This window comes from Sphaeramia orbicularis, chromosome 12 (assembly GCF_902148855.1).
Source record: "Sphaeramia orbicularis chromosome 12, fSphaOr1.1, whole genome shotgun sequence".
NCBI lineage: Eukaryota > Metazoa > Chordata > Actinopteri > Kurtiformes > Apogonidae > Sphaeramia > Sphaeramia orbicularis.
In genome coordinates this window covers 47,105,820-47,228,358 of record NC_043968.1, presented here as the reverse complement: position 1 = coordinate 47,228,358, position 122,539 = coordinate 47,105,820, and the positions used below count along the sequence as shown (strand labels likewise).

At 38.0% G+C, this 122,539-nt stretch overlaps 3 protein-coding genes across 5 annotated transcripts in view; all 3 read left to right on the top strand.

Moving 5' to 3' along the window:
* The first annotated feature begins 32,173 nt into the window (after positions 1 to 32,173).
* Positions 32,174 to 72,731, top strand: drd4-rs (dopamine receptor D4 related sequence). The gene is made up of 6 exons (XM_030150947.1): positions 32,174 to 32,413; positions 55,545 to 55,683; positions 55,778 to 56,058; positions 57,551 to 57,663; positions 58,139 to 58,815; positions 72,437 to 72,731. Exons 3-6 carry the CDS (start codon positions 55,819 to 55,821, stop codon positions 72,637 to 72,639), a joined length of 1,233 nt encoding a protein of 410 aa, XP_030006807.1. The 5' UTR covers positions 32,174 to 32,413; positions 55,545 to 55,683; positions 55,778 to 55,818; the 3' UTR covers positions 72,640 to 72,731.
* A 10,715-nt stretch (positions 72,732 to 83,446) lies between these two features.
* On the top strand, positions 83,447 to 109,347 carry cdhr5-rs (cadherin-related family member 5, related sequence). 3 transcript variants are annotated; one of them, XM_030148818.1, is made up of 16 exons: positions 83,447 to 83,603; positions 88,918 to 88,928; positions 89,313 to 89,411; positions 89,495 to 89,703; positions 89,774 to 89,830; positions 89,905 to 89,997; positions 91,616 to 91,702; positions 92,159 to 92,269; positions 92,646 to 92,810; positions 94,183 to 94,273; positions 94,359 to 94,465; positions 96,761 to 96,961; positions 97,054 to 97,176; positions 99,359 to 99,437; positions 100,208 to 100,401; positions 106,725 to 109,347. In XM_030148818.1, the coding sequence occupies exons 3-16, from the start codon at positions 89,345 to 89,347 to the stop codon at positions 107,058 to 107,060; spliced, it is 1,920 nt and encodes a 639-aa protein (XP_030004678.1). In that variant the 5' UTR covers positions 83,447 to 83,603; positions 88,918 to 88,928; positions 89,313 to 89,344; the 3' UTR covers positions 107,061 to 109,347. The 3 variants fall into 3 exon arrangements, with proteins under 3 accessions (XP_030004678.1, XP_030004676.1, XP_030004675.1); XM_030148816.1 differs by lacking the exon at positions 88,918 to 88,928 and having other exon boundaries at positions 83,447 to 83,610; positions 89,315 to 89,411; XM_030148815.1 differs by lacking the exons at positions 83,447 to 83,603; positions 88,918 to 88,928 and adding an exon at positions 89,154 to 89,219 and having other exon boundaries at positions 89,315 to 89,411; positions 89,499 to 89,703.
* A 7,025-nt stretch (positions 109,348 to 116,372) lies between these two features.
* Positions 116,373 to 122,539, top strand: part of irf5 (interferon regulatory factor 5) — a 17,420-nt gene continuing 11,253 nt past the window's right edge. The window contains exons 1-5 of the mRNA XM_030149583.1: positions 116,373 to 116,570; positions 119,822 to 120,027; positions 121,559 to 121,745; positions 121,886 to 121,914; positions 122,003 to 122,030. Of these exons, the coding sequence (XP_030005443.1) occupies positions 119,851 to 120,027; positions 121,559 to 121,745; positions 121,886 to 121,914; positions 122,003 to 122,030 (421 nt within the window). The 5' untranslated portion in view covers positions 116,373 to 116,570; positions 119,822 to 119,850. The remainder of the gene's footprint in view (positions 116,571 to 119,821; positions 120,028 to 121,558; positions 121,746 to 121,885; positions 121,915 to 122,002; positions 122,031 to 122,539) is intronic.

The following is a 122,539-nucleotide window of genomic DNA, read 5'->3' as shown; positions in this document are numbered from 1 at the left end:
ACGTTAGAAGAGTCTCAGATGGTGCATGTGACAGAAGACAAGACGTGTGACTCACTAAAGCAATTTACAGACAGAGAGGAAGGACAAATAAAGGACTGACAGGCAGACAGACAAACAGACGGTCTGACTCAAGGGCAAGTACAGCAGCGAGGACAAAAAGATCAGAGGACATTCATGACAGAAAACAACAACTACTCTGCATACGATTACAATAACTGGTAATAATTTAATGAAGGTGTGAATGCAGGTCAACTGGCATTCAGGTAACATGGTATTTCATTTGCTTCCAGTGCTCACAGGGTGTTTTATCTTAAACACAACGACACAATTTGCTTCTATCACTCAATGTCATTTCAATGTTACAAAAAAAATATCATACTGAAGTCGTGTGATGTCATGAGTTGTCAATAGGAGGTATATTTGGACCAGATATCCAAACATTCTATCAAAACATTTAATGGCGTTTCACTTTGTCAATCATAATGGATACTGATAGACAAACTTTTGAAAAGATACATAGATGTGTGTGAAAGGTCATTTTGGGGTCAGGTCAAGTTTGCATCCAGAACATGTCAAATCTAATAACTAGTATATGTGAAAGAACGTCCTAGAAAACAGATGTAAACATATAAATAGACATGAAAATAGCACTTTGTGTTACTGTTTTACATAAACGATACAAATTTTGACCCCTGAATACCATGATCTAGTGATTATATAAAGGTAATATGCTGTTCGGATGACCCTAGAGATCATGAAAAAGCTTGAAATATTATTAGGCTATTGATATTTTTTCTGCCTCAGACTGACTGGATGAAAAGAAAGGATCTCGGGTTATTACCAGTTACTAAAGTAATAAACAATGAAGTATAATGTAGTATAATTAATTTAATCGACCAAATTTTCCTCTTTGTCTTTATCTGTATCAGTCTCACTCCTTCTCTCAGGAGAATGATAATGTCTGAGTGCTCAATGAAGAGAACAGTCTAGGATGAGAAAACCTTGCATCTTTTTCAAGTGGACCAGTCGCTCTATGTGACTGAGAAAATTGAAGCTTCCCTTTCTCCAAATATAAAAAAAACCAAAACAAAACAAATGATTGACAAGGAAAATCACAGGTGAAGGAGAAGAGAATAGCTCTTAGAAAAAGCTGAGAGAAAAAGATGAAGATGAGCCAGGCATGAATCTGGACTTCCTGAGGTATATTGTAAGGTTCCTTCAAGAGTTGAACAGCTGGAAAGGCAACTGAGCTGGTGTGTGCTGAAACTAAGAAGGTATGTGACAAGCTGACAGGCATTGAGGAGTTCATGAAAAAAAAAGAAAAGAAAAGAAAAGAGTAGGCAGAGGAACTGACCCTGACTCAATGGAAGGCTGCATCTGTATCTACAAAATCTAAGTTTGAGGAGCTGTGAAAATAAAAGTTGCACTGCAAACTCAGGTAACAATCTGAAATCAGCGGTCAGAGCTGAAAATGAGTGTAGACTAAAAGCAGAAGACAAGTGTGGGATGAAACTTGTCAGACTGAGACTGCATTTGTCCAACAAAAACAATGCACTGTTTCAGGCTTAGTGCAAAGCAGATCAGCTCTACAAGGATTTGGAGTTGGAGTGGGCTGATCCTACAAGAAAGATGCTCGGCTGAGAGAGATGAGGAAATCTCTGCACAAACAGAAGAAAGAGGCAGAGAAAAGAAATGGCCTCCGTCTCTAACAGGTCAAAAGCAGGATGGAGATGATGAGGCTTATGAAATCAGAGATGATTGCAAAAGCCTCTCACCAGCTGAAAAAATAGACCAAAATCCTCATGGCTGTGCTGGAAATGGCTGGGAAGGACCTCCAGCTTGGATCTGTGGGAGAGAGAAGTTTCATCACTCCTCAGACACATGGAAAACTTGAAAAACTCACATCAGATGCAAGTCGTACAAAAAGACAATGCATTGTTTCATCTTCTGTCCAGATCTACAAGGGTGCAGGATTGATTCAAGGAGACAGATGTCGAGCAGGGGTAGATGAATAAATCTGTATACACAAAATGTGGAGGCACAGGAAGAACTGGCCTCCCTTCTCAAACACACTCAACCCAAGAAGGAGATGATGATCAGAAATCAGAGATGATTGCAATGAAGTATGGGAAAGGCTCTCACAAGGAGCAGCTGCAAATATCATAAGCTGCCTATAAGGCTCCTTCAGAGCAATAAATATATAAATAAATCACTGAAGCTGTACAGCTGCACTGGAGATACCTTCTGAGGACCTGGACCTCAGCTCTGGTGAATGGAAGGAAGAACGTTCATCGCTCCTGAAAGATCTGGAAATCCTGAAAACATCAAGTCAGGTCCAGGTCAAAGAGTGGACACATGACAAAGACAAACTCATAAGTGTTTTAAGACAAGCTGAACAGGAGCTGAGTTTATCAGTAGAGCGACAAAATGCATCTTCTTACCTCATCTTTAAATCCCAACCCCATGTCTTTAGCCTCCATTTTTGAAAGGTTATGGGCAGCTTGTATGACCCATCACCTCAATCACATCCCCAAGTTAATGATTTTTTTCCTTGCATTTTCTTGAACAGTATAAACAGCATTTTAAAAAATAAAGAAAAAAATATACTGGCAATGGAATCTATTTGCTGTGTGCTTAGTGGCAGTTTTTCGGACATGCTGCAAGAGAGAAAACATACTTTAACTGAGGAAGTTTAACAGGCTGGATTATGTTCTACATCAGCGTAATGAAGAATTGTTGACATTTTTTCTAGTACTGCTTCAGGGCAATGCAGTACAATCAAGAATTACATGTGATTTCCCTGAAGTCTCAACTCCCATTTATGTCGTCAGCATTTCAGCTAATGAGGTGAGTGGGCTCAGTAAATGGAGTGAAATCCTGTCCATCTTGGTTAGGGAAGCTGAAAACCTTTGCCAGCCCTTTTATTTAAGGAAAAACATGTATGGGAGTTTTAGAATGAAATATGGAGGGTAGAGTCACTAGACAACAAGCACCTTTACAGAGTTTTTCAATGGTTGTTCACAAAAAGATAATCACAGACTGGAAAAGTGTTTATCCTGCAGCTGTTTCATTGTGCACCTCAGCAAGATACTTAAAATTAACCTGCTGGAGGGGCATATATATGTATATATATATATATATATATATATATATATAAAAGCAGTTACGCCCATTAACTCTTATTCTTATACTGTAATGATGCAGGAATGTTACATTCCCAATAGGGCTGCAACTAACAATTTTAATAATTGATAAATCTGTGGATTATTTTAATAATTGATTTATTGGATGAACACAAAAGACTCAATTCTCAAAGATTGGTATTTAACCCAAAGCAATATAGGCTGCAGACTAGTCACTAATGATTACATCTCCACAATGCCTTGGCCATTTTTTTCCTCTGTATTCAAGTTTTGTTACATTAACAACGAACTACGTTTTGGGCAAACAGGGCTTTTGTGGCCACCGGGAACATAATGTAAAGCTTTAAAAATCTGGCCCAGCATCCAAAGCCTCAGCCATGCTGCTCAGTGTTTTCCTCTGTTACACTACACAGCGTGTGGGCATGCCTCAATACTAACATGCTCAAGACCCAACGAATTGACTGCCGAATTTGTTGCCAACTCTTTTAAGAATTGATTTGGATCGATTTAATCGATTCGTTGTTGCAGCACTAATTCCCAAATTATAAAACATGTAAATCTGAAGACAGTTTAGGAAAGCTATATGTTTAGAACCATTCTAAAAAGTACAAACACCAACAGTGATCCTTGAAACACTATCTCAATTTCACTCCATTCATTTTAGCATCATAAATAAAAATGATGTAGTTTCATATATATCAAACAATGTGGTTTTGTAAGAAGTCCGGCTATTTTCCTCAGATGCACTACTCTTTTCATACCAAAACACAAATAAAGTGGTGTTTTGCTCTATTTTTTTTTTCTAATCTGTGTTTCTGCCAGTAATGTTTTCCTCCTGTACTTTTGTTGTTTGAGGAAGGAGGATCAATTGTCCACTTATTTGTATGATAATATGATACGTGTGATACTTACATGTTTGTTTATAAGACACATTGCATGCAAACGAGTTTTTCCTTCTCACAGACAATACTGAGACCACAGACGGTTTTCATTTGTAGTCTTAGGCTACATTCAGACTGCAGGCAAATGTGGCCCAAATCCGATTTTTTTTTTTTTTCCCATATGTGACCTGTATCCGATCTGTTAAAGACACTTTGAACAGCACAAATTTGATTTTGTCAAATCCGACCTAGGCCACTTTCATTTGTGGTCCTAAATCTGATACATATCTGATATTTTGCAATGTGACTTCAGTCTAAACAGCAATAATCTGACCTTTTACAACACTGAAATGCAATAAATGTCACAATTCTTCATCCCTCCATATTTACTTCCATAAACACCTGCGTGGTCATGTATTACGTCAGGACTTCTTTTGTGTATTTGGGTCACTTCAGGGTCACCTTCTGTTCATACTCAAAACTGATATAAGTCACATTTAATATGCAATATGAATGAGCACACAAAAAAATTAGATTTCACAAAAAAAAAAAAAAATCTGAATTGTACATTGAGACTTGCTGTCTGAACGTAGCCTTAGTGTGTCTTAAGTTTTTCATATGCTTTAAATCTGATTTTAAAATTATGGAAATATTTGTCATTCTGCAGTATTTTTATACTAGGTTTGGGGAATAAATCAAAATATCATGTGGACAGATAATTCAGTACAAACAATTAAAAATTTCTGTAATATCATAGCAAATACAAAGGAGTAGAGTTGGCTTGTTTAGCACACTGTTTGCCAATAAAGACACATATAAAATCACTATAAAATCATATTAAATTTATCTTTGGTGGTCGTGTATCATTTGAGGCTGAATAAGTACTGTATTAGTGTCTCACAGCAACTGAAAATCTTTTTATTGATATTCATTGGGACTGGATTATAAAAGTCACTTTCAAATGCATATTATGACCCTTGCTGATGCATGCAGTATACAGTTCCCATGAAGTTGGAATAAAATATTTTTTTTACCTCTTCTCGTGACATGATTATGACAATGTGATATATTCTTGATAGATAAAGTGTAACTGGGACTAAGTATGTAATCACTGAACCTGGTCAAAGGTGATTACTGATGTGAATAAATAGGAATAAAAAGAGGAATGTGTCTGAAAACAAAATTATTTCAACTTTATGGGCAAACAGTGTATATTAACATTACACAAAGTTAACTGCACTGTATGTGTTGACATTTAACAACTATCTCAAATTTATAAGTGCTATTTAACATGACTTGAAGAATTTTACCATTACTCTTCTTCAACCGTTTTTAACGAATAATTTTAATCATAGTTTAACATTTTTTCCACAGATAAAAAAGGAAGTGGCTACTACATAAAAATGAATTTACAATGACAAAAATCTCAACGAAAACAGTAAGATTTTCGTCAACAAATAAAATGTGATAAAATTAAAATAAGCAAATATTTAACACAGGTAGACATACACATCTGAATCTGCTTTCACTAAAGTTCCTTAAAAAGCATTGTGTTGACATTTGAGAAAAAGAGAATAACAGACAAATTTGTGTTGAGTGTTGTGTTGAAATTCCTACAGATAAGCTCAATAAACAGACCTTCCAACAAGCACATAATGAGTTTCAGTTACACAGCTGATCCTTTTCACAGCGTAGGAATGTCCATTTTTAATTCAATGAAATGGCATTCATAACTGCTAATATGACAGGCTAGTATTATGACAGCACTGCACTTATGACGCCATGATGTCCTTCACTGTGTCCAGGTCCACTTCTGTTTATTCCTCTGTATTCAATCTCCTGCTGTAACTGTGTCCCTGAGTCCTCAAAACACACTCAGTTGTCATTCTATTACTTTCCATGTGATGATTAAGAGTGGAGAGAGTGGGTGGGAGCCACGCCGCTAAGGATGCAGTTGCTTTCCACCACAGCTCCGCAGCTGTGCTCTACCTATGCTCCATCTCAGTTTGAGCCAGATTTTCCCCCAACCTAACTTAAGTTTAATTACAACTTAATGACTTCTCACTCATCGGTCAATCTACGTTCCTACCCTCACCTATGGTCATGAGCTTTGGGTCGTGACTGAAAGGACAAGATCCCGGATACAAGCGGCTGAAATTTTCCTCCGTAGGGTGGCTGGGCGCACCTTTAGGGATAGGGTGAGGAGCTCAGTCACCAAGGAGGAGCTCGGAGTAGAGCTGCTGCTCCTCCACATCGAGAGGGGCCAGCTGAGGTGGCTTAGGCATCTGTTTCGGATGCCTCCTGGATGCCTCCCTGGGGAGGCGTTCCGGGCATGTCCTACCGGGAGGAGGCCTCAGGGAAGACGTAGGACACGTTGGAGAGACTATGTCTCTCGGCTGGCCCGGGAACGCCTTGGGATCCCCCCGGAAGAGCTGGAGGAGGTGTCTAGGGAGAGGGAAATATGGGCGTCCCTGCTTAGACTGTTACCCCCGTGACCCGGCCCCGGATAAGCTTAAGACAATGGATGGACTTCTCACTCATTATAAGTGCAGATATGAATGCTTGTCTTAACTTAGTGTTGGACAGATCTGCTCAACATCCCACCTCCACACAATTACATGCATCAAAAGACCTTCTATCAGCTGTCAGCTTGGTAGACCTATACCGCATCATTAACCCCACCTTAAAATAGTTTATCTTCTACTCAGGTAGACATCAGACCTTCTCTAGGATAGATCATATTTTAGTATCTCCTACTTCTTTTCCCAAACTACATGATGTTGTTATAATACCTTGCTCATTATCAGATCACAGTATTGTTTCAGCTCATCTTACACCTATGGACTATCCTCCCAGAGCATCATGTTGGCGTTTCAATACATCTCTTTTCAACGATGAAGAGTTTCATGCCTTCTTTAGTAATGCCTTGACAACCTTTATAGAGATTAACAAGGGTTCAGCTGAAGACCCCAGATTCTTGCGGAATGCCATTAACAGGTTAGAGACTCATCTATCTCTTTTTCATCTTACCTTAAAAAAACAGACTTTGTAAAATAAGTGAACTTAAAAACATTCTTTCCCAACTTGAGGCAGAATGACAAAGTAGTGAGACTGACACTCCTTCCACTTTTCCATATGGTAGGGTACTCATCAGGGTTGTCCCCTCTCTCCACAACTCTTTGCTCTCTCTCGTGCCACTGGCTCAGAAAACTAGACCACACCCCTCTGTACTCCCTATCTCTTTCAACAATACTGAACATCATATATCATTGTACGCAGTGATTTCTTTCTTTATGTTAGTAATGCAGGGTCTGCTCTTCCACATTTATTATCCACCTTTGATCTATTTAGCTCACTATCTGGATATAAAATAAATTGGACTAAATATTCTTTAATGCATCTAGATTCGGTTGTATCAGCTACGTCCTTACCTTCTGATATCCCAATAGTAACACAGTTCAGATACCGTGGTATTGATATTTCCCCCTCCATATTTCACATAGCATCACACATCCAAATTTGCATGATACATCCAAAAATCCTGATCATAATTTAATACACTTTAAATTTATACACAGGATGTATCTAACTCCCAGGAAACATCATGCCATGAAAATCATTTCATCTCCTAATTGTGACTTACGTACACTCAATAGTGTAGGATCGTTTATACACATGTATTGGGAAGCCCTTGTGTGTATGCATTTTGGAGACAAATCTCTGTCACTTTAAGCGATATGCTTGACCTCAATATCCCATTGTCACCATCTTTATCGCTGCTTAATCATGACTCCACCCTAGAACTTTCTCTTCAGCAAAGGTGCTTATTATGGGTTGGCCTTAATACAGCTGCTGGCAACGAGATGGCAGCCACCTCATACTTTGTCATGGCAACAATGGAGCAGCTCTTTTCTAGACATAGTCATGATGGAGAGATCAGTGGTCTGAATGCATTCAGTCAGTCGGAAAACCCTTAGGACATGGGATACAGGTTACACTATGGTTAAGGAAAGAGTACCGTATAATTGTTTATGACTGTCTTGATCACTTCTCTGTATGTGCTTGTATGTTACATTCATATTCATCTAGTTACATATATGTATTTTCCTTTCCCGTACTTTTGAAGATACACAATAAAAAAATGGATTAAAAAAAAAAGAGTGGAGGAAGTGGCTGGTGTTGATAAATAAAGTTAGAATTCTCAAAAAAACTTTAAAAAGTGAATGTTACTGTTAGCTAATCAATATTAGTATGTGTCAGACTGTATCTGATATAAAATATGTCTTATATGGTGTTTTCACATTTTCGTGATTTGGTCATTATCCCTTTATTTGTGCTTTCAGAGTTGCTGAAGATGTCTCAGCAGCTTTAACATGATCAGTCTGTTGTGATATTCACCTCTTTCAATACTTTTTCACCTCACACTCAATGATTAAGGTACATGTGTGAGGGCAGTAGCTGTTTTGGTGTTGGTATCGTGCGTCACATGTTACAAAAGATGAAAAAAACTAGATGTTTCTCTGCTTCAAAATCAGGCACCATCCGAACCCTAAATGATGTCTCACAGTATAAAGAAGTTGAATTAGACACATACACAGCCAGCTTCTATTCCAATCTCATTCATCATTCTATTCTTCCATTTTATTTAGTTGACTAAAATCATTATGACATTGGACGACTAAGATTAAAAAACATTCCTGATTAAAACATTTTACATTGTGTTTAATCATTAATATGCAGATCAGATGATGCTGTGTGAGCATTAGAAAACAAATTAAATGTGTAAGTGGGTTTCTGTGTGTGTCATAAGCATTTTCATGTCTGAAGTATAATTAGGGAGTCTGTTTCTGTTATTTAAATTAACTCACCGGGCCTTACTACTGAGGAACATTGTTTTAATGCTCAAATAAAATGTTCTAAATGTAAAAGGCTAAAAGTGGTTTCATGCCATTGAAATTGTACATATATGCAGAGCACTGATGAATAATGAATTGAACATACATTCAGCAGCAGCATCACTTCAATGTGCTCATGAATGAGAATAAAAGGACATTTCTGCTGCTTCCTCTCACAAATGTTAATGACACACTGCTCATTTCCATCATCAGAATTAAAAAACATCTCTCAGACTCATAATGAACCAAAGTGGAGGACACACAATGTCTGACTCACAATCCTAAGAGGATGAATAACACACCGCACAAGCTAAAAGTCAGAAAACAGAAAAGTGAATAGTACAACTCAAAAATGAAAACCAAAAGTAACCAAAGCATACAGATAATGACACAAATCAGCACATGAAAGATAATAAAGGGACAAAAGAAGAGGAATAAAAAAACAGACTTGGAATCTTCTGAGCACAAACTAGATAATCTGTTATTATAAACTACAATTATGGACTCACGCCATCGGGTGAAAGGCGAGAATATTATTGTCACAACTGAGATGATGACAAGGCTTCAACATTAGGCGTCAGGTGAGAAAACACACAATGCATCTAAAAATAAGAAAGTCATGAGCTGAGCATCATGTGGCCACACATTCACACGCAAAACATGGATGAGGAGAAGACAAAAATAAGAAGCTCACATTGCCTCAGAGGCTCACGTCTCCATGGCAACTGCACGTCCAGGTTGCGGGTAGGCGTGGCGAAGGCTCTGGCTGCTTCTACGCCTTACAGGTGGAGCAGAGACACGAATGGTCACAACAGGGACAGAGCACAGTGGGCTGTTTGGACAGGTGAGAACAGCAGCATTTTCATGTCTGTGCGTCTAGTGGACATACATATTTCTACTGTTGGTTTATTCAAGTATACAGATTTAGTACTCTTATATAATAATAGGATGTGAGTAAAAAAGTCAAAAAAAGTAACACTCAGAACAGAACAACCAATGTCAGTCTGACAGGTTATCCAAAATAATCACCTGCAAAAATCACAGTTAATATGAGATAATAGGTGTAAACAGTGTATCATGTTTTAATCATAGTGACGCAAGCACAAGTTTTAGTAAAGATTTAACAAAGACATTAATCTGACTCACAGGATGTAGTCTGTTGAAATAATTCTGGCATAGACATAGAAAATAGCATGTTTTGGCACAAGATAACAACAATTATAATAAACTCATTGTCTATAAAGTTCTCTATAAAGTTCACATTTGAGCTCTCATGGGTGTGCTCAAATGGGTTTTTTGTAGTGCTTTTCTATGAACGCATACTCAAAGCACGTACAGTGGATCCATTACACTGGTCAACAACAAATTTATTGTTTAAATTTTTTGAGCTGATTTAGGATAATTTTGGTGTGCTGAATCCAAAAATCACATGAATTTTGCTCAATCAGGTCAACTTTCTGAACTATGCTACATATTGGCTTTTTAACATTTTTGCTTACATTTATGGGCATTTTCACATCATATGATACAAAATTCTTTCATATTTCTTGCAATAAACGAGTTCTGAAGATTTTACTTTTGCCAATTTATGATTAATGGTTTTTTTAATATTACAGGTGAATGAAATGGCTTCGACAAGAAGATCTTGCAAAAATAAGCCTGACGTATTCTGCTACATCTGCGGTGAAAACACCATTGTACCTAACAGGAATCCTGTTAGAAAATGATTTTTTTTCTCTTAAAACCTATTTTGGGTGAGAACCATATAAAAAAAATCAACTGATAAAGTCACAAAAATGTAATCAATTTTGTGAGAAGATCAAATTTTTCAAAATCAAATTAGCAAAAAAACCTGACCTGATTGAGAAAAACAGATGTCATTTTTGGATTTAGCGTTGCAAAATGGTCCTAATTCAGTTGAAAAAACCTAGACAACTTGCAAAAAACATTTTTTTGTAACCCAGTGTTATTCATTCACTCACACATTCTCCCTCTGGTGGTGGTAAACCACATTTTGTAGCCACAGCTGCCCTGGGGCAGACTGACAGAAGCGTGGTTGCCAATCCTACCACCAGTGTGAGTAGCAGCACTGGAGGCAAGGAGAGTGAAGTGCCTTGTCTTGGGCAAGGACACAACAGCACATGACTGGGACAGAGTGGGATTTGAACCGCCAACCCTTCGGTTACAGGATGACCCGCTCTACCATCTGAGCCATGGTCGCCCCATTTTAGGATGTTATGAAGACAAACTAATGTTAATAAACATCTTATGAGAACTTATAAAGCCCTTATTATCACCTATTATCCATTTACTAACATTTATTACATGGACCATATAAACCATATAGACCTTTATGATATCTATATTATGAAAGCCAAGAGGCCTCTGCATGTGTCTGTGTGTGTGTCTCGGGAATCACACAAAATCCGGAAAGAGCAGACTGCTGCAATCTGGCATATTTATGTATATTTGGTCAAGGAAGAGACTAGCGAAAACAGCAAGTTGAAAGGACCAATATTTTGGGAGATATTAGTAATTTTGGAATACAATAGCCTTATAATCCCGTTGCTATGCCCAGAATGCCTGGCAATGACTGCTGGACAAATGGGGTTACAGCATGCACGAATACACAACTGCATAAAAACTACCATATCTAGAACCTGTGGATCCCCATCGGTCAACATGCTAGTGATTAGTATTAGTATTAGTCGTAGTAGTAGTGGTATAGTAGCAGTAAACCATGTTTATTTGTTTGTCATTATACATCAAATGACAGCACATCCAGTGCCATTTAGAATGCATGCTGATTATGCTGTGGAGACATGAATGCAAATCACTGCCACATTTTCGAAACCTTGAGTGATGCGCAAGAGGAAATGACAGGAAGTTACAAGAAAATACTCACTGCAGCAGCGAAACAAGCAATCACTATTAAATGAATTGAGACTGACACAACTTCAGTGGATAAGTGGATTAAACTTATTAAAGACATTTGTGAAAATACCAACTTGTCAGCTAAGATTGAAGGTATTTTCACACCTAGATTGACTGGAGTTGTTCCGAAACAAGTCTTTGGCTCATTTCGATTGGGCATATGTGAAAGCAGTAATCGTGCTCCATTTCTGAACAAAACAACCGAGCTGACACTGTAGACTATATCACTGGGGCGTAGAATTGCGTAGGGATGCTAGGGACACGTCCCTACCAATATCCAGCCACTACTGTGTAGTCACCATCAATACAACCGCTGTCTGTAGTGTTTAGTCAAGGATCATGGCACACAAAGGGTTAATAGTCGATCTCTGCTAGAAGTCCCGCCTCTAACGTAAATCTCGCTCTCCGATTGGCTGTCACTCCATCTACTTGTAAAAGGAATCTGCTAGTTGGACCACTAACGTACGTTTTCAATATGTTAGGCATTTGTTCTGTCTGGGTCACGTCAGCAGGATGGACTTGAATATCAGTGGTGTCATTTACATGTACATATGTACATGTGTCTGTTTGCATGTGTGTGCATGCCCATGCATGTGTGCTCGGTAATTAGGATGTAAAGGATGTCAAAGAAAAGAAAACTGGTCATAAGACACTTCTTTAGGAGTCGAAGTGTAAGTTACTTCAAGGGTATAGAACTGCAGAGGCTCAAAACAGATATATCAAAACAGATAGACTTTACTTATTATTTTAGTGCATTTCTATGGAAGAGCAACTGTTTAAAAAACACACATGAAGAAAATTTGTGGGGAAAACACAATAAAATCTCAGATACTAAATGTGATTCTAGATGTGATTTTATCCATATTTTTGGGGAATTAATTACGTGTAATAATTGAAACTAAAGGCCTTTTTTGCTCAGGCAGAAACTGTACCATCAAACTCTACGCTCATTGTATCCCTAATCTGTTCACATGTCATGCATCAACATGTTTTTGTCAGGTGACAGAGAGTAGAGAGGCAGGAGGAGGTAGAGAAGGAGGTAGAGGAGGAGAGGCTAGAAATTCCCTGGTAGGGTTCAATAATAATGGGTATGTTAAGCATGAGAATAACACTGCAGAATGCATTAAATTCTTCTATTGTCCTTAGATATTCAGATATGCATTATAAACATGTCAATTACTGATTTTTTTTTTTTTGTGACTATGATTGTTTGCTTGTTTGATCAGCTCTATATGATGTGAAATTATGATCACAAATGCAAAAAAATTTCAACTTTCCGGAGTGCTGCCTTGGAGCACTTTTGTGTCCCCACCAATGTCAAAATCAAACCTACTCCCTTGCTATGTCATGTAAAAAACTGACCTGAGACTGATGAATTTTTCATGTGTACAATAATAGAAAAATACAGAAAATAATAGAATAGTACAGAAAACAGAAATAAACAGGCTTCATAATTACTATAACATGTTATGAATGTTACATTGTGATTTTGTAACTAATTTTGAATAGGTTACAGATCAAGTGGGTCCATGTTTCAACAGTAGCTCAGAATAGACTCCCTCTTTTTCTTTTTTCTTTCTTTTTTTTTTTTTTTTTTTTTAAATAATTAATTCAATATGATATTCAGTGTTAATTTGTATTACTGCCACCTACAGTGTGTCAGTAAATGTGTGGATCAAAATAGAACCAGCACTATTTGCATCATTGGATCATCACGTTCAACGATGGACCTGTCCATCATATGGGAGGGTGAGGGGATTTATCAAGTTCACTACAATCACTGCTAGATATCCCTAAATGTTACTCACTGAATCTTTACCTCATAATTCAACTGCAAAAATCATGTTGTCACCTTTGATACCTCTTTGTGTTTTGATGCTTATCAGTATTACTGAAAATGTCTTTCATGTAGTCATGCCAAGTTTCAATCTTTTCTTTCTTTGGCAGACACAGAGCATCTTATTCATTCTTTTGTTACTTACATACTTGATTATTGTACTATTTTATATTTCTGACTGCCAAACACAGGCGACTTCAAATGATTCAATGTGCAGTGGCTAGAATCTTAATTTAAAAAAAAAAAACTACAACATTTTGGCCACTTATTCTTCACTTCATTGGCTGCCCATTCCAGTTACATAACATTTCAGAATACTTTTGATGTAGTATTTAATTCTAAATGGCTATATACTTTCACGCCTGTCATATCTTATTGAGCTTTTTATTCCATCCAGTCCCTTCTGTCTTCAAAATTCAAGCCTTCTGTCTGCACCAAGAATCCAAAAGACGTCAGCGGGTGACAGAGCATTTTGCTAATGTGCACCTTTTCTATGAAATAATGTCCCCTTAAACAAAAAGACATTTTGTTGAAGCTTTTCAACCTGAACATCTCACTCATTTGACACAATATTGAGCTAAATTCCTAAGACGTGTAGTGAACTGGGCTCCGTCTTATTGTCTTCATTAGTCGTTATCGCAGTTAGAGATCATCACCTGTTAATTTTCAATCCAGTGCATCATTCGGATCCCCTTTCTTTGTCTACCAGCACATTCTCTCTGAGCCATGTGCCTTTTCCCCTCCCTCTGCCTCCTCCTCTGCTTTTTCCAGCATGCCTTTTTCAGGATTATCGGCCGTCCTCGATGTCCTGTCTTCCTCCCATGTCAGATCAGACACAGCCTCTCTTTTTTCTCTCTTGTCTTTGTCCTCTGTGTGTGTGTGTGTGTGTGTGTGTGTGTGTATCTCCAATACGTGAATAACGTGCTGTGTTGTATGTCCTCTGGAGCGTATGGATATCTTGTCCTTTTTACCCTCCCTAAAACAAGGGCATTGCAATCAGGTTTGCCTGTGTGTCTGTCTGCCCATACCTGTAAGTCACTACAGAATAGTAGAAGGTAGGTTTCTGCTAATTTGCAGCCCACCTTAAAGAGTGTCCACATCTGGATCTACAGTACTGTGCATAAGTCTCAGGCCGCCTCAGTTTGTTGTTTTTGCAGGACTGAAAACAGCATACATATTTATTTCTCATCCTCTTTTCTTCATATGCAACATTAAAATACAGGAAATATTTGCACAGGTTTAAAAGACTCACAAAAAACTGAACTATATGGGTTTTAAAGGTTAAAATGACTATTTGTTGTGACCCCAGACCCCATGACAAGAGGCAGCACAAACAGAAACATTTGTTGAAATGTGTTGAATTAAACATGGTATAAAAAACAGAAAATGAATGCCATGAATGTCATATTGTCTAAAGGGTTAAAGACATGTTAAGTGCAAGGGAAGGTCACACTCAATACTACCACTGGTTTATAGAAGCTGGTTTCTCCCTGAAATTTAGTTTTTAATGCTGTACACACATCCAGAATGGACTGTAATACAGAGACTGAGAAATGCCTGTGTGTGGTCATTAGAACTTTTTCTAAACCAGTGTCCTTTAACCATGGGGTCTCCTGGAAATTATATGGGGTTGCCTGAAATTTCTGGTAATTCACACACACACACACACACACACACACACACACACACTCACAAAAATACTAATAATTGCTTTTTTTTTTTTTTTTTAATGATTCACTATGTATTTCATTATAATTAAAACACCACATACTTTTCCTAATAAAAATCAAGTTCAAATAAAATGCAGTATATAATATCTGAGAGGGCATATCTTGATTGACCTGATCATGTGGCCGTGTGCGTTACTATACTTCAACCTGTCTGGACACAGTCGCAGTCAGAAAACTGGACCAAACAGAGAATGGAAAGATTTCTTTGCCCACATGGCTCCACTAAGACATCTCCAAGAGAAACTGAGAAGCAGACACCAAAAAGGTGCATTATATACATTATGTAGGATAAATGTCATCTAAAATTAATGTTTATTTGTAACATAGTATAGCAGACAATTACATGATCAAATATAAATTAATTTTAGCAAAAAAAAAAAAAAAGTCTCAGTTTTGAATGTCTAGGGTCGCCAGAAATTTGCGATGTTAAAATGGGGTCACCAGCCAAAAAAGGCTGGGAACCACTATTCTAAACTAACAAACCCAACGTCGTCAGATGTTTGCTCATTAAGGATTCTTCACCACTGGAAGCTGGATCAGACATTTTTTCACAAACATGCTGCCTGATAACATCTATCAAATGGTCAACATCTTGCTGAACCAGAGGGCGATCCAGAACATGTTTTCATTTCTACATTTTTGTTTCCTTAAGGGTATATTCACAATACAACAACGATTTTCAGCATGGTAGATGTTATCTAAAGGTGGGAAGGTCTACAAGTCTTGTCCTGGTCCTCATTCTGTCCACGCGCAAAGGCTGAATTCTCCTCAAAATCCTTTAATTTTCCTGCTATTATCTCCATATTTATAACTGTATAAAATACTGTATAAGCAGAAAAAAAAAAGTCACACAGTATTTTGTCAGGCTGCCATTAGCTTTGATTGCAGGTGGCATTGTTAAGTCACGCAGTGCTTATGCAATTTCACAATAAATGTCACAACATTTTTTTTCTGTCTAGAGCTGCATTAATCTTTGTCCTCGATCTTGTACTGTTGATGGAAATTATGATTTGGCTCCAGGTCTGGACTCTGTGGTCACCAATCCATGTGTGAAAATGATGTCTCATGCTTCCTGAACCACTCTTTCACAGTTTGAGCCTGATTAATCCTGGTATCGTCATCATGGAATATGTCTGTGTCATCAGGGAAGGAAAAAAATCTATCCATGTATATATTCAAGTTCAGCCGATCTCATTTTATGGACACATAATGTTGCTGAACCCAGACCTGACCAATTGAATCAACCCCAGATCAGAACACTGACTCCACAAACTTGTACTCTAGGCACTAGGCATGATGGGTAATCACTTCATCTGCCTCTCTTCTCACCTGATGCGTCTATCACTCTGGAGCAGGGTCAATTTGAATCAGACCATAAGACCTTTATCCATTGAAACAAAGTTCAATCTTTATGCCCTTTACCAAATTGATGGTTATTTAAGAAATGAGAAGCTACTCAATGCATCAGCTAGAGTTAAAGAACCTTCAGCTGAAACATATTATTCACTGCTGTAGTTATTCATTGGAAAGTTCTGAGCTATCTGTACAGTTGAATCCAGGTGGTGAATTTCCTTACTTGGCCAGACATGGTATTCATAGATATCTATATATGTCTGTCCTGGAAGTGAGACCTGTCCTTTGTGGTTCTTCCTGAGGACTTGAGTTGACATTGCCCCTTTGACTTCACCAACTGAAGGATCTGATCAGAATCCATTCTGGTGCTATTTACAGACAATACAGTGATGATGCTGGAGACACTTCAGTTTCACACAACAATGTAGTCATTAAGAGGTGTTAATGAAGAGAGAAGGTGATGACATCACCGTCAACAACTGAGGTGAGATAAGGAGCATCATTTTTAAAACCAGGCAATGATATAAAGCTGTCGTCATCACCATGATTATTTCATCAGTTTACACCTGCACATTCTGTCTTAAAATGCTGCCAACTGTAGAGGTCGCAGAGCCAGTGTGATATGACAACAGAGTCTTCTACATACACCCCCATCCAAAAGTATTGGATCATAAGACCAGATCCTTTATTTTTGCTGTAGACTGAAAATATTTGGATTTGAGACAAGAGGTCAACATTTCAGCGTTTGTCTCCAGATATTTACATCTGGATTTGATACATAACTTAGAAGTAGTGCTGTCAAATGATTAAAATTTTAAATCAGATTCATCACAGGGTTGCTGTGAATTAATTTCGATGAATCACAGTTAAATGTCATTAATTTTTAAACTATATTAATTGCATTTGATTTTGCATGAGCAAATAGATTCAAGATAGAAGGGAATATATATGCACTGAACATGTTTGTCACAAGCTAGGCGATGTGTTAGCCAAAGTGCTAGCAGAATCCCAGACTAACGTATGCTTTGCATTAATATGGCATTTAAAGATGGAAGAGCTTCACTGAAAAGAAAACTCCTTCCTGCAGAGTGTGCATAATACTTTATATCGGTTGACTGTTCTGTCTTGGGTTTTTTTGTCCTCATATTTCCATCTTGGGGCCAACGCGCTGTTTAGCATCCTCCATCTTTATGGGTTGGATCAACTGCCCAATTACACATATGTGACACTAACTCTACTTGGACAAACTGACCCAAATGCATTGGCAGAGATGTTCAGAGTCATTCTGCACTGCAGAGGGGTTAATTGCATAAAAATTTTTAATCAGATTAATCATGATGATGGATTAATCTGCATGAACACATTAAATTTGACAGCCCTACTTAGAAGATAGCATTGCTTGTAACGTATGACTAAATTTTTAGGTGAGTAAAAGTATTGGGACAGATAGACTTAAAATACATTAGAGTGAATAAGACTTAATATTTAGTTGCAAATCCTTTGCTTGCAATTCCTGCATCAAGCCTGTGACCCACTGACATTACCAAATGTTTGCTCATGATGCTTTTCCTGGCTTTCACTGTGGGCTTTTTGTTGTTTGTTTTGGGGGGTTACTCCCTTCAGTCTCCACTTCAGCAGGTAAAATGCATTCTCTAAGGGCACTTTCACACAGCGTACCTGAGTCCGTACCGTACTTGAATACATTCATACCTTTCCAGATGTTGCATTCACAAGCAGACACTGCAGCACGTGCCCAAATACGAGTGGGTGTTACAGACCTGAAACAGTAGGTGGCGGTGTGGAAGGAATTTTGCCACTATTCAACAAACGTAGAAGTCAGAAGTAGACAAACCCTTATGTCATCAACCAAGCAATTGTTTTGTTCACAAGTAGTACTTTTCTATCTGTTAGCCTGTTTGAGGCAAAGTGAAGAAGAGCGACCTTTGTTGTCTCTGATATTTCACAGAGCGTTTCGGTCAATAAGGCGAGTCCATACCGCACGGGTCCGAGGCTTTTTCAGGAGACAACAGGAGCACCGTCTATGGTCTCATGTTGATTAACTCACTTCCGTTGTCAGAATGGTGATTAGGTCATGTCTGATCTCGGGTATGGATCGCATTCACATGACAATGTACCATGCCAGAGTCTGGGCAGTCCGTACCCAGGACTACCTTCTCAACTGGACTAGGGCACGGTACTCGAGCACGGAATGGTTGCATTCACATGGATAAAATTAAGTGGACTTTGGGGTCCAGCGTACTTGGATACGGACTCGAGTACGCTGTGTGAAAATGCCCTAAAGGTTTTTGTCACATCCCTGTCTGCTCTGCTGTCTCTCTCTCTCTTTCTCTCTCTCTCTCTCACTCACCACACCTCCCAGTCAGTTAACTCCACTCATCTGTGAGCACAGCTGAACCTCATCAGGCTGGGTGTATGTATTCACCCCTCTGCTCTCTGTTCTTTACCAGATTGTTCTCTACCTTTGTGTGTGACTATCCAGCATTTTCTCCTGCCTGAACCTTTGATCTTGTCTGTCTCCGACCTGCCCCGCTTGCTGCCTGGATATCTGCCTGTCTGACCACGTCTCCCTGCCTGCTCCCCTGGTTGACCGACTTGCCTTCCATCCCCGACTACATCTCCTGTCTGTGCTCCACTGGCTTTCCCATTTACTGACCCATTGCCTGTCCCCGACTCATCTGCTGCCTGTCATTTGTCTGTTGCTTGTCTGCCTGTGAGTAAAGACTGTTCATATAGAGCTCCTGGTTCTGCACTTGGGTCCTCTGTTGTACTCGTTACAGTTTTAGTTCTGGAGACTGACTTGGCCAGTCTAAAACCTTCCATTTCCTGTCCAGGATGAATTCTTTTGTTGTTTTTGAAGTGTGTTATGAGTCATTGTCTCCCAGTCAGTTTGGTTGGCCTTCTTTAAATTGGCAGACACAATGTTTCTTTAGACTTGTGGGATTATTTTGCTGCTACCATCAAAAGAAGCTATGTAAGGCCATACCAGGAAATTTCCTCGACTATGTATTGTGTATAGTGTAGTACAAGTTACTTCCAAATAGTAATACATTACAAATTACTTGTTACTGTTATTTAAAAGAAATTCCTTACCTTACAATATTAATGACTCATAATTGTTATGTGTTACATGACTCCTGTATTACTTTTGAGTTACAGACAGACTCTCATCAAAAATGGCATGTGCGCCATAGACCCCACCCACCCAAAGTCAATATAATAATACCCCCCAATACAAGAGATAAGAGAGCCTTGGGACGCATAAAGTTGCTCCCCGAAGTACATGTGGACTGATAGCTCAGTAAGTAATGATGCTTGAATCCCAGCAGGAATTCTTTCACTTTTTTCAACATTTTACATTTTCAAATGGGGTGTGGCCACTGGTAGATGAATCCACAATTGATATAGAATTCTAACTAGTCATGGAAACATAAGCTTACCTTGTCATTGCTGATCACAGGGATCATGCTAACCAGCTTCTTGAAAGCAGCGTTAGGGTTAGTAATGAATGTACGTCCATGTGCCCAGTGTACTGTCTTCTGCCGTCTGAACACCAACAGGAAACAGAACTTTCCTGATACATTTTTCATTCCTTAAGGTCTCACGGTCTTGCAGTTTTGTTTTGTTTTGTTTTCATTTGATCAAATAAATTATGGGCTAAAAGTGTGTTGTAATGCAAGCACTATTGAACATGTACAGAGTAACATATTAAGGAAAATAGATTAGTAATGCCTTACACTACTGCATTGCAGCAAAAAGTAATCCTCTATTGTAATGCATTTCTTTTGTAATGCGTTACTTCCAACACTGATTGTGTGTACTTGTTTGTTTGGGAGCATGAGCAGATCCTTTGTTTCTCCAAAGTTGTGCCTTTCCATCACTTTGGTAGAAGTCAATCTTTATCTCATCAGTCCATAAAACTAGAGTGGTTTACATTTTCCAGTGTAGCCTCTGTCCTTCTGTTCATGAAGTCTTCTGTGAACAGCAGGTTGTGATACCTTCACTTGTGTGTTTGAAGGCTGTTTGTGATGTCACTAACAACTGTCTCAGGGTCTTTCTTTTCAGCTCTCACATTCTCTCTGTTTCTTTCTATCAACAGCTGATATTTTCTTTGGTCTACCTGTTCATTGTGTGTTACTTCACACACCAGTGGTTTCTTTCTTCCTCAGGACATTCCAAATAGTTGTACTGGCTATGGCCAATGTTTGTGCAAGTCTCTGATTGATTTTCCATCTTCTTTCAGCTTCACAATTGCTTGTTTTTCCACCCATAGACAGCACTCAGGTATTCATGTTGGTTCCATGCAACCTGCACAGGCAAAACCCAAATCTGAAACTGAATGCAGACATTCAGTGCCGTGCACTGTTTGAATAATCAATGTAATAGGACACAAAAGGGAAACAAAACACACCTGTCAGTCACATGTTGAAATACTTTTGCTCACATGAACAATGGGTTCAAACAAAAGCGCTACCTTGTAAGACGTGTATGAGATCCAGATGTAAATACCTGGAAATAAAAGCTGAAATGTTGATCTCTCATCTCATATTCGTCTTTTGATGTCAAATCCAAATGTTTTCAGTCTACAGCAAAAATAAAGGAATCAACCTCACTGTTCTAATGCTGTTGGAGAGTGTAGCTTCTTTATCTGGATAAAACAGAGCTTTAACCTCCTAAGATCCAGCTATGGGTTTTCTGTCCATATTTGTGGACAAGTTTCACAACTTTATAAAAAAAAAACAAAACTGCACCACAAAGGACATTCCATTAAAATTTTAAAAACTGCATCTGAAAACACTGTTGCATCATGATGTTTCCAATATAGGCACTTATTTAATAAAAAATGAAAAAACCTTGTACTTTGCTGACATTTCCTAGGTCTCAGGAGCTTAAAGTGATGGAGTCAACTGAATGTACCCACTGTTGCTGTTTCTTTCAGTTTGTTTTATATTATTCCTCTCTCCACTCCACATTTCTGGTTCATTTTCTATCCCTTCAGAGAAATGCTGCAGGGTAATCTATGAGCACTAAGAGGCTGATGGCTCCTATGGATGGACAAAATCTCTGATAATGATCCGCTGGTGAGCATCAGGTGGTGTTGATGCTGCTGACAACTTTAATCGATGCAGCTTAAGATATTGTGTCTGTTCACTGATTGATGCTGAGAACTGGAAGTTTATCATCTCCATGGATCTGGATTCTGACGCCACAGTAATATGTGAACTGCATTATGTTAATGTTATCTCCTGATCAGTTAATTAACCATTATCAACATCTTTATGTTGTAGAGCATTCATGATTTGATGAAATCTGAAAGATTAAATGACATCCAGAGCAGAGGTCAGATTTTACACTCTTCGATTTTCATGACATGAAGACTTATATGTGCTTTAAGATCTCCATCCAGTAAATGTCTGTGGAAACAATCAGCCCAATAAATAGCAGGAAGATGAAGGATAATTTTACTATTATTTCCAAACATATATATGTGAAGCTTTTCATGCCATTAATATCTATGGGGACTTTATGGATGATGTTAATACAGTGGCCATTTTCCTTAGAAGTCACAATCATGATGGGAAACAAGATGGTGTTATCTAATGGATAATGTTGTGCTGCTGTATTTTATGTTGCACATTGTATAGATGCAGAGAATCGTATGAGGTATTAGAATTGCACCCCTTTATGGTTGGTTTGAGCAGCTGAAAAGACAAATGATGATGAAATGATGGATATTGCATCATATTTCAAAGCAAAATATTACTGTATGGTATACCATTCATATGACCTCTTAAATGTATAATTTTTTTTAGTTTTTTTAAAAATAATTTTTCTCATACATTCATAAATGTACATGAAACAAATCAAAACTCCCTGGATGTTATGAAGCTTGCAATGTAAATTTAACTGTTTTATTGGAGGCTGTTTGTGAGAACATTACACAGAAATATGTGATCAAATTTGCATAATGTCACATCCTGTTTCTGATGTAAAGCTTGATAGTTTTTTGGTGTCACTGGACAAACAAAAACCATAAATACCTTTCACCATCATAGATGGAATAAAATAGTGGATAAACCTCACTTGCTGGTTTATGAACTGCAATTCTGAAGAAAAAATAAAAAGGGGGAACATGACTGTCGCTATGATGGTCTTACGGAAGCTAGTGTGTAGAGATGGAGAAGAGTGAGGGAGGAAACTGGAATGTACTGAAATACCAACTTCATCTGTTAACAGTGCCTTCAAGGAATTCTACCTACTTCAGTAATGTGTTTGATAAATATAATGTGAAGTCATGAAATGTACAAACACACTTATAACGCATACTTGAGCTAATTAGCAGGGCATATAATTCAATACATATTAATGCCAACATCCCCTACAGCAGCTAATTTACACTGATAATAATTAAGTTCCAGTAAGCATCATGCCAAAATCCTCTGATGGCCTTGTTAATATCACTCCCTAACCACAAGGCAGAGCTGCCTGTCAGGGAGAAGTATAACTCAATAAACAAGAGCTCTGAATGACCAACTGATGCTGGTAAAGCCCAAAAACAATAGGAGACACAGATATCACTCACCTGTCAACCATAACAGTCACCTATAATCAGGTAAATTATCAAAAAAGGGTGAAATATACTAAAAACTTTTCTTGCACTAGGTAGTAAACATGACTTAAGCTGTAAAATAGGCCATTTTAATGTGTATGTTTACAGGGACTGATTTCCTTCTGGAGCTGGCCCCCCCTGGACATTCAATTTACTACAGATTTTGACACTTCAGCAGTCGCTTCACTTTTCAGCCCCAGACAGTACCAGTTGTTCACTATAACTATAATTCAATATGAACAGAAACAGAACTTGGACTTCTGTCATTGGCTTTATTTTTCCTCTCTTTTTACCTCCCTTTAGACAAGACATGTTTTGCAAGATTATGCCATGAGTTCACTGCAGTGTCACAGAACAATTTAACATTGGCTTAATTACTTGTAAGCTTTATAAGTAGTAGGCACTGCTATGGTTAGGGATGGGAATCGATAAGAATTTAACGATTCCAATTCCATTATTGATTTTGCTTATCATTCCGATTCCCTATTGATTCTCTTATCAATTCTCATTGGGTGAGGGAATAAAAGAGTACAAACAAGTGTGTTTGCATTAACTGTCTTTTATATTTCCATCTCTGCACAGAAAATATAACATATACAGTATGCACAAATAATAATAACAGGTGATTTGAGACCCGGTTCGGGTTGGGGGGGGCATACTGTGAAAGTGAAACTAAAGACGCTTTACTAATTCCTCTATTGCTACATTTCCACTACATGGAACCAGTTTCACTCTGCCCGTCTCCCATTGTTGTGCACCTCATTTCCTTTACCCTACCTTTGGAAACTTGTATTTGAGGGGGTACAACGTTTGTTGCCCGCACTGGAACCGGGACTGGCCCTGGATGACAGCCTGGTGTTCACTCTGCCGCTAGATTCACAAGCGCCGCCAAGTAGCGTATCAAATGAATCACATGCTGTGGACAAATGTTTGAGCATATTGGAGGGATTCCACCCTTTTGAATACATGGAAGCTTTGACAGTGTCCCAGTGGACCTGGTATTGTCTTTTTAGACCGTTTCTGTCTCAACACCATGTTGGCTACATTCTGACCAAAACAATGCAGCGTACATGTGATGTCATAGCACATGCGCAACGAAGGCAGAATCGATAAGCAGAATCGTTAAGCAGGCAGGCAAACGATTCCAAGGAATCAAGCTACGGGGATCTAGTTCTCAAAAAGAACCAGTTCTCAATTCCCATCTCCAGCTATGGTGATGTGAAGTGCCTACAGTGCTCTTCATTTTGCATTGTTAATAGTATGCATTTGCAGCGCTGAGTTTCTAACAGGTAAGGCACTGTTCAGCCTACAGCTTACACTCATGTTGTCACTAAAATGCAGGTAACTATTGTCACACACGCACATTCACCGAAACTCTCACAAACTCAATAACCCCTCTATCACAGAACACGGTCCACAAAATGTCCAACACCAACAATGCAATGCAGCAAGATACTCGCAGCACGCCACAGTATCAGAATGTTCAGAGGCTACTAGTGAAAAATGCTTCCAATTTTTTGTGTGTCCAGGTCACTCTGGGGTGAAAGAATTGGTCAAAATCTGTAAATCACATTGTCCTCTCCCATTGGAATAAAGGGAACAGGATAAATGGGACATCATCCAGTCTGTTAAAGGAGCAGAAGAGTCTTCACTATTCTGCACATATGACGATGGAACAGGAAGTCATTCTCCATTAAACCATCTTGTTCTTTCACAGATCACTCTTCCACCCTTTTGTCCACAAATCAGTCCCACTGTCACAGGGTTTGAGTTTTAAAACGTATTTCTACTGATTGCAAATTGAATGTAAACTAGTGTTTAGATATACATTTTTAAGTCCACTTCCTTTATGCCTCTAATCAATAAAATACTTTTAAAATATGTTTTACCGATATTTTTCTGTCAACCCATGGTTTAGACATGACATGAAGCACTGTGATTGTGATGTACCGTCATCCCAAAGTGTCATTAGTCCTTGTCTGATAAATCCTGAAGAACTGAGTTTAGGTCTTCTTCTGTCTGCAGGCTGATAAACAGCAGAGCAGGAGGTCACCTCCAGGTGTCACAGGTGACATTTCACCACAAGCTAGCAGCAGCTTTTTCACTCAATACAATCTGACAGGCGCTGCTGAGGAGCTTTATCCTAGATTTCCTTTAAAGGTGGAATTAGCTTGATGTGACACTGTTCATCCATCAGGCTGAAGAAAAGGTCAGACTGGTTTTAATGGATTTGTTGGGAGTTTCATTGGGAGAAATGCTTCTTATGTGAGGATGCCTCTAATGGTTGAGTTTTTTTTTGACAGGAGTAGGAAAGAAATAACACGTATGCTTTGTATGTATGTTTTATTACCTCCACCAGGAGGTATTGTGATCATTTTGCTTTGTGTGCGTGCGTGTTTGTTTGTTTGTTAGCAAGATAACTCAAAAAGTTGTGGATGGATTTTCATGAAATTTTCAGGAAATGTTGATACTGGCACAAGGAAGAAATGGATAAATTTTGGTGGTGATCGGGGAGGCAGATCTGTCTTGGTGGAGGTCTGCGCTCTCCGAGTGTTTTTCTTGTTTATTCATTTATTTACCTTTATTAACTAGGTGGTCCCATTGAAATTACAAATCTCTTTTGCAACAGACCTGGCCAAGGTAGCAGTCGTCCAAAGTCAAAATTATATAAAATACATACATGATATACAATAAACAATAAATCAGAATAACAGACTTCCCGGATGCAGCTGCAAAGATGGCAGTTTAAAAACTTTATCCTCCCTGACAATTAGAGCCAAATTGCCCTTTAAACTTACCAAACCCGATATGAACAAACTGGAAAAGATGGATAAGGGAAAGATGTGCATGTGGGATGGGCAGACTAAAATAAAACCCAAGAAAAGCATACAGAATGTTGACCAACATGACAGCGATACCCAAGAAGACTCTTGAGCCAACGCTAGCTGTAGGTCACTGGCTAGTAGGACTGGGTAAAAAAATCGATTTAATCGATCTTAGATCAATCTCATTTTAATTTTGCATAATCAATTAATAGTGGATGAGATCGATTTTTCAGAGCAGGACTGGGAGTACGCAGAACCGTGGGTGGCTCCGTCTTGCGAACCCCTGGGGAAGACTTGGTCTCACTTTCGAAAAAGATGCGGAGGGGAAACCCCCTCCACTGGAGGTCCTCCAGCCTCAAACTGGAACCTGCAGTGTGAAGGAACTGGCCGTCCGGCGAGTCATGGAAGCCGGTCGTTCTTGGAATAATGACTTGCATCCATACCATCACCTATGGCTGAGTATGGAGTTAGAGGAAGAGTAGAGCGACAATGTCCGACCGCTACGCTACCCTCCCCACCCCCCGCGGAGTGTACGCGCTCTGCGACCAACATTCACGGAGCGCGCACACCCCCCAAATGTGTCGAAGCCTCCAGCCATAAAACAGAATAAAGATGACGAAGTCTGTTCTGATCCACTGTAAAAACCTGGACATGTTTGTGTCCTGTTCATTATTTCAGAGCAGATTCAGCTACTTCCTGCTGAAATGTCAGATTTATTTCCTTTCTAGTATCAATATTGGTCCCAGTATTGATGTGTTGCCTGACTGTGGTAGTCAAATAATCAGGTTACAACTCAAAATTGTACTATGGTATCACTAAATTAATCTGAATCGATCAATTAATACTGAATCAAATCGATATTGAATCGAATCGAATCGTGATTAATTGATTCAGAACCTTGTGAATTGAAAATCGAATCGATTATCGAAATTGGCCATGATACCCAGCCCTACTGGCTAGTGGTGACATAGGAGAGGTAGACGTGGAGGTCAGTCTGAAAACCATCATTGTAGAAATAAAAAGACAGCAAGACAACAAGTAGCAACATGGGGAAATTAAGGAAGAGATCAGTAAAGCAAAACTGAGACCTGATGAGGCGGAGGAGCAGATTTTGAATATGGAAGAGAGGCACTAATCGATGGAAGAAGTGATGTAGGAGTTAGTGCAACTACAGACTCACATAGAAGCTAAGCAATCCGACCAAGAGGGGAGATCCAGGCAAAATAATATCAGGATCTCTTCCATAGCAGAAGGGTCTGAGAATGAGTCTCCTTCGATGATACAGTTTGTTGAGGAGCTACTGAAACATAACCTCTCCTGGCAGACAATATGGAAATCCAGATCAAACGGGCACACCGGGAGCCAGGACTAATACCGCGACAAGGGACTTCCCCAAAATCCATTACTGTTGCATTTCAAAGCTACAGAATGAAAGAGGAAATCCTACAATCAGCGTGGCAGAAGAAAGGGTTTGTTTGGAAGAATACGCAATTTAAACTAAACTTGCCCCCTGCCCTAACTGAACAGTATGGCCTCCTCCCGGTACCTCAGCAGAGCAAACAACATCATCAAGGACTTCTCACACCCAGGACATGAACTCTTTCAGTTACTCCCCTCAGGGAGGTGATACAGGCAGATCAGAACCCACACATTCAGATTCAGAGACAGTTTCTTTCCAACAGCCATCAGGACACTTCACACACACGTGACTAGCCACTTCCACTTATATATTTATTAATGCATATGCACTTTATACTGCTTGCACTTTTTTAAAAGTATTTCCTACTGCTGTGGTGTTGTTTTGTGTATTGTGTTTTTAATCATTTGAATATATATTTTTATTCATTGTGCTTACACTGAAGGAGTAGCAACCCACAATTTCGTTGTTACTTGTTTTACAATGATGAATAAATAAACTCAATCTGGTTAATGATAATGCACCAAGCAAACTTAAGAAAAGACAGGAACACACAGAGGCAAAGAAAGTTTTGAAAGAAAATGGGATTTGTTCTCAGACACCCTCCCCAGCCAAACTTCGAGTTTTCTACCCAGATGGCACACGTCCGTACAATACAGCAGAAGAAGCGATGAAGGAGGTGGCAGAGATGCTACATATTACTGTGCTTGCACCACATGAGACACTTCTGGAGTGGATCAGAAGGCTGTCATGGACAGTCAGCAGAGGACGGAGACAGATTCAGAGTCCCGGACAACGAGGGTCAACATTTAAGGACAGGCTCCAGATGTTCATCTGGGATCCATCACAGAGATCAGCATAAGCTGAATTGCTGTGTTTCCAGTACGTGGTACTGACTCAGCCTTTTTGCGTTACCATTATGTAAAACAACCTGGAATCTGGTACCCGGTACTAGTTTTTTGGTATCTGCTTCACTGAGGTTCCAAAACGGTGGGAAAAAATACAAAAACGTGACATGTAAACACTGTGACGTGGATTCCCTGTCTGTCAAAGTTGGATCAGACCACTGTTATTCTAACACTAACTTACTGTAGTTTAATACTAAGTACTGAACCTAATCAATCCTCCCAAATATTCTGGTATTCCATCACAACAGCAATTATGGATAATACTATAAAAGTTATCTCCTACAATGTTAACAGTGACCTGAATCCGATTATGAGAAGTAAAATATTTTCAAAATTAAGAAAGGACCTGGATCCACGGAACCGCCGGGACACGACGGGAGAACAAGGTTGGTCTGGTTCTTATGGATCTGGATCTGGAGTGGATCCAGACACAGAACGGCAGTGAGTCACAATAAACCGTCATGTTCAGTCCTGTGTAAAAGTCTTACGCTGCCTTCACGTGCTACCAGGAATATTAGAATTCACAAACCATCATGTCCAGTCCTGTGTCGAAGTACTGCTTCGACAGACCATTCTACGCAGACTCAGATCACATGGACTGCAGTTCAGTGGATCCGGACACAAGACGCCAGTGAGTGGCAATAAACTGTCATGTTCAGTCCTGTGTAAGTCTGTGGTCCATGTTGATGTCAATATGAAACAAAATGAGGGCCATTCTCTTTCTTCCTAATCTGTGAGTTACACCACTAAGCTTAGTCAAGTCATCAAGTAATGTCAATGTGATGAAGTCATTCAGTAATGATGTAAAGCCCTTTCAAAGACATATATAAGGAAACTATGAATGCATTCTTTTCTGTTACTTTTGATTTCAGTACAAAACACAATGAGAGCCATTCCATTTTTTCCCTAATCTGTGTGTTACACCAGTAAGCTTAGTTTAGCTCCCCATTTTATCTACTCTACTGCTTCTAGAACCCATGGATTCCCACGGGTCAGCGTGCTAGTTATCATATATGCTGAAGCTGCCCGAAACTCATATCTTTTTGGTGAGAATTCCAAAGTGTTTGGAAACTGTTTTTCAAATTTTGAAATCACTACTTCATTTGATGTTCTGACAATGTACTTAAGGGTTGGAGCACTGAATGTTCAATCTAAAGCAGGTGAATATCTAATGAGAATATTACTTTTTGGAGGGAAGAAGGCCCTGACTAAGAAAAGGTTACAACCAGATGCTCCAACATTAAATGATTGGTATAAAATTGTATATGATGTTTACATTATGGAAAGACTGACATTCTCTATCAAAATACAAACTGAAAGAATTTTGAGACTTTGGGCAAAATGGATCAAATACATTAGCCTCAGGAGATTAGATTTGCTTTAATTACTCTCTTGTGACATATTGAATTTACTGGATTATTATGCAGATTGTGTTGTGAGTGGATCTTTAGGGATGGATGAGTAGGAATGACAGCCCTCATTAATTTGTTCAGTAATGTATACAACCTGTTTGAAATGTAATGGAAAATGTAAGGGGGAGCAGTAGATGAAAGAATAGAGCTGCTGAAACATGTTTCTTTGGTTTTTTTTGTATTTATCAGAATGATGTCTGTAACATGACTTGAATTCTGGACAATGTATGACCTCCCTGATTAAAAATAAAAGTAAAAAGAAAAACAGAATAACAATTATTCAACCATAATAGACTCAAAAACAGTGGCATTCTTTTAAAGTCATTAACAGATGAATGTTTGTAGTTAAGGACTTTTTTGAAGATTATTCCATGACATGGAATAATGGAATAAGCCAAGACTAAACTAAGATTACTAAGATGACATGGTATAGTAGGAAAATGCCATTTTGCCAAAGTCTGTCTGAATTTGGGGAACAATCAAGGGCAACCACTAAGAGGCACGAAGATCGTAACTACTAGAGCTAGCAGAAAGAAGGATGCTGAGGTATTCTGGGAGTTTACCCAGCAGAGCTTTCTAGATGAATATAAACCAGTGCCATTCTCTACGAATAGTCAGTGATGTCCAACCCACTAAATCATAGGAAATGCAGTGGTGAGAGGGATTTTGTATTTGAAATGAAACATAAAGAAGCATGATACACTGAATCAAGCCTCCTTAACCCATTAAGACCCAGTGCTGTTTTGGTGTTAGTTCCCAAATGATTTTTTCTCTATTTTGAACTTTTTTTCAAAGTAATTCATCACCGTTTATTATAATATGCTCAGCGTTTTGCAGTCATTAGTGAAAATGAGGTATATTCCTATATCTAATTCACTGATCATGTAGATGTTCATCAAAGCTCAAATTAAGGTTAAGGTTAATATATCAAAATCAGAGAAAATGGGAGAAACAGTGACTTTTTCAGTAAAATGTATAAATAATTGAACATAAAAACAACCGTTTCCATCCATTGCTGTTGATCCAACTCCATGGGTTTTACTGGTGAATCAGTGTTGTAGATGATGACAGTGTTTCCACATTCACTACAGAATCGCTGAACGTCCAAATGGGTCATATCGGATGACCATGAAAAGATGACAAACTGCATTTTAGAAGAATTATTTATATGAATTGATAGGATTAATGGATCAGCAGGTAATAAACTTTTGTAGCAGTGATTGGTTTTGGTTGCCACTGGATGTTTAGGTCTTTATGAGTTAAAGTGGAGGTAGCTGCAGTCTTTGCAGAGAATGTGAAACAGGATTTATATCTAAAATAAAAGCCAAGCTTTCATTTGAGTTTCTTAACTAGATTAGGAATGTGAATTTTAAAAGAGAGCTGTTCAATCCATATTCCCAAGTTATAGGAGGACATCCTTTCTTTTTATTTATTTATTTATTTATTTTATGGAGGACATCCTTTCAATCGATGTTCCATCAGATGTAAAAATTCTTAGATTGTCAAAGTTTTGCAAGCGAGCTTTTTTTGTGTGTGGATTTTTAGGTGCACAGAAATTATTTTAAGCACCTAAAGGCAAAAATATTCTGTCATAGAGCTGTGACTAAGCAGAGCCAAGACTAAACTAAGATTACAGTGGAGAATGACACGGCTGGATCCACTGTAAATGAGAGCTGCAATGAATATTTACTGATTAGTTAACAACTACTGGATTAATTAGCAAATATTATGATTAAGGTAAACCTATTTGAGTAATTTTATTTACAAAAAGTAAAAGAAAAATATTATTCCAGCTTCATTTGGGAAACACTGATATTTCACAGACTGTCTGGTATTTTATAAACCAAGCAACTAATCACTTAATCTAGAATCTAAATACCAGATTAATCAACAATGAAGGTCATTGTTAGTTGCAGCCCCAAATTCAGTATAAACCTTTGCAGCATGTTCACCAACAGAAATGTGTGCAAAGAGGGTGAATATTTGTCTATGCTGATGACTGATGTCCAATAAATAAATAAATATTAATCACATATAGTGTTTGGAATCCATATGTATTACACAAAGAGAGACAAAATTTACACCTGATGAGATGGAGGAGAGAGAGAGAGAAAGAAAGGCTTCTACATCACCAGCGACTATCAGCCAATCACAGGCAAGGAGAGGAAAGTGGGGGAGGGAGATGGAGAGAGAGAGAGCGACACAGAGAGATGATGCTGTAGGATCTTGAATGTTTGCCGATGAAAAGTTTCTGTCAGTTTAGACGAGAATGTAGGAAGAACAACTGAGCCAGAGAAGAAGGAGTAAGAGAGGAGGAGCTTCACGTCTCCAAGGAGATGTTTAACGGATCCAGATCCCCATTAGAGTCAGAGCTGCACAGTCAGAAGACATGTGGAGGATGTTTTATTTGAGATGATGGAGAAACACTGAAGACTTCTTCAATATTAAAAGTAAGGATTTATTTTGCTGAAAAGGCTGTATGTATTAGTGTGTCTGTGCAAATGATTAAATATTAATTATGCAACACTTTCTGAGTTTGGAAAAACTGTAGAACAGATGGAGATTTGCTGAATATGTTCATTTAGTCTTTATCAACCCCAGGGCTACTGTTTAGACTGCAAAAAAAACCTTTAAAAAAAAATCAAATGACAAGACCGAATAGATATTTTTCTTCATATGGAAACACCCTGCGGTAGAAATATTACTTTTTTGTGCCTTTTCTGACAACTCACATTTTCTGAAGTTTCACTGAAAAATTGGTGTGAAAAGAGGAAATGGAAGCAAACACGATCTACTGGCAACAAAACACACTTAAACAAAGCAGGATTTGGTTCGATACAGCAGTTTACAGGCATTTAATTATTTATCCATTAACGTTGAAAGGAAAAAAAATCAAACCATATATATTTAGTGTTAAAATTTGTAATATTTTCTATACAAAGTTATTTCATTGTTTCTGTCAGACACTAAAAATCTGTTACGTTTGTCCAGTTATTGCTTTTTAATACTGTATAGCTGTTATTTGTTTGTTGTTCATTACAAATAATGAGGGGATTTTTCATCTGATTATTTATTGTCAGTATAGAATATTGATGTGAACAGTAACATTTCATCTCTGTCTGAACTTGTCCTAGTTGGCAGTGTCGGCCACTCGACCTGCTGACCTCACATTATTCATCCTGTGGCTGAACACCTGGCAGCTCTGAGATTAATTCATCTTTATTTGGAGCGTGGCTCCTCTCTGGAGGCTCCACCCCAAGTCACAGCTCATAGATATCATGATGTAATGGTGCTTCAGCCAGTCACAGAGGAGCGCTGACAGTTTGAGACATGTGGGTTAGACAGAACAGTGACGTTTTCCATTTGAATTTATCCATAAGCAGCTTTTATTTCAGATGTTTAACCTTCAGTTTGTGCTGTATACACACAAGTGATACATCATCACTTATTAATCACATCTGTAGAAACTGGACTGTCAGGGTCAGATGCTGAGTGGAGACAGAGCTGCAGAAGATTTGACTTTAATACAGAAGGATCAGTCAAAGTTAATGTGTGATAGTTTTCTTGGTTGTAGGAATTTGTCTATAACATGAATACAATGTTGGCTTTCTAAACAACAACCAATAGATAAAACTGAAAAACAAATGATTCTTGAAAATTAATTACCTCTTGTGTTGCATTGTAGCTTGACATACACATGTGTAAAACTAGATGTGTGTATGTGTTTCTATCTATGCATTTAAAAGCATTATTGCAAGGCAGCATGGACCCATGAGCCCATGAGCCCATGAGCTCAACCCTCACCACATCCTCTTATTGGGCAAAAGTTTATGTTTGACTTTTAAGTTAATGTGATACTAAATGTCTTGTGAGATGTAAAAAGCATTATATGAATTATTTGTGATGGAAAAACATTAACACTGGTGATACTGGAAATACATGTACAAACACTGCATGGAAATGGCTCACCATGCCACTTTCTGCTGTACAATCTCTTGATGATGAAGCCGATCCAACTTCTAACAACTCCACATGATGAAATTTGCACTATTGCCTCATAAAGCTGTGCATTAATTGGTTTGTCAGTTTGAGTTAAAAGTCCACATTAAAACACGTTAAGATCACATTATTTCCCATAGTAACATACGACAACAACACATCATGAAATGCGAATGCGTATCCTGAATATCCTCCAAGAAGAATGAATCTGCTCCATCACAGTTAACTGTGACAGTGACAGATAAAGCTCAACAGACTAATCACAGAAAAAAATAGGCCACAGCTTCATATTGAACATTGAAGCTGATGCATCTTCTAACAACTCTACATGATGAAATTGGCAACTTCTCATAAAGCTGCTGTGTTAATTGGTTTGTCAGTTTGAGTTAAAAGTAACGCATTAAAAACGGCTCCATAGTAATACAACATAGGCTGCAGAATTATTCTTTTCTCTAAAGGTTCAGGTAGGTTTAAGAGGTTTCAGCGCTTCAGTTCCTATGGGAAGATGTTTGTGATGGCAAGTTAAAGAGGTGAACATATTCTAAATATAGAATACACACAGATGGATATTGATTTCTTTAGGCGAGCTTTTCTTAAATGGTAGAATGAGTACAGAGACTCAACCTTTTCACAGCCTCATTTCATTCTACATTAGTGTCTTGTGATTCTCTGTGTTGTTAATATTCCTGAACTACTCCTGTCTCACATCCACACCTGGGCATTCACTACTCACTTCTGTTTTTTTTAGATTTTAAGACCCATGCAGTGATTTTTAAAACTGCAGTGACACACAAATCCATCAGGTGAAAATATTTATTGGCAGATATTTACCTTTTTACTGCCTCCTGTCTATCTACAAATATATTGGATAATTAGATGTTTTTTTGAGCCTCTCGTCTGATCACAGTTCGGCTGGCATCTGACAACAATGCGCTCCATTCAGTTCTGTTTCAGTACAGTCCAGTTCAATATGATACCCCTTGAAACTGTATTCTTCTTCTGCTCCTTCTGGTAATCGTAGAAGTTATCACATCTGGTAGCACAATGAAGCTTCTTGGATCCATACGCTCTGCATAAAAGAATGTCTACAATTTCCTACCACTGCATTTCAAAAAAAGTACTCCTAAAGACTTGACCCCAGGCACTTAAAATTTGGCCATTATTAAAAGAATGTTTCAGTTAAAAGTTTCTAAACTTTTTGTTGAATAGCATGTCCATGATAACATACACAGTTTTGATGTTTCGGCAGAGCCAGATCAGCAGCACCCCCTATATATATATATATATATATATATATATATATATATATATATATATATATACACACACACACACACACACACACACACACATTTCTTGACATAAACCATTTTTAGTTATATAATATGCTCTATATGACTGCCAGTTTGTCGGGAACACATTTCAATGCGTGTCCTCCACTGCTGAAGAACTATAAAGAAGAAATATAAAGAAATACATGTTAGAACCATATGTATTATGTCTCCTATGTATGGAGACTTATGGGACACCCTGTATATATATATATATATATATATATATATATATATATATATATATATATATATATATATATATATATATATATATAAACTGCTGAAAAAATTAGTAGACCATCAAAAGTCATCAAAAATAATGGTTATGCAATCAAGTACTAACTCTGTGCATATCATGTGACTAAAACAGACAGAAAAGAAAACATGGAATGCCTAAAAGCACTGTTGTTGTCAGTAAAATGCCATAGATATTTATGTAAGAACTGAAGGGATTTTGGTTATTATCAAGAAAACCATGGAAAATGAATAGATATCAGCTCTGAAATTAAACTCTTATGAGCTGTTTTTGTTGTTATCATTATATTTGTCCAAACAAATGTACCTTTAGTTGTACCAGGCATTAAAATGAACAAGAAACTAAAGAAAACAAAGGTGGTCTAATAATTTTTTTCTGCGACTGTATGTATGTATGTATATATTTATTTATTTTTTTAATTCAGCCTCCAAACCCCGATAAACCAAACATATCACGTCAACAGATAAAAAAGCCTCTTGGAACCACAACTCATGAACATTTTGATTGAATATATAGTTTTTGCCATTGTTTTAGGATGGAATGGTTTAAACTGGTACTAGAGAACAAGACAGGGGACACAGGAAGCGATATCTAGCTCTTTATAGTGATACTTAATATCCCCAATCAGACTTCCAATGTGTGCAAATGTGTAATACAGGTTTAGTAGTTCTCCATGCCAGGAAAAGTGATTGGTAAGTGTGTAACATCATAATGTCCAGTCTGGGTAGGACAGTAGATGTAACCTGGATGCCCTGATAACTCCATTGGTTCACACTAGTCGTTCATGTGACTGGATGCCATTTTTCTTTTGATTTGTTCAAAATCTTTTTTTCCCACTTCCTGTTGCTCTGCCCCTCAGTCATCAACTTCTTGACACATTTGGTGGCACGCTCTGATTAAATCCCATAATTCAGCACAGAGGTAAACATCCTATGGTCAGTTGCTATGGTTTCTGAGCACAGAAAGGTATACCGTATCCGCCTCCTCCAAACTCAGAAGATGAGGTCTGTTATTTCACAGATGATGGGCACCGGAGCTCTTTTGCAGTGTGGACTCTTAACAGTCTACAGAAGCCACAGTGTGTTTAACTGCCACTGTCAGTATCATATCACCTCACTCTTTCAGCATCCAAAATCAATGTATCTACACATAAAGCCAAAGCATTTTGTCTGAAATTAATATCAAAACACATCAAGATCATATTATTTCCCATAGCACCATGTGACAATATATGACAAGATGTGAATGCATATCCAGAATCTCCTCCAAGAAGAATGAATCTGCTCAATTTATATATTTATACTTAACTGTGATAGTGACAGTGACAGATAATAAAGCTCAGCAGGCAAACAGAAAAATAGGTCACAGCTTCATAGTGAACATTCAGTGATAAATTAGAAACATGACAGAGCTGCCCTTCCATGAAAAATTGACTTAATATAAAAATTACACCCTTCATAACAATTATTGATTATTTGCTTTCTTGCAAATGTTGTATTTTGTCTTTCTGAAACCAGTCTCTGCCATGTGTTTATCATTTAGCTCTTTGCTGGATGCCTGCAGCCTGGTTTGTCTAAGTGACAGCTAAAATGTGGAGGTGATGGATGAAGGATCAGTGGTAAAAGGAGCAGTTAGCACATCAGCGCCCTGCAGGGCAGCAGTCATTTTGTATATGTGCAGGGTCTGATGAAATTACACATCATCATCATTATCATCATCATTGTTGCGGCACCTGTTTGAATGCCATTCGTTTTTTCTACCATTTTCCCCACTGTTCTTCTAAGCGCGATGACACTCAGCAGATGTTTGAGCCGAAAATACAGGTTACAGCTTTATTTCTGTCTGAAGGCAGCTGTGTTTTAAAGATGTGTTATTTTACAAAACTGCACTGAATCTCAAATGACAGGAGCAGGATATAACTGTTTCATTGCAAATGAAACAGTGCATAAAATGCAGAAATAACAGTCAACATAAAGTAGAGCAGCCAGGCACATAGTCACTATTTATACTTACTAAAGAAAGGAAGCAAAAGCTCCAGGATTATATTTAGGTTCTACGGGCTGTTTCAAGTCCAAACCAAGGTCTGAGCCCAGGGGCAACAGACATCGCTTGAAAGCGAAGCTAACATGGAGGTATTTTATAGTTTAATATCATTGACAGGAGGTATAAGCTGGCACCTTCAAACTTCTTTCCCAGTGTTGAATTGGTGACCTGCCCCCCCCCCAACCATACAAAAGATTAAGAAGATATGAAAAATGAATGAATGAACAAATTTCTGTGTATACTGAGGCAATAATTTCCCATGAGTCATTCTGGTCTACTCAGCTTTATCTGGAGCCTTCAATAAGTCTACTGGTCATCCTTCAGTACATTATTAGGCTGCTCATAAAATTTAAGGGCTAAATTATGGATTTGTCTGCTGTGTGGGATTTGACTGACAGTTGTCATTAACAGCGCACTCACTTGCTGAGGTTTTTTTGGACTTTTGGAGATTCTCTGTATTGAAAATTACTTTTTTCCCCTGCCCAGGCAGCTCTAGTGTAAATATAGTTGATAAATCACATTAACAAGACTGTCTCGCTCCTCTAGAGAGTCCACAAGTGGTCACTGGTGATAGCCATTGGTTTCTGAACTACTGGTGTGAAACTCCAAGTGTGTATTTTGGCTGAGATCACCCTGGATCTATCCTGTGGTCCAAACTGACATTCAGTTTTGTATGTTGCGTACATTTGATCCAGTTAGATGCTTTACCCACATTGAGACAGGTGTTGAATTTGTGACCTGTCTATGGTAGTCTCCGCCTTTGCCTCTAATAAGTCTATAGGTCATCCTAATAAACTTTGAGAGCTTAATAATGCTAAAAGTATCATATTTGATACATGAGTTTTGAAGCCCTCTACATAATCAGTGTGATTTTTTTCTTGAAAGACCTGATGTATACAATTAGATACATGCAATACACGGATAATCCACCAGGGAGGAGGAATTTGTTCACCAGAGGCCTTTCTAGTGACACTGCAAGATTGTCATTAATGAGGAAGGAGGTAGAACTTTGCCAATTTTGAAAAGGAATTACCAATTTGTTAGACATGTTTGTGTTGTTCAAAAATAACAATATTTGAGCATTGAGACCCGATGTATCAAATATGATACAAAATTGAAACTCATACATGGAAATTGATATTTGAAAAAAAGAATTTGGGGGGTTGTTCAGAAGGACCAATAAAGGCTGCAGTTTCAAAGAACTGGAATTTTCTGTCAATGATTTAATGGTTTAGGCTTTACAGGGTTAAGGAGTTAATGTCTGCTTGGTAAGTTTTTTTTGGTCTTTTTGAGATTCTGTGTATTGAATGGGACTTTTTTTCCCCTGTCAGGCAGCTCTAGTGTAAATATGGTTGATAAACCAACATATTGTTTTTAGTTATATTGCATAGATTTGATCCAGTTAGATGCTGTACCTACATCCTGTCACCACAATGTCGGCTGCATCTTCTTATACTTCACATTCTTATACTTGGATTTTTCATGGTTGCACCACACTAATTGTAAAAATACCTTCAACTGGCTAAATTTAACTACATGAACAGTGTTTGTTAGAAGTGCTAATGATATGATTGAAGAAAATGGTAATTACAATGTTAGAGCGATTTGATAACAACTGCTGTTTAAAGTTATCTGATCATACAAACACTAAGGAAATAAAATCAGGACATATATTTGACAAAGTAAATGTTTTGAAGTAAAAGATCAGTGTGGTACTATAAACCATCTGTTTTTCAACATACATTCTTTTAGGTTGAAAAAGTATTTATTTATACAACTAAAGTAATATTCTCATTAGATAAAGGTCATTCAGTGTATTGCATAAATGCCAGTAAAGTCAAATGCAAGAGATGGCATGATTTTGTTTTCAGCCATTAAAAATAAGGTTTGAAATACCAGTACATTAATCAGTTGGTGAGTAACCACATGAGCCTAAATTTTGCCATTTACTGTTACAGCCACTGCCCAGAATATTACATTAACTACAGATACTGCTACATGATCATTCTACTAATACTTTAAGTCAAAAAATAGAGGCTCAGCGACTAAAACTGACAGCAGTGTTGGTGATATTCACCAACAGGAGCAGTGTTCTCCTCCCTCTGAACATGACTCAGTATGTAATTTACCATACCCTCTAATTGTCAGACTTTATGTAAAAGATGGATGCCACGGTGCTGCTTCCTCCCACTGGTCCACACGATGCTCATTTTGCTTGTGTTACATTATTTTTTTGTGGAGTAAAGACACAGCGAAATGATGTGAACCAGCCTGAGCACTGACCAGCATGAAGGTTCTCTCTGAAACTGTTGGGATTATCTTCTGCTGCTCAAATAATCACAAACAAGTTGAGTGTGAAAGCAGCCACCATGTCAGCTGTTATGAGCATTTATTGATTTGTTTTACAGTGTTTTGTTGGTGAAGCCTTCAATATTTCTTTCAGTTAATATCAGATGCCAATAATGAACACATTTTTTAAAGGTTTGATTAGTAGACAGGTCTGAAGTAAGATTGTTTCAGGTCTAAACTAAAAGCGTCTATTGTCAGTTGAAATTTTGTTGGGTCAAACATCACATTAACAAGTCCGCAGAGATAATGTTAACTCTCATAAACATTTATTATCCATTACATGGTGTGCAGTTGGGTCTGTATGTTTCATTAAACCAATATTTAGAAATTAAGATCACCCTGGACAATTATGCAACTCATGACTCACAGTTCATGATTCATTAATGACCTATTGCAGGAACACAGAGGTCACACAGCAGCTGCTGCTGCTTCATGTTTTCTTAACCATTCAGCCATTTTTAATGAAATGGAAAAGATAAAATTGATGTCATGGTCACCTCACATGATGAAGAACATCAAGATTTTTCTTACTTTGTGAGACAACTTGTTCTTGCCTGTCATCAGTTGGCTCATCCTGCTGAAATGTCAGAGGCTGTTCCATTCATGAACACCATTATTCCACTGTTTTCAACAATAGAGGGTTAGATATGCATTAGCATTGCACCAGGAGTGGAGGAAGAGCATTTCATGATGAAAGATGTTGACTTTATCAGCATTATAGGTATTCTAACCTTAAACAACTTCTAACCCTTACATCATATAACTTGTAATGATTCCAAAACCATCCATGATGGTTTCCTAGCTTTTATTTATCTGCCAGACCTTAACCTTACACAATAATTGCTAAATTGAAGATTGCTATATTTAACTCTGATGCTAAAAATGGCAAAGTTCTTGTTGCTGAATTCAGTTTGGCAAGAATTTTGGATAGAAATTTTAGAAATGTGGAAGGAAACACATATTGGCTTTATTCATAGGAAAAACAATGAGTTATGTGAGAACTCAGGTCTCAGTTCCTCTATGTACTTGCAGAGAGGCAGCGTACAAAATTACCCAAAACCATAGATAGCAATGTTAGGTCTTGACATGATCAACTTCTGAAGCCATTACTAGAATGCAGTGCACTGGAATCTGGATTGCCAAGTGTTACTTTATCATACAAGCCAGGACACACTGGGCAGGAATCCTGTCTGTCTCTGTCAGCAAAAGCCTCACAGGAGCATGGGTGGGACTTCACCTGCCAGTTTTGTTGCCTTTTTCTGGGTTAATTTCCCCTTGAAAAACAGCAGCATTATGTTTTTAAATAATGAAGAGGAACTGTCACTACCCAACATATACTGGAAAACCAATTTGTGCCAAAATAATACTTCCTGTTTGGTGTTTCCAAATAAGTTCCTCAGTTTATGGGATTTAAAGACAGATTTAAAGAATTAAAGACTTTTGAGCATTTTTGGCCACAGACCCAGTTTCTTTAATTATTTAGTTATTGTGTGTGTATATTTTAGTTTAATTTTGATCTCTATTTTTATTACCATTTCTAACTTTAATTTACAGTTTCTGCTCTAATTCAAGGAGGCATGTAGGCCTTTCACACTGTGTTGCACACGTTCCATGCACTGGAACAATAAAGTTTGATTGAATTAGTAAAGAAAATGTAGGTAATCTTCTATTTCAGTAACAATATGTATTTTTATGTACTTTTTAAAAGACAATTGTGTATTATTTAGTACAGAAGTGTCCATTTAATAGCTATGAAATAATTTTAATCTTCTATGTCACCAACATTTTGGAATACGAGTGATAGAGAACAGTAGTTTGGTAAAAGCATGAATCAAATTGGATTTCCAATGTGAATGAACCAGTAACAACTGGTAGCTACTTATGCTACGTTCAGGCTGCAGGCAAATGTGGCCCAAATCTGAATTTTTGTCCATATGTGACCTGTATCCAATCTGTTAAAGACAGTTTGGACAACACAAATTTGATTTTTTCAAATCCAACCCAGGCCACTTTCATATGTGGTCCTAAATCAGATACATATCTGATATTTAGCAATGTGACTTCAGTCTGAACTGCCAGGTCGTATTTATCTGACCTTTACGTCATTGAAATGCGACAATCATCACAATTCTGTGTTCCAGGAGGAGGAGCAGTGGGAAAAACATATTTACTTCTGTGCAAACAGTACATGCCTATGTGGTCACATATTATGTCAGGACCTCTTTTGCACATGTGGGTCACTTCAGGGTCACATTCTGTTCATACTCAAAACTGATAGAAGTCGCATTTAATGTGTAATATGAACAAGCACTGAAAAAAATTGGATTTCACCAAAAAATCTGAATTGTGCATAAAGACCTGCTGTCTGAACGTAGCTATTGTCATTTAAGGAAGCAAACTGTGTGCAGCATATTTTATATTCATAAGGGTAGGCTGGTCTTCATGGGCACAGTCTCAGCTTTGTCAGATAAGGTGAAAGAAGTTTCTCTGGTTGATCTTGTGAAGATGTAATGCCCATCTGTCAAGGGAAATTGTAGATTTTCTGATTTTTTTTTATTTTTTATTTTTTTTTTGCAGCAAGAGTTGGCAGCCAACATAGTCATATCCAAGTAATGCACATTTTCAGATGCAAACCACGATGTGCATGACACACAACTCCCTCAAACAGTAAAGCACCCATAACTTGTAAAAAAAAAAAAAAAAAAAAAAAAAAGCCCATGCATCTGTCTGTTCTGACAAGCATTCAATAACATTCTTATGTGTTTGTCCTTTCTGCTTCAGTTGATTCAGCAATTCTTTCTAAATAGGGGAGACACACCAAAGAAGGCAGAATTGTTTGTCCAGTTGTGTTCCTTGCATAGGTTTTTATCCATTTGTGAGTCAAAAGCGAGTGCTCCATAGAAGCTGTAAACACTGGGATAGTTGGGATCAGGCATGTGAGTGGATGAAGTTTTGTTCTACTGTCTGCAAGGCCTGTCCTCCTCACAAAAAGTAGGAGACCACTTCTACTTTTACAGTCAAAGTTTGACATGTTTTCCATGACTTTCACCTCAGCTTTGAGTGTGTTCAGGTCAAATTATGGGCTGTGGGTCAGAGTCCAGAACTCTGTTTCTAGAAAGGTCTGCTTTGACAAGAGGATTCAGATACATGGGATATTGTCAATAATGGATGTCCTGGTTCCTTCAGACTTTCTTTCCTCAGCTCAATCAGCTGCAAATCCACCAGATAGGAACCCTGACTCATATTAACATATAATCATGGCTGGAAAAGCTGGTTGTGTTTGGTGCTAGCTGTTAACTCATAGTGCTCGTAGTTACAATCTTTGAAACGTTTCCAATGAATTGGCAACAAAATCTGGTTGTAGCTGTTAAATGTAATTTAACATCAAAATCTGATTGGCTGATGATTCTGTCACTACTAGTTTTTGTAAATCTTCACAAGTTTCTCTAGTGCTGTGAGCTGAAATCACTGTGAGGTGTTAAAGTGACTTTTTGGATGTGTGACAAAATTAACTGTATGTAGTTTTATGGATATTACACTAATGAAACTGAGTAAACACTAAAGACAGACACTTTACTTATGCTTAATTTATTTTTTTATAGGGCCACCACTGAGTATTGGGCACAGCCAGCACAACAAATAATAGTAATTATATTTAGGCAAAGTATTAGAAAAGTACAGAAAACTGAATACTAGTTACACGTTAGGACCTCAGAGTCATAACAATAGACAAATAATTCTCTCCACAAACACTGTCATTACATTTTTGTTGAGGAGTAATTCTGTTATTTGTTCTATTTGGACCCTCTAATAAGTGATCTAGTGGTCTATCTTTAAAATGTTCCTCCATTAATTAGATCTCAGGTCAGTGGAAAGTTTTTCTGACAGGACTGATTGTATGACAGCTCACTTACTAGTCATGTCTGAGATTAACATTTTTTTCATGACAGACAACTTGAGTGTATTTGTGGTTAATAGGTTCCTCTAATAAAACTATAAACTTGCTTTCTCATGCAGTGCTTGATGAAGTTTACTGTTTCACTGAGTCAGTAAGCTAGTCTTTAGCATTAGGTCACCCATAATCCCTTGCAGGCGACTCTGACCCCTTGTACCCAGGTAGTCCCACCCCTTTTGTCCATATAGTCACTTCTGGCTCCAAACACCCAACACAGCAATGACCAAATCACACAGTACTGACTTCAGAACTAAACAGTTAGTTGGAACATGAGCATGGAACATATTATGTTTGCAGTCAATCATTTGGGTAAGTTTTATATTAGATTTAATTGAATGCACATTACAGATGGTGGTTAAACTGATTATTTTCCCCAATATTTATAGGTTATTAATTAATAACGTTTAATCACTAATCCTAACAATACATTTAAATAATTCTACCTGAATTATTCAAATGTATGTGTTTCCACATTTCAGCGGTTATACTACCGCTGCACAAACCGTCACAAACCGTCACCCACAGTGCATATCACAATAAAATTCCGAAGATGCCCAAGTTACCTCCCGGCTCTGATTGTAAACAAATGATTTGTTTATGGTGGATGGCACTTCGAAATTGTTCACTGTGAGGGAAGAGATTCAGGTGAGTGATCACAGAAAGACTAATGGATTCATGACACTGAGGATATGAATGAGGTTTTACAGATTTCATGAAAAATTGGTGACGAAACTCTCCCGTACCTTTAAGGGTTAATAGGCCTGAGTTTTGTCATTATCTCTGTCAGTGCAGGTAGGAAATAATTTCTTTCCAGCTGAAACTCAGTTTTGACGACACGGGCAGATTTATTTGTTATTCAGAGAAAGGAATCTGTACTCAAAGTTAAAAAGATGCTATTAAACAATTACAAGCGAATAAATTTGACTCAATATTAACAAATTTTACACTTAAAAAGCAATTTACAAGCTTCAGTCTTACAAAGGAAAAAAGTAGTATGTCATTTTGCTAGTATTGCTGCAACATCAGTGTGATTTTCCTTCAACACTTCTGCAATACAACCTTTTAACTTTTTGTAGGTGTTTATGGCCATCCAGTGTGGACTCTGATTGCGCTCAGGTTTGCTGACACTGAGTGATGAAGACTCTGTTGTTTTAGCGGGGGGTTAGTACAGTGAGTCCTTGCTGTGCAAAAAACAGCACACTTGTTATCATCCCTTAACAGACTGACGGCTGGGGACGTGACAGAAACAACACACCGCAGCTTTTATCCATAAACAACAACAATCATGAGCAGCAGGAGCAGCTCACTTTCCTCAGATTTAATATTACACACACACCTCTCTGACTTCATGCTTAATGTTTCCCAGCATGCCTTCGGTCCACTGATGGCTCCATGGAGTGGAAAAGGCAGAGAGGGAAGCAATAAATCAGGAGAAAATGTCTGTTTAGAAGAATCTGCCGCTGTTCACTGACACTTTAAAACTCAGTGTTATAACACAGTAGGAGTGCTGGTGGTAATCACCACCATTTTGTTCCCTGATCATTCGTTTCACATACTGCCACTCTGTTTATAGACACACAACTACATTGTATTGTCACCTGTGTATCTGTCATTAATACTGAGACAAACTGCTGCCATTTTTAACTATGAAACAGCTGATCATAGGTCGTAGACAGAGCAGTTATAGCTACGTGACTGCTATAAACTGCAAAGCTAGGGCCTTCCTCCTGAGGTCTTAATAAAAAAAAAAAAAACTTGTGTTGTTTATTCAACAGATTGTCTGAAATCATCTACTACTCAAACACACTATGTGGGTTAGAGAAATAATTCCAAAACTTTGTCAGCTTGAGACTCAAAAGAAAAATTTGAGGTCCCCACTTAAAACTCTTTGGAGAAGTACTGAAACACAATATTAAATGCTTAAAAACTAATATACTGGGTTAATATTAGCAAAAATGTTTCTGAAACAGAAAATGTTTAAGTTATTATGATTGTTGTGAGATACAGAAATCCACACAAGATACAAAAGTTCCAGAAATAAAACAATTAACCTGTTCCAGATGTCACAGGTGATGTTTTCTGCCTGTCACATTTCCATTTAATCATCTCCTCCTCTTTCTTTTACTCTCTGTCTGCGTTCTGATGGTAACAGTATATTTTGCATAAATTACATACACTCTAAGCACTGTTTAACAGCCCATACAATGCAATATCAAATATAAATTAATGCTAATAATAACTGATGTACCCAAGTTACACTAACAGGCCAGGTACTGTATTGTGGTAAATTGCACAACAGAATCCGTTAACAGTATTAATAGTGTAAGTCCTGATGCACAACTACAGTACAGCTGTCTGTTAGGCAATGTCATGCCAAGCCCCCACATGAATGGTTAAAGATCACTGTTCGGGACTAGATCCTCAAAAAAAGGTTAATAGTGAAAGAGGTCGTCAGGCAGGAGGCAGGTGCAAAAGAGGCACAGTTTTGTCAACAAAAATTCTTGACAGAAAAGAACAACCTACGAATCAAACTGTTATAGCTCCGTTTAGTCTCTGAAAAAAACGTCTCTTTTGGCCCCAAAACTTAAATACCGCAAACCCTTAAAAAAAGATTTAAAACAAATGAAGCCTTACACTTAGATACTAGTGGACTTAGTCATATGTTAAAGTCAAAGGCTTGTGCCATGTCGACACAGGCATCATCAGAGGACTCAAACTTACAAAAAATTGTAAAATTCAGGTTTAAAAAAAATAAGATGACTTGTAGCCATAGTCAAATGTGACATTTTTAGTTCTTTTTTTCATTAGGTTTTTATTTCATCAATTGACAGCAGTATAAATTTCAGTATCACTATCAACAACATCAATAATGATCAGCTTGTGGTGTCTCTGTACACTCTGTTTCGCTCATTCAGGACTTGGGAACAGAAGCAGCCGTCATTCATTGTTTTCTGTCAAATGTGAATAATATAACACAAGCTGCCAATAAACTGTCTTTGGAACTGGTGCAAAACCCCTTAATTTGAAGCCAGAACAAAACAAAAGAAAAAGAAATTAGCTCCACAATTTCTGACAAAAATATAGCTATCCAGCTGACACTGTTCAAAAACATTTGCAGATGTTCTGTTCTGACAGATGACTTCATGCAGCGTTGATTTTCAGTTTTGCTGTTCAGATCATCATCATCATTTTGTTGATCATTTGTTTGGTTTTTATGCATTTCGTGGATTGTCTCCTGAATGAACAAAGATCCACCAGCACTAAAGGTGGCAGCAGGTGGTACAGTAGTACAGATGCTGTAAAATATCCTGATGACATCACATGTTACTGTTAAAATGTTAAACTGTTTTGTTCTACTGATGAAACTGTTGCTTCCATTTTTAATAACTTTGTAGACTTTAGTCTCCAGAGCATAAGGACAACTGTATAAGGAGGGATTGATTTTTATTCAAGTATTTTCAATTTACATAAAATGATAGTTGTTTATTATCAGCTTCATCATATGTCAGCTCATTCAGCTGCCGAACTCTCAAGCTTCTGTTTATTGGACAAAACATGTCTTTGCTCTACAGTGTTTGTTGAGATGTTACTCATAAGACAGAAATGATGACATTAAAATGTTTAATAAAGCAGAAAAGATTATATAAACGGCTTAGGATGCAAAAATATGGTGAATGTTTGACACCACCTTTCAGTCTAACGTGTTGAATGCTGCACAGTGTTACTGCAACAGAATGATCAGTTACCTCTCGGTTCTGGTCAATGTAACTTCTTTGCCTGGAAATAATAACAGTAACCAATCTGTGAACATACATTAGCTAATATTAGCATTAATTTGGTACCACTGTGTCTATACATTGTGCCAAGTTGATATAACTGTTACTAGCCCTATAAAACCATGTGTATCATATTTGCTACGCTAGGTTCTGAAACCTCTATCTAATCATCAAAATCAATAATTTTCTTAAACAACATGCTACGCACTTTTAATCCCCCTCGGCCAAATATAGTGTAAGATTCTGTTGAAAGTTACTGCCCTATTATTTAGTTTAGATTGTCTTTGTGTAAAACTTTTTACATGCATATTTATATTTAAAAGTACTCAGCTATTATAATGGCACAAGGCCATTTGACCTTGAAAAAGTAAGTCAAGGTCACCTATTTTCAATAGGCTTCTGCTCCATGCCGAGATGCATCCACAGTATAAAGTTGGTGCAGATATCTCATTGCATTCTTCAGATAATCCGATTATGTCATTGAATGGACAGACGGATAGACAGACAGACAGATGGACAAGCAACAAAACAATTACAATATCCTTTGAACAGGGATGAGGGATCTTACACCTTATCCCACACCTAGGACGCTGTCCTCTGTAAGATGCCAGGCAGCAGGGGGCATAATCCTCCCCTATTGCCTGGCAAACCAGGATAAAACAGCTGACAATGACACGTCACAGTAACATCAAGCAGCCCTTCTGAGGACGGCTACATGTTGTAGCTGCAACATGTCAAGGTAAAAGAATCAACTTCTTTCCATCTCTGACAAAAAAGAAAAACAAATCGATTACAATACCCCTCGGCCAAGGGGTAAAAACCTGTTATATAAGAGATCCAATACGTGTTTTCTGCTCCCTGGTGGATCCCACTGCAGACAGTGGAAGGGCTTTTTTTTCCCCTTTTCAATATGGCCACCTTAAATGTCTATCATTACATCATCCACACAGTTTTCACAAAAAAGTCTTAGTAATTTTAGTTAACTTATGTTAAGAAGAACATTTATGTGTTTTTTTCATTTAAAAAAAGTACTTCATGTACTGAAACAATGCACTTGATTATTGATTCTTTGTAGTACGATTAAATTGTGTTAAAATGTGTGTATTAAACTTGATACTGCATGTTTATAAGGTACTTACACTGGGTATAAAACACCCAATATAAGTACCATATATATATATATATATATATATATATATATATATATATATATATATATATATATGCGATACAAAAACTCAAACAAAATGATATGGCAAAATGTTTTCTTTGGATTTTGTTAAAAGGTCTCAAAAACATCTCAATTCCCAAACATTTTAATTTTGTGGCTAGTTTTTGATGGTTCAGGTTTTATAGGGTTAAACACAACTGAAAATATTCATATTTATCAAGAATCTGGAAAATACACTGTTGCCCATAAAGTTTTTATAAAATAATTATATTGGCAACAGTATATTTGACAGCGTTTAAGATCAGTGTGAGCAGTGTGATCGGTGTTGTCATAGAGCTATGGTTAGGCGTAGTGTAGCTTGGTGAGATTCACTTACAAAGAAAATGAATGAATAAATGATTCTTAGGTTAAAGAATCAGTCGAAATCTGTAAATCACGCTCTCCCATTGGAATGAATGAGATGGAGTCTCCTTGAATCAGGACAATGGAGATGAGAGGAAATGTTTCCTTTTCTTTGCTCAAACATAATGGTTTCTCTTTCTCAAAAGCTATGATAACAATGCGGAAAATGTCAAACTGGCAATCCGTAAACCAATGGATGATGTCAAGGTGGTTATGTTCACTTCTCATAGAGTATATTTCACTCACCGTCTGAAAATGAAACAATTCAAAAGAGCGAGCAACATCATCACACATTTTTCATCTTCCTACTGTAGTGATCTTTAACTCTACTAGACATAGGTCTCAATGACATGTAACACCAATAAAATATTAATTAATCATTTTGTTGTGTGTACTTCCTAACCATATTGGTACACATTTTTTTTCCCTTTTAGATGAAAGACGCAGGAGTGTGTTTTGTGATTGCTTCTGCTCAGCCTTTCCAGGTGTCATGGTAACTCTAAAGCTCCTGGAGCATCACAGGATGAGAGCTCTGATCTGATTCACACTGAGGGGACACTTCACCGAACAATACTGCTGACATTTAATACAACCTATTCCACTTCCTTACATAACAGCCAAAATAAGAGAATAGGCCCAGCAGGGATACACAGATACCAGTGACACAGTATCAGCCTGTGACTAACATCCACCATGGTTTAATAATAAAACAGCTTGTACATTCTAAACACAACTTGGTGCAACAGTCTGTGCAGCCTGACGGTTTATTGGATCTGGCCACATTCATTTATTAAAACAAAACTCTTCAACTGCCAGAAGAAATTAAACATTCAAAACTCAAAACCTGTGTCTCCATCCATATTGATTTTAGAATTTAATAAAAAGATCACGGTGGAATTTTGTTCACACTAGGCATAAAAAGCTCACAAAGCCTCTGTTCATTGATTTGTGAACTGCTGTTTCAAAGCCTCGAGTTACCATCTTGTTTTTTGGAAACATTAGTGTCCAAAATCTATTAATTAATAATCAATTATGATTAATTAATTATCAGTCAATTATAAATAATAAATACTGTAACTGACTTCTGTCAGGCCACACTCAGTTCATTCAACTCTAAACTTTGAGCTCAGATCCCTCCCCAGTAACCACAGGAGTGCCCCAGGGCTGTGTCCTGGAGCCCCTTCTGTTTATCATCTACCTCCTCCCCTTAGGTCAGTGGTTCCCAACCTTTTTTGGCTCCTGACTCCATTTAACATCACAAATTTCTGGCGACCCCACACATACAAAAGAGACTTTTTTTTTTTTTTTTGCTAAAACTAATTTGTTTTTGATCATGTAAGAGTTTACTATACTGTGTTGCAAATAAACGTTAATTTTAGACAACATTTAGTCTATATAATGTATATTATTATGGACAGAGGCAGAAAAGCCAGGTGTAGATTACTGCACTAAGTGACAATTTTATTTTCCTTGGTCAGGATATGTACTGTCAGTCCAGCTTGGATTTACAAGGCTGATAATACTGAACAAACAATAACTCAAACTATGAATTATGAAAGAGCTGCAGCATCTGAAACTGACCACAATGAACATTTTAAAGATAAACAGTATCACAGTGCTTCAGTTTCAGCTTCACAGTTTGTCATGTCTTTTATGTATTGGGATTGTCTCTCTCAACTCACCATATATTTGTATTTCTAAGTTTGTTTGTTTTTTTTAATCAATTACTAGAAATATCAGGCGACCCCATTTGAATTCCAGGCGACCCCACGTGGGGTCCCGACCCCAAGGTTGAAAAACACTGCCCTAGGAAATATCTTCTTCTTGACATTCACTTCCACTGCTTCGCAGATGACACCCAGCTCTATCTCTCCACTAAACCATGCTCCGCACTTCCACCCTCCTCCCTCACCAAAATCAAATCCTGGTTCACCTCTAACTTCTTGAAACTAAATAGTTACAAAACAGAAATTCTCCTCACCTGTACCAAATCCACCTTATCCATAGCCAACATGTTTTTTCTCAAAATCAACAGTTTCTCAGCTTCCCCTCCCCCGAGGTTAAGAGTCTCAGTGTCATCCTCAAGAGATCACCATCTTTCAAATCCTATATTAATAACATCACCCTCTGCTACCATATATCCTCTCCATCTCTCTTCAAGACCAGACTCAGGACCCACCTGTTCAAGACTGCTTACCCACCATAATAACTCAATACAATTTACTCTGTACTAAATTTCTTGCACTTCTTTTTCCTTGGTATTTTGCATATGCGTTTTTATTTTTGATGTACAGTGTCCTTGAATTTCTTGGAAGTCACTAACAAATCATTATTATTATTATTATTATTATTATTATTATTATTATTATTAGAAAGTCTTGAAATCATCTAAAACTTGTCTGGTTTTCAAGTTTACAAGGTTTATTCAAATTCGGTCTTTTAGGGGTGTATGCTGCATGCTTTAGACAGAGCCCTATAAAGAGAGTTAAGACATGCTTTGACGTCTCCACTCCAGTGATCATGTGGTGCATGTAAGCCTGAATAGTTCCAAACAAACTAAGCGCTCGCTCCCATGTTATTTATTGGGAGACACAGCAATGAGCATGGTAAATCTGAAAATAAACCACACACAACCGTTGTGTCACTTCCGTATGTACCGTTGTGTCTGTTATGCTTTTGAGTAGTTCGGTTGACCACTGAAAGGACTGACTTTATCATTTTGAAAACTTAAATTTCTGGGGAAAAGGTTGGTGTTAGCTTGGATAGGCTATTTACATGAGAGGTGCTGACTTTACAAGTTCATTCATTCTACAATTGTACTGTACTGGTAAGGAGATGGACAATTTACCATTTCAGTTTTACTATTATAGGACTGAGGTACAAGCAGAAAACAGTGGTTAGCTGTGAACTCTGTGTGCCTGCTAAGCTCTGCTCTGATAACACACACAGTAAGGCATTAACCAGCGGATAGTAGAGCAGCTAACTTAGCATGTTAGCATTAGCACAGACACTAAACTCATTAAAAACTCAACATTAGCAAACTCAAACTCAACAGAATCCTTACAGGATGAGTTGGATCTTACAAACGCCAAGTGACAGAAGTTTCGCTTCCTTTAACTCATGAATAATAACTTTAATGAACTTTTACTGGCAGAGCTCAGCTCTACAGCAACTCTCCTCCTAATTAGTTCATTACTAGTGATGGGACTTTTGGCTCTTTGAAGGGAGCCGTTCAATCAGGAGTCGTTCACTGAAAAGAGCCGTTCAAAACACTGGCTCTTTTATGTTTTTTGCATTATTTTGAAACACCAATGCTTTAATGACTAAATAGGCTACATGTGATGATTGACATTATATTTTAAAGGTGTTTAATTGGCGCGGCAGTAAATATTATCTTACCGTAAAAAAAGAATAGTTAGTTAAAATGTGTGGGCTAAATACATGACATGAGAGGTGACATTAGGCAAATGCTGGAATTTGACCAAAAACATCATGGTACATTATGTGGACTAGTCTGTAGCCTAAAAATGAAGAGGAAAGTAAAAAATTTTCTTATGAAATAACCTTTTAGTCTCCTCAAAACAAGAACAATAAATGTGCGTAAACATATGGAAAAAATTGCACAAAACACAACAGTGATTAATCCCTGCAGTTACTTAAATACCTGAACTGTAGTGCAATTCTCAGAACAAGAACAATAAATGTGAGTAAACAAACAGAAAAAAATTGCACAAAACACAACAGTGATTAATCACAACAATTACAGTACTTACATACCAAAAAAAACTGTAGTGCAAATAAAATACTTCAAGTAACATTACAAAATACCTGATATCGCTAATGTAAATATCAAAATGATACCACATCAGGAGTTCTCTCACTTCTACTCTGTATATAAAGCCAATACCTCCCCAGTGACACTAAACTGACAGGCAATGGGACACTCCCTCCTTAAAAAAAAAATTTTAAAAAAAAATGAATGGCTCTTTACAAAGACTCGGTTCCCATTGTTCATTTCAAAGAGCCGTTCAAAAGATTGTGAACGTCACATCACTTCTCATTACCTCAGCTGACAAACAGCCAAACACCACCAGGTTCAGCAAAACGACTAAAATGAAACCCACCGATAATAACATTTTACTAGCGTTACCTTATCATAAAAACTCCATAATTTGTGGTTATAGTGGTTAAATCTCAACAGCTGTCCAAGTCAGCTAGTGAACGATAGGGCTACAGCTGACAATCAAACGTAACAGGTGTTTAAGATATAAATTTGTTCAAACCCTAACCCTAACCAAAGACAATTGAATTTACAACATGAACATGTCTGCTAATACAGGAAATACACTTGATAATTTGAAAGATGACGATATCTTCTTAACTTACCGCTGGAGTTGCTAGATCAGCTGCAATAGGAATTAGGCAAATGTGTTCCGACAGCGTTACAATCAATGTTTGGAACTACTGGCCCCTCCGTGAAGGGAAGGTGCATATTTCTTTGGCAACAGGAGTCTTTGGAAGTGTCACTACTCTGATCTACATCGAGGACTCTGGTTTTAAATAGTTCCCTCTTCCATCACACCTGGAAGCCATTACATCGTTATCAGGCTTCTGCAGAGCTTGAAGATGAGCTGATCGTTAATTGAACCAGGTGTGCTGGAAGAGGGGAATATCTAAAACATGCAGGATACCGGGCCTCAAGGACCAGATCTGAATACCCCTGGTTTACAACATTAATTGATACTGTTATGTTCAGCATTAAGTCATTTCAGCTACTGATAAATGTTAACAGTTAGCACATGATGAAAACAGTCATTTCAAGTCTGTAACGTGTACATACACTTTAGTCACTGTTGGCTGGCCTATTTAGCCATCTAGCATTCTATATAATGCAATACTAAATTAATGCAACAATGACTAATGTCGCCAAGTCACACAAATAGGCCAGATATTGTAACTGAATAGAGGTAAACGCCATGACAGAATCCTCTCCTATTATTATATAATATTCAGTGGTTTAGGCTGTCCTGAAGCACAGCTGGAGGAAAGCAGTCTGTTCGGTAAATACGTGTTTTAATCAAAGTGATGCCAAGCTCCCATATGAGGAGTTAAATGTTGCTGTTTGGGAATAAAATTCTCAAAGGCTGAAAATAAAGCAGGTCATCAGGCAGAAAGCAGTTCAAAAAGAGGTGGTGTTTTACTAACAAAGGAAAAACAGCCCCCAGGGATTCAAACAGAAGCTTAGAAGATAATAAATAAAAAATAAAAAATAAAAAAAACATCAAACACAGCCTCATGGCAACCTCCCTCCTATCTCTGTTTTCAATCACCAACCTTTATGCGCTCTGTCTCTCACAACCATGGACTCTACCACCTGAACAGGTAAGGGGACAGGTCAGCAAAAATTAACTGGTGACATAAATCCACAACCAAACAAATAATGATCCGATCTCAGCTGATATATACTAAACATATGGTCACACTGGAGCATTTTCTAACATCCATATTCTAACTGAATGTCCAAGACATCATAAGTCTCTGTCCTGTTTTCCCTACTGTCTCTGTGTTCTAGCTACTCACTGCTGAGGACCTAATCATGCAAACCTGAACTCACTTTCTCTTACGAGCAACTGACCTCAAGACACAAGAATAAGAATAAACCTTAAACTGATCAATAATGAAAACATACTATCATACAAACTATGTTTTAGTGAAGTACATTAAACCGAAATCAACATAAAATCTATCACTCAAAGTGGCCATGCCCCAATTTTCTGTAACTTTAAAATAATATAATATAATATAATATAATATAATATAATATAATATAATATAAAGCAGTTACTTACATAAAAATTAACTCCTCATACAGTTGTCTTGAAAGGAAAAATTATCTATAGAAACCAAATTGTTTTTTCTGTAAATGTTTATTTTTCTCTGCAAAAGTTCAGCATTTAAACACTGGGGGGACTGACTTAACCCAGGAGTCAATTTCAAATGGATAATTAGGGAATGAGCAATTTTCCTGTAAAAATGAACAAATGGATGCCAATTTTATGTCCAAAATCAAGTTATAATACTACATGCATTGTTGATGACAACACCAGTGTACAGGATCAGAGCAGCTAAACCTCTATCACATTCATCTAAAAGCAGTTCTCAGAAAATTCCGCGTTTTATCTTCAGGTTTTCTCCAACATAAGGAAAAAGATGAAAAATATTTTTGAATGCACTCTTATGGCTTGGTTTTAATGTGATTTGTTGTTGTTTTTTTTTATTATTTCCTGTTCATCCAGACATCTCAAGATTTAAAGCAAACAGAGTCATGATGAGTGAAGAAAAAAACCTGAAAAAGACAAAGACAGCCTACGACCAAGCTCCTGAGTCTGATGAATCTGCTGGACTGAGACAACACCTGGGACAGGTAACGGCAAGGTGAGAACAGTAAATCAGTAAAGATAACAACAGGTGTGTAGTATTTAACAGACAACAGGAAACATATTTGAATGAACATGTTTGTTGTGTTCAGATGTTGAGTGCAGCCCAGCAGCTGTGTTCAGGGTCTCCATCATGGACAATATGACACCTGGCAGCCCTCCAGGTGAGATAGACCTGAAGGACTACAACTACCTAGCCCTCGTTCTCGGTGTCCCGCTCATCCTGGTCATTATCCTGGGGAACGTCCTGGTGTGTCTGAGCGTGCTCACTGAGCGGTCCCTCAAGACAGCCACAAACTACTTCATCATCAGCCTGGCTGTGGCCGACCTGCTGCTGGCTGTGTTGGTTCTGCCGCTCTACGTCTACTCTGAGGTCAGTTTACGTCTAAACCAAGGTAGTGTTGGACTCAAGACCATTTATCACAAGACAAACTACAACTTAGGAACAACAGCTCACAGTTACATCCTTTATTATTAAATCACATAGCTGGCAAGGAACTGAAATGAAGGCAGTAAAACATGTTAACTTTCACTAGGATGTCACTTAATAGTAGCTACATTTAGGTTCAACGTGGCCTTAGATTGAGGTTAATGCTGAAAAAAGTTACCTAAACAAACATTATTGTTAAAGTGCAGGATGAGCATGACATCTTTTCATTTCATATATAATATGTTCTGAGAAATGAATTACCATGTCTATTTTCCTGCAGCATTTGTAAACCATTGTAGTGTATTGTTATGTATTTAACCCGTAAATCCCTATAACTATTTTTGTGGCAGCTAAAAAATGAATTTTCTCTACAATTAACCTTTCCTCAATAATTTCACATAATTTATTATAATAAAATCCTTTGTATTTTGTATTTTCAATGAAAATCAGGTATTTTCCTATATTTGATTTATTGATCAGGTAGAGGTTTTTTTGTTTGTTATTTTGTTTTTAGCTAAATATATCATCAACTGAACATAAAAACAAACATATGCAACCACTGTCATTTGTCAGACTACATGAGTTTTACTGGGTATTCACTGTTGAGGAAGGTGACAGTGTTTCCATGTTCACTACAGAGCCTTGTCTAAATGGACGGAATGTCCAAATGGGTCACGTCTGATGACAATGAAAGGCTTTACCTAAATTATTTACATGTATTATCTGGATTAGTGGTTTGAAAGTTATGAAACATTTTACATCAGTAGATGCTTTTCATCGCCAGTGGCTGTTTAGATCTTTTAGAGTTAATTCAAAAAAGAGCCATGCATTCAATGATGCATTAGCAGCATCAACCTGTCTAGCAAGGCTGAAAATCCAGCCAATAGGAAATAGCTGCAGGAATTGCCTTTACTCAAAATGGGGACTGATTAAGCTAAATAGAGATGTGTGGACACACTGAAAAGCAAATATCAAGACTTAATACACTACCATACATAACCTTATAGACTAACCTGCATGTCAGTACTGCCTCTCGTTTCATTGTGTGGTAATAGAGATCACTACTTGTCAACACTTTGAGCGACTGAAAAGGTTCAAATGAAATTCCTAAATGGCTCATAATCTACCACACAGCATGAAGGATACACCAAAGCTAATTAGAGCGCTGCTGTACCATACAGCAGCTGGGCTTTGACTGAAACTAGTTAGAACAGATTATAACTTTGCACCAAAGTATGTGTTGTGTACAAAATGTGTAGTGGTTATGGTGATGGTGTCTTTGAAAACATATTTCTGACTTACACAAATGCACCGCAATGTGTAAACCAAAGAGGACCCACACACACAAATCTGTTCACATGAAAAATCTACAATTTTTGGTCTCTATAAACTTAAGTGAGCCTGGACAGAATATGCTTGTTGTGTCTTTGTGTAGTTTCTGGGAGGCATCTGGACATTGAACACCTACATCTGTGACGCACTGATGACAATGGATGTGATGCTGTGCACCGCCTCCATCCTGAACCTGTGTGCGATCAGTGTGGACAGGTGGGTGCACCTGTTCAACACATTGTCTATATCTGCAAACAGATTTCAATTGGATTAAAAATTACTGTTTGAGTTTTTCGCTGTGAATACTTTACATGTAGTATGAAAAGAAAATGACACATCACAAATCCTTATCAAGGTTCTCTCATTACAGTGTGATGACCTCCATCATTCAGGACATAAGAGCCTTAATTGGTAGCAGAGCTCATTAAAATCTTGAAATTAAACTACTTCAGCTTGGACCTTTATGTGTCCCAGGACTGATCAATTTCATTAAGTTCCACAAAGAATCCTAATTACCTCATGATTAACTAGGGAGAAGGGTTCGTGACTGAAGGAGACACCTGTCCATCATCTGTAAATGTTAAGTTAAAACTGTTTTTATTGTTATTACTGTTCTCAAAAACTAAGACTGATCCTCACAGCCTGACTATTAGACTGCTGTCATTTTCACACCTGCTCCTCATAATTTCAGGTACATTGCTGTGGTCGTTCCCCTCAAGTACAACAGGAACCAGTTCAGTGTTCGGCAGTTGGCGCTCATTGCTGCCACCTGGGTTTTGTCTTTCGGTGTGGCAAGTCCTGTTATCTTCGGACTGAACCAGGTGCCAGATCGTGACCCCACCGTGTGCAAGCTGGAAGATGACCATTTTGTGGTGTACTCATCCATCTGCTCCTTCTTTGTGCCTTGCCCCGTCATGCTCTTCTTGTATTACTGGATGTTTCGTGGCCTGCGGCGTTGGAGCGGCCGTACCCGTTCACAGGGTGCATGTGACGGCCGACGGGCCCTCTCCTTACGCTTCAGCTCTGCCTTCCGCCGGGCCAAGGCCACAACAACGGGAAGTCAGGAAAAAGTGGTCTACACCACACCCTCTGGGCTGAGCCCCACCTCTCCTTCCACCATTTCCATGTTAACACCCTCAGCGACCCCAGTGACAGAGGAGCAGCAGGATGGGGCGGTGGCCATGACAGAAAGTGACCCAGTGACAACACACATGGACAGTATGTCAGATGGAGACCTAACAGAGAGGAGGGATGGAGGAAGTAGGCGGGGAAAGATGAATGCTGCAAAGAGAGGGCGAAGAAACAGCAAAAGCAGCAGAGTGAGTGGCAGAGAGCGCAAAGCCATGAAGGTCCTGCCAATCGTTGTAGGTGAGTAACAAGACCAGATCTTGTTGAGTCTAAATGTCAAGATCTAAACTGTTCAACTATCATGCTCACTCTGAGGAAAAGTACCTAGCCTCCCTGGGTCAAGGTTGGAAGGCTAGGGATATACCAAGGTAAGGGGATAACACCAGATGAGGACAGATAAGAGATAGTACATAGGTGGAGGGTTGAACTATGTAAAATGGTACGATCATTGCATATCTGAAATGCCACATGTACTTGAACATGTAATCTATATATCTATGTATCTATATATCCAAGCAGTAAAATAAAAACTGAGTGATGGCTGAGATGGCGAAACCTAGAGGATATGGGTGGAGCCGCCCAGCTGTTATTCTTTTTGAGCCTTGGAACAAACACCTGGACACTGATAAAAACTTCTATTAGAACTTAACAGTGGAAAACACTTAAAAGTGACAAAATAAGGGGAAGGGCTTGGGGCCAAGATACCACCAAGCTCAACTGGTATAAAAGCTGGACACGTTAGCCCCGGGGTTTCTCTCAACATGTTTCATTTGTGTTCTATGAATAAACACCTGTTTGGCTCTGAAGACTGGCTGCCTCAACTCTTCCTTGACTCCACGTGTGAGTTCATAGCATTTTGTAGGACTTAGTTCAAATTGACTCCAAGTTTACATAGAACCTAGATAATTATTAAGGTCAAAGTTTTGACGGGAAGATCCACGTCAATCTGAGGTGGACCAGTTTTACCCAAGCAACAACAAGCTAAGGTCAAACACCACTGACAGGCACCTGCCGTTGTACTGGCTACAAAAACACCTGGCTTTATTTGGATTCTATTCAAAATATACCAATTTCTTATTTGACAATAATTATTTTTTTATGTTCCATTTTGTCTTATTTTTATTTTCCCAAAAGTGTAGGCTACTGGTGGTCTTCTTGTAAAATGTCTGCACTTACAGTGACTGGTGTGAATTGAGAGCTTGCCTGCTGAGATAGATTTTCAGAGCTTCTGTCTTTTGGATCTCCAGGGGCCTCATGTACAAAGACTTGCGTGGATTTCATACTGAAACCTGCCGTACGCCCAAATCCAGAAAAGTCCGAACGCACAAAAAAATCCAGATGTATAAAACTGTGCGTACGCCCGAATCCAAGTACACTTCCTTTATACATCCCAATCAGCTGGAATTGAGCGCATATGTTGGAGTACGTGACTCCTCCCTCTCCACGCCTACATTTAAATATGCAAATCAGTATAAACAGGGTCTGCAGGTGGGATTCCCTCTGGGATTCCCCTGTCTGCAGGATCAGATGATGACGTCATGGTGGACGCGAAGCAGAATCCAAAACAGGCGGAAGGAGAAAAGAGACGAACTGAGACTGTTTGAGGAAAGAGTCGCCGATATTGTGACACTTTTCTTACAGGGCTGATGCGGATCACCCCCAAGGTAAATATAGATTTAGTATTAGTGTAAGTCACACATTAGTTCATTCTACGGGTCATACAACAGTCTGATCACAGCCAAACTAGATAAAGGTTCATGCGTGATCATGCCAGGATATCAAAGAGGAAATCAATGACTTTGACTCATTTTTAATCACTCAAATTATTATTTTCCAACAATCAGACAGCAGACGGTCAGACCCAGTATCATCCTCCTGTCACAGAGGCTCCTGTTGACTCCCCAGTGTTAGCTGGTCCTCCGGTCCGCCACAGCCCACTGCTGATGCCCATCAGACCGGCATGGGTCTGTGCTGACCCGAGTCACATTAGGACATCGTGAGGACAATCGGCGGAATCAATGAGCGACTGGACCGACTAATAAATGTTCTCACAGACATGAACACTATATTTATCAACCAATAAATTTTATGTCCTTGTCTCTTTGCTGTTGCTGAATGTCCATCCGGACAGGATTGGCATTGATGGATACAGGGTCTAATTGGTTCTGGTTCTGGTTCTGTTGGTGGATGTGCTGCTCTGACAGTAGGATGCCGTGCCGGTGTGTTCATTGTTCTTCTGTGTATCTCCGATGTGTCCATCAATCAGAGGAATGACCTTTTCCACATTATTAACAGTTTCTCAGTGTCACCTCTAAGTGTCGCCAATGGTTCCAAAGCACTAGAAACGTGCGTACGCCAGCTATGGACTTGGCGTGGAGGACCGCACATTTCCACGGTCATTTCAGTCTTTATACATCTGAACGTGAGCGTGGAAAAAGGCGTACGCCAGGTTTTTGTGCGTACGCACGCTTTGTACATGAGGCCCCAGGAGTTTTCCTGGTAGACTGCTGTTGTTGTGGTTCAGTGTATAAGATTTAATTCCACAATATAAACAGCCTGGCCAAAAAAAAACCCCAAAAACCCACACTCTAATATTTTGTTGGACCTGTGGCTTTAATTACGGTACACATTTACCAGGACATTATTTCAATTACCTGACATAATGTCACAGTATTTATTTCCATCATTTTATGGACACATAACGTTGATGAACCTAGACCTGGCCAACTGAAGCAACCCCAGATCATAAAACTGTCCCAAAAGGCTTGCATGTGGGCACAAGGCATGATGGGTAATCATTTCATCAGCCTCTCAATCTGGACTCATCAGACCACATGATCTTTTTCCACTGAAACACAGTCCAATCGTTATGCTCTCTGTCAAACTGATGGACGTTAAATTAAAGAGAAGCTACTCACTGCATCAGATAGAGTTAAAAAACTTGTTGCTGCTGATGCATTTCAATTATTGTACTAATTATCCAACAGAAGGCTCATGAATATATGTAATATTCACAATTTTGTTTACATCAGTGTATTGTCATGTGGAAAATCATTACCTTAGAATGAACCATTTATTTCCACAGAGGAAGCAAGTGACCTCTACAGAAGCCACACCTTCAGTAGAACACATTCTTTTATTCAGTCTAATAGCAGAAAGTATCCATCATGTGTCCACAGGGAGCTCATTTCACACTGGCACTGTTTATTTTGCTTTCACATCCCATGAAGTAGTGTTTACAATACTTAGTGCCCTTGTTGCGGAAAAAAATTCTCAGCACAGAGTGTTTATTTATTTGTTTATTTATTTATTAGTTGAAAAGAGTTTGAAACAATGCTGTGCTTTTCAATGTCACTTCTCTCTCATCAACCGGTCAAAGTCAAGAAGGGGTGTGGTTTACAATGTCACAACTGTCAATAATGATGGAGGAGACAACCTGGTGATTTATGATCTAACACTGAAAGATTAATATGAAAAAACAAAATGCTCTCATCAAATATGTTTTGGGAACTCTACTTCCTTAATGTCTCATGACACCTTGAACCAATACACATCTGTAATTCAATCACATGACCTACTCCATGTTATTAGAATCTAGGTGAGTACAGGGTTCCTACAGTTTTCTACAAATTAGATTTAAGACTTTATGAGACCTTTTCATGACTACGTAGAGCAGAATTTAATAACCATTTCGTGGCATACTGGCAAAATTTCATGACTCCTAAAATGTAGGAAAATGTATTTATTTACATCTGCAGAAACTGAACATTACATACATACTGTACACAAAACTAAATGTTCTGGGATCATTTCTCACCAGGGCCTGCAAAGTTAGTGATAACTGGTTCCTAATTTCATTATAAATTTTCAGTTGGAATGGCTGGAACTGAGTAGAATAACGTTGCTGTCTTACCAGCTTAGACATTTCCTAGACACATTTAAACACATTACAGCAAACAAGTTTATGAAAACATAACTTAAGACCTACCATATTAAACTGAATACCTTTTAAAGACTTTTTTAAGGTATTAAATGTAGATTTGTATATTCAAGACTTTTGATTTTTTAAGACCCTGCGGGAACCCTGTGAGTATCTCTATCAATATATAACTTAAAAGTACCTCATCTGTTGCTGGTGGTTCTATGATCACTGACTGCCCATTTATGTTGATAGTTAGTGAGGTGTACAGACTGACACCAAATCTCCAAAATCCTCACAGCAAATTTTAGAGACTCCATCTTCATAAATTGACAGATTTGCACTTTAAAAAACTGCATTTTCACCTGAAAAGATTTTGTAAAATTACTTTTGTGAGTCATTAAAAGTGGAAATAACTTACAGTACCAGTCATGACTGATGAAATAATTGTTTTTTGTAACTACTGCAACAATAAGTGCCTTCTTTCACTGGGGTCCACTCCTTTCTGGTGGGAGGGGGTCCCAGTTGGCCCTCTCCCACTGGTTGGGATGAGGCGCTGCGTCGCTGGTGCCTGGTTGCCGGGGTCGGCGGCTGCCTCCTGGTGTGGATGGCTCCCTGAGACAGCGCCTCCCCTTTTACTTTTACTTTTTCGCTCTGGTCTACCCGTGCTCAGTCAGTCTTTTTAAGTATGTGTGAGCTTGTGGGTTTGCACGTGTGTGTGTGTGTGTGTGTGTGTGTGTGTGTGCGGGTGGGTGGGGGGTGGTACTGATTTTTAAACTGATATGTAAAGCACTTTGTGCTACAGTCTCTATGTATGAAAAGTGCTATATAAATAAAGATTATTATTATTATTATTATTATTCAGCATCAGAAAATCAGGTTGTGGATGTTTCCAGTACTGAAAAAGCTGCCTGTGGACCCAGGCCTTTCATGTATAGTATCTCATTTACTATATTTAGTGCACAGTTATTATCCCCTTAACCAAATAGCATAGAATGGAGAAGCCAAACACTGGTGACAAATATCCTATCATGTTTCTTGGGGAGGGTGAGGTGGGGGCAGTTATTCAGTGCAGTGCAATCTTCATGTTTGCATTAATTTGGTTTTGCATTATATGGTCTGGCCATTGCCACTGAGTAATGCATTTTAAAAATTACATAAAGTTGGCATTACTGTGATCAAACATAACTATACATGCAGACAATCAGCAAGTAGCTGAAATTGCTTTGTGGAGTTTAACACATTTCCTGATCACTATTGTGGTCAGTGTTTTGGGTAAGTCACTGACTGCATCAGCTTGATGAGTTTCAACCTTCATTATCTGACATCTCCACCCTTTGGTCTAATTATGGTCACTTTTGGCTTCATAAAGCCAAGATGGTGAGGGACAAGATATAAACTTCAAGGCTTCAAATGAGTAATCCATTTCACACAGCATATGCTTTAAACATCAGATATCATTTGTCTTTTTCTGTTGGTTCCTAAGGTTTGAACCTGCTGAGAAACCAATTATGTTTTTCTCAGTTTAAAAAAATGTATAGACCAGATGTCTGGGAAATGGTTTGTTAATGAAAAAAAAAAATTACATGTGGAAAAAAGTAGTAAATAGAGTTGAGGAGGTGACTTAATACTGCAGACTATGCTGTTAGCCATCCCACTCCTACAAACTGCTAACAATCATTTTTATTAATGTTAAATGAGACATTTTGTGTCTCAGCGAGAGGTTTTTTTTCTGTTTTACACTAACTCGGTAAAGCTGTGATCTCCACTGTAAAAATAGAAACAATCTCCGTGGAAACAACCATTACTCTCTCAGCAGCTTCACACCAGGTCCACATTTACCCTCAAACATCACATTCAGAAAACTTTGTGAAAACTGAGATCAGTGCTGGGCTGTAAATTTAGTAAAGTCAGAATAAAATCTTAAATCATTCTTAAATGAGGTCTGTATGATATGTACTCTATGCAGGTCAACATGTTAAACACAGACGAGTTTAAGACAAAAAAATTATTCATACCACACATTTGAATTTATCCACAACTGGAGCCAGTAGATGCCCATTTTTTGTTACTTAATATGGAAACCTGCATAAATGATTTTAATTAACTCCTGATTTACATTTGTAAATTATGAATAAAATTGACTTGAGAAAAGATGACTTAGACATGCTTTTTAGGTCCCCATATGTTGTGCTACATATCACCTGCAGCGACAGAACACAAAATAAAAAAAACACCCTCACTGCGAATTTTGCAATAACAGTCCAAACAATCCATTGTCCACTGACTCTTTATTGTGTGAAGATCCATTCCTGTCAATTTATTCTGCTAGTAAAAAGATGGAAAATGCCTAAGAGCTAATGTATGTTGGAATGCATTTCTAATCTAAAATACTCAGTTAAGGAAAAAATATAATTATTTTGTTTTTCTTATTAAGCGGTTGACCTGAAAAATGCATACAGACTGTTATTTGAAAGGCATCAGCACGAATAATAGAAAAATTTTGGGATCCTAACAACCAATGTACAAAGTTTAAAATGTCGGCTATATAAAGTGGACAAAGCCACTGTGAATTGATCGGTTTTGGGTCTGCCATGGAAGCCTGGAGCTGGTGTTTTCATTGGAAATCCAGCCTTGTGGAGCCAGAAGTGACCATTTCAGGGCAAAAGGGTGAAAAGGAGTTGGTGAGCTAATGTTAAATGCTAGCTTATTGATTAAGAATTTTTATTTGTCTGTGCACACTGCCTGACCCAAAAAAAAGTCACACATCCAATATTTGACTGCACCATCTTTGGTTTTGATTACAGGACACGTTCACTGTGACATCTTTTTTGCCACATAATGCTTATATAGTGTCAGAATACAGTTCATGATATTTTTTCCATCCATAGTTGCATGAATGTTTTATTTTTGATGATGGAGAATCAGACCACTGCATCAAGTCTTCATCACATCCCAAATTAGAGTCTGGACTTTATGGTAGATAATCCATGTGTGAAAACGATGTCATTCACCCTGAACCATTCTGTCACACGCCTGATGATCGTGATCAGTCCTGGCATTGTCCAGTCTTTTTGACATTAAAGAAATGAGAGGCCACTCGCTGTAATTATAGTTAAATAAACAGCCTGGACAAAAAACAGTAACTGCCTGGATTTAACAAAGCAAATAGTTCAGATCCTTCCAGTGTTACGTACTGCAGTAGTTAATAATGTTTCAGCTGTAGCAAGTTATTTAACTTTAACTAATGCAGCCTTTCATGTCTTTAATGTCAAACAGATTGGACAATGCCACGATTGATCAGACTCATCAGGCTTGTGACAGAATGGTTCAGGGAGAATGAGACATCATTTTCACACATGGATTAGCCACCATGTGATGAAGATTTGATGCAGCGGTCTGATTCTCCATCATCAATAATCAAAAATTAATGAAAGTATGGATGGAAAAAAAATATTATGAACCTTATAATGACACTACATAAGCATTATGTGACACAAAAGATGTCACAGTGCATGTCTCTTATAATCGAAACAAAAGGTGGTGCAGTCAAATACTACATTTGCTACTTTTTCTTTGACCAGGCAGTGTACAGGGGTTGGACAAAATAATGGAAACACCTTCACCTCAAGATGATAATGCCCCAATCCATACAGCTAGAATTGTTAAAGTATGGCATGAGGAACATTCTAATGAAGTTGAGCATCTCGTATGGCCGGCACAGTCCCCAGACCTCAACATTATTGAGCATTTATGGTCAGTTTTAGAGATTCAAGTAAGACGTCGATTTCCACCACCATCGTCTCTAAAAGAGTTGGAGGGTATTCTAACTGAAGAATGGCTTAAAATTCCTTTGGAAACAATTCACAAGTTGTATGAATCAATACCTCGGAGAATTGAGGCTGTAATTGCCGCAAAAGGCAGACCTACACCATATTAAATTATATTTTGTTGATTTTTTAAGGTGTTTCCATTATTTTGTCCAACCCCTGTATATTATACTGTATATTATACAGACTGAAATTAAACCTCTGCATTTAACTCATCACTAGCTGAACATGCAGGAGCAAACCACACCACACATGGGAAGCAAAAAAACAAACAAACTATATTCCAGTTAATGCCTGGAGGAGAATAATATTTTGCTTTGTTTGAGGTACGCCATCATTTATGTTTGCCAGTTTAAAAGGTCATTTTATAAGTTGCATTTTGTTGTGACACTGTTGAAGCATCAGACTGTGAAAATATGTTGACTTCAGCTTCAATATGACCAGACTTGTAGTGATTTTCACCTCTCAATACTTTTTTATCTCATTCTTAAAGCTTGAAGTGAAAAATGTCAAGGTCGTAGCTGTTTTGGTGTCATGTATATGAGATGAGCGATGCAGTCCACTGAGCTTTTCCACATAAAAAACGATGTTACCTCACTATCTTTACCACAAGAAGTTCAATAGAGGGGAACCAGGTCTTTTTGATGCCAGTATCTTGTGGCCATAAGTGGTATTACAGTAAACAATACTTAACTCACTGGTTTCCTTTTCAAGCTGCAGTTGTGCTCTTGGTGGTAATGTTTGTGAAGTTGAATTAGGTTGCTAGATTTCTGTCAGTTAATATGAAACATTGTAACTGTAGGTTGATTAAGATGGAGAAATCAGCAAAGTCAGGTTGTTTTCAAATGTGTTACCTAACTGTAGTTATTTTTTAACACATGGATAACTTTAGCTTTCTAACAGCTGTGGTGTAGTAAACCCTGAAGGTCCAATAAGGGGGGTTAACATGACAAATTCATGGGGCCCAGCATTTATGGGGGGCCCATAGAGCAGAGGAGGGGGTCCAGAGGATACAGGCTAGAAGTTGTGAAAATTTTGTGTAAAATCCGCTGTATAAGAGAGGCCCCGCTCTGACAGATTGACAAGATACTGAATTTTATGAAAGGACCCACAACGTTTAGCTTTCATGGGGCCCACAATTGGTAGCGGCACCCCTGAGTAAACCTGAAGATTCATGGACAAGATCTGTTGTTCAGTTAACAATATCCTTTATCTCATACCATCTATGAGAGAAGCAAAGATGGCAGATGAAACTGTAAAAAACTAAAGTATCTTCAGTGATATTTCATTATTCACTCAGAACTCAGAGGCATGTTCTAATTTTACATCTAATGAAATGCTTCCCCAAATGTTCATCCCAGCAGTGGACCAATGACTTGGTTAGATTTTAGGGTCCACGGGTAGAGTTGACCAATCAGTGAAGACTGAAGGTGGCTTTCTGTTTTTACAGGAAAAGTACAAACTCAAAAGCAAACTGTACTCAAATAGCTGTTTCATAGGGACCTTAAAGTGATACTAAACAATACAGTATGTTTTTGAGCTATAAACTGAATCATATTGCTTAATTCATTTTATTGGTGAATATGATGCTGACATTTCCATCTCTAATGCTGATGTAGAGTCCACCAGTCGGGACTCTACGAGCCATTTAGAATTTGTATGAAAATTCTCTGTTCAGGAGCATGTGTTCTAAATAGTGATTGGAGTTTCAGCTCTTCTCAGTGATCCAGTACATTGGGCTCAATTCACCTAGAAGAGCCAGCTCTTTTGGCTCTTAAACAGCTCTTCATTTTACCACTTTCCCCTTTTTATTTTAGTCAAATTTTGCACTGTTTTGACTTGTGATATGTGTACACATAACTTAACCTGGTTCATAAATTCGTTGTATTGAAGTAAAATTTCATGTTCCAATATTAAAATGCTGTAGCCAATTGTCTTACTGCTTTTACATACTTTACACTCTGAAACCATCCAATGCACCCACGGACTTGCTTGTTAAACTACTCTTTCACACAAAGCAAACAGACATTTAAGAACAGTGGAGAAGCCCCACCACCTCACATCCACACATACAATGGTATTCGACTATATTCAGTTCAGTATAGTTATTATGAATTCCGAAAGTATGATAATATGTTAATATAGTGTGTCATCTGTGTTTTAACATTAAAATTAATTTGTTTTATCAAAAATTACTCTATTGAACTTCAGTGTCTCATTATAGCTGAACACATGGCCCATTTTACCTGAAGACAGCTCATCTGAAAAATGTGGGACCGCTGATGTTTCAAAACCTATAGGACCTGAACAATTATATTGGATTTCATCAATTCTACACAAAAATATTTAACACCTTTTTTATTTCCTACAAAAACATAGTTCAGTGAAATACAATGCTTTTTAAAATTTTCCTAAGCAATTAACCAAAAAGTGGCCCAATTTAGCTGATGTCACCCTATTCGATACCTGATACGATATTTTAAGTGACTTTTTAAAATTAAAATGTTACACTTAAAAGACATCACACATGATAAATACTGTACATTTAACTGCTTTATTATGTATAAACTTTGGTGCCCATTGTTTTAACCCATAAAGACCCAGTGATACTTTTGTTGCCATTACCAAGTGAATTTTTCTCTCTATTTAACCTTTCATAAGTGATTTACCACCATTTATTATAATATTATCTATGAACATAATATTATCCATGCAAAGATGACAAACTGCATTTTACACCAGTTATTTACATGTATTGATAGATTAATGGATCAGCATGTATTAAACAGTTTAGATCAATAGATGGTTTTGATTAAAGGTGAAGGTTTGTGTCTTTATAGGTTAAGCAATGAAATAAATTTAGAAAAACACAAATAATTGAAAGAAATATTAATTAAAATATAAAATACAATTCAATCAATCAGTCTCTAAAGCCAATTTACAGAACCCAACAGAATCCTTCAGGAGCATATACACTAGGTGTGACAGTGGTGAGGAAAAACTGCTTTGTAGGGAGAAACCTTGTGCAGACCCAGACTCCTGGAGGATGGTTGTCTGCAATGACCACATGGGGTTAAAGAGAGAAGGTAAAGAGAGAGAGATTGGGGGAAAGGGGGAGAAGTATGGGGGGGACACATGGATACACAGCAAATAATGATTATAAATATTCTACAAGAACTACACTAACTAATAAATACACTAACATAACACTAATGGGCCCCAAAAAATAAATAAATATGCTAGATGCCCGGTGTCAGCATCCTAATAATTAAAGTATTTACATATGATTAAGGTGACCCCAGTGCAAGATGCTGCTGGAGGCCACAATTAAAAGAACAACAATAAAATTTAAAAATGTAAACAAAACCAAGTAAACCCTGGACGTATAACAAAAGTACAGCATCCTGTGATGAGGCAAGGGTGGATACTCAGGTCCTCAGGGAGCTGCTGGATGTCCTGGTCTGAGTCCTGGTCCTGGTCACTGGGGGGTTTCCTCAGTGCCTCCGGTGTTTTTTTGGGGAAGAGCTGCCATCACTCTCCCCTGGCTCATCCCTCCCCAGGGGCCAGTGGGTTTCCCTCCTCCTCTTCCATGACATCTCCCTCTGCATCACTGCCCAGAGAATGCTCTCTGGGTTGAAACTGCAGAAGACAGACACCAGCATGTGACCACATGCGTCGTAGTCTGTCACTCTCCATAGGTTGATGTTGCCAACCGCAGGAGAGATGACCCTGGTCACATACTGAATGATCTGCTGGACATTACTCTCCAGGTCCTGCAGAGACCCCAGAGTGTCTGAGTGGATCTGCGTCTGCACGTGTGGGGGCAGGACGACACGAGCAGGCTGGTGAGGTGACGAGGTGAGGAGGGATCCTGCATAAGAGACAGGAGGGAAGGCGGAGGAGCCTGTTGCCAAGTTGTGATGTAGGCTCAGCAGAAACTCCGCCATGGACAACACATTGCAGTCACTGAGGGGACAAGTCCTGACATTCTGGACAATCAGCTGGAGTGGCTGTGGAAACGGCTGCTCCAACTCATCCTAACAAACATTAGTCAGGATGAGTTGATCACAACTCTGTTATGACTTTGCATCACAACAAATACACAAAACTGAGCTCTTTATCTGCCCTTTCTGTCTTCTTCAGTCCAGGATTTAATGCACAAAGAGAATGAATGAATCATATGAGTGTGAGTAAGATCTGAAATCAGGTTCATAACATTAAGTGTGTCTTCTATTTACACCACAGATCTATAGGTCCTGTGTGAGGATATGAATCTACATGTGATTTTCTAATCCAATCCCACATGTTCAAAGGTCATGGACTTTAAACCCAAAAAAGGTTGGAATAGGTGTGAATTTATTGATTTGGTGCTAAAATCTATTTCAGACCAGTATCTACACCAGGGGTGTCAAACATGCGGCCCATGGGCCAAAACTGGCTCAACAAAGGTTCCAATCCAGCACGCAGGATGAATTTGGGCAGTGCAAAAATTACACTGAAGATAACAACAATCATGAGTGTCAAACTGGTTTTAGTTTAGGAGCCACATACAGACAAATGTGATCTCAAGTAAAATAATAGCATAATAATAACAACCTATAATTATTGAGAACTACAAATGTCCTTCTTGGTTTAATGTGAAAAAAATAACATTACACTTTGAAAATTTTTGCATTAAACTACACTTTAACAATAAAATGTGAATAACCTGAACAAATATGAACAACCTGAGATGTCTAAAGAAAATTAAGCACAATTTTTAAGAATATTCTGCCTGTTACTAAATGTTTTGTGTATTTGTAGACCCACTCTGATCTGTGAAGTGTGTCAATAATAAGCTGAGACATAGACTAATATTGTAGAAATTGTTCTTATTTTAGTTTCAAATTTCAACTTGTCATCACCTCTCATCACCATGACAACACAGGATGCTGCATCTTTCAAATGTACTGTCTTACATTTTTATACTGAAGAATCTGATTCTGACCCTTTGTAAATGTATCGCATTTTAAGTAAGCCTATTTTACTGATTTTTCCAACAGCGTATTAGGGCTATGTAAGAAAATAAAGACACTTGTCACTACGAGAATAAAGTCATAAAATATAAAACCCCTAATTTTATGAGAATAAAATCAATACAAAAACAGCCATAATATTACAAGAATAATGTCGTAATTTAAAAAAAAAGGTGGAAAAAAATATAATCTTTAGTTTTATCATAATTACTGATAAAATAATATAAGCTACATATCAGTGTTTCGCGTGGAATTGATCTCTTGGTGTGGTGGTGTGTCATACTACAGGGGTGCACGCGGGTTGGTCGGTTTCTGTTCTGTCATTCACGTTAAGGTAGCGTGGACAACTCAGACTCATGGGGCACACAGGTGATGCACGAAGGCAGCATGGGCAATTTGAATATAAAAACAGCTCGCAAACGAATGGTTCGTAACTGCGAATTAGTTTTTATTGTTCACCTAAAAGAGCTGTTCAAAAGACTCGACTCGTTTGCGAACGTCACATCTCTAGTTCTAAATGTCCTCCAGAGGAAATCTAAGCACTCTCTCTTTTGCCACCATGGAAATGTAGCCATTATTCTGTTCTATTGAGAACTGCTTCATTCAGCTTTTACCACTGCCTCCATTGAGAAGTTTGTCAGTTTTTATCTGAACAAATATTTTAAAGCACCAAAGTGACACAATCACCGAAGCAGCTGCAGAATTGCTGATATTGAAGTGGTTTGAGGAGCACTGTAAAGGCTTCAGATTCCTGTGCGAAAGGATTGTATAACAGTTAAGTGAAAATATAGTGGTCACCTAAAAAAGTTTGGATTTTTGTTTAGTGTTGTTTTCCTATGGATGGTAAAGCAATACAAAAAACAAAAACTAACTGGTTCAGACCCTCATATGGTTCTTTTGAGTTTTGTGATGTCCCTGAACTACTCCTGTCTCATACATCAACATGTGGACATTCAACCTCTAACCAACCCACTCTCTGCCTCTTACTAACTTTGTGTCAGAAGGTGCAGTTATACTGAGTGGGTTATGCGGAGTTCTACTGGGTGAAGTTACACAATAAATTCTGTATTAAGAATATCATGTCTGTCCTCCTCCAGGTGTTTTCCTGGCCTGTTGGACGCCCTTCTTCGTGGTTCACGTCACTAAAGTGTTGTGTCTCTCCTGCCACATTGGCCCCACCCTGATCTCTGTGGTCACATGGCTTGGTTACGTCAACAGCGCAGTCAACCCGATCATCTATACCGTATTCAACGCCGAGTTCAGGAACGTCTTTCACAAACTTCTCTGTTGCCAGACATGAGACTAAAGATCTCAGACATTTGCAGAACATCTCAGCAGAAATGTTCTTTATGTAAACTTTTAGATTCTAAATGTTTTGTTGTATGAACTGTACATTTTTTTGTTTGTTTTTTTTTGCAACTAAAGCCTTATTTGAGTTGTCAGTGGAGCTCATCGACTTTTATTTGTTTGACAATTTGGTCTTTGTGGTTTATGGACATTCTCACAGCCCAGAGGCATAAAATGTGAACATGTGCAGATTTTCAATGTACTGATATTGTTTTAAAATGTGTAAGTTTGCAGATCATTCTTTCTGTTTTTTTTTATTGTTTCTACAGAAAACAAGCTGATGGAAGATTTTTGTGAGTGAACCAGAATTTATAGTAAGAAAACAGATCAGTCAGCCAGTCATCTTCTGAACCGCTTTATCCTCAAGAGGGTCGCGGGGGTGCTGGAGCCTATCCCAGCTACTTAATGGGCAAAGGCAACAACAGATCAAAAATGTAAAATGTTTACATGAGTTTCTCTGAAGTCAAGCGGACATATTGTGGCAATGTTATAAAAGAGGAGAATATAGTTAACTCTTTCCCCGCCATTGACGAGATATTCCGTCAATTGCTTCCCAACGCTTCCCCGCCAATGACGAGATTTTCCGTCAATCCGTGTTTTCACTGTTATACTGTAGTTGGAGGTGTTGTGGATCATGTGAATTACTTTCCTTAGTCCAAAAACAAACAATTAAGCAACTTTTTCGGAAAAATGACGGGCCGGGTTTAACGTTTTTGCACTGGAGTCTCCGTATCCCATGGCAACGCATCCAGCGGCAGTCACTGAATGAGGAAGTGCAGACTGTGCAGGAACCGCGCGCAGTTTCAAAAGCCTTAAAGATGATTATGGAGACAGAGTCTGACAATTCAATATATGATGGAGCTACAGAAGAACCATTTAGAGACAGGAACGGAGAAATAGAAGGTGAGGGAGACGGACACGGAACACGGGAAACACGGAGCGGCTCAGGTCCGACACGGAGGTGCGGGTGGGGGGGGCGGGGGCACAGAGCAACACGGAGAAAATGACAGACAGGAGGAAGAGAAAAGAGACATTTGTAGAGGACATTCAAGGAGAAGACAGACATACAGACATGGGACAAGACAAAGGAAAGCTAGTCTGCATCTGTTAGAGTGAGTTCAGATTCAGACTGAGGACACAGAACATATTCAGCTGTAGAATGTCAGCAGGACACATGGAAGACACTTTTGGATTTGGCTTTTGTATGAAATAAATAAATACATATATTCATACAGAGATAAATAACTAGATGTCCATAGAATTATTTACAGATCAAACACAGCAGCTGGTCCAACAGGAGGACCTGGTGCAGCCAAAGGCCAGAAATCTACAGTATTTAGTGCATTTGTTTCTTTTTTTTCTTGAAAATGAGGAATATTGAGGTGTTTATATCCAAAAGCTAAACTACTATGTGTTAGACTTATAACTGATGTATGTAAATGTGCAAAGTGTAGAAGGAACCTGGTGCTTTAGAAGATGTTTGGTCTAAAGTTTGGTGTGGATTCCCCTAACATTTTGTGGAATGATGGGATATCTTAGAGCTGTTTGTTACTTTTATTGCTGTTATTATTATTTTATTTTGTGATTTTGAAGACAGCGTTACTGTTGGTAAATAAGAAAGAGTCAAAAATGTAAATAGGAAATCAGTTTTCTCTTGAAAATCAATATCTTTGAAAAAAATGCAATTTTCTCAGCTTTTTGCTCAAAATTCATTTTTTTCCTGAAAATGACCAATATTCAAATGTTTATATCTCACGAACGAATAAAGATAGAATAAAATAGTTTTTTGTGTTTAAAAGTTGAAGTTCTGTTCTTTCTTTTGATGTATTCAGTGTTCACATACTCCTAACACAACATTTTCAGTGAGCCTCCAAAGATTAGTGAAAATGACCAAAACGGCTGGCGCTGGCTACCAACTCACTGGAAAATGCTCTGGCGGGGAAAGAGTTAATAGTATCTGTGAAGTAAAGGTGCATGTGATGAAATGTAGCGTCAACAACAAACTTTTATGGAAAATGATTTAAAAGATCCAGAAAACAAGTTTTTGTTTGATGAAAATATAACAGATTCTGCCACTTTGTTGAATTTGTATATTTAACCTTCAAATGAGAAATAATTTTTATTTAGCGACAATGTTGCATGTGCTTGTTCATCAAAACAATGATATAAATGATACATAAACGGAAATGAAGAATCTAAAAATGTTTGTGATCAGGATCACATGTGAATGGGTTGGTTGTATGTTTTGCAGGTACAAACCTTCACACTAACAACACAACTGTGTTTTGGGGCGGAGCTTGAATCCACCTGTCACTGATAAAACGCCCACACAGGTTGTGTTTTATTTTTCAGGCTCTAAGGAAACATGAGCGATGTGTTTCTGCAGCAGATAAATCACATTTTGATGTTTTAATCTCTTGCATCACAGAAGGAGGCTGATGTTTCCTACAGGGGTGTGTGGGGGGGGTCACATCCCACTCTTTGTCTGCTCCAACACCCATGGAAACCACAGGGGGGTAACCACGGTAACAGATCCCATACATCTGATGCACGCCTCCAGGATCAACATGTAATGAACACACACAGGACTCCTTCCAGATAATATTATAAAAGAAAAAAAAAAGTTTCACTGTAGTCTTTGTCCTGCAGCTGTTCACTATAGACCAATTCTAACACCTGATCCTGAGTCAGTAACAAACTGAATTTATGTACGGTCAGTATTAGTAATCACAAAGATGCTGCACCTGCAGGCTGACATGAACCTGAACAGCTTCATTTAACAATCAGTGTGTTTGATTTAACCAGATTTACGAGGATCTAATTGTAGAAATACAGTATTCATCTCCATTTGGGGGTAATTACACTGTTTCCTTTACCTTAAAATGAGCGATTTATGTACAGCGGGAGCAGGTAGTCTCCATGGAGTCCACTAAGATTCACTGCCGTGTTTCTACGGGAGCTTAGAACAGACTCTTCTTGTTTCCATTTCAGGCAGCATTAGGTGGCAGTAGGTGGCATCCAATATTGCTGTAAATGTGGACAGGACATATGTGAAATATACTTGAAAACCTCAGCATTAGATCCCATACATTTCTGAACCGCTTAATGCGCAAGAAGGTCGTGGTGGTGTAGGATTCTATCCCAGCTACCAATGTGGTGTACACTGTGTATGTGTCACCAGTTCATCACAGGGTTGGCATACACAGATGAACAACGGCAATTCATTTTCACATACACACCTACAAGCAATTTTAAGTGACCAATTAACACATTAAGGGACATGTCTTTGGATGGTGGGAGGAAGTGGAGTACGTAAGAGAACCCAAACTGACATGAGGAGAACACACAGAAAGGCCTCAGCTGGCAGGTGTTTTTACAGCAGGAGGTTAGAACCACAGGACCTTCCTGCCATACATGCTTGCTTGAGGTGATTTCTGAGAGACTTAATGTACTTAAAATAACAGGAGCTGAAATCAGGGAGAATAAAATTGAAAATACACACCTCTCTTCTGCTGCTTTATCCACTGCTTTGTGTTGTGGAAAACTGAAGCCACTCTTCCGAGCTTCCATGTTGAAACAGGTTTTGATAGAACACATTTGAGCAATAAGCCTCTTATACTTCAAGAGGAGCATGATTCCAGCAACTTGTATGTCCCCACCAAGCAGAAAACTATCGCTAATAGTAGATAGAGATATTGGATTGATAAGAAAAGGAAATTATTTCTTGATTTCATCACAGCCATTTTACAATGAAAACAGACAACAGCAACAGAATGGTCTATTGCAGGGGGGGCCAACCCTGGTCCTGAAGCACCACTATCATGCATGTTTTAGATGGTTCCCTCTTCCAACACACCTGATGGTCATTATCAGGCTTCTGCAGAGCTTGATGATAGGCTTATCATTTGAATCAGGTGTGTTTGAAGAGGGATACAACTAAAACATGCAGGATAGTGACTCTCCAGGACCAGGGTTGGCCACCCCTGTCCTACTGTTTATACTTTGTAACAGTCATGTGTAATGTAGCCTACAGCACAACCTCCAGATAATACAATACAGCCTACACAATGCCATTTGCTAAATTCATTCTTTTTTTTTTTTTTCAGAATTGAAATTAGCTCAACAGTATTAGGCAGACTGTAGTTTTACCTTTTAAGACCACTACTCTTCAAAAGTTGTGGTGGTGCTGGCCATATCTGCTATGATTCTCAAAAAAAAAAAAAAAAAAAAAAAAAAAAAAAATTTTGGCTATGTTGCATGTCTTTTAACAGATGGTACTTGTGGCACTACCAACAAGATGCAGCAACAGCACCTTGTAAAAATTATTATAATCATAAATTATCTGTTCATTTCACTCAAACAGCAGCAACTTGGTCATAGTTGGTCAGTGATATAAACAGATCAGTGGGTCCTAATTCATTACCCAGAATTCATAGGGAGTGAGAGCTGTGACTTTTTACCAAGAAGAACAGGAGTGAGCCAGCTGATTATTGTAAGATATAGCAATAAATGATGAGTTTGTCATCAACAGACTGAAGCTGATGACAGTTTTTGTTAGAACCGGTAGTACGAGGTCTGGACCCAAATGCACAACCCACAGACAAAAATACGGTTAAGTGGTGTTTATTAAACACGGACAGGATAAACAGTTCACACAAAGGGGTCTTGAGTGAATCCTCGAAAGATTGTTTGCATGGATTCGTCACGGCGTCCGATTCCAAAAGAGGAAGCTCACTGCCCGGGTCGGGAGCACACGAGGGGAACCCGACTAGGAGGAAGCAGAGGAGCGTCAGGGGACAGACCAGGTCATACACAGGGAGTCTAGCAATCAGGCAACGGTACATAAGGGAAAAGGCAAAACCACAAACAATGAATCCGGGCAAAAAGGGTTGAACACCAGAGTGGCAGATCAGGCTGAAGTACCAGTAGGGAGTCATGCAAATCTCAGAAGTCCAGGAACAGTCCAGGTCAGGAACAAACAGGCAGGCAGACAAACAGGATCAGAAGAACGCTGGTTGGTAAACACACCACGAGGGAGGAATACAAACTGGCACAGGACAGGGGAAAACACAGGGCTTATATACACAGAAGGGAGGGAAGACAATGAGACACAGGTGGAACAAATCAGGGCGGGGACAGGTAATCAACACAGGTGAAACAATCAGGGAAAGGAAGCAAAGACACCAGACATGACACAAGAGGAGGACTTAACAAAATAAAACAGGAAATGACACACAAGACAGACAAAACATACAAGAGTCCAGGGACTGATATGATAGTTTTTGATATGATAGTTGACTGTACTTATATTTGCAGACCACCACACTTCATAAGCTGTGCCAGTGTTGGCAACATCCATTATGAATCTCCAAGAAAAAAAATGGTTTTGTATTGTTTGACTATGTTGTATGCCTTTAAACAGATGAGTGGCACTAAGCACATGATGTATCAACAGTACTTAAAATTATTATAATCAGAAAGGATCTGTTCATCTCAGCAGCAGCACCTTGATCATAGCTGATCAATGATGTACACGGATCAATGGTCCTAATTCATTACCCAGAATTCAAAGGGAGTGAGAGCAGTGAGAGCTTTGAGTTTTTACAAACAAGGACAAGAATGAGCCGACTAATTATGGTACAATTTAGTACCAAATGATCAGTTTGTCATCAGCAGACTGAAGATGAGGTAAGAAGATGATGAAATGATTCCTCTGGCAGCTGCACATTAAATTAACTGCTTCTGTGATGAGGTGCTTACAGCAGAAAACTATTTATGGGCTGTTAATCATGCTTCTGAAAGCAGTGGTGCAAGATGTGCGAGACGTGAGAACACCGGGGGAAAGTAAAGTACAAAAAGCCAAGGCAAAGGAGGAGAAATGAAAACTCTGGTTTAAACAAGGGAAAAAAATCTAGTCTAACTTGAACAAAGAGGAAGCTGGAGTATGCAAAGAAAGCCTTGGTCTTCTAGATCCAAATCAAAATCAAAGCACAAAATCTGTTTTGCATGTGTGCTCATGTGTTTTCCTGTCATTTCAGAGTGTGTGGGTGTATTTATGTTCAGCCATCTGTTTGAGTGTTGCGTTACGATTAATACATGTGTGCAGGTGATGTTTGGTGTCAGATTATGACAATGACGACATGACAACAAACATTCTTCCTTAAGTCCTTCCTAAAGCTGGAATTCATCTCTGATCTGAGCTTTAAAGATTCCTGACCAACTTCACAACGCAATCCAACAGGAATGGTGAGGTTACCATGGTAACGCAGTGGGAGCTCAGGTTAATCTGAGTTTTGACTGAGATCCAAAGAGTTCATGTTTCTAAAGTCTCTGCTCCGATTGGCTTGTTCTGTTTATCAAACAAATGAAATCTGACCAATGAGTGGCTGAAGGAACTCACAAGTGGTCATTGAGAGAGAACAACATTACAATGAAAATAGACAAGGTAGACAACAGATGGAGAGGAGGGGGAGGAGGAGGACGAGGAGGACGAGGAGGAGGTGGGAATGGGAAAGAGGAGAGGGATCACAGAAGAAGGGTGGAGGAGAGGAGCAGAATTATCACCATAATGACAATCTTTAATTTAATTACCTGCCTCCAAAAACACCTGGTGTTCTGCCCTGCAGGTGTAACGAGGGAGAAGTGATGTAACGAGATGTGATTGTGGCTGATTGATTTCTGTAATCAGTCAAAGAGAGGATCAATTACAACTCATCATCCAGGAATAAAGACATTATATTCTTTTAGAATATTAACAATCAGTGAGAAGACAACATATAATCAGCTAACAAAAGCATTTATGGACCAAAAATGAAGCAATACTTCATATATGTGTTGCCTAGCAACAGGGGGTGATGGCAGGCGCTTTACCATGAACACTTTGCTACTACTACTAGTGCTTGTGTGTTTTATGCTTAATTGTGAGTGCAGTTAAAGAGAACAGGCAACAAGTAAGAGAGCTCACCTTTCAATCAAACAAAGCTCTAATGCAGTTCAAATTAAATAATAGAATTGTTGAAGGGTGTGGAGAGTGTTTATAAAACCAGAAATACAAAACACCTGAGGGCCGTCAAGGTCATATGGAAATGTGTACTCAAAGCATAACTGCACAGGCTGAAAATTGTGCTTTAGATTATTTTATTATTGAAATAGCCTATTTTTAATGTTTCAAAATGTAAAAAATCTGAGAACAGGTGAGTTCATAAAATGAAATACAAAGGCAAGGGAAGGGGTAGAATGAGGAAGACAAGGAAAATGGTAAGAGAAGGAACGCGAAGAAGAGACGGACAACTAAGAGGCTGAAGAGAGGTGATCCTGTCAGTACATAAAGCCACAACAAAGACAACTGTTAACAGAAATATGACAATATGCTGACAGTCTGAACAAAATGTCCTCACACAGAGATAGAAAGAAATCAGTGATAATGGTTATTATCCTCTTTCATCATTTTGCACAGTATTCACATCTGTACATTTCATGAACAGTTTACAACACTGACATACTCACATTCACATCCCATATGCTTAAGATCTTTTATTACATTTATGATTACATTCAAGGGGTGAATATTTTTCAGAGGCATTCTATATCCAAGGACAAGACAACAGAGGGACCTGGATCATGGTGAATGGACACATTTAAAGGCCACACTGTAGATCTGAACAAGGACAGTTACTGTAGCTTCCTCTACTGTGCTGTGAACCCTATAACACATGGCCAATTGAAGTCAAATTAACTAGATCCTAGGGATGCAGTGATACGCTGGAAAACACTGGACCATTCAGCCCGCCCTGCACGGGACAATCAGTCCTTATGGCTGGGTGGCGGGTTTTCGGTTTTGCAACTGATTTTCTAATGGCACTTTATATACTGCTTTACAGACCACTGAGTACGGTGGCCAAGAAGTACAAAACACATTTACATTTCAAAAAACACATTAACAATTTCAAAAACAAAATTGCATTTGGAAAACCCATTTACATTTTGAAAACAAATTTAGATTTCATAAAACACATTTGCATATGTGAAAATAACTTTACATTTTAGGAAACAAATTCACAAAACATGAAACACTTGTACAAGTGCCGAGATTTACAAGCGGCAAAACACAAATACAAATCCTGAAACAAATTAACAAAAGACAGCTCTTAACGGAAAGGGAATGTTCTAAACACTGGACATGAGGGCAGAAACTGTTGTGATTGGTCCAACCAAGCAACCAATCAAATGAGAGGAGAAGTGGGAGACGTAAACGATAAGAGGCTAACGGTTCTTGCTAGAATTATCATTTGAAGGCCTTGTGTTCTTCATCGTGGGAAGGTAAGCTTATTTTCCAGCGAAATAATAGTGTGAAATAAAGTAGCGCTGAAGTGCTCAGCTAACAGGAAAAGGGATTGTAAGTTTTCGTGTATGTATCCATTTTCTTTACTCAGTAGCAGTTCTACTAATGCTGATACAGTTATCTTAAACACAGCTCTGCATGATCATTATCTTTAGCTAGCTATTGATAGCTATTACAAGGAAAGGCGTACAGTAGATAACCATGGCGTTTTTATATTGCTGTTTTTTTTTTTTTGCATCCCTATGCAGAACAGGAATTCATTTATAATAAAAAAAAATTAAAAAGGGAACTTTTTTCAACAAGCCAAAAAGGACAGGGGCTCAAGCACCCCTTTGAGCCCTATGTGTGCATGTGCCTGTTTTATACGACTGTTTACAAGGAGACACGGAATAAGAAAGGGTTATATTGTTCAGTACAGAAAGTGTTATTTCATTCAGTACAGTGACATAATTTGTTCCTACTGTGAAATTCAGTTTTTGCTGACAAGCAAAATAAAAATATGATTTGGGGAGAAAAAAACAGTTCTCTTAAACACAAAACACATACCGAAACCGAACTGAAACTGTGGCACAAAAACCGTACAGACTGTACCGTGGGCTACCTGTACCGTTGCACCCCTACTACATACAGATATGACATCTTTTGGAACAAAGACCAAACCAAATCTGCCTCTATACAGACAGTTTCTCCCACCACTTTAAGTTTGGTGCTCATTGTTCACACACATCTGCATTATAGTATCATCAAATTTTCTTCTTCAAACAAAAACTAAAGATAAACAAAACATAAAAAAGTCAGTATAGCTCTGTTGGCTTCATTTTGTTTTTTAATAGAAAACAGCTAAAGTAAAACCACAAATCACCTCAGTTTATATAAAATTAGAGACAGTCAAGTGAATCCCTACTCAGATCTTTAACCCAAAGTGATTCATGATTCAGGGGTCTCTGCATCCATTTACTCAGTTCAGTTGAGCTTCCAAATGACATCACATACACAAACCTCTTTCAACTTTTACAACCTAATAAGAACACATATTCCTGTAGAGACAAAAGTCTCATAAAATATAGTGTGGAGTTAATTTATAGGGAGGAAAGGGACTGATGGAGGCAAATCTATCTGTGAGCTCAACAGTCTGAGGTAGAGAGCAATGGTCAAGTGAATTTAGACTGTCGTGAGACAGGTTAGTTTTACACTACTGATGATGAGTTGTTGCAATAGTAATCCTGCTCAGACTCAGATCTCTTACCTGAGATTCATTTAAAGACGGATCAACCACTCACACATGGAGAATCAGTTACTCTCAGTATTCACTGTGACATGAGTCCTCTAATTCATATTCAAGTACATAGACAATCTGCTACACTGAGTCATTCGCATCAGATTTGTCAATTTGAATGTGACTGGGCAATTCTGGCTCAAATGACTCAAGTGACTGGTACAGCCCAGATCTTATCAGTGATTCAGAATGATCTGGATCCTTAAAATGACCCCACTGTCCATATCTCATATTATAATTCATAACATCAGATTTCCACAAATACAACCACTGTTTTCCTTCTTTAGCAAATGTTAGAAAACCATTATGTTTGTCAAAATTACCTTTTTTATTGTGGCAGTCAAACACTCAAAGACTGTAGAGATCTGAGGGATGTGTCAGTAAAGATAGATAGACATGTACTTTAATCACATTCAGTCATCAAAAGCACTCTGCAATCAAAACAGTACTCGTGAGATAGCAAAAACACTCTAGGATAAAAAAAAAAAAAAACAACAGTAATGAATAAATAATAAAGGAATAAGATGATATGCAAGAATATACAGTTGTAAGCTAAAAAAATAAAAAAAAGTTATAGCCTATATGTGCAAAAACTATAGAGATGTATAAAACCATGGAAATGTAAAGATGAGATACAAGTGTCAGTGAATTGCACATTGAATAGCCCCTGTTTGTGTGTCCATAAGTCATAGACTATTTTTTTAAGTGTTGTGCACATTTTTCTATGTTACTTTCTTCTGTTTGTATTATTTTCTACTTTTTTGCAGCAGATAGCTTTAGCAGTGAAGCCTTAACATTGGAGGCGACTGTCCACTCTTAACAAAGGCCCAGCCCTAATATTTTGATCCTGTGTAAAAGCCTCCAGTGACAGGTTGAGAATTAGTGATGGCTACAAAGTCCTTGTACAATATTCATTGAATTGTCTCTACTGCAAAGAAATAAAGTCTTTCAACATCAACCAGATTTTTAAAAAAGTTAGTTGACATAAGTATAATACATGGCCCATTTGTGAATTTTACATAACACTGAGTGAAAACAATAGTTAGGTTATTAGTAATGATACGTGTCAGGAAATGATGTGACTGAAAACAGGCTGGAGGTTTAAAGTCCTGCTGACCTACTTATGAGCTCATTAATGCTGTTAAGCCACAGTGAGCTGCTAATGCTCCCATACTCACAGTGACAGGCTGTGCTCTAGGGGGAAACTCAACAAAGTGAAAATATGAAAACATGACATCAGGAGGCCCGGACAGGCAGAGGGCAAGAGACACTGACCACACATAGACCAACAGGAGAGAGAGGCTGAGGTGAGTCTGTAGCTTCTAATGTGTTGTTTATGTGGGACCGTTACCTTCCAAATAACATGTCAAATCTTCAAAGACCCGCTCAGCAGACACCCTGAAACCTGAGGAACAGGATGGTTGTAATTTTCAACTTGTAAAACTTACTGCTGGATCTTCTAAACAGATTGTAACCTTACTAAATTCTATGAGACTGAAGGTTTCTCAGCTTTAATGTTTTACTGTGTTCACTGTCTCTGTGCAGCATTAGCATGTTAGCATTAGCCTAATGTTGAGTCATGTCTTGACTTCAGCTGAGAGAAGAGAGTTTGGAACAGAAGCAGTGTTGTTAGCTTCACAGTCCCAGAGTGACTGATAACCCTGTGATGCAACCTCATTATCATCTTCTCACATGTTAACTGGATTGAGGGATTACTAGTATAACATTAGCATAAAATTCAGCATACTGGCTGTAATTACGCACCAAGCAGATCCTTCATGTTTGTCTGAGTGTTAACCAGCCGATAACTAAAAATTGCTGCTCATATTTTCATGAAACTTATGAAGAGGATATTGCATGTGCAAAACATGGCGGAGCTTACATACATATATATATATATATATATATATATATATATATATATATATATATATATATATATATATATATACACACACACACACACACACGCAGCTCTGGAAAAAACATAAGAGGCCACTGCAAAATCACTTTCTTTGTTTTACCATTTATGGGTTTGTGTTTGAGTAAAATGAATATTTTTGTTTTATTCTCTAAACTACTGACAACACTTCTCCCAAATTCCAAATAAAAATATAGTTATTTAGAGCATATATTTGCAGAACACAACACATGGTCAAAATAACAAAAAGATGCAGTGTTTTTAGACCTTAAATAATGCAAAGAAAACCAGTTCATATTCATTTCTAAACAACACAATACTAATGTTGTAACTTGGGAAAAGTTCTGACATCAATATTTGGTGGAATAACCCTGATTTTCAGTGACAGCTTTTATGTGTCTTAGCTCTCCTCCGTTGCTGTTGGATGACTTTATGCAGCTCCTGGCATAGAACTTCAAAAAGCTCAGCAATGTTCGATGGCTTGTGTCCATCCATCTTCCTCTTGATTATATTCCAGAAGTTTTCAAAGTGGGTTCAGGTCTGGAGATTGGGCTGGCAATGACAGGGTCTTCATCTGGGGGTCTGTCATCCACGCCTTTATTGACCTAGCTGAGGCCAGGAACATTGTCCTGATAGAAAAACCAGTCCTCAGAGTTTGGGAATATTGTCAGAGCAGAAGTCCAGTAGTTTTCAGTAGTAATTTTTTTTGGATTCCAATTACTTTTGCGGTACTAATAGGACTGTTTTTGCCACCCAGCTAGTCCTATTGCAAGAAGATAATGATGGCCACAGTAGTGTTTTTTACTTCTCCTTTTTAAATAAGACATGGATCAGGTGTTTATTAAGTAGAATAAGGTGTGGTTGTGTGGAATTCAACAGACTTTACGAACAGTGCAAGATAGGTAATAAGATATCCATTAGACACTTAAACAACCCCCTCTGGGGGCTTTTTATTTGGAAGAATCTACCTGCAGAAATTAATTACACTATATTTAATTATATTTGCATTGCACACATGTTGCATCTTCATATTTCTGAAGTTACTCTGATTTTCTCATGCTCTTACTTTCCATTTTATGGCTTATGTAAGGGACTTGTGCAACTTTTGCAGACCTGTAATGAAAATGTTTTGATTTAATTTATTCACAGAGTGGTCATTCATAGTCTGAGTCCCTCACTAATACTCTGATAATGAGTTTAGTAAAATCTGACTCTACAGGAAGTCATGTGATCAGCCCTTACTGTAATAAAAATTAATATCAATACATCTGATGGCTGAATAGACATTAGGCCTACAGAGTGAAACTGCTGACTGATTATGATGGCTAATGCTGCTATGTAGCCCATGTATGGTTGATCATTCCTGTTTTTTTTTTGTTTTTTTTTTCCATTTTAACCTATGTTTTATTTTAAAGTCTGATTCTATAATCACCCGTGAACAACATGAGGTCATTTTAATCCCTTTTCAATCTTGTTTCAGTCACAATCAGTAAATATGGTGATGAATCTAAAAAATGTTTCAAATAGAAACTGGGACTCAGTGAATGACTATGAATATGAATTAGTTACAGACCCCAAAGCTACAGATGGTCTGTGGTCAAGTATAATTGTACTAAACCTTCAAAGGTCAAATGACTCACACAGCATCTGATTTTAGGGAGAAAGACTCAACAATAAAGAGGACAAAAGGCAGAGAACCATTAAGTCATTCATAATATGGCAATTCTATATATTTTGTCCACATTATATTATTGTTTTGTGAATGTAGCTATATTTTGCAAATCTATTATTTTGGCTGTTACTTCAGTGTTTTATTTTTGATTATATTTTTTTCAACATTTTATGTGTACATATGTGACTGTGTAGATGTTTTTGGTTGGCATAGTGTTCCAGTTTGTTGGTATATTCTCCTTTCTTGCATTGCTGCTGATCTAATACTGCATTCAGTTGTTATGTGATCATCTTCTACTTTGGTTTCTTGTTGTCCTACCTATTCATTTAGTTTGTTATTTATTTTTACCATTTGCTCCAGTGTTTTTAGACTTTTAATCTCACTATTGCTTCTTCTTCTTCCTCTTCTTCCTCTTCTTCTTCTTCTTCTTCAGTCTATATGTCATCAGTTTTATTTGGACAATTATCAACAGGTTCAAGAAATGTGTACAATCTATGATGGAATATTAGGGCCTTTGTACGCTGTTGTCCATAATGTTGGAATCATATTATTTTCAGACACATTCCTCCATCTATCCCTATTTATACACATCAGTAATCACCGTTGACCAAGTACAATGATTACATACTGAGTCCCAGTTACTCTTTATCTATCAAAAGTAAATCACATTATCACAATTATGTCATAAGAAGAGGTAAAAAATAATATTTTATTCCAATTTTATGAGTAACAGCATAGTTAAAGAGCTGGGAAGGGAAAAGTAACACTGCAAGAAAAGCCAGACAAGAAAAATTTATGACATTACATTTAGAGATTTACCAGATGAAAATGAGCATGGCAAAGATTATGAAGTCATCCATTTGCAAAATAAATTAATGAAAAAATTAATAAACAAATAAATAATTAGGAGAAAAATTTTTTTTAGAGAAGGTAGCGCTTTTCATGAATTAGGAATAGAACACACAACAGCACAATAGATCAGTTCTAGTTTAAAAAAAAAAAAAAAACATCTTTAACTTCAGTTGCAGAAATTCTAATCTTATTTTCCCCTCACATATATTATTCCACTCCTCTGGCTCCATATATTATTAGTTTTTATCATACACATACTTACAATGGCCATAATAATCTGTTGTAATACATACATTTCTGTATAAAATGGTTTTCTTATATCTTGTCTAAGGAGCTTTTATGAAGAAATTATGTTGTTGTTTTTTTTTACTGTATGCTAATGATGTGTATGTCCTGTATATATTTTACTGTATTCCATTGTAGGCTGTACTGAGCTTAACTACAACTTTGTAACACTAGAGTGAGTAGTGAGTCACTGTAGTCTGCCCAATGTCCAACATAGGATAAAAGAGAAGTGACGCTGCTGTTTATAGTGCTCATGGATGTATTAGTGGAATAACACATCTATTTTTGGTGGGGGATTGGTTGAGCAGGTGCGACACTGTGTACTAATTAGATGTTTCATTTGGGCTTTGATAGGTTCATTAGCTGCTAGTACAATGAAATATATGCTAATACCTCTAGTGCACTAATGTTAATTGATGGGGTTGATATGTTGCTGAAAATGGTCAGAAGCAAACGTGTGGCTCTCTTCACAGTTCCTTGTTGGAAAGGACAGTTTGCCATGTACATATAGAAAGTTGTAATCCTTGCCCCTCCTCTGTGTCCTGTGGGACCGAACTCCAGAAAAAACATGATTGACGGTCTAATGTGAAAGACAAGTCAGTTTGTGATCCCATTTGAGTTGTGCCACCAATTTTACATAATGTTTACCATTTTAGTTTGTGATTAAGATAGTTAAGTAACAAGTAGTTTGGTGTTAAAAAGTTAAATGGGCTGCATCTGTCATTACATGTCATCAACTTTGCACATTTTGTCTCAATCTTCGAGAACAAAGTGAAACATTTCTGATAAACTAGGACTAGGGATGCACAGATACAGATACCAGTATCAGGTCTGATCCTCAGATTGTGTACTTGTAGTCGTACTCAGAAAAGTACTCCAATACAACCACACCAATACCACTTACTGCAGTGTGACATTCGCAGTTAAGTGCAGCAGGTACACGGTGGAGGAGTAATGTCAGCAGTGTGGAGATTTTTCTAAATAAATGACAGTGACAAGAGTAACACTGCAAGTAACGTTGAAGACACAGACAGATACGGACGGAGCGTTCTGTCTGTCTTCTGCGTACATTCCATCCATTTTCCAGGTGCTCGTGGATGCGTACCCAGACGGAGAATACCACCAGGAACCGTGGAGGTAGAGGATCTGTTCAAAGAGTGACTGTGTGAGTTAGAGAAAAACTACTGACAGATTTAAAACAACTACCCTCATCAATATCAACATTAGTTTCTACATTAGTGTTCCCTCTGTCGTCCCCATGTTTTTTATTACTGACTTTCTTCTTCTCAAAAAATTTTACTCTTCTTCGTGGTATTTGTCCAGTATGGTTAATTCAGAGTGGCGCCCCCTGGTGGATTGATTGAGAAACGCTCATTCCAACACATTAAATGTCAGTAGCAGTACTTTGTTACAGTCAGACTAATGACAACGACAATAAAGCACATTTTCAAAAGTAACTAAGAACTGTAATAGTATTATTAACTACTCATATTGGTACTCGGTATCAGCAAGTACTCAAATGTAAGTACTTGTACTCGGTCTGGAAAAAAGTGGTATTGGTGCATCCCTAGATACGACTTTATTGATCCCACCACGGAAAAATTTAATCGTAAAAAGCAGTAAAATACAAAAAAACAAGTGCAGAGAAGACATGCAGAAAACATACAAGAGTGAAAACATGAACTATAAAGAAAATAAAAGAACTAGAAATGTACAAAGAAGAAATAATAAATACTAAAGAAAGGGAATCACAACTGAGAGCTGCTGCAACTTGTGGCCACTCACACTGTACCACCTTGAAATTATTAATCAGAGGTGAAAATCACCACAGTCTGGTCATGTTGAAACTACAGAGACATCTTCACTGAATTTGAATAGATTGCTGAGAGAGACAGTTGTGATGACGTCACCTCTGCCACTTTCTGGTACAATCTTTGCATCTATGTTTTTTCACAGTCTGATAGTTTGACAGTATTACCACAAACTGACACTTTCTTGACTTGTAAAATTACATTTCAAAATGACAAACATCATACTTGTAAATGATAGCATAATACAAACAGGATTAAGAAAAACCTTGTCTCATTATTGACAGCAATACAATTTTTTTCTGATGTTAGATTCTATGGGACACATCTGGAAGGGGTGGGACTTTCAGTCTCTACTGATAAGTGTCAAGTTTAGCGGTGAACACAAAAAATGCCTCTCTGTTGATAGAACTAGTTAATCTTTGTCTTTCAAAATGACAAATATAAGGTTTAAAGTGATTTGTTTTGATTAGAGAGGAGAAACTGGAGGAACGAGGAGGAAGATGCTGAAACCCTGCAGGCTGCTGCTCCTGCAGGTGACCCTCAGGTTATCCTACCATATCGTTACAGGTATGTCACAAACTCACCAAGGATATTAAGCTGTGATCAGACCTTAGACATCTCACATCAGGATAGTCCTGTTTTTCCTCCAGCCAGTCTCTGTCTGGGAGGGTCAGACATCTTTGCAGTCATCAGAGAAAACAGCCCGATGGGACAGTTTATAGCAAACCTCAGTGTCACTGCAGAGCCTGGATCTAATGGCTTCCGTATTTGTGTGACCGGAAAAAACGCTGACTGGTTCTTTTTAGATGGACGAACCATCCGACTGAACTCCTCCACCTCTAAAGTCCTGGATCGTGAGGTACATCTGAATATGCAAACACCTGGAGGAAGTCTCACACTCCATCCTCACATTAGTCTGTGTTCCACAGGTTCAAGGATCGCTGCTGATAGCAGAACTCACCTGTTATGAAGAGGATGTCATACAGGTGAGTCACACGTCCAGCCAGAGAAGGGATGTTAACAAGATTACATCTGTCATTTAAACTGTTTGTGTCTTCAGAGTCAGTACAGGATCCTGGTCCAGATTCTCAATGAAAATGACAATGAACCAAAATTCCAACTGGAGACGACACAGCCAGTCTACATCAATGAGGTAAAACATCTGAAACACACCTGTACACCTAGAGATTCTCTGAGGAACATTTAGCCATTTGTCATTGTCCTCTGCTTGCTTTTCTGTGTCTTAAATGGCTAAAATAATAAAAACACATAATCCAAATTAAACATCAGCCTGCTGATGGTATCTGTTTTAGATCACACTGCAACAAACACTGCTTGAGACTGAAACTACTGGCAGGTATCAAAGTGTAATACCATTGATCACCACTAGGTGGTTGCTCCCAAAAAAATCCTGGCTTCAATTGACCATACTGACACAGCGATCGTTTTCCTCTGACCTCACACTCAGAGTAAAGAGAAAGTATCATATGAATAGCAACTGGGCTAGGATAATTACCTATATAAGACTTGAACACAGGAGTGCTATATAATCCTTTTGAGTGAGGAAAATAGCTGCCATGTGATCATGGTCTGTTAACTTCTTGTTAATATCTCTGGAAATACTTAAAAAAAAAAACAAAAAACATTTATCCAGCAATTATAATGGCCTCATTTTGTTTGGACATTCTATTATATATAATTTTGTACATCATTTCTCCATCAGGCATGCGTTCTCTTTGTGTTTGCTGTGTGGACTTTTATTTGACTGTTAGCCATCTTTACCTAACAGACGGCTCTGATGTAGTTGTAGTAATGACATTACACAAACAATACTGTCAAATGATTTTTTTCCCGCATAAATTATCCTTCCATAGACATAACCCACCTGCCGACACACTGTTAGCTAACATTAGCATTAATTCAGTACTGTATCATATGGTTTGTTAGCTGGTACTAGTGTGTTTATATATTAAATTTAGTTTACATGTTACCACTGTCACCTGTATGTGCCTGGGGTGGAGTCACTTCTGGCTCCAAAATGCTGAGATGGTGAAGGCGAAATACCAAACACAAAGCTTCAAAACCAAACCTATGAGTGACGTCATGATGGCTGTTTCCACTTGCTTTATATCTACACTCACTGTTATTACACATACTAGTGCCAGGTGTACCTAATAAAGTGGCCAATGTCTATATGCTGCTGCTGTAGCCCTACTGCTTCAAGGTATGATATGATTTGTATTCAGAGATGCTCTTCTTCATATAACCTCTCATATAACCACTGGTTATGTGAGTTACTGTTGCCTTCCTATCAGCACTTAACACTCTGGCCATTTTCCTCTGACCCCTGGAATCAATAAGGCTCTTCCTCTCAGAAAACTGTCACTCACTGGATATTTTCTCTTTTTCAAACCACTCTGTAAATCCTAGAGACGATTGTGTGTGTGAAAATACCAGTAAAGAAGCAGTTTTGGAAATACTCAGATCAGCCCATCTGGCACTCATAACTATGCCATATTCAAAGTCACATAAATCACTTTTCTTTTCCATTCTGATGCTTGGTTTAAACTACAGCAGGCCATATGTCCATGTCTAATGACCTTGGTGCTATGTGATGACATATTTGCATGAACGTGCACTTCAACAGACGAAAAGTTGATGTTTTAGAAAATCTGCAGAATGAGCCAATGCAACTGAAATTCATAAATGATCTAGTTTTTTTGTTTTTTTTACGTCAAGGTTAATATTAATTGTGAAATATGTCTCGGCAGCTGACATCCGTGAACTCTGTGGTCTTCACTGTGAAAGCTGTGGATGCAGATGGAGACACAATCACATACATCATTGATCAGTCATCAGTAAGATACAGCACACAAACACACAGAAAAGAAGGCTGAAATTAAACATTAAACCAGACATTTTCCTAGTTTGAGAATTTCTTAATCCTGTATACATTTGTCTAATATACCTTCATCTTGTAATCACTTGACAGACTTAAAGTTGGGAGATATTTCAACACGTCAGCTGTATGTGATACACAGCAGCGATTTTAGATACTCAGCTGTTATAACTTTGCAGATCGCTTATTCTTCCATAGTAAAATGGGAAAACTTTTAATTATATAGACAAACTGAGCTGAATGATCAAACAATTCAATTCAACTTCATTCCAGACTCTAGGTCCAATATAAAAAACAATAAACAAACAAACACTAAAAACAAAAACAGAAGTCAATAGTAGAATCTGGCAGTAAGTCTATGTACTTCCGTGCTTCCATGTTTTCTCACATTTCTAATCTCATCTGTCACCTGCAGCCTGACTCCTCCTACTTCCGGATTGACCTACCAAACAGTGGGAGTGTTGTTCTGGACAAACCGCTGGACTATGAGACCAAAACCCACCTGCAGCTGTTGATCTGGGCCACGGTAATCCTTGTTAATCTGTTAATTAATCAGCCTGACGATAACAGAACCGGAGGGCTCAAATGAAACCCAAAGTGAGCCGTCATATGATCACATGATTCACATGTTTGAGCGTAAACACATCACTAGTTTCTCTGATTATTGTGGTTTATACAGGATAATTTGTACCCCGTCAAATGTAATTAACAAAGATTAGTCATTCTACAAAGCCTTCAGCTAACAAAAAAATAAAATAATAAGATTAAAAACTGAGTTTCATCGGATTCCGTACACTGAGCTTAAAAGGAACAGTTTGACAAGTAAAGGTGATAATTAGAAATGGAACAACAACAAACTAAAGTTCAAATCAAATTGTTTTGGTTCAATGGTTTTGAAACAGGAAGCCAACACATTAGAGAAGTTCAACACCTCCACCAGTCTGACCATCAACATCCAGGATGGAGACGACCAGTATCCCCACTTCCTGCCATGCACACCTGTCTCTGCTGATGTTCCTGTCTGCACCAGCCCAGTGTACAGCGCCAACATCACAGAGAAACATCAGGTAACATGTGTTATCAACACTATAACAGTACAGTTTTAGTTATTTATGTTAACGAGGTAACACCACAGCCCGTATATAAGAAGTAGACATATAGTCGTTTGTGTAACCAATTCACGTTTGTGGAATGCCATTGTCTCAAGCTTTGCATTTTGGTCGTCCCATGGTTATTTCTGCAGTAAAGATGAGCATTTTAACATGGAGGTCTGCGGGATTGACTCACTCTTGCTGCATACCTGAAGAGGGCATTCAAGGAACTACGGTTCTTCTGTGTTGGCCTCATTTTTCAGCCCCACCGGTGCCTGCTTGGGTAGAACCTGTATGATGGGATGCTATTTACACAAATAACAGCCTGGAGACTTAATGTGTTGACAGGGATAGTTTCTAGTGTTTTAGGACCAGGGGCATTGGCTGAAATCAGATTTGTATCCATTAAAATACTTTTAAAAACACTTTTGTAATTAAAATAGACTTTGTCCATACAGTCCTTCTCCATAAATTCACAAATGATTTGATTTGAAGTCCTTCAATGACCACAATAAGAAGAGGTACATTAATGCATTAAGATTTTTGGTTTTAGGCTTTAACCAAAAATCTGTGCAGTGATGGATAGTTAAACACAAAACTTTTAGAATTACCTTTCAGCATATTGTAATTCACGTAGCCTGAGAGGACACAAGACTTCTCCATCTACTCCTTGTCTATGTTTTCAGATGTAGTCAATCTACTCTGTCACACCCATATTTTAGCCACTGAAAGATGTTTTCACACAAGTAGGCGGGTTAAATATTTGATTGTCAGCTGTTGTTATTCATCAGAGTCAGCCAGACATAATCTGAATACAATTCTGCTGCTCTACATCAATGCTCAACACATACACAAAGAGAGAGAGAGAGAGAGAGAGAGAGAGTATTTTTCTGAAAAAAAGAGTGTAATTTTTAAATTTAGGCATATTTTGATTTCGCCAAAACACAAAATCTATAACCCATTATCTGTATGACTGTATTCATATTGTAAAAACCACAAGCACCCGATAAGATCTCATGGATGGTGGTCTTAGTTCAGATTAAACTGGGCTGTGTTTTTTTCAAGTGTGAAAACATATCTAGCATTTGTCATTAAGCCAAACAAAAATAACTTGATGATGAAAAAATGGGCTGTGGTAACAAAGGGGTAAAGGAGAAAATATGGTCCCCCAAAGTAATACAAAGTTATTAGAAATCGATACTTGCCTCCTTACCTGTCAGCTTCAATAATTTCACACAAAAAGCATGTTTAACAGCGAACTCATGCTAGTGTAGTGTTGCTCTTGAAGTTGGTGCTGCTGGTAGTGATGCCACAATAATAAAAGCCTAGTGTTCTCTCTCCGACATAGAGCCTCATTCTGGTGTTCTCTCCTGGTCCAATACGGGCTGAGGATGGAGACAGAGGTCTGGACTCTCCACTGATCTACAGCATCCTGTCTGGTGAGATTTTTTTCAGCTCCATCATCAGTGTGAGGGTGATGATAATGTGTACATGTGTGTACAGATGTGTGTGTTTGATCCACAGGTGGCGACCAGGGCAGGTTTGTTATTAACAACAGGACGGGTGAGATCCGGTTAACCAGAGCGGTGAACGACCGCCGACAGACACCTTCATTCAGACTGAGCATCATGGTATATTTCAGTGATTTTATTTACAGTTCACAGCTGACACCAAATATACATAAAAATCAATCGGTACCTATGTTTCCTTGTCATTTTCAAGCAAATTCCAGATAAACTTTTGAAATTATGCAACAACAAAAAAAACAGGAAAATGCAGTGTGCATTTTCCATCAGCTGATTTGAATCTAATGGACTTTGCTGCATAGTGTCATTAGAGAGTGATGGTATATGCTACATTACACACGGCTGTAATAAACAGAGCAGAAATGTTAATGATATCACACCTAGTGTTGGCCATGTTCCAGTTCCAACAAGTTGGAAAATCAACATTAAAACTGTTCACATCAACATGTTATGCAACACAGTATCTATTTATTACAGTGACGTGTTAAGATGGATAGTAGAATGTGAACAAACCAGTAAATTCTGGGACTTTCAGTTCAGATGGAACACACCATAATTTGGTTACCTCATCTCTCCACATGCACAGTACCTGTTGTTACCACCAGCCGAGTTTTCACAGTTCATTGGAATATTTGAGAAATGGCTGGAGACTGATTCTTTTTCCTCACTATAAACAGAAATAACTGATCAGTCATGTGACAGGATTTTAAAAGGTGTTTCAATCTAACTTTACATATTTTAGCTTTTTCAAGACTACCTTAAAGCTGCAGGAGCCAAAATTAAAGAAGACAAAAACAACAGATTCTGATGTTGTTTCTTGGTGTTATGGAAAAGTGAAGCCGCTCAAGAATAGAGCAGTAGCATCATATCCAGGTCTCATCTGACAGAATCTGAATGAGTGGTAATTACAGCTCTTAGTCACATATTTAAACCTCCCACCTGTACGAAACTGTGTGATTAACCAAAATCAGGAGTCACAGGGTAGATGTTATACAACCTGAAATCACTGACAAACAGCAGAAGTGAAGGTCTTTGTAAAGCCTCAGTCACAAATGCCATTACGAACGGCTACGAACATTGTGCGAACAATTTATGGACCATTTTGTACGACCTTCTCAAGGCAGACTTATAAGAATGGAGTATTGGTGGACCGTTCCTAAGTTTGTAGCCCGGTGAGTGATCTAGTCCAAGATTTTTCCATGATATAAAAAATGAACAGTACTGTAAGATTACACTATGTTCAGTTTTTTTGCAGAGGTGAAAGTGGACATGACTACAGATGTCCACGTGAACGTTGATGATGATGGATCACTGTTCTGGGGTATTAAACTACATTGAGTTTTTTTTATTTTTTATTTTTTTATGTTAAGCGGTTTAGAATGTCGCTCTTCTTCTGCTGCTGTCGGACTGAAAGAGCAGCCACAACCGCTGGATCTTCCTCTTCTTCATCTTGTAGCTGTAGAAGTTTTAGTCTTGTGGACATTATTACCATCTCGAATGCGATGATCACCACATGGGACTTCTACTACACGGCCACTGTTTATATACTGATCTAAGTATTCTGAAACAGTGTAAGATTTTCCTACCATCAACTTGAGAGCACTGTGAGTTTCACGTAGGGCTGACGTACAATCAACTTATGACAAAATAATTAATTAAATGGCCGTAGGTCTGACGTAGTAAGGTCTCAAGGCACTCTTACAAAGACCGTAACAACTGTACGGTGTTCGTACGACACAAAATCATGTCATTTTCTCACGGCAGCCTCAAGATGCTCTTGCGTTTTGAACAGCACCAGTACAGACTTCATAAGACGGACGTAAGAAACCACTGCTCCCTCCACGAATGTCTATGAACTCCAGAACTCATACGAACCAGGAGATTCGTATGAACCCATCGTTCGTAAGAAGCTTTGTGACTGAGGCTTTAGAATTCCTCTTATACCACTTTAATTACAGCAAACTGGAAGGTAATTGTGTAATATTTGCTGTATGATACTAAAATGATATTAAATACTGCAGTTGTAAGTGAGCAATATTTTGCAAAATTTAGGATTTCATTTAATTTGAGCTGTTTTGTTAATCTGCTCCAATTTGATACTTCAAAATGGAATCACAGATAATCAGTTTGTCAGCCTCTTTGTGTTTTAACTGTGACCTGTCTAGGCTTTTACAGATAAAATGATCTGATTCTACAAGTACTACTGCTTACATTCTTTATTTACCATTCAAGTTTAGGTGGATGTTATGTTTGGCAAATGTTTGATCATCTGACCACACACAGCAATTTTTTTAGTCACAAATAAATGTCTTAAATTTTCAGCCAGGACCAGCTTCATGTCTGTCTCTCTGGTTTTTGTGCTTGTAACCTGTCCATGTTTGTACCCATCTACACCTGCAGGCATCTCAGCTGGATGACCCATTGAAGTACAGTGTGGCATCGGCTCTAATCAGGGTTCTAGGAGAGAACAGGTTTCCCCTTGTCTTTAACACAACCACCTATAAAGGCTTTGTTACTCCGAGCTCAAGCCCTGCCACAATTGTGTCCACCTACGGCAACCAAGTGCTCCTCATGCAGGTTATGGACCAGGATTTCTCTGATGTAAGTCACATGGAGGCTTATGTGTTTATTACTACCTTGGTGAAGTGAACAACTGCTGAGTCATGACGCCTTTCGCACCTGTCCAATCACAGGGCCTGAATCCAAATGTACAGTACTCACTCCGCCCTTCATCAGGACTGTACCACATCACACGGGAAGGTGTTCTTATTGCCAGGACGGACCGTGTGCATACTTTCGACCGACATATCCTACAGGTGTGTTTACCTTAATTTCATCCAGTTCCATTAGAATGAAACTATGATAATTTTAGAGAAGAGTTGAGTCCTTTCATCTCACAACTCCGGATGAGCTGTCTTAAAGCAATCTTCTTCTCACATTGACATTTTCATGTTATTTAACAGTTTCTCACTATTTAGCCATGGTTTATGAAATATGGTTATGGTTTACTCTAACTGACTCTGTAAAGCCCTTTGAGATAACCTTGTTGTGATATTGGGCTATACAAATAAAGTTGAATTGAATTGAATTGAATTGAATTGAAACACTGAGGTTCAGTTAAAAGAACGTTGTCAAGAACTAACATATACAGGGTGGGGAAGCAAAATTTACAATATTTTGAGGCAGGGATTGAAAGACAGTGTATGACCAATTAGTTTATTGAAAGTCATGAGAATTTATTTGCCACAAGAAAATTGACATAATAGAAAATGTTTTTATTCTATGTGTCCTCCTTCTTTCTCAATAACTGTCTTCACACGCTTCCTGAAACTTGTGCAAGTGTTCCTCAAATATTCGGGTGACAACTTCTCCCATTCTTCTTTAATAGTATCTTCCAGACTTTCTCCTAATAGTTTTGCTCATAGTCATTCTCTTCTTTACATTATAAACAGTCTTTATGGACACTCCAACTATTTTTGAAATCTCCTTTGGTGTGACGAGTGCATTCAGCAAATCACACACTCTTTGACATTTGCTTTCCTGATTACTCATATGGGCAAAAGTTTCTGAAAAGGTACGGATAATAGTGTTAGGTATGATGATGACATTCATGTATGTTTGGTTTCAAAACAATTGACGTAGTGCCTGCTGAGAAAAAAACAACTAAATGTTCATTGTAAATTTTGCTTCCCCACCCTGTATGCTCTCTGCATCATCAAATAGGAAGCATTAAACTGTTTTAAGTGAAATCCCTAAAGTCAGAAGTTAAAATGAAGCAGAAATAGAACAACAGAATCCAGTTTGGTATGATCTGTGAGCAGAGAAGAGATAGATGGAGACCAGTGATCATGAACCATAGCACATCTGTGTACTGAGCTTGGTTCCATTGTCTTTTCTGACATTAAGGGGTCTCAAAATTAGTCTAGTTATAGTCTTGCAAATCATGACCCTAGTGTGATCCTGTTTGTGAGATCTTATAGTCTTTTACTAAAAACCCTGTGACAAATGGACTTCATCCATTAATATGTGCATAGAAAAGTGTGCACGCAAAATTATGATCTAAAATATTCTATACCCCATCCAGTGTTCTCAGTAATGTTCAGTCTGCCACATCCTTATTTTTTTATATAAAGAAATAGAGGTGTATTGTGGAGAAACATTTGAAGTTCAGAGAGACAAATGGCCTGTTAAGCCAAAAAAAAAAAAAAAAAAACTGCTACAGTAGTGTCTAAAATGTTTCATCAGGTATAAAACAAAGATAGTTGTCCTTGTCTGTGTTCTCAGAGACACAGACTGTAGTTCAGGTAAAAAGAAATTAAAGATGACATGAAATAAAATAATAATAAGCCCAGAGAATAAAGGAAAAGGTGGAGCATGAGCATCTGTCAGAATAAGATGAGGCACTCACTGCGATTTCTGGACAAACATCTATAATCTCACCCTTCTCTCCTCTGCCTTTCTCACACTTGAGTCTCTCCAAAGTCTTTTGAAAGTCCTCTAGTGTATGGTCGTCATTACCGAGCAGTAATCAGTGACTCAGCACTATTAAATGCGATTAAAAGGAAATCTGTTTTTAATCTCCAACAATTAACCTACTTTATGAAGATACTGAACTACTGAATGTTGACTTCATATTATTTTAATAATTTAAGGGCTTTTATTCTTTATGTATCACTGGAGTTGACATCTGTCTGTGAACAAGCAGTGAGTAAAATGTCAGTGCCCATGCACGAGGATCTGGTCCTTGGGTGTACTGAGGTGTATTCGTTGGATACTTAGCCTCACAGCAGGAGGATCAGAGTAGGATTAAAACTAAAAGCTTCACAGCATGAAACCATTATCTGACTCAGACTTCAGTGTCAGACGAAATCTGAGCTCTGATAAGTTGTTGATCTGAGGGAGAACAGAATCCAGTCAGGCAATTACTTTGAACTAATTACTAATAAAGCCCAATTTAAACCTGATTACATTAATTCTGGGTGTTTGACAACTCTGCAGGTCATCGCCAGAGATGAAGAATCAGGAGAAGAAGTTTCAGCCTCAGTGGACATCGAAGTCTTGCAGAGAGGACAAGCAGGTAAATGGAGACAAATCTCAGCGAGACTTATAAATCTGTTAAAAATTAGTGACCAGATATTTATTTTGAGAAGGAACCTACACGGTGACCACAGCAGATTAAAGACTCAGATCAGGTGTTTGCACTATCACTGACACTGAGACATTAAAGTCCATTTGAACAGACTCAGTGTGTTATCTCAATCACATGATCAGACATGCACTGATGCTCACATTGATATATCTGTGAAAATAATAGATAGTTTTATTCATAACATGTCACACATATATATAAACCTATGAAGTACATACATGTGAGGCTCAGCAGGGTCTAATACTTCGGGGCGTTTTCACACAGCGTACTGGTGTGGGCTCTCTAAGGTCTTTGGTCTTTCTTAGATGTATTCCAATTACTGTCGACAAGCATGTGACATATGCATAGAGCATGCTTTAATAATTCTGAAATGCATACTTCTTGACTCTTTCAAGCTTTAACTAGTATAAAAATTGTTGCCAATAGGATTAGATAATGAGCAGACTGCACACTGACTAGACATGCTGTCTCAGTCATAGACGTTTTTACATTTACATTTCTTCAACAATTTAAATAGCAGGCTTTTGCAGTTGTATACTTGACAGATAAGCTGGCTTTACAATTTTAATCATGCAGCACCTATGACCTAATGTTCAAGAAACCCTAATCTGTATCTTTAATAAAACATTAATTAACAGACTTCTGTTTCTGTAGTTCAAGGTGCATTGACTGTCATCTCCCTTTATCTGTTTCTACAGTTCCTCGTGGTACATTCAATGACCAGCAGCAGTTCGGAGATGTGGACACCCAGATGGCAGGAGGCATCGCAGCAGGTTTCCTTTTAGTGTTTGTAGCAGGAGCTCTGTTTCTACTGCTTCGAACCATCAGGAGGAAAAACAGACGAGAACCTACAGACCACAGCAGCGTCAGCCTTGGAAAACCTCCCAAAGAGGTATGATGTTATGATCGCAAATCTGTGACTTCATCACTACATTTCAAAACTACATTTCAATCAACCACATGAGCAGAATGGACATGAGGATGAGGCCCTGCCTTATGCACACAGACATTATTAAGAGTTAGTAACAAATGAGTTTGATCCATTAAATCTGACCTGATATTTGATTGATAGACTCCTCCAGTCAGGTTGTAAGGAGTTACAAGGAAAAATCACAGTTGGCAGTGTTTGTATGTGCAGTATGCTTTTTCTGTACAGGTTTGTGTTGAGCTGATGTTGAGCAACCTCGTACTGATTTCCTGCTTTTTTATTCCATGCTGCTTATTTCTGTTCATTTCCTGCTGTCTTTCTCTGTAGTCTCTAAAGTGCTTTCACTTTCAGTTGGTGAGTTTTTGGTTTCATGCCTCTCTGCAGTGATGTGATGTCGTGGCCGTGTGTACTTCCTGTGTTGTAGTTTCCACTCACTGAAGTGGAAGTGTTTGTGTGTCAGTGTTAAATGCAATTACTTTTCAGAAAAAGAAACACATCAAATTTACTGACTCCAGACGTGTTCCTGAGGTCTAACAGGAACACATTCTGTACTGGCACAGACTATGGAGGTTGTCTGGTAGGCCAATATAATAGCAGGAACACGTCACTATCACCACTCTTCAAACAAATGACCATGTTAGTAACTAATAAATGACTTATTATTTGTTAGTTGAACAGAATATGAAATTAATTTTCTCAGTAAATCCATTATTGTACAAATAAGCTGTAAAAATACATTTCTACTCATACTGTCAATTTCCAATAGACTGTGTAAAAGAAGTGGATGCAGCCGCTGTGAGATGGCCACTTCATTTGTGCACTACCACAAGATGGCAATGGCCTTTGGATTTAGTTTTTTTGGAGCCAGAATTGACTCCTCATGTACTCACTCCCATGGGAGGCCTGTTAAGCTTCCAGAGCAAGTGAAGCCCTAAGCAGTGAAGGGAGCTCATAGATGTTCTTACAGTATATTTAGTGACTTAATATGTACCTATGATCTTTTTTTTTTGTTTGTTTTTTTTTTGTTTTTCAGTCATCTAGAAACATCAACAACACCACTTTTAACACTGGTGCCCTTGAGGACACACTGGCATTATACACAGTCATTCATTAACCTATATTTTTGACTGTTTATATATATTTGATGGAACCTGTACATCTGATAGCAGATGTACTGTATTTTAATTTTAGAAAGGGGGTGTAATTTTTCTTTACTGAAGTTAAAAGCTGCTCATAGATCATAACTCATGTAAGTGCTCACGTTACTTTTTGTATACAGCAGGGGTATTCAAATCCGGTCCTGGGCTGGTATCTGCATGTTTTAGGGTGTATTCACACCTGCCTTGTTTGGTTCACTTAAAACGAACCAGAGTTTGTTTGCTCCCTTGGTTCGGACCTTTTGGGCTGGTGTGAATAAAAACCACCAAACTCTGTTCCGGACCAAACAAACGAACCAAGACCCAGCTGAAGAGGTGGTCTCAGCGCAGTACCATACGAACCCTGGTGTGGTTCGTTTGAGGTATGAAAGCAGCCCAGACCTGATCCAACACAGTTGTTTTTTTTTTTTTTTAATATTGTTTATGTTTATGTTTATGCATTTGGCAGACGCTTTTTTCCAAAGCGACTTACAGGGGAAAACCAGTCAAATCACTCAGTCAATCAAATTTATTTATATAGCTCCAGATCACAACAAAAAGTTATCTCATGACACTTTATATATAGAGTTGGTCAAAACCAGACTCTAAGCCAATTTACAGAAACCCAACAGAATCCTCCAGGAGCAAACACTTGTGACTGGTGACAGTGGCAAGGAAAAACTTCCCTTTAACAGGCAGAAACCTAATATTGTGGAAATGGTGCATTATTAGTTCATATTCACTCTGTAGAAAGGCAGAGGTCAAAGCCAGTATCATTTTTGTTTATGTTCCCCGTAAAAGAGCTTCAGTGTGGGTATGGGTTGGATTCAGTGCTTATACAAAACAGTAACGTGGACATTTCATTTTCAGAACTCCGGTTAGATTTGTCTGTTGTGCTTGAAAGGAAAAATAATAAACAACTTCATCACCCCCAGCAAACTTTACCTGCGTTAAGGAATTCTGTACCTGGCTAAACTTAACGGTGACATAGGATAGCTACACATAGGTAAGCAGTATGTAGCTCTAATGCTTTTTGATAACAGTCTTTTGACATACGAGCATAATTCCAACTTCATACCTGTTACGTCTTGCGTGAAGAAGAGCAATAATCACAACATGATGTGCGCACGGCACATGAGCGTTGTCCTCTGTAGCCGTTTTGCCCTGTGTCTTCTTCGTTGAGAAATGAATTCTACAATCCTACTATATAATGTACGTTTCAGCCCTGCCCCAGCGCAACTTTGTCCGACACGTGTTGGAGTATGGGAGAGCATACGGGTGCAATGCCGCTGTTGCACCACGGGAGGGCGCTATTGTACGGGTACAATGCTGCTAGTATTGTAAACCTGATGTTGTATCAAATGCTCTTGCTGCTCAAACATTTGTGCAAATGTCTGCATCCATAAAAACCATATCGCTATGATGATAACAAAAACAGCATGCAAAATTTCCAGGATTCTCTCCATTCACTTTGGACTTCACGCTTTAATCGACACTGCTCATTTCTGTCCAATGGCTGAATGACCTCAGCACACGTGGTTTTGTTTACAGATTTTGGTCCACTTGCAAAAATGTACAATGTGAAAGCGAACCGCACCCAAAAAAAAAAAACATTTGGTCCGGCCCAAAGCAAGTGGACTATCGGACTTTCCTGGTGTGAATACACCCTCAGATAGTTCCCTCTTCCATCACACCTGGAAGCCAGTACATCGTTATCAGGCTTCTGCAGAGCATGATGATGAGCTGATCATTAATTGAACCTGGTGTGTTGGAAGAGGGAAATATCTAGAACATGCAGGATACCGGCCCTCGAGGACCGGAGTTGCCCACCCCCGATATACAGTCTGATTGAGAATTTAGGAGATCCATTACTGATTATTGACACAAAAATCTAAAACACTTGAGCACGAATTAAAATGAATAACTTAATCAGTGATTTAAAAAAAAAAAAAGACTAATAATTAAGCTAACAACTGTGTACTAAATGAACTAGTGTTACTTAGTGTCTTACCTTTGAGTTTGTTTTTGTTGATTTGTGGTATGATGTTGAACACTATGTTGTGAAGGTAGCTTTTCTGGGGTTTTTCTCTCTGCTATTTCTTAATTTATTACAGAATATCTTTCTGATAAGATTGGACACAGCATAGAATGACAGACTGACTGCCAAAGCTTGACAGGTGTAGCAATGGTAGCTAAGAGGGGCGAGGCTTAGCAAAGGATCAATTGACCATATTTGGCTTTTAAAAGGTGAAGCCAAAAAAAATACAAAAGGTGAAACTTGCCATGATTAAGTACTGAAATTAGCCATACTGCAAACTGTGAAATGTTGTGCTATAATATGGAGGTAGTTTCCTTCAGGCACAAAATATTTATTTACTGATCAGCTGTCAAATTTATTTTACTCAGACACGCCAAAACACTAAGCCGGAGCACATCAAGCACATTCTAGATTTGACAGCGAGTATGGAAATAGCCAGGACAGAGGCACAAAAATATACCATTCTCATGAGAAACAGGAAGTAGTATCATGAGAGATATGACTGACGAGTGTTTTCTGTTAACTTATCAGTCAGTAAAAGATGTAAGATCGAGCAACTCTTCGTGAAGCCCATGGAAATCTCTTTCGGGATTTAGCCAGTAGCAGTTTAAATGTCATACAAAATGTGAGTGTAGGATATCAGCATTTCAAAAATGTTCTTACAAAAGAGGCTTATTCATCTCAAAATCAGCTATATGAATAAAGGTCTTTACAATCTGGAACAAGACAAAAAAAGACTCAAAAATGTTAATACAGAAGTAGATTTGCAGCAGCTCTTTTTTCTTAAATAATAATGGATTCATCACTTGGGGCTTTCATTTGCAGTCTTTGTGTCTCCACTCTGTCTGATCCAGTGTCTTCTGTTCCTTTGGGTCTTTGTGCTGAATCTGGTTAAAATGACACACATAGTGCCAACTGGATCTAACGTTACTTTTATAAAAACTCCTCATTATCCTGATCCTGATAGTATAGTCGTTGGTGATACTGCTCTGTTTTGTGTTCTTTATAATAGGCTACTAAATAAGGTAGCTGAATACCAACAGCTTCACCATTGTCGAATGGTGTCTGTACAGTGTGATTGGTTTATGACTTCTATCACAGCAGGAAGACTCAGAAAAAATCAGCCTTACTCAACATTACTTTTCCACAGCATAATATTTGTGTTGTGTAAAAGGACTCATGAACAGTCTGTAAAATATACTGACGTGATTTAATGACACAAAAAACACAATTGGTTTGTAAATACCAAGGGGCAACAACCTCTGCTCCAACATAAAGCCACTGCAGAAGTTGCAATACCCTTGATGGCCACTGGGGTTAGCTCCAAAAAGCTCTGGCTCCTACAGACTTACACTGAGCTCCTCTCTAAAAATTACTAAATCAATTGTTTTTCCGGGACTCATTCCAGTCTCATCAGTTCTGGAGGCTCATCTTTATTTTTTTTCCTCATTTAGTCAGGTCTCACATCAAATAGAAGCTAATTTCTGCCATGTTGGGCTTTCATTGACAGGTCTGTATGACAGCTTACTTACCTGCTAAGTTGGACTTTCAGGAAAATTATTAACCATACCCAAGGTTAAAAATTTTCCTGACAAGCATCAATGGTAGATGTGATTAACCCATTACTGCACAAATTTATTTACAATTATATAAAAAGAATAAATTAACTTTGTTTTTTTGGTCAAGCAGATGCTAAATTAAGTGGAGACTGTTCATTTGAATATATCACCTATAACAGATATGCAAAATAGTGACATTAGGTTCCTCTCATCAACAATTCACACGAAACAAGAATGATCCAAAAATTTGTAGTGTAATGCGATTAGTAACACCGTTACTGAAACAGTGGGTTGAAATTAATCGAGGTTCCTGAATAATATATAACATGAGTAGCTCTGTCTCTGTAATACAATAATGCCAATATCACATGATGTGTAAACACACTGATGAGCAGGCTCGGTGATGGACCGTAAACGACCAAAACAACATTAGCTAATGTAGCCAAGTTATGCTAACAGGCCAGGTATTTTAATTAAGAGTGAACTAAGACCACAACTACAATAGAGCTGTCAGGAAGAAAATAAACAGGCTCTACAAGTCACACCCAGTTAGCAGGCAAGAAGAAGTCCAAGTCAGCCTCCAGTGGCCATCAATGGTATTACATTTTATCCTGCTATGGTTGCTGCCACACAGCACCTTGGAATACCTCTTTTACTTACTGTATACCCCCCCCCCCCCAAAAAAAAAAAAAAAGAAAAAGGGAGGCAAGGGGTTTTGTTTTAGTTTGTTTCTTCGTTTCTTTGTTTATTTCTTTGTTGTTAACACTCTAGCAGCAAAACTATTGCTTCAATTCATACCAAATTAGGTTTATAGATTGCCAGTGACCCAGAATAGATGCCATTACATTTTGGGAAAAGTAGGTCAAATATTCAATTTTTTATGAATTTTTTAAATTCTTTTTTCTTCTCCGATTTACTTATCAGTGAAATTTGAAATCTCTGTAGCAGCAAAACTATTGGTTGAATTCATACCAAAGGGGGTTTATAGATTGCTAGTGACCCAGAATAGATGTGGTTATATTTTGGGAAAAGTAGGTCAAAGTTAAATTTTTTTTTATGAATTTTAAATGCTTTTTTTCCTCCCATTTACTTTTAACAGGAGAAATTTCACATGCCTGTAAAAACATCAGTTTTTTTTTTCAGTTTACTTAAAACTTGGCATATATATATATAGAAGCAATTGATATGCTGACATCAGCACATGCATAGACATGATGACATCAGCTGGATCAATGCCAAAATAAGATACAATACGTGCGAGGGGCGGGGTTTGTTGTGCCTGGCACCACTTGTTTATTATCTGATTATAGCTATCTTGCATTGACCAGATGTTCCTACATAACTCTCATTGTATATTACTTTGATATCTAGTGACATTAGCAGATTATATGTGTGAATTTGCATGAGTTTAATGGCATGAAGAATATTCATTTTTACAGCTGCTCACAACAAAGATTAAAGGAATATTTAGTAGCTATGACAGCATCTGATAAATTGTGAATACAGGATCACACATGAGCATATCTGACCAACTCTTTCTCTCCTCACAAACAGATGAACAGACAATCAGGACATTTCCATGGACAGCAGGGCGTCTACACCAGGAGAGAGTCCCTCATTCCATCGTCAGTATCCACTGACATCAGTATAGGAGGTGTCTCCAGGAATCTGTACCCTGTTGTATCAAGGTCAGAGGACCTGACTGAAGCTGTGAAATCATCTATGAGAGCCACAGGGGCTGATGGGAGCAACGTGACAGAGGAGATGCAACAATCATCAGCATTTAGAGATTCAGTTCAGGGCGAGGACATCACAGGACAGGGTAATGACCCCTACAGGACGATGCTTGCTACGATCTATGCTGAGTCGAGCTCAGAGGAAGGACAGTAACCCCTCTTCCAGTTCTGAAGGTGTAGCTCCTTGGGTCAGTCCTCACCTCGACTCCTCGGCCCTCCCACCAGAGATGTGAGTGGAGGAGTTGAGGCAAGGACCTGAAGAGAGAGGCATCAGGCACTTAATGAAATGAGACATCCTTACCTTGGAGTTGTCACTTTAAATAAACGTCAGTTAAACATGACGTGTGGAACAGACATTTTATTGTAATGCACCGCTGTATTTTATGATCTCTGACAAACAAGTGTACATCTGAACTAATGATTAACTTCTGATTCAATTCATATGGTGTGGTGTAGAGATGTCATGTATTTTTTTATTCTAATGATACAACCTCAGATTGAAAAAACATAAATTTTTAAAGTCCTGGTCCTAGTCGTGTGTCACACCTCCTTTGTGAATCAATTGGTGAACAGACTGTCACAAAGGTTTGAGTTCCGCCTGCCACCACTAAAGGCCTGTACATACTCTGCAAGAACAGAGAAATTTGTTCTTTTTTAAGAAGTGATAAGAACAAGAAAAAAGTGAGTTCTGGTCAGGACATTTCATACTTTATGAGGAGCTCAAGGGCAGAACTCATGAGAAATCCTCTGCTTTTCCACATTAGTCACACCCACTTTCAATTTCTGACCAATCACATAGTAGTTGTCAGACACCACAAAGGAAAATAGTTCTTCCTAGATGATGTCTCGAGAACAAGCTGCAAGTCCTCCCACACAAGAGCTGCGAGAAAAGAGAACAAGTTTCTCTGTTCTTGCAGAGTATGTAATAACCTTAATAGGTCCTCGACCTTCAGTGTGTGTTTAAAGGAGCTAATAAAGCTTTCACACCGGCAGGGCTCTGTGTCACTTCCAGATCCTGAACCTAGTTTTGAACCACCCAGTGTGTTTACACCAGAAAAAAATGGTTTTGAACCTGAAAATTTGGTTCTCACTTTGAACCAGAAAAAGTTGGTTCTTCCTCATGAACCATGACGTAATCAGCAGCTGTGCTCAGTGGGAAGTAGAAGAAAATGGAGAAGTGTCAGTGGTCTGCTGAGGAGACAAAATGTTCGGTGGCAATCTGGGCATCAACAGAATTCCAAGTGTTGCTGGAGATTAGTACGAGTTAGATGTCTAAGTTAGATGTCAAACTGGTGAAGGCTGTGTTCACCCAAAGGCTTAAACTGGTGTGAACTGGGCTAGTCTGCCAGAAAGCGCCAAGGTTTAGAGACTCCAGAACAGAGCCAGAACCAGAACTCTGCCTATAATATCTCTATGTCTCTATGTCTGATGTCAATAACCATGCTTCCATACAATTGTCAAATTAAGCTGAAGTGAAAAGTTCCAAAAAAGGAAAATGTGAATTACATTTCAATCAATGTCAACAATGAATCACACTTTCATCAACTGCAATAAGAACATTTACCATAAACATGTGACTATATCTGACATTTAGCAAATAACAAAAATAATGTAATTTACATGTGCTGTGTATTCACACTCAGTATGTGGCTGTTTGGTCAGTCAGACGAAGCCTCCACTAGCTGTCAGCTGTCCTCAGGGTAATTGGTATCAGTTTGGGAGCAGCTGTGAGGTTTGTGTGTTTTTTATTGCAAGCCATGTCATCATTGCAAAATTTAACAATGTTATCACATGTGACAGATTTACCTCAAATCATGCAGGCCTAGTTTCCATAAACAGTTGTAGGGTGAATACACCAGGCTGTGTAGTGTTGTCAAATGTGGCATTTTAGGCCACATGAGTAGAAGAACTCGAGGATTCTGCCGCTGATGTCCACCTGAAATGGTTGTGTGTTTGAGAATTTAGTGATTCTCCATGTTTATCAAGTTTTATGGGAATATCTTGGAAAACAGCTGACTATCATAACAACATAAACTCATGAACTCTTAACTCAAATAGCCTTTTTAATCCCCTGTGGCTCCATACACACATTTAAAAATGTGAATATAATACCCTCATGGCAACACAACTGCAGACACTTGATACATATGATCATGTCGGGATGTCATCTGACTATAAGACACTGATTGTTTCTTACTTTTTGGTATTTTTAATTCCTCAAAAAAGTCCCAAATGCAGTATAAAAGAGAGATTAGATAATTGTTGAAACTTTTTTAGACTTTGTTCATTTAGTTTTATTTTCTGTTTCTGTAAATTAATAATTTAACATTTTTACTTCATCACCTTTCCCTAATAAAGTCATATTAATGTGATCAGTTACTGTTAATCAGTCCTGCAGAGAATAACTGATTGTCTCTTTGTAAATAAATCTGTTTTGTTAAGTCTGTGTTTAAATGTTTGTTTTCTCTTTGGGAGTTCAGTAGATTAATGATGAAGACCAATAACAATAGTCTGTTATCATCACTCAGACTGACTTTATCTGCATCCTGATAGCTCAGTTTAAGATAAAGACATGAAGCAGCAGAAACTGTTAGTACTCCTATATTAAGTAAGTGTAAATTCACACAAACATTTAGATTCATGAAAAACTTGTTTGAAAGTATAACAGGGATGTGATAAACACATCCTTAGTGTGAACTCTGAATTTATTTAACCAGGTTTTATATTAGTTTTATATTTTATTTATTTGAGGTGTGATCTCTGTCCTCACAGTCATACATTACACATTGTGAATTTATTCTTGGCGATGAATAGAATTGTATTCTTGCATTTAATTTTTTATAATAATAATGGTGTCTATACACATGTATGGACACATGACAAATGAAAGGATCCAATCATTTCATGTGCAGAGTCAGTGAGTAAAATCAGTAATATAGGAGGTGATAGGGATATTTTTGAGTCAACATGAGCATATATGTTTCTACTATCTCATACCACACATTGTATCATGCATTTCAAATGAATATGTTTAAATTTATAATGTCTGCCACTGATTTATATGTGAGACACAACACATCCTAATCCCTGAATGACAGCACAGGTCGAATTCCAAAATGATATATGTGCATGAAATTTGCAAACATATTATACAATTGATAATGTTAGAAAACACTGCCCAGTTGTCATATTTAGGCTATGGCAATGACAGGGCTAAGGTTTGATTAGGTCTGAGTACAAAAACAACTTGGTTGGGGTAACAACACAAACCCTGAATAACACTGAGATCCTGTTTATAACAGACAAAGTTTGTTGTTCCACCCTATCTGGATCCTTCTCGCATTTGTCACTTTTTAATTAACAACTGCACGAGATCCTACAAAGACACTGTTGATGACCAGTGAGGTCAGGCTGGTAAAGTAAAGGTCAAGGAGAAGTTCACTTTTAATCACAGTTTTAACCCTCAAAGACCAAGAACCATTGTTGTGGTACCTGACCTGTACTAGTTTAGATTTTCTGAAGTATTTCAATAGTATTCAATAGTATTCACTATCAAGTGTCAAACATCATCTGGTCCAGTATGTCAATTTCATCCAGTTCAGTTCACACACATTAAATATAGTGTCAAAATTGGATTTTTTAAATTTTATTTTATGACTCAGACAAAACCTATAGCAAGTTTTTTCTTATTTACAATTGAATGTAGAGGTTTTAGACTTCTAAATAAATTACTATCTGCTCTAATTTGCTACCTTTCAGAAGCAGAATAGAGCTGTTGAAAGGCTCAAAGCAGGAAAGGACATGTTCTGGTATCCTGTCTGTTTTGCCCACTTTGGATTTATTTTAAAAAATAGGTGTGTCTGGCTCAGTAAAATGCATAATTATGTCTAGAAAAACATTTTGGACCATGTTCAGTGATGCATCACTCAGTTGCTGAAGCAAAACAGTAATACCAAGCATCTCCAAAATGGGTCCCTTTTAGCATGAGAATGTCTGTAATACTAAGTATGGAGCTCATTTGTATTAATAGTGACATGATTTACTCAACTGGAAAGGAGTTCCATTAAAGCAACAAATACTTATGATCATAATAACAAAAAACATTTGTAAATCAGAAATGTTTAGGTGATCAGTTGGGATGTTACATTCACTTCTGCATATAATGTATAATTTTTTTAAACCTTCTTAGTTTGCCTTAAAATTGAACATCTTGCCCTCCTCACAGATTCTAAAGCTTGATATATTTTATGTCTAAATGTCGTGTATTTAACATATTTCAAGCAATAGAATCCACAAGGTGGGCAAGAATGTTATTTTAGATTTTAAAAGTCAAATCTAATGATTTTGTTGTATTTTCCACCGTGATATTCAAATGAGTTCAGGTCAAAGGTCATGTTTGGTCAATATATGGAACTGGATACGTATTAATGGTACTATTTAGGTATTATATGCATGAATGATATATAAGTTGATAAAATTGCATAATAGCTGTGATGTGATTTTTAGGAAATATTGCTGGTGCAAGGTGATGACAAATGGGGGTGAGTTCAGCTGTAGCAGCATCTGGAGGTTTATGTGGTTGTAGAACATCAATACATGGCATCATAAAATGTATTCTTCTTGGAACCAAAAATTCAACTATTTCTGAGTAAGTCTATGAAAGAGGGCCAGGTAGGTACAGAAAAGAGACAAATCTTTTTTGATGAATCAGTGGTGCAGTGTCAGGGTCTAAACACATTCACTATAGAGCCTCTGCATATCCAAACAAGAACTATGTAACATCATTGAAAAACCCCACTTTACCTTGCTTTACTTTTTAAAGCATATATATGAATCATTGGGTCAAATATTTCCAAACATTTCTGACAAACAGACTTAGACAATAGACAGCCACAGACGATGGACTCTGTCTTAAAGGTTAATTGCTTGTTAAAGAAATCATGTCCTGCAGTTTATGCAGTTTCACGGCCCCACTGAAGTATGTTATGTTAGTGAGTATTTCCTTTTGGCTGCATTCAGATTTTTTCTTTTTCATATCAGATTTTATCTCCATGAATATACACCTGTCTGAAAAGGAAAAAACTCTGTTACCTGATCATCTCTTATTAATGAGTAGGTTGCAAAACTGTTTTCACCTCGGACCTTCTGCAACAGGACAACAAACAATCAGAAACAACAAAAAACAAAATAAAAAGGGGTTGTTGCTCTCTTCTGGTTAATGGCTCTTATTTGTCTACAGCACCCCCATGTGGGTAATAGCTCACAGTGCACCTCATAGGATTTAGTGCAAAATACATTGAACAAAAATACATAAATGTAACATATTTGTTTTTGATTATTGATGAGTTGAGATAGATTGTAAAGCTTTTCCTATGTACACAACAGACATGTTCCTCTAATATTTATGCACAAATGTGTTTAAATCTATCGAGATATTCTATGTACCTGACAGGTGTGACAGACAGCATCATCAGGACAGACAGCATCATTACTACACAGGTCAGCCTTGGGTTGGTCACAGTAAAAGACCACTCTGAAATGTGCAGTTTTATCACAAAGCACAAAGCAACAGATGCCACCAAGTTTGGAGGGAGTGTGTGGTTGGCATTCGGACTGCAGGAATGTCCAGCAGGGCTTTTACTGAACTCAGTGTTCAAAATTCAAACTTCAAAATTCAACTGCTGTCAACCACAGACCCTGTCTAACCACAGCTACCTGCAAGACTAATGAAATAAATGGTTTACAAAACCAAAAAAATCTCTCCACAATCTGTCAGAAATAATCCCAGTGAAGTTCATCTGCATACTTATTGTTCTCACTGGGGTCTTGATCTGACTGCACTGTAAGATCACTCAGCTATTGAAGAGGAGTAGACCAACATTCCACAGACCACAACAGACAACCTCATGAACTCTATGTGAAGATGTGCTGGACTGTGTGAGTTAACCCTTTCATGCACAGTGGTCACTCCAGTGGACAGTTCTTCTCCAGCTGTTCTCTTGTATATTCATGGATTTTGTTGTTTTACTTGCATATCAACCAACACAGTAGATACTTATGCACCATCCCATAATACACTGCAATTCATACTGTGACCATAACATTCCTGTTCTTGATAAACCTGACCTCCAGCAACATATTTGAGTGTAAATCAATTGCTAATTGTTATTAGACTGTAATTAACAGGTTTTTTTTTTTTTTAAGTTGTTGTGTTTTGTTGTTTTTTGCATATTATTTGAGTGAGTAATAACTGCTATTATAGTATGTTAAAACGTGAGAAAACATCAGATTAGCAATATTAAAAAAAAAACATTTATTTCATCGTTTTCACACAGTATGACAGTAAATGCATGGTTTTTTTTGCTTCAAAAATTAAACACATGGTGTCCAGCTGAGTGGACATTTTTGTAACTCCATGAAAAATAGATTCATAAAAAAGAAAAATTTCAATCACATTATTTTTTTCATGCCTAAAGAGGAATTAAAACACTCAGGACAAAAATCTTGATTAAGGTTCTCATAATTCATGCATGAAAGGGTTAAACAGTGATCACACCAGATCCTCACTGGTTTTCTAACCCCACCTGTCTGCATATCTATGACATCCATAGTTCAGTCCCTGATAAAACTGTACATTTTAGAGAGGCCTTCTACTGTGACCAACCTAAGACACACTTGTGTAATTATGATGCCTACATTTGAGAACAAAAAAAAAAAGTCAAACAGCAGCAGGTTTTTAGCGGAATTTATGTTAATTGCAGACTGGGCTGAATTAAAAATTGTGCCATAGTTCATATGCTCTTAAATAAAAAAGCTGAAACCAGCGTTTTCCAACCTTGGGGACAGGACCCCATGTGGGGTTGCCTGAAATTTTTAGTCATTGATTTAAAAAAAAAAAAAAAAGAGGTACTAATAAAAAATATATTGTGAGTTGAGAGAGACAATCACAATACATAAGAGACATGACAAACTCTGAAGCTGAAACTGAAGCACTGTGGTACTGTGAAACAGGTACAATGGAGGACCCAAGAGCCGAACCACAGAGCTAGATTCTTTTACAGTCTTAATTAACAGGCAAACAAGCCACAGGCAAGGGACAGACAGCAGGTGAATCAGGCACAGGCGATGGGTCGGGAACCAGGATATCCAAACGAAACCAGAGGGGCGAAGACAGGAGACGTGGTCGGGGACGGAAGGCAGGTCGGTCATCCGGGGTTCAGGCAGAGACGTAGTCAGACAAAGGCAGGTGGTTTACCGGGGAAGCAGACAGGCAGACGAAGTCAGACAAGCAGGCAGGTAGGTAAGTATCCAGGCAGGGTAGGTCAGGAACAAACAGGGTCAGGATTAAAGGTATAGGCAGGAGAAAATGCTGGACAGTCACACACAAAGGTAGAAACAATCCAGCAAATGAATAGAGGACAGAGGGGTGAATATATACACCCAGCCTAATGAACTCCAGCTGAGCTCACAGGTGAGCAGAGTTAGCTGATGAGGAGGTGTGACTGAGAGAGAGAGAGAGAGAGAGAGAGAGAGAGAGAGAGAGAGAGAGAGAGAGAGAGAGAGAGAGAGAGAAGAGCAGACAGGGATGTGACATACTGTTTATTTTTCAAATGTTCATTGTGGTCAGGTTCAGATGCTACAGCTCTTTCATAATTCATAGTTTGAGTTATTGTTTGTTCAGTATTAATTGTCAGCCTTGTAAATCCAAGCTGGACTGACTGTACATATCCTGACCAAGGAAAATAAAATTCTCACTTAGTGCAGTAATCTACACCTGGCTTTTCTGCCTCCGTCCACAATAATATACATTATATAGACTAAATGTCATCTAAAATTAACATTTATTTGCTACATAGTATAGCAAACTATTACATGATCAAAAACAAACGGATTTTAGCAAAAACAAACAAACAAACAAAAAGTCTGTTTTGAATGTCTGAGGTCACAATAAGTTTGTGATGTCAAAATGGGGTCACAAGCCAAAAACGGTTGGGAACCACAAGCCTAAACTAAAAGGTGGTTCTTAAAAAACACAATAGCTTGGGTTTTTCCCTCTAACCTCTGTCTATACAGTTTACTGCTGTCAACCAGGCCAACCAGGTATATTGATTGGAAGTGAAAGCTATTTGTTGTTTCACAGCAACATCAGAGTGCAACAGCTTCACCTTATACTGAAAGTTTCACCTCTTGTCAAAACACTCATTGTTCCATTGTTCAACACATTTGAAGATTCTTCATTTTATTCTAGTGCTTGATATTGTTTTGTGTGGAGTCCTTCTTACCACACCGCAAAAAATAATTTCTAAGAAAGAGAAAGAGCCTTATTTCTAGAACATTTGCCTTATTTTTCATCTAATTAGAGAAAAAAAGCTTGCCAAGAAATTTTTACATAAGAAAAATATTCTTATTTGAAAACGATATCTCTAACTTTTTCTTAATAAGATTTTCCAGCTAATATCAAGCTAGATTTTACAAGTAACAAGGTATGGCAATATTTTGCAAATGATCCCAGCAAAGGATCCAGATTGTTTTCCTTATTTTAAAACTGAAACCACTTGAACAACTTCTCCATTTAATAATCTGAAGAAATGACAGCAATTACTGTCATTTTCAGACTTAAATTTGAATAGCCAGCTCAGTCCCAGACTAAAATTCCTCATTTAAAGTAATTCTGTCTTAAATGAGTGTGATTGTATTTCTTGTACTAAGCACTGTTTGCTAAAATTCTAGCATTTTTGCTTAATTTTAAGGCACATAATGTTTTGTTTTTTTAGTTTAAATTTATTTATTTATTTATTTATTCCTTGTTTTAATAAATTCGAGCCAAGAATTTTTTTCTAACCCCCTTGGTACATTTTCTTTGCTCAGTATAAGCCAATCTGACCAAATTTAGGAATGTTAGGCTTAATTCTAGCAGGGCATTTTTTTTTATTTTTTTTTTTTTTTGCAGTGCAGTCCTCAGAACAGGACAGTATCTTGTACAAAACCATATTTTTCCATTATGAAAAGTTAACAATATAGTCTAAAAGGCTAAGATTACAACTCATATCAGATATTTCTCTCTATCAGTGTCTGTCGCTAAATGCTAGGAGGCTGTGGACACATTGATGAAATTAGAGTTCTCACATGAGAAAATGAAACTACATTCAACGTCCGTCAAGAAGCGGAAGTAAGAAGGGAGGAACCTGAGCTACTTCTGCAAATGAAACCTGCCTCTTCACACTTGTCAATGGTTGTAAATAGATGCACACACAACCGCTTAGTTCTTCAGAATAAAAGACATGGATTAACCTATGAAAACAATCTATCGGTCTGACGAAGATGTGGACACAATTTGGACTCCGGCTTGTGATCATGTCATATTTTTTTCTCGTTTCATTGTGTGTTTTTACTTTTTTTCCATTTAATTCTAGTGGAGTTATTCGAGCTTTTATTTTGTCGTTTTGGACAGGAAGTTGGTGCTCTTATTATGACACGCTTCACCTGCGTCTCCTCAGGTTCCGTCAAAGTTTGTCAGGAGTTTCATCGTGTTGCAAAAGTTGTTAGTTCTTTTTGTTTGTTTATTTTTTGTCCTCAGTGTGAAGCGTACAAGGGTTTAGACGTTTGGACTCAGGGAGGAGAGGAACACCGGTGGAACTAGGACCAGGACCAGGACTAGAACCAGGTGAGTCAGTCCATCATTAAAATCACTGCGGCCGCACACACACACACACACACACACACACACACACACACACACCTGGATAGGACAATCATATTAAATATTCACTACAGTTTCAGTTTGATTCATTAAAAAAAGAAACCAAACCTGTTCTGATCTGATCTGAGGTCATCTGAAAGGTCAGATGAAGCACCTCGTGACCAAACTTCCCAAAACCTTTCAGGAACAAAATGAGGAGAAAGATGAATAGTCATAGTGAAGTTGTTGTGTTTTTATAAATCAGGCCAGTTTAATGAATGAATGGATGAACTAAACGCCAGAACTGAACACATCTAATGCTGTGAAATAACTTCTGAATCACCAATCATATCCATGTGTTTTGTAAAGTCTGGTGAAGTGGAGTTTATCTGCTTTTTACTCAGCTCAGAAGTATTTTCTAACATTGTTTTCATTTACAGCTGCAGTTTGACAATTGACAATTACTTTTTAAGACAAGAACACCTTAGACCTGGGTGGCACACTCTTTTTTAGTTCAGGGCCGCATACAGCCCAATTTGATCTCAAACTGGCTAAACCTGGATTTGCTTTTTGTCTCATTTTGGTTCTTCAGCTGTTTGCATTTCTTCACTTGATAAAATAACTCCTGTTTGGCACATGCTCATAGCCAGTTTATGAATATAAATAAATACCTTGAAAAACAACCATAATAGTGTTAAATAAAAGGTTTGAAGTTGTCTATATGGACAAAAAAATAATTTGGAGCTGAAAACACTGACTCAGTAAAAACATGAACTTCCAGTTATTCTGAGTTCTCAGTGAAAACACATTTATTTAGATTTCACAAAAAGTATCCATCCACACAAAAAGAAACTGTTGAATTTGGACTCTGGTTCTCACCTGATGCCAACTGATGCAAAATTGTAGAAAAACAGAGTAAGTCCATGGGAAGCAGAGTCTAAAATACTATTCTGGACTTTTGAGGGTTCAGTGACCTTCCTACTTTTGTATGTGTTTGTGTGTATACAGCAGTGGTTCCCAACCTTTTTTGGCTCGTGACCCCATTTTAATATCACAAATTTCTGGTGACCTCAGATATTCAAAACGGAGACTTTTTTGTTTTTGTTTTTGATCATGTAATAGTTTGCTATACTATGTTGCAAAAAAACCCCATTAATTTTCGATGACATTTAGTCTATATAATGTATATTATTATGGACGGAGGCAGAAAAGCCAGGTGTAGATTACTGCACAAAGTGAGAATTTTATCTTCCTTGGTCAGGATATGTACAGTCAATCCAGTTTGGATTTACAAGGCTGACAATTAATACTGAACAAACAATAACTCAAACTATGAATTATGAAAGAACTGCAGCATCTGAAACTGACCAGTTTGAGCTTCAGAGTGTGTCATGTCTTTTATGTATTGTGATTGTCTCTCACAGCTCACCATATTTTTTTTTTTTTTTTTATCAGTAAGTTTTTTTTGTTTGTTTGTTTGTTTGTTTTTTCTAGAAATTTCACCCCACATGGGGTCCTGGCCCCAAGGTTGAAAAACACTAGTGTACAGCTTCAGTCTTGCCTCTCTTCCTGTTTTGCTTTCTATTTTTGTTTACTGAGTTTGAGTGTGCATAGGAGAAATCCATTCAGTCTGTTCAGTGTGTAAGATTTAGAGGAAATTGAGTGTGGAGGTATCGACGGAGAGATGGAATATCACTCACTGGCCACTTTATTAGGTACACCTGTTGAACCACATATTAGCACAAATAGATAACAGGCCAATCACATGCAGAATCTCAGTGCAATTAGACATGTACACTTAGTCAAGATGATCTGCTGAAATTCAAACCAAGAATCTAAATGTTGGTGGATGCATTCCAGAATCTACTGAGATTTTTCTGCCATCTCCTGAGATTTCAGAGAAGGGTTTAAAAAAGAGAAAACATCCAGTGAGTGTCAGCTCTCTGGTGGAAAATGCCTTGTTGATGCTAGTGTTCAGAAGAGGATAACCAGACTGGGTCAAGCTAACAGAAAGGCAACCCTAACACAAATATTACCTTGTTACAACTGAGGTTTGCATAAGAGCATCTCTGACAACACAATGCACTGAAGCTTGAAGCAGATGAGCTACATACTACCAAGGTGTACCTAATAAAGTGGCCAGTAAGGATAATATTCATAATGTTTTCATCAGTGTGTAATTACCTGTTACCAACTACTTTCTTAGGTACACCTTGGTAGTATGTAGTATGTAAATAGATGTAAATATAACAAGTGTTCAGAGAACGCAAACCTCCGCCAAGCACCCTGAACGGTGTGCATGTGTGGATCGACTATTTCTTTTAAATTAAACAGTTTCAAGGTTGTTCCTTACAGCAGAAAAAGTTTAAGCTTGGTAGCAGTCATGTGTATGTCAAATTATATTAAATTCCAATCAATATTTGTTAAGTTATAATGAAAAATGTGTCATAAATGGGATTTTCAATGTTAAATTGAAATGTCCACAGAGTCCACATTCCACAGTGGATGTGGACAATTTTGTGCCAGATACAAGATAATGTTATAAGCTAAGGGTGTATCAAATTGGAGGCTACTCGGAATTGTTTTGAATTTTCGAAAATTGCTCAATGATGAGAGATAGGAAAATTTGAGATTTTGTGACCTTGCTGTGACCTTGAACTTTGGCCTACTTGGCCCAAAATTTAATGGGTTGGTCCCAGGGCCTAGGCCTATCTGTGGGTAAAATTTGGTAAAGATGGTTGTAATAGTTTTCCCGTAAAGTTGCTCACAAACAAACAAACAAACACACGAAGCAAAATGATCGCAGTACCCCCTGGCGGAGGTAAACACACACTGTTTTGTTACCTTACAATGAGTTATGTATATAGGGAATGGATCAGAGTCTACTGTGTTTCTACAGAAGCTCATAACAGAGTTCCCCTTTTTTTCATTGTATGGCAGGTAGCAACTTGTGTTAAAGTGCATAACTGTCCTACTGACCTACTGTGTGTGAATTGTGGACCTGTGTTAATACAACAAGCCCAGAATAGACAAAAGAAAGACAAGCTCTAACAATGCACTAACATGTTTTTAGTGCCCACTGTAGGTCTGGGTCTGATAGGGTGAGGGTAAAACCATGCAATCTGCAACTTCACCTCCAAATGTCACTAAATATTCTACATTGAACCTTTAACCCCTGACCGAAAAACAAACATTAATGTTTGCTTGTATTCAATCATTTTTGGCCCTGTTCACAGATCCCAGTGTTCCCAGTACTCCCCCCATCATGACCTCCCAGCAGCCCCGACGGGTGCGGCTCAAGCCCTGGCTGTTGGCTCAGGTGAGCAGTGGCAGGTATCCTGGTCTGCAGTGGCTCAGCCCTGAGTGCCGCCTCTTCCAGATCCCCTGGAAACACGCAACACGACACCTGCCCGTGTCAGAGGAGGAGAACACCATCTTTAAGGTGAGATGACCTCTGACCTTACTGAGCAACCCACTGTATATATGTAGAATGTTTTCTGAGAGGTGAAAATTACACCTGTACACTGAGAAAAGACATCTACCTGAGTAGGTGAAAGGTTACATGATTGACAAGCCCAGGAGTATTTTCTAGCATGAGGTTTGTTTTCATTTACAGCAGCAGTTTGACAATTGAAAAAACATAGTTCAGTGGATATGATTTATAGTGTGCTATAGTAAATTATATAGGTTGAGGGTTATAATTGAATTATCCTTAGTTTCAAGTCTATTTCACTTAGTTTTTTTAAAGACAAAAATGCATTAACTCTGGGGTGTCAAATTCATTTTAGTTCAGGGACCACATACAGCCCAATTTGAGCTCAAGAGGACCAGTGAAAAATAATAGCATTATAACTTGCAAATAATGACAACTCCAAATGGTAAAAAAAAAGTTAAATTACAGAATGAAATATTTACAATTACAAATTATCCTTTGACACAAAAATGTGAATATCCTGAAGAACCGTGAACAACCTGAAATGTGCAGTGTTAACAATATTATGCCTACAGATCACAGTGGATCTACAAATGCAACACATAGGACGGCACTCATAGGAACAGATATCTGGAACTGAAAAATATAGCCTTTGACTTGATGATCAAAACAACTTGTCCAGACTCAGTGACAACCTTGACTCAATTTCCTCTGTGTATGCCCCACTTCCCAAGACCTTTTCTTGTAAAATTTTCTGTAAAATTAGGCTGACGTAGTAATGCATTATTCTTACTAATGAAAATAATGAACAAGTGGTGCCAGGCACAACAAACCCCGCCCCTCACTTGTATTGTAGCTTATTTTGGCATTGATCCAGCTGAAGTCATTATGTCTGCGTGTGTGCTGATGTCAGAATGCACATAGACAACATAGACAAATTTCACCCATTATAAGTAAATGGGAAAAAAAAAGATTTTAAAAATTCATATAAAAAATTAAACTTTGACCTAGTTTTCCCAAAATGTAATCACATCTATTCTGGGTCACTGGCAATCTATAAACCCAATTTGGTATGAACTGAACCAATAGTTTTGCTGCTAGACTGTTAACAAACAAACAAACCGAACCAAAAACAATACCCGTTGCCTCTCCTTTGGGGGGTGGGGTAATAAAGGCTAAATCAGGTTTTATGTAAATGTACTGTATATGTTGCTCCTGATGCATTTCAGGAACAGAAACTAAAGAAATGAAAACAGAATAATAATTTGATTCTTATTCTAAAATCCACAAACAGAAATGTCATCTTGTTGTCAGAAATGGCAGATTTGTAATTCTCCTGTCTACCTGACTTCATAATATCTCTGAGTATTAGTACCAAAGGGGAGCATGTATAGAATAAAAAGTATTGGCTCTAGCCTAGAACCCTGTGGAATGCCATGAACAAACTATGATCTCTCTGCACATGAAAAAGTGGAGGAATGTGGAGTTGTTCCGGTGTCTAACTATCCATCACTCTTTTGACGTGTGCTGTATCTTCCAGGCATGGGCTCTAGAAACGGGTAAATATCAGGAGGGTGTAGATGAACCCGACCCTGCCAAGTGGAAAGCAAACCTTCGTTGTGCGCTCAACAAGAGCCGCGAGTTTCAGCTGAAGTATGACGGAACTAAAGATACACCGGTGAAGCCGTACAAAATCTACGAGGTGTGTGACACGATTGGCTGTTCAGGTGAGATATTTACAGCAGACACTGAACACTGGATGAAATAGATCCACCCAAAACAACACACCAGACTGATGTTACCATTCATTTTGACTCAACAGAAGTTTATTTCCTTTTTCACGATGTGTGTCTTTAACCTTTTTCAGACGCTGTTGATGATGATGAAGAGGAGGAGGTAATGAAGACAATACTTTGAATATTATTCAGCTGTGTGACCTGAGTAATGACAAAATAATAACTATTGTTATATATTTTACTCTCAGATGCCGAATCTGATGGAGCTCAGCATCAGTAAGTAACAGCAGTGTCAGTGCTTTGTAATGTTTCCACTGCAGAAACCTGACATGTGGTTTCTAACTGGATGATCATTAACACATTGGTTCAGACGATTGTTCCTTCATCTACTGTTTATTTGACTGTTGTTTGTTTTCATATCCAGCTAATTCTGTAAAGCCCTGTGAGGAAACCTTGTTGTGATATAGGGCTCTACAAATACAGTTGAATTGAATTGAATTACAAAAACTAAGTCTTCTGTCAAATAGAAGATGCTAAGATGAGCTTTGCTAAAACCTTGTAGTGTCATATTTATTATAATTGACTTAGTTGTTACACAGTTAGCCACTACAGCTAACGCCAGTTATTTACAGAGTTGTTCTTTTCTTCTGCTCTGAAAATATTGGACTAGTCTTTTTTTCTTCTGCTTCTAAGCTCTTAAACACAGACATACAACAAACACAACCATTTTAGATGAAATTGACCATTTTTAGAGGATTTCTTGAGTGGATTTCATCATTTACTTT

Coding starts and splice junctions, on each gene's coding strand:
- drd4-rs (XM_030150947.1), top strand. CDS start 55,819: ATGGACAATATGACACCTGGCAGCCCTCCAGGTGAGATAGACCTGAAG. Junction 56,059..57,550: donor CGCTCTACGTCTACTCTGAG/GTCAGTTTACGT, acceptor GTCTTTGTGTAG/TTTCTGGGAGGCATCTGGAC. Junction 57,664..58,138: donor TGTGCGATCAGTGTGGACAG/GTGGGTGCACCT, acceptor TCATAATTTCAG/GTACATTGCTGTGGTCGTTC.
- cdhr5-rs (XM_030148815.1), top strand. CDS start 89,159: ATGGGACACATCTGGAAGGGGTGGGACTTTCAGTCTCTACTGATAAGT. Junction 89,220..89,314: donor GATAAGTGTCAAGTTTAGCG/GTGAACACAAAA, acceptor TGTTTTGATTAG/AGAGGAGAAACTGGAGGAAC. Junction 89,998..91,615: donor AGCCAGTCTACATCAATGAG/GTAAAACATCTG, acceptor ATGTCTCGGCAG/CTGACATCCGTGAACTCTGT.